At 40.1% G+C, this 144,179-nt stretch overlaps 8 protein-coding genes, 1 long non-coding RNA gene, 1 other non-coding gene and 1 pseudogene across 14 annotated transcripts in view; 5 read left to right on the top strand and 6 right to left on the bottom strand.

The window, feature by feature from the left end:
• Positions 1-21,536, bottom strand: part of LOC148726752 (fibroblast growth factor receptor 1-A-like) — a 45,763-nt gene extending 24,227 nt beyond the window's left edge. For all 4 annotated transcript variants that reach the window (XR_015989586.1, XM_088727713.1, XM_088727712.1 and 1 more), the window contains exons 1-7: positions 21,393-21,536; positions 20,785-21,171; positions 18,571-18,840; positions 16,401-16,640; positions 15,340-15,440; positions 14,627-14,685; positions 14,296-14,495 (exon numbers count right to left, since the gene is read on the bottom strand). Coding sequence is in view for 3 of the 4 variants with exons in the window: in XM_088727713.1 (XP_088583839.1) it covers positions 14,296-14,495; positions 14,627-14,685; positions 15,340-15,440; positions 16,401-16,640; positions 18,571-18,840; positions 20,785-21,171; positions 21,393-21,450 (1,315 nt within the window). In the remaining variant the exon portion in view is untranslated. The remainder of the gene's footprint in view (positions 1-14,295; positions 14,496-14,626; positions 14,686-15,339; positions 15,441-16,400; positions 16,641-18,570; positions 18,841-20,784; positions 21,172-21,392) is intronic.
• Positions 21,537-31,975: 10,439 nt separating this feature from the next.
• Positions 31,976-97,533, bottom strand: LOC111344716 (uncharacterized). The gene is given in 21 exon segments (XM_088726367.1): positions 31,976-32,041; positions 32,606-32,641; positions 32,643-32,712; positions 33,082-33,192; positions 33,233-33,303; positions 33,557-33,679; positions 33,761-33,956; positions 34,952-35,048; positions 35,554-35,646; positions 35,649-35,834; positions 35,993-36,033; positions 38,097-38,117; positions 38,311-38,425; positions 39,410-39,442; positions 39,503-39,666; positions 89,202-89,260; positions 89,911-90,011; positions 90,978-91,217; positions 94,543-94,812; positions 96,751-97,137; positions 97,382-97,533. Coding segments are annotated over 21 exon segments (2,538 nt in total). The 5' UTR covers positions 97,440-97,533.
• LOC148726751 (uncharacterized) lies at positions 83,959-86,109 on the top strand. The gene is made up of 2 exons (XM_088727819.1): positions 83,959-84,175; positions 84,371-86,109. The coding sequence occupies exons 1-2, from the start codon at positions 84,063-84,065 to the stop codon at positions 85,632-85,634; spliced, it is 1,377 nt and encodes a 458-aa protein (XP_088583945.1). The 5' UTR covers positions 83,959-84,062; the 3' UTR covers positions 85,635-86,109.
• On the bottom strand, positions 85,626-87,639 carry LOC148726750 (uncharacterized). The gene is made up of 2 exons (XM_088727839.1): positions 87,379-87,639; positions 85,626-87,236 (listed from the first exon to the last, which is right to left on the bottom strand). Exons 1-2 carry the CDS (start codon positions 87,550-87,552, stop codon positions 86,184-86,186), a joined length of 1,227 nt encoding a protein of 408 aa, XP_088583965.1. The 5' UTR covers positions 87,553-87,639; the 3' UTR covers positions 85,626-86,183.
• A 615-nt stretch (positions 97,534-98,148) lies between the features above and the next one.
• Positions 98,149-99,476, top strand: LOC148726749 (uncharacterized). The gene is made up of 2 exons (XR_015989765.1): positions 98,149-98,296; positions 99,129-99,476. It is a non-coding gene; the product is annotated as an uncharacterized LOC148726749 (long non-coding RNA).
• Positions 99,477-99,889: 413 nt separating this feature from the next.
• On the top strand, positions 99,890-105,634 carry LOC111344713 (uncharacterized). The gene is made up of 5 exons (XR_015989597.1): positions 99,890-100,640; positions 101,280-101,378; positions 101,776-102,369; positions 102,734-102,790; positions 103,293-105,634. It is a non-coding gene; the product is annotated as an uncharacterized LOC111344713 (transcript).
• A 48-nt stretch (positions 105,635-105,682) lies between these two features.
• LOC111344712 (uncharacterized) lies at positions 105,683-106,567 on the bottom strand. The gene has a single exon (XM_022951961.2). It carries the CDS (start codon positions 106,459-106,461, stop codon positions 105,844-105,846), a length of 618 nt encoding a protein of 205 aa, XP_022807696.2. The 5' UTR covers positions 106,462-106,567; the 3' UTR covers positions 105,683-105,843.
• LOC148726748 (uncharacterized) lies at positions 106,517-111,653 on the top strand. Its single transcript, XM_088727968.1, has 2 exons — positions 106,517-106,629; positions 107,078-111,653. The coding sequence occupies exon 2, from the start codon at positions 110,277-110,279 to the stop codon at positions 110,850-110,852; it is 576 nt and encodes a 191-aa protein (XP_088584094.1). The 5' UTR covers positions 106,517-106,629; positions 107,078-110,276; the 3' UTR covers positions 110,853-111,653.
• A 9,048-nt stretch (positions 111,654-120,701) lies between these two features.
• Positions 120,702-121,463, bottom strand: LOC148726747 (uncharacterized protein F54H12.2-like). The gene has a single exon (XM_088726366.1). It carries the CDS (start codon positions 121,461-121,463, stop codon positions 120,702-120,704), a length of 762 nt encoding a protein of 253 aa, XP_088582492.1.
• Positions 121,464-134,393: 12,930 nt separating this feature from the next.
• Positions 134,394-136,131, top strand: LOC148726746 (uncharacterized; annotated as a pseudogene).
• A 2,438-nt stretch (positions 136,132-138,569) lies between these two features.
• The window catches only part of LOC111344722 (tyrosine kinase receptor Cad96Ca), a 21,363-nt gene continuing 15,753 nt past the window's right edge, over positions 138,570-144,179 (bottom strand). For both annotated transcript variants that reach the window (XM_022951971.2, XM_088727699.1), the window contains 5 exons: positions 144,145-144,179; positions 143,830-143,870; positions 143,241-143,337; positions 142,783-142,882; positions 138,570-140,530 (listed from right to left, as the gene is read on the bottom strand). The exon at positions 144,145-144,179 is cut by the window's right edge and continues 36 nt beyond it. In XM_022951971.2, coding sequence (XP_022807706.1) covers positions 140,465-140,530; positions 142,783-142,882; positions 143,241-143,337; positions 143,830-143,870; positions 144,145-144,179 — 339 coding nt within the window. In that variant the 3' untranslated portion in view covers positions 138,570-140,464. The remainder of the gene's footprint in view (positions 140,531-142,782; positions 142,883-143,240; positions 143,338-143,829; positions 143,871-144,144) is intronic.

Raw genomic sequence — 144,179 nt, 5'->3', positions numbered from 1 at the left:
AGGGTTTTCAAAGTCAGGTCGTAAAGCTGAACTCGTTGCTCGAGCCTTTGGTGCTTACAAGTTGAATGTACCGATCAAATTCACACAAGAAAAAACATCCGAAGACCTAAAGAAAGAATACCAACGTCGGCTTCTAAAATTTGATGCTCATGACCCAAACACTATCTCAGCTTATAAATGGGAGGAAAATGTTCAGACGTGGCCCGATTTGGATGAAGGAAAGGTTTTCTCATTCATCCTAAAAAACAAAACAGTCGAGACTGAATATATCGGCAGGTACAAAGATGAGAAAGCATATAGCTACTTGAAAGTGGATTTGTTGGATGTTTGTATTCTTATTGCTTCCCTGACCAGCGGAACAAGATTTTCATGAAAGGTGACGCGACTCCGTCCACTAAAATACGTGATCAAACCCACAAATGTTGGATTTTGTTTGATAACAACTCCATTTTGAGTACTTGGTGTACATGTGTAGCTGGGACAAGCCTGAACTGCAACCACATTCTTGCTGTTTTGTATAAAATCAATTTTGCATACAAGAAAGGATATTCAAACCCTTCATGTACTTCTTTACCTGAAGGCTGGAACCGAGGAACACATAAGCAAGTAGAGCCTGGACGAATATGTGACCTATTTATTCGGAATGACAGTAAACACAAAGAAGACAAGAAGACTAGAACACCCATTAATTCTCAAGCCCAAAGAGAGTTTGATCCAAGGCATCCTGAACAGAGACAAATAACCAATGATCAAGTATCTTTTTTGTATCAGAACATTAAGGCTAACAATCCAAATGCCTGTGTTCTTTACTCATTACATGCATCTGTTACTGAAGAGCTACCACCAAGTTTAAGGGACGCGGCTGGTGACTTCCTCTCTTTGAAAAACAATACCGAGAACTTCACAGATGAACTAGCAAAAGAATTTATTGAGTATATCCAGTTAACTATTGCACACACAAAAAAAAAACAAAATAGAAGACACAAGAGGCCAAGAGTGCAGTAATGAATGGAAAGCAGTAAAGACTTTGCCGCATCACAGCATCCATTGCACATGAGGTGATGACAAAGACAAAGTCAACAATAAATAACAGATAAAAAGTCAGACCTAAGTACACTCCCCTTGTCAATAAAATAGTACATGGAATTGATATTAGTAATGTGGACGCTGTTAAGTGAGGTAAAGCACATGAGGCACATGCTATAAAACAGTTTATAGCTGTAATGACTCAAAATCATGATTGTGATCTGGGTTGTGTGAAAGCTTGTGGACTTCTTGTAAAGGTAGATGAAGCATTCTTGGCAGCTTCTCCAGATGGCTTATTCAGTTGTAAATGTTGCGGTCTGAGTGTTATAGAAGAAAAATGTCTCTACAGTATAAAAGATCAGATGATTTCTGAAAGTTACAGAAGAACTGATTTCTTTTAAGTTGAAAACATCCCATGAGTACTGTTCTCAAATAGCAATGGTAATGGCCATAGCACAAGCCAAGCAGATATATTTTGTTGTTTGGACAACAAAAGACTTGCTAATTGAGAAAATTGGTTTTTCAGCTCAGCACTGGGAAAAACTGCATACAACTGCAACTATCTTTTTCAGAAGCTATGTGTTGCCTGTTCTTTTTTAAAAAAAAAGGAGTTGTGCCGTTGCTCTTTTTCTCGGAGACTGATCATTCAAATCTCTCTGATACAGAAATAGGGTTGGAAAGCTGTGTTCAGGCATTGGTTTTCCATCTACAAAGTGATTGGAACAAATCCTTACTTGTTTTCCCCATTTGAAGTTCGCTAGGCCTTTAAGACACTTGAGATATCCAATGTTGTTTTCTTTTTACTTCTGCCGGAAAAGCATGGAAAATTACATGTTGTACATAGCTTCTCTTGCACAGTTTCTTAGGATTACGCTTATCATTATCGCAACCAGCAATGCAGCAACGATCGTGCCCGCCCATAAAAAAAAGCAAGAAGAAAGGTGACGATTGATAACGATCTGTAATTTTGCCCTACTAGTACCAGTTCCTCCGAGAATTCGAGTCCTACTTTCAAGATGGCGTCGGCTACCGTGAAACCTACTATGGAAGTCGCGGTTCTCGAGGTCGAAACCGCACCTAAAGTGGACTGGCACTAGTCAGGGTTGTTACGTCGATCCGCTATCTCGATACAGCAAACTATAAAAAAGCAGAAGTAGTGATTAACAGCAACTTGTTTGGGATTTTGGCCTGATATTGTAGCCCAAATGTCTAAAAGTGACTCAAAACTCGGACCAAAGCTACTGCTCAGATGATTCGGAGTTCAATTAGATCCCTGGCCCGTACGTGATTGAAGCAATTGAAGACGAAGAAGCAAACACAAATGAAACCGCAGCGTCGCCAACAGACCAAACCTTAGACCCAGATACATTCAAACCCTACGTGGACGAGCCCATTGTGAGTGAAGAGAGGGTTTCTGAGTATGAGAAAATGCAAGAAATCCAGGCTGACTTTGAAAGGAAGCTTCAAGACCGTTATGAAGAAATACAACCTCTGAATTCGTGGTGAGTGTTTTTCGCGTCCTTCGACTGCCATTGTTATGCTGTTCCATGCTCATGTTATTCGAACTATGTCGTTCTCCCCTGGTCGTTCCTATACATGTACTATGCTCCTTGTATATGTACGATTGTTCAGGTGCGAATGTGGCAGATGTAACTCCCAATACCTACAGAACCCCAACGAATTTCAGTGTTGTGCAGAGATTGACGAGTGTGTAGAGTGCCTTTCTCATGAAATGGTCATCGAAGAGGTGGGAAAAAAACCCGACTGTGTCACTTTACATCCTGGATTCAGCCAAGTTTGCCTGCAAAGGTGGAGTTTTCGGTTAGCTGCCGATAAATACAAAACTAAAAACAAAACCAAGTGCGGCCAGACAGGATCCAAAAACAGGTAGGCTGCCTTCCGTTAGTCTTTCGCTTTGAAAGTTCGATTCTTTCACTAAATGAAAACCAACCTTCGATCGATGGGTTACTATTTTTGCCCGGCTTTACGAATATGGCAAAGTCAATTAGTCCTTTTTAGTTTTAATTTTCAAACTATTTTTATAAGAGTTGTAAGATCCATTCGGGTTAATTTCCTACATTAGTTTGGTTTCCTTTCCCTGGTTCATTACCAGACTTTTCTCTCAGCCGAATCCTGTTGTGTATAAGTTACTTGCTACTTCCTTTAGGTAAATCCTGTATTCATGGGCAACAAATACACTACTAGTCTTAATTTGGTCTAGAGCTACTCCCACAGTTTCCTCACCTCTATATTGGCAACCATTTACTCAGCTAATTCAGTTGGTTTATTCTGAGCTACATGTATACATATCTCAAGTACTAGTCAATACACTTCTTGCCGTTCCCACAGTACTGTATCCAGTACACTTAGATAAGTGAGACAAGAACTGAAGAGCACTTTGAAGGCTTGGATTGATCTGATGTACATTATGCTCCTCACAGAATTTTACCCATGCGGTAACGTACGTTTGGTATTAAGGGCTGATAGTTTCGAAAGAAACTGTTTGGGGCTGCGTCGGTGGGAGCAACGAAATAACTTGGATATATCAACAAAGTTGAAGTGGTAAATTGGCCACCGTAACGATTACAAAAGCTGACGTTTCGGTATTGTTTGCGAGTCCCTGTTCTCCAGGACTGGAGTATAATATCAAGTGGCTCGCCTGTAATGCCTTGTTTTGTCAGGGCTAGCCTGACACAAGCCAGCCAAGGAGTTGTAGTTTTGGGTAAAGAGGGTGTATTTCCTCGGGATTGTGAGGTAGGTCAGTGTTTTCCTGTTCTTTATTATCTCTATTGGCTTGTCCTGAAGCATGTGAAGTAGTTGCAGGTACCAAAACTGAGTTTCTCAAAAGGGAACTATCAGGATTGCAGACACCTTTTTAAACTGAATTTTCTGAAGGACTTTCCCTATGGCTTTCCCTACTTTCACCTAAAAGGTGGGAATCAGTATATCAGTTGATATTGTGATCAGTCAGTTGTAAAGGCATCAATCGCTATGGCATTTGGGTCAGGTTTCCAGGCTACATATTTCTGGACTTTGTGGTTTAGTCTAGAGGTAAACATGTCTATTTGCAGCATTCCCCATATGTAAGGTGTTGAAAAAGGGCTAGAGCAGGAGACCACTCAGTGTTGCTGTCACGTTGCCGGCTTGCTTGGTCAGCCTCAGTGTTAAGAATGCCAGGCATAAGGGAAACAGACAGTTTTAAGCTTCGTTCTTTACACCAGAGCATGACAACCCTTGCTATATCATTACATTGTGGGGAATGAGTACCTCCCATATGTTGGAGCCTCTAGTTAGCTACAAATTTAGATATAACATATATCAAAATTCGTCACTTACCAGGTCATTAGAGCTTTCTAGGTCAATTTTAACTCTTGCCGATGTTTTGTGCTCTGTTTTTGACCTTCTTTCCTTTTCCAGGGCTTGAAGCCCTGGCCTCTCAAGTTTTTGGAATTCCTGTGAGAGTACTTGCTACCATAAGAATTGTAGTCTTTGGCTGGATTTTGGCACCAATCCTGTTCTGGTCACCAATATCCTTCAGTTGCTTATGGAGGTCGTCTCCAAAGAGCATGTCAGAGAAGGTGGTCTGGGAGGAGCATAGGTATGTATAATCCTTCCCATGTTTGACTTCATAAGTTGTTTCCTGTGCACATTAATCTCATGATTTGCATGTGATAGCAGAGATAGGGCCTCAAGGCCAATTTTATTCATTGTTTGAAGTTGGTCATTGCTCAGGTTTCCTGTCATGGACAGGTCATGACAGGAAATGAATAAATGAAAAAATGAATTTAAAGGCTTAATTTTGACAAGATCATTGATATAGGACGGTGCGGATTGATTATTGTAGCCCGTATCTCATAGCAATTTGGCTAGTCCAGTAGTTCATGTTCCCAAGGCTGATGGGTCTATCCGGGTATGTGGAGACTATAAAGAACTGAATGAATGCATTGATGATGATTCATACAAATTGCCTAATTTGCATGATATGTTTGCCATGTTATCTCAGGATGGTTCTACCCCAGATACCTTTTCTGTTATAGATCTAACTAGTGCCCTCAATCGTTTCTTAATGATGAATCATCAGAGTTACTGACAATCAATACACACAAAGGTTTGTTTAGGTCAAAATGTTTGTGTTTCAGTGTGAAAACAGCTACACCTCAATTCCACAGAGTCAAGGATGCCCTTTTGTCTGGGATTAAAGGAGTGATGGTACGTGTTGATGACATACTGGTTGCTACATCCGGTGGAGTGTCTGTACACTTGGACATCCTCAAACAGGTCTTTAGCAAGTTAGCTAAACAAAATGTACGGCTTAGTGGGCCTAGGCATCAGTTCTTGAAAGAAAAGGTGAAGTATATGGGACACACTTTGAGCAAGGAAGGTATTAGTCCTGTGAAGAGTAAGCTTGAGGCCATGGAACAAGCACCGAGGCCTGCAGATGTCTCTCAATTGAGATCTTTCCTGCCTATGATAAATTATTAGTCCAAGTTCATTCCTGATTTTTCATCCAAACTACATCCACTGCATGAGTACCTCACTAACAAGACTAAATGGTTTTGGAGTGAAAGTTGTGAAGCAGCCTTTTTGTGGGCAAAAGAGGTACTCTCAAGTGATCAGGTGATGATCCACTATGATCCCTGTAAACCGTTTATACGAGTGTAGATGCTGGCCCACATGGTATTGGAACAGTTTTGAGTCATAGACTGGAGGATGGGTTTGAAAAACCCATTGAATATGCATCCAGTACCCTCAGTATGGTAGAAAGAAATTATGCCCAAATAGAAAAGGAAGGGTTAGGCATAGTTTTTGGGATCAAAAGCTTCAATCTTTACCTTTATGGCAAAAAATTCACCCTTTTCAATGACGATCAACCTCTGACACGTATATTTGGTCCTAAATTTGCTATTCCTCCCCTAGCAGCTGCGAGGTTACAAAGATGGGCTGTGCTTTTGTCTCGGTATAATTATGACATTGTCTATAAAAGGTATGCAGACAATGCAAATGCAGATTTCTTCAGCAGATTCCCAGTTCAGACCAGAGATCAAGAGGATCCTGACCCCGATGAACACTATGTGTTTCCTACAGCCGTCAGTAGCTTACCTGTAACTGCTGTGGAAATTGCTGACCTTACTAAGACAGACAAGGAACTTGGTAAAGTGTACGAGTACACCTCCTCAGGTTAGCCAAATTATTGTCCTGATTCTGAGATAAAACCTTATTGGAATTGAAGGGAGGATTTTTCCTTACAAGACGGCTGTTTGTTGTGGGGCAGGCGTGTGGTTATTCCTCTCAAACTACAAGGGCATCAGTTAGATGAGTTGCATGAGTGCCATCCTAGAATGTGTCATAGGTAGGCACTTGCCAGATCATTTGTCTGATGGCCTGGTATTGACCAGGACATCGGAGACAGAGTCAGATTTTGTGAAAACTGTGTCAATACCCAACGCACTCCTAAATCAGTTCCTCTGCTGTTCTGGTCTTGGGCTACTGAGCCCTGGCAAAGAATCCATGTAGACTTTGCTGAAGCAAAGGGTCAACAATTTCTTATCATTGTTGATAGTCACTCAAAATGGTTGAAAGTCTTTCCCATGACCACCACTACTGCAAGTATCGATGTCCTTAGAGCCATATGTGCTAGATACGGATTACCTCATAAAGTGGTTAGAGTGGTTAGTGATAATGGTCCGCAGTTTGTGTCTGAAGAGTACCAGACATTTTTAAAATGAACAGAATAAAACTCACCCTAGTTCCTCCCTACCACCCAGCTAGCAATGGTTTGGCGGAGACATGAACGGACATTCACAGGTATGTATAAAGCTTATGGCAATGCAAGGTCCGCGCAACACAGAGTGGCTGATATTCTATTCCGATACAGGAATACTCCACATTCCATGACAGGTAAGACCCCAGCAGAGTTGTTTCTAAAAAGAAAGCCCTGGACAATTCTGTCCCTGGTCAAGCCAAGTTTAAAAAGCCGTGTAGAAAGCAGGCAAGCAGTATCAAAGAGGGTGCTCATCCAAAGTTGCGAACCTTTGATCTACATCAGCCAGTCAGGGTTAAAAATGTCAGAGGGGGAAAGGAGAAATGGATACTGCGTACAATTATCGCCATAAAGGACCCAGAGAAAATCTCGTTAGAGTCCCAGGTAATAACAGTACATTTGCGCATGCAAATCATTCAATACCTGATGATGCAAGAGAACAGAATGCTAAAAAGAAGAACATTGAAAGAGAAATTGTAGAGTGCAATCCCACTCCTTTGTCCCAAGAGAATTCTGTGATGCCCCAAGTAGAAACATGCAACCAATCTGACCAGTTTCCTAGCGTAGGTACAGAATTAGCTGAAGTTCCTGCTACAGTGGTACAGAATAATTCTAATCCTGACACCACTATTTTTTTTTGTTTTCACATGATACTGTGACGCTTCCCAATAGCTTGTTGACAGAATTTGAGTTTGAACATCACTCAAGCTTGTTTCGTTCATATCATTGTAATCTACACTTTATGCTCTCCGACCACATTGTCTGCCAACTTCACATACATGTACTCTTCAACACCAGACAGTTTCCTTTATTAACAACAAAAATTTTGCATTTGCTCTTTCGTCTAAAATGGGGCAGGTATACATTTACTGCCATTGACCAATCTTGGTCTAAAATCATGAGTGTTCTGTGGGAATTGTGTAGCCAAGTGGTTAGAGTGCTGGTCTTATAACCTGGTGGTCCCAGGTTCATAAAATCCAAATTGCCACCCACTGGATTTACCCTGAGTTCAAGTCCCTGTCCATACTTTGCTCATGTATGTAACTAACTGGTCTGACTCTTATCAATTCGGGTTTTTAACTCTGACTTCATCTCAATCGCAGACATTCGTGAAAGCCACGTTCAAATATTCCGTGTAAACCAGATTTATCTACAATTTTAATTCCCATTTGTTTTCATTTCAGGGCCTCAATGAAAGTTACTTCGTGTAAATCTAGGTTACCCTAGTAGAATGGAGAGTACTATAATTATAGCGGAGTATTACGTGCATCATAGCCCTATACTAATAAGAAATATTAGTACCTCGTCAAGCCAAACCCATTTGGTTCGACGAGCCACCATACATCCATATGATCAAAGTGCGACTTTAAGCATACGCAGCCAAATGCATTGCGTACAAGACTTTAGCCATTATGCAATTGGAAGGGAGAGGGAGAGGAGGACGGTAATGTGCACACGCAAATGCATGCGTAACTTAAAGTCCCATTTGTGCACGCCTGTAAAGACCGTAGAAACTGATGAAGTGTGCCTACTCGAGTGCCGAACTTTGGTGCAGCGTACTACAGGCACCCGATTAGGCATTAGACAAGGGCTTCACGTGGGTTAGAAGATGTGAGGCTGCGCAGGCAAAGAATTAGCAACCCGCATTTAGAAGGGGATATCATACTGGTGAGTTTGTAGTTAAACAGTTGTTCTTGGCGTTTTGTTATTCCTCGTAAACTTCCAACACACCAGCCTCAGAGCAAAAGCATTGTCAACCGGAGAGAATTACTTTAATTCAAGTTGGTGGAAAAGGGTTTTGAGTGAAAGTAGGCTGGAAAAAGATTGAAAGTGACCAAAGAAAGCAAGAAGTAGAGGATGTAGAGCGAGTCAAGAACAACACGAAAGAAGGTTGGAAAGGCCTCGAAAATAGGCAAAACATGGCGAGAGAAGAGCAAAAGATAACAAGAGGTTATGGTAATAAGGCGAATATCTAGCAAGACCAACGAGAGAGGAAAATGCTAAGAGTTCCAGAGAACAGGCTAAAAGAAGGTCAACAAGAAAGAGACAGCAACCTACAAAGGATCCAAGGAAGGAGCCACTTGAGCCTTATCTGGTTTTCTCTCACGCTAGGGCGCAAAAAAAATTGAAAAAAATTTTATCCATGGTTGTTTCCTGCTAGCTTCAGTTTATAACTCAGTTCAGTTTGGACAATGGAAAAAACAAGATACCACTTTGTGGTAAAAATTTTGGCATTCGTCGTTTTAACCTTCGTGTTGGTTCATTGCTCAAATAATATTTCAGAAAGTTTGTATTCTTCAAATAACTTCTTGTCCTATCGTATGGAAAGTTTAATACAGTCGTGGTGTTAAGAGAAGAGAAACCATCTTAAGGATTCTATCTTGGCTGGAAAGTTCTCAAAAATAGAGGATCGACGGCGTAAGTAAGTTTTTAGCATTTGTCACCCTCCATAGGACTTTAAAGCTAAAGGTGATAGCACGCTTACAACACGCTGACACAACACGCTTAGTGTGTCCTGCAACGCGGATTTTTTAACACGCTACATCTTTTGTTTCTCTTAGTGTGCGATCGGTAGCACGCTTATATAGCTGTGCGATCGATAGCACGCTTGGTGTGCGATCGATAGCACGATTTACTGTGCGATCGATCGCACGCTTAGTGTGGGATTCATGGCGCGCCTCGTCCAAAAATTCTCGGCGAGACACCAGCCATAAAAAATATGCTAATCAACGAGAATCAAACATGATAAGTCATGGCGATGATTCAGCTGACACGAGCAAGACGAACAAACGAAAATTGAGCAAGAACAGAGCGACACATCTGTGCCGCCGAGCGCGTCTGATCGGGCCATATTCCAGCCCTCCCGTTCGAAAATTTATGGCCAGACACGAACGAGATTCAAGTCAGACAACAGCACCCCTCTTAAAACCAGCAAGAATCTAGCAAGTAATGTTTTTCTTACGATGGAATGCTCGCGAAACCAAACGCGGCTTGTGTTTATTCCCAGCCCTAAGACACTCCAAACTTTCTGTGATATTTTAGCGCGGTGGAATACTTGGAAATGAAGGCTGAGAGTTTGGAAAAGCTTAATCTTAATTTAGCGAGCGAAACTACAAAGACAACAGAAAATTTGTAGAAGCGCATAGTCTGTTTATATAAATACTTGTGACTTTCGCTTGCACCAGCGTTTTCTTAGGTTTCAAATTACCGTTCAAATTCATTAGAGTAAAAAATCTGCGCGAACACTGGAACTGAAATTTGATAAAGCTGGCGCCTGGCATGGCGAGCTTGTGTTTACTTTGACCAAACAACACTTTTGGTCATCGTGCTATTCACCCACTCAGAAATATTTCCCAAACTTTACCACGCGAGATTTGTTTTGCGTTTGTCCGAGAAAATATATCTACAACACAATACACAAGACTTGAAATGGTCCATGTTTATGACCGAGAAAAAGATCGAAAACAGCAAAGCACACTGTCAGGTACTGTAAATCCGACTAAAGACTACTTCTACGAAGGAACTGCGAAAACCAATGAGTTACGTTGACTTTGAGGCTGAATCTCATCGTCTTTTATGCTCGAAAAACAACGATCGATGGTGTATGTCAGAAGGTTGAAATGAAATAAATAAGCTTATGCTTGACAACAAGCAGAATCCACTATTATTCGTTAATAGGCTCCTTCAAGAATAGTAAGTAACTATGCATCGATATTCATTTTAACCACTTCAGCCAGTGGTTTTTTAAAGTTCTTTTGACACGGTGAACACACTGGCCTAATTGTTGCGTCCAGTCTCGCACGCTAAGTGTGTTGTGTCGTCTCGCACCGTAGCTTTTGTTTTCGAAGGTTAACACGCTTCTATGTTCAACTGCTCACGCTACATTGTTCGACAGGTCACGCTTTATTTGTTTTTAGTGTGTTCTATGAAACAAAAGATTTTGGTAATGAAGTGTGCTTTTGGACACACTTTAAGCGTGCTATCACCTTTAGCATCAAAGTCCAACTCATTTAAATAAGGTTCTCATTTTACAAAAACGTGCTCTACGACTAATGTATTTTGCGGATAGCAAAACTCATAGTGCCCCGCTATTTGTTAACTCCAGAATCTTACCAATATCTATGCTCTATTCTCATTTGGTTTCCTCTTTGATGCATGACATTGATAATCACCGTGCCCCGTCTAATATTTCTATGCTCTTTCTCCACTCCGAGCAGGTTCATCACCATTTCACAAGATTCTCAGCAACGGCTAATCTATACGTTAAAGCGTCTAGAACTAACCAACTTTTATTTTCTTTTGCTAGAATAGGTGTAAGATTGTGGAATAGCATCCCAAAAGAACTTCGTATTAAAAACAGAACCCCGTTTAAGCGTGAACTTAAAAATCGCCTGTTAAAACTTTTGGAAAATGAGGAGATGAATGTTGATATACGCTGCTCAGAAATTTGTAAATATCTCTTGATAAAGTAACTCTTCGTTTAAGTCTTGTTCAATTGTATTATATATCTTGATAACTTTGCAATTGATTATTTAATTATTCAACGGACTTAATTTTATTTTATTTTATTTAACAATTGTATTTTTATTCAATGATTATCTTTGTTTAATTGTATCGGTATGTGATCATTAGCAGAGACAGCACTTGTTTTAGAAGGGTGGCCCGCCTAGAATAGCTTGCTAATTGCGGGTCACCTAGGACTGTGATAATATTGTATTGCTAACAAATAAATAAATTGAAATTGAAATTGAAGTCCTATGGAGGGTCACATTTACTCTTACACTAACTACCGTTGGGTTTACTTTGTTTATTTAAAAAAATCCCGCACAGTTCAAGATGCGTGGTTTTACCATAAGAAATCATGTAATGCCCTTTCCGAAATTTGAAATACAATAAGGTTGAGTTAGCGAAGTTCATGATTTCAACAATGTTGTCATGTGAGAACCCAAGCGGCGTGTACCCTCCAATTGCATTGCATTGTGGTAGTGTTATTTTCAAAATGGCGGTAAAAGCAACAGAAATCGGCAGATTTTGACTGAACATTTCACAAAAGTTAAGCTGTTTCTCTTCCTTTCACTATGGGTAATGTAACTCGATATAATTATTGTGAATGTAGAGAAGTATTTTTTGTAAGTATTTGTTGCGTATTCTATCATTCTCAAGGAGAAACGCCAGCACTTTTTTTAGCATGCAATTTGAGACTGGTTTTTGAGGAGGTCAAATTCGTTGAAGTCGTAGTTTGAGGCCCTTCAAAGATTTGCATGGCCACTTTGATTCTTGTTACAAAAGGTTAAATATTTTCTTCAGTGCGCGCGCGTGTGGAGCGAGACAAATTTGTTCTTAGGAGCAGTGGGGCTTCTCCTTTTATTTTCGCTTGGTAGAAAAAGTTCATGTACAGTGTATTAGCAAGTCTCTGTCTCTTTATTATGCGTTTGCATGTCAAAGGTCGAGTCCCTGTTAGATAACTTGCATCTAGGAAATAATTTCTAACTTTGATATTATTCATTCCACCGTCGGCTGTGAGTGTAAAATAACTGTTGCCATTCGTGTCGAGATTCTTTGGCAGATTGCAGTTTCCAATATGTCTTAATCACGTCAGTTGTCTCCTACGAACAAATTCGTCATAGACGAATGACAGGAGTCGCGCAGGCCCGTCAAAATTTTTAACTTTCGAAAGAGCGGCAACAGACAGTGACTCCCCATTACTATCCAAGTATACTCACGCTTCCTCATCACCACCAAAGAATTTTACTCGAATGCGTCAGCATGCAAATGATTGTTTTACGATCATGATGCAGCGCAATCAGAGTGCGCACACCTCCTGGTGAGAACCTGTCAAACATCTGAGAATTAAATAAGGAACCGCAAAGGTGTGATGTGAAACAGACGCACGGGTTTCATGGATTTACTTCAACTGCGAAAAGACGGAACTGTTCTTTTTCATTATTAAAATTGATTTTAGCCCTACTTTTCATGCTTTCTACTCGATGTGTTCAAACAATAGGAAATGTTCGTCTCACCAACACATGGAGCCACTTTTTTCATTTTTTTTTTTAATCTAATCTATTTATTTCTCCAAACCTTAGCAGAAAAAGATAAATGCGAGAAAAAGGTAATTATAAAAATTTCCAATGAAAGAAAACTAAATACAAAATTACTTCAATTAAATTTAGTTACATTGTATATAGGAAGGAAAAGAGAGGGGCACGCATACACTTTCTCTTTGCACAACATCTCGAGTAAAACGTTCGTTATTAATGCTCGGATTGTGATGAACATGCTTATGATACGATCACTTTTTTCTACTGCTGGAAACTCAAGAATCAGTCTCTGAAATTGACAATCATCGTGTATTGAAACGGGGTCCTGGCATTGTACTCGCAAGCACTCTGGTTAGCATATGGTTTGCGTAAATAACTGTCGCTTGCAGTTTGCGAAGCACGTTTCAGGCAGTTTTCTACACACATTATCAGTTTATAATTCATGACTATTTACTGCCTTTGACTATTTTGTAAGTGATTGAGAACGATAAATCCGTATATGTACCCCAGGTAACATATATGAAGCACATTTTAAACTTTCCATGCGTACGATTTTAGGAAACTAGTGTAGACGAGGTTGCCGAGAGCGAAGGCGATAGTCAAGATGTCGTTACTGCTGAGGAAATTCTACCCTTGTTAAATGGCATTACCTTAGAAGAATATGCCAATCAGGATAATGCTTTGTTGACAAGTTGTGATGGAGTAACTGATCCAAATTGGGAAACGCGTTTGATCGAACAAGCCAAGAATGGGTTTGAATCAGATGCTGATGAAGATGAAGAACAAGAAAGCGAAAATTCAGAAGAAGACCAATCTCCTGAGATCACGGTCAAGGAAGCAGCTAGAATGGTTGGTGAACTAAAACAATTCAGCTTCAAAAATAACTTGAAGCCTAAAGTTGCAGACGCTTTGTTAAACATTAAAAGCGCGATCGAGCAAGTAAAATTTGACAAGCACGCAAAACAATCCAAAGTTACAAATTTTTTTCTGCCATTACGATAGATCACGCGTTGTATAATTATAATCCTAGTGGTTGCAATAAAAATGCATTAATCAAAAATGATTGATTTGTTGTGTTTTGTATAACTAAGTTATCTGTACCTGTATATTTAAATTTGAATATATATATGTATCGTGGATGCCGGAAAAAAATTTCAAGTTGATGACGTCACTCACAAACCTGCTTAAACGACCACCTGTCATTAACGACCACTTTTGCGTGATGTTTGGGGTGGTCGCAAAACTCAGGTTTCACTGTAATATTACAACTTGTTGTCTTCATTGTTATCAATATTATCATATACCAAGCTTTCAGATCTGTGTTAAGACCCACTACTGACAGTAACAATCCTGTATTAACTACAGCAACTTTCAAAAACATATTTCACATCAAAAAACATGCTTTCAACCAAGTAGAGGGCAAAGGCATCATAGGAAACTATCATAGAAAGTATTATGAAGACTTACCTTCAGAAGAGCTGTCAGTTGGTGGTGGAGATGTTACTGGTACATTTGTTGAACATGTTTTCCGTTTTATACCAGACACACTGAACTCTCCCAGTTTGTTACCTTGCTTAACTGTAGCATTTATAAGTGTTGTGATCACATTTTTTTCCCTTGTAGTGGAGTTGAATTTCAGTGCAAGGTCAACAGTTTTAATTTCACACCTTGGGAAAGACAACAACCAAGGGTTAGAATGACATGAACTGGGAAACAGAAAACATGAGGAAATAAAAAGAATTTAAATTCAAAATATGGAAACGTAAGCAACTGGTAATCATCTTAATAAATCACACACCCCACACTTATTGACTGCATTCCTTCATAACCATGTTTATCAGCAAAAACATTTTTAAGCTGCAAGTAAAAATTTCAATCATCTGTCAAAAAATCTCAGCGTAAATGTACCACACCTGTGTACCTGTATTGTAGACATACTTAAGAACAAACAACAATGACACACAATAATTATCATGTACTAATTAATTAAAATAAACTTGTCTGTTTTGCTGAGAATCAGCTCAAAATCAACTGAGTCTATGAGCAACTTAGTGAGTCCATCTCTTCAAAGATGCCACTTCAATGAATGAATGTTAATTCTTCTTCTTGTTACCTTCTTCATATTTTTTGGCAAAAGAGCACCAAACCAATTATTTCCCTAAATACAGAGCAAGAGCAAAAAACGAATAATCATGGAGGTTGTGAAGAGCTTTTTAAGCTCAAGATTTTAAAGAACTCTGACAGACTGAGTGCAACCTAGAAATTTTAGAAACACTGTAGATTTAACATTAACACACATTCTCTCTAGTAGCTGAATTTCCTTTTCATCATTACACAACCAGCACATCACTCTCTGACCCTGGAGTAATCAAAACTCAGAACAATTATAATACAAAACTTAACAGATCAAGTGAAGTTCAACACAGGCACAAACTTTTAAACATCCAGTAGATATTTTATGAATACTGTAGCTTTGTAGGCAATAATCTAAGTTAGATGCACATTATTTACCTCTTTTTTAAATGCCTCTTCTACTGACGATTTGTTTAGTCCATCTTTACAAGGTTCACCTTTGAGGGTAATTGTTGTGTTAATCACATCTCCTCCAATGTCTGAAAAGTACGAGAAAAATCATTACTAAAAGATTTACCAAAAATTTTTATTGATACCAGTATTCCTTCAGCAAAATGAGATTTCTGGAAAACTTTAAGCCCTTTCTGAGGTTATTTCACCTTATTAATTTTTACCAGACAATTGAGGAGTCTGTTGCTTTCTGTACACCACTTGTTGTAAGAAGAACTAGTATTTTTACCATAGCTTACGTGATCCTGGGCACTAGTTAACTCCTAATCATTATTTTCATTGGTGGAATGTAGTAATTGTTTACCAGATGACAATTCATGATATTGTTAATCAAATACACATACTCCATTAATTGGCCTTTTCTCTTCAGCATTAACAAGAGTGACAGTCAGAAAAAAGTTTCAAAAAATTTCTTTAATTCAAGTGAAATAATTTGGGGTAACACAGTCACTCCCATTAGACTGACCTTCTACTTACAAACTACCAGTAGATCATCAGGTTAATATCGAGAGGTAACTAGATGTCATTCCCCTTCTCTAGCTTTTGAAAGCATTGTGAAACTGATGTAAAAAAAGCTTCTCAGCATACAATGAATAGAAGATGAAAGAAAACAACATTCTACAGTGTAATCCCCCAAAATAAAAATCCAACACAATTATAGTTTTTGCAGTGTCTCAGAAACCCTGGGGTTATAGCTGTTTGCCCTACTTACGATACTCACACCCATAAAGCACCTGAAGTTAAAATTACTGCACTGCTTTCATTGTATTTTTACATGTGATAGAATCATCAATATTTTACTCAGATGCAATTATTCAACAACAGATAAATATCAACCAAGAAAAAGTGGAAGTATGATTTAGGCTTCTGCAACCTGACAGGCTAACTCCCAGTTCAACTCTGAGAACCTAACCAAAAATGTCACATTGGTAAATGTATCAAGCTACAGTATATACGATTGTATAATGCATGACTGTAATGTAACTTACAAATATTGGCAGTTTTTGAATCATTTTCATGCATATTGACCACTTCACAGGTATAGTTGACATCATTACAGACATTTAAAAGATCAAGTGTACTCTTGTCACAAACTTGTCCTGAGCCACATGGAGTCCAAGCATATGTAGGCGGAGGTTTCCCTTCTGCTGTACAATTCAGAGTTACACTCTCATTTAAACCAACGATATACTCAGCTTTAAATTTACTGGGAAGAATCTTGGCTGGATCTGAAATCAAATTGAAAAATAACAAATCAGACTAACAAACTGCATCTACAAAAAGATGCATCTGAGGGAATTGCCTTCAAAAGCTATGGGGTCCAACCACTCCAGTACAATACAAACAAAATAATATTCTTGATCTAGTCTGATGTTATGTAGTTGGGCTGATTTACAGGGGCTTGGAAATAGTGCTCTATGGTGTGGTTCCAATTATATGTAAACTGCTATTGTCTAGATGTTAACTGGATGATCTTCTGGCTATTCATAGAGTGATGCATGTTAAATATATTATTGCTGATTAAATTTTCATAATATTCAAGAATTAAACAAAAAACCTTGTAATATTGACACTCAGAAAACTATTGAGATGTGATTTCAAATCTTTGGGCTCAGATCTTACCATATATGTTGAACTGGATTGTTTAATGTTTTGAAATAAGCATCAACTGAACATATTTCCTAACACAGACAGTGGCTTAGTGAAACCCCTAAGCTACTGTGTTCTGGGAGGTATTTGCTGACTTCTGCCGATGTAAACCCCTCTTGAAATTAAGTTAATGTTGTGTTAGGAGACTTTAGGCTCCACTGTCTGTATTCTTCAGAGAGTACACAAGCCGTCTGAGTACTTATATTCTCTGAGCAATGAAAACATGAACATGTTTTCAGGAGGCTTTTTATTCTTAAAAGTTTCAATGGTATTCATAATTTTCAGGATGCATCACAACCAGAAGCAAGCAAATATACTAAACCATGATAATTCTATTTAGTTACACCACATAAGAATGAAATTTCTGAAAACTAAAATTCTTGACAAAGGGCCATGCAGTTCCAAGTATATCCTGCATATTTCTAGCAGCATCGTCGCCTTTCTCATTCTCCTACTAACTAGTACATGTAACTCCATTATTTTATAAAAAATTATAAAGGGATTGCTGGTTTTCACTGTAACCCTCACATCACCATCATCAAAACCATTCAACAAATAAATTCAAGAATTACAGACTGAGATAAAATAAGATGACTATTCAAACAGTCTTACAATGATTCAGGTCTGTGCAATGTATTATGCAGAAGAAATCTGAAGAAATGTTTAACTACAATTTATAAGCATTGGTACAGAGACGCCACGAGGGGTAAAAATATGGCAGCTAACAAAAACATTTCTTATTGAGGTTTGCTACAAAAAGCTTGTAGTTGTTTTCTAAGGGTTTGTAAACATTTCCATGAATACTCCATGAGTCACTCACAAGGACTGTTCAAATTCAAAACCTCATCAGAAAAGTCACTTTTTTTTACTTGGAGTGACAGCATTCTCAGCTGTCATTATTATTGTGTCATGCAAAAGTGTAGAAAATTCAACCTTACTTTATCACTAGACAAAAACACCCTATTAAACTGAGAAATTGTGAAAAGATAAGTCTTCAGCTTTTCTAAAAACTAACTATTTTATCTCAAAAGGATTGATAATTCCTTATATTCTAATTTTGAGGACATCACATAAATACCAAGAAGTAATATTTCATAAACATGGGCAAGCATTTCATCATGGTTTCCAAACACCAGAAAACTGATGAAAGCACAAGGGTAAAGGCCAGCTACTCTTATTGTTTTCAAGTGTTTGGAGACCCTGATGAAACATGAAGCCAGGCTGAGTTCATGGAACGGCATCTCAACAGGGCCTAATCTATTAACAAGAAATCAGAACGACCATGCAACACAACCAAATTTGGTTGTGGAAACCATTTCACAATTAAAGGTCCCCCTAAATACATTTTTTAAAAAAATCTAACTGGGAGCCCTGCGTGGATGTACCTAGCCAAACATCAATACATGTACATGTAATTGACAGCACACATTACAGCATAAGAGATAAATGGAAAATGCATCTCTGTTTAACATTTCCCTAATAGTTAAATTTTTTTCAATGCATACTCACAAGTAACCTTTACATAAACTGTTTGGCTCTCTGCTTTACCAAAACCATTATATGCTGTACAGCTGAATGTTCCTGAATCATTCCTGCTGATCTTTGTTATGGTCAGCACCTTTCCTTTAGATAACACATCAGTATTTCCTTGGTCCCCTGTATCCTCTTTGGTCCAGGTGATGTTTGGTTCTGGTCTACCCACTGCTACGCAGGTTAACTGCAAGTTGTTGCCTTCAAGAACTGTTGTACTACCATTAAATCCAGAGATGTTTGTTGGAACTGGGGCATTCAAACAATCACAAGTAAACTTCAAGGATAACTGAAAGGCATGTACATTTTTTGCTACAGCTCTAAATGTCCCATGTGAACCTTCCACATGCAAATGAAATTCACATACATTATGATTGTGCAATTAATACAAGAAATTAGTGCTTCATTATGCACAAATGTCTGCCTTAAAAAAATTGGTGGATCTTCAAAAGGTAACTAATTTCTTGGAATCCTTTTCTCAGCCTTAACTGAGCATTAATATTTTAACCACAGTTTCCAGGAAATAGTTTTGTGAAAATTAATATTCAGACCCACTGGAGCTATTTACAAAAAACATTTTTTGAAATAATTTTTAGGGGCTTTAGGTCGGCAAAATGTCAATACAATGTAGCCAGTTATATTGTGAACATAAGTCACTGCTGAGATTTCTTTTTTGCAGCGAAACATCTCGGTTCTTGATTTCATTGCAAAAAACATCTCCTACTTTCAGTTCTATATCATGACCTTTGCTAAACATCTGCATATAAAAGTAGAATGTGAATGGAGAAAGATAAAACAAAGCAAGAAATTCCAAGAGAAATTCCAAGAGAAATGAAAAAAAGTCTCTCTGAATTGGGTAATGGCTTGTGGTTCACACTCATAAGCAATTTCCTTGCCGGCACACAACCAGAAACATCAGAGGGCATTGCTGTACCAAGTTCAAGTAGCTTAAAACTTGACATCAAAATTGTTACTATGTGGAATTGACTAACCCTACGCAATTTTTCCCTTTTTTTTATTGTGTCAAACTAAGCATGCATTACTATAATATTAACAATAGTTTCCAAAAAATTTCAAAAAATGTTAAAATGCACACAAGTTATTTAAAAAACATTTTAGAACTGAATTATTGAGCCCTTCAAAGAGTGAATAGCCAATTATAGTATGTCAACATAAATGACTTCTGAAAGGATTTCTTCATGCAAAACATTCTATCCTTGAATATCAATCACATAACCATCTGCTAACTTCGGTTGCTGGTGAAGATCTTTGCTCTCTCTCTGCATTTAAAACTAGAATGTGAATAGAGAAAGGTAGAAAGGAGAGAAGTCCAAGCAAAAACAAAGCCTGCCTGGCACAAGAAGTAAAGACCTTAACCCAGAATGAAAAATAGTCTCACCAAAAGGGATTAGCGCTGTTCACACTTTATCAGCATTCTCTAAGTTTTGCAGTGGCATGCTTAAGCTGCATTTAAGTCGGAAAAAAAAGAGAGTTGAAATAGAAATTATCATTCACCTTTTTTTTCTTTTAACTACCAAAGTCTGATAACTTTTAACGAAACACATTTGATTAGGAATGGTGAAGGCTTTCCCATTCATTTATCATCATGACAGAGTGGCACAAAAGGCAAGTGACATGTCAACATTTGATTGGCAATATCAAACACCCCTGAGAAAATTAACAAATCTCTTTGCAACTTGCTGCACCTTTTTTCAGGGCTGAAAATCCTTGTATAACACAGCAGTTTTATGTTGTTTTGCCTCAATGTTATCATGAATACATAAGATTACTGTGAGGAAATTTTCGATATCTTAATCCTCTGATGAGTTTTCCATTTATTCTCCTTTATCTAGACGTGAATCTTAATTTTGAGTTTTTTCCCTTACTGCATATATTCGTTGTTTCTTCCACATGGGATTATTTCTCCTTTTGCAGACCTCATATAGTTTGTATAGGACACGTGACAAAAACAGTGAAGTGTGCCATTGAAACCTACCCTAAGATGAGATGTGTCATGCACAACATTAGCAACATTAAGTCCAATTAATTAAATGAATTCGTTGAAAGGATTGTCGTCGGTTTATTGCGCTGAGAAACTCTAACAATTCAACTAAGCCAAATATGACACGCGGATAATAATATGTTACAGTTAAGGTGTGCCTCTCTAAAAGTCAGCAACACTTCTAATCTTACCTAGGACTTGTACTTGAATTGCTCGTTTCCAAGTATCCCTATTGTTATCAATTAAACTGCAGCTAAATTCTCCATTAGCCTTATCGTCAGCAAGAGTCACTGCAGAGATAGACAGAGAAATTCTTCCTAGAATTGAGGTTACGATGAATCTTTTCTGAAAACTGTCACTGACAGGAGCAGCTGAACCATCTGAGTAAATGTCGACTATGCCAACATTGCTAAATCTCAAGAAGCCACCAAGACCTAGACCTAAAGACAGGCTGTAGCTCCAGTTCAGTGTGGCAGAAGACCCTTCATAAACCTGTACAATGCCAGGGGGGAGCACTTCAGCTGGATTCGATGTTGTCTTAACCGGGGTAGGTTCATTCCATGTCACACTTCCGCTATCTGGAGGAGGAACGATAAATCATGCTTTCGATTTCACTGAAACAAGAATAGCTTTCCTCTAATTTGAATTAAAATATCGCTCACAATCTTAAAGGTTCAACAATCTGCTGCTGTCAATTTAAAATTAATCCTAATTTAGCATAGTAGTGAACCGAGGTCTGATATGAAAGAAGAAAGTAGACACTGAAAATATCAGCACAAATGCAGGTTAACTGCGATACCTGTGAGTTGAGGCATGAGTGAAATCCATACAAAGATAAATTTCAAATGACGAATCATCTTAGAAATGTCTTTGATGCCCAAAGATGTGTAACCTAGGCCATATCGTACATCATCGCTACATGTAACCAAAGGCTGTAACTCCGCACCAGTAGCTATATATTAGGCTGGAAATATCACGAGAACTGATTGGCTATTCATTAATGACGGCATTTAAGACGAAGGTTCTGATTGGTTTAAGAATATATGGGTAAAATCTGGAATGGAAAAGACTGACATGCTCGATTGATAAGTAAAGTTGTTTTAAACACGACCCAGAACCTATTGAAGCCTTTTAATGAAATATATAACATTACCTTATGAAATAGAAAAATTATGTCTGGAAATTTTTCCGTTTGTGAAGGATTAGGATTGAAATGACGAGCCCTTACTTGTAGCATACTCAAGCAGAAATATTTCCGATTCCTGCTCGTCTCGGTTTCTCCGGCTCCCAATGAATCATAAAATTACTTATAGTTATAATTATTCTTAGACCAGAACCTAGCTGAGGGATCAAAATAGGCAAGAAGCGGAAGCAAAGCCGGTGACACACACCTGACGATTTTATTTACCGATCGCGGCGAATATGACCGTCGCGATCGGCGTATTTTATAAAACGCAGATATCTGCCATGATCAGTACAGATTCGGGAGATTCGCCGTTCGCAGCCGGGCCGGGCCGGGTTTTATAGTTTAATCTGGGTTATTGCGCGGCCATCCAAGTGACATCGTTACAGAGACTCTCTGGCCTCTTTTCGCCATATACGACCTGAACCATTCCAACGCCAGTACGCATTTCCCAAACTCCTCATTCAAACGAGTAAGGAGGATGTTATGATTAACCATATCGAAAGCGGCGCTAAGATCGAGCATGACCAGCAAGGTGACTTCTTGAGTGTTCATTTTCATGAGAATATCGTTAGTGACTCTAACAAGAGCCGTTTCCGCACTATGATTTTTGCGATATGCAGACTGAAATTCATGATATAGTGAATGAGTCATCATATGGGTGTTTATCTGCTCGTACACCATCCTTTCAGTCAGCTTTGAAACATACTGCAGGTTGCTGACAGGTCTGTAATTTTTGTATAGAAGGTCTAACCCAGACTTCTTCAGCAGAGGAAGGACAAGCGCACACTTCCAGTCATCAGCGAATAGCCCAGACTCAAGTGATAAATTGATCATTTTCGATATGATCGGTAAAAGCACGTCAAGGCAATCTATCACTAGGGATGTTGGCATAGGGTCTAGAGTGCAGCTTTTATTTGTGCTGCTGTTGATGAGCTTGCGAACCTTCTCTCCCGTAAGGGGGCTAAATTTGCTGAGGAGGGGAAGTGATACTGGGGCGTAGTCGTCGGGGAGTGCTGGTAGCCCTTAAGCCATATTGTCGAGATTGGAACCAATGGTCTCAATATTTTGAATAAAGAAAGTTTCCAGTTGATTTTCCGAGTTAATGTTATCGTCCACGGGTGGATAGAGCGCCCTGTTATCCACCCGGTTGAGTAGCTTCTTCGCTGCCAAAAGTTAGGTGGCGCTGACTGCCGCTATTATACTGGATGAGGTTATGATAGAATTTGCGTCGAGCTTCATTCATCAAAGCATTCGCATTGTTCTTTTTTACTTTGTACGCCAGCGTATTCTCCCTAGAGCCAGTTCGTCGCCACTTCTTCTCAGCCTTCCGTTTCTCCCGCCTTACCGCCTTGATTTCCTCGTTTAACCAGGTAACTAATGGCCTAGAGCGTATCACTTTTGTACGTAATGATGCATACCGATAAAGAGCATGAGCTGAGGTCGTGTTATAGCTGTTAACGAGTTCATCAAGGGTATCCCGAGTGTTTTGGCAGAGCTCGAAAGACAATAGATCAACCTGTAGCTTTTCCCTGTCTATGTCCTTGATTTTTCTGTTGGACGCTTGCTTTACTTTCGGGGGTGGTTTTCTCAACTCAGGATCGCATAGAACAGTAATATGATCAGAGAACAAATAATCAGCTATAGGCTTAGCAAAGAGCAAAGAGTCCGAGAATCGAGTTATAATCAAATCCAGTGTATGTCCAGAAATGTGCGTAGGCTTCTCGACGTGCTGCTGATGGCCCATCGAGGTCAGCAGTTTCAGGAAACGAGCGGCATCTGAATCATTGGGAATATTCACATGGATATTAAAATCGCAAGTGATCAACAATGGCTCAGGAGACATAACAACGGATTCCAAATAGGCCACAAACTCGTCCTAAAACACGCTTGTGGAGACAGGATGGGCGGCAGAGTAGGGAATTCGGTAGATTACAATCACCCTTGGTTTACTTGACCCATGTTTCAGAATCCATTCACCAAACTCGAATGACCTGCGTTCACCACTTTCCACCTTTCGCACATCGGTGGCTTCATTCAATAACAATGCAATCCCTCCGCCTGTTCTATCAACTCTCTGATGTTCAAACAGTTTGTACCCAGGTAGTGTAATCTCCGTTTTATGGGCCATATCCCTTTCGGACAACCATGCCGTTATGCCGATAGGCCGACCTGTCACGTTCTCTTGCGCTCCGTCTTATTTTTCTGTTTTCTAGCCATATTAAGACCTCCTAGGGAAATTGACGATGTACAAAGGTGTGTAAGCACCTAGAACTTCGTCTTGGATTACTTGAAGGAAGAAAGTCTCTACCATGGCTCTGCGAGTGAATGTTTCTTGCCGTGCTTTCTTTCAAGTTGGGATCATCAAAACTCCAGCACAAGGGATATTTGCATATGTTTGAGCGTGCACGACGCTCCCAGAGAAACAAACAACAAAGCTCCTTTCGTCCCTGAGGAACACAACAACAACAAAGCCTGTCTCATTATCTACGCGAAGCGAAGCAAACGATCTCGCCGCCCTTGCTTATGGTAATGGTAAGTGTAATGATTTATTAGATATGAATTCTGCACTAAAATAAAATACTTCATATTTACAAGAAATTACAAAAAATATTTTCAAATTAAATAAGACTATATAAATAAAAATTTTGCCGGGGGACTGGGTTACCGGCTCACAAGATTCTATAAACAAATTATTACAAATGTGATAGAAGTCTATTGCGATAATTCATTAAGCTTTGACGTCATTGCGGGAAAAAAGATTATTTGAAATCGTTTTGTCCTACATTTAAAAAGAGTCAAGTTAATGCTGGAGCGCAGCTGGCGGCCGTGTGCGTCTAGTCTTTTCTGTGGAATTAATGAATACAACCGTGAGTTTTTAATTTTCTTGAACTGTTCGAGGCAAAGACGTTCCCTATTTTCTTCCGGTGTGGGGTAATTCAAAACATTACATGCAGTTCTGTAAGAAATTAGTGGTTCGATTATCCTGAAAGCTCGTCTTTGTATCTGTTCTAAGTTGTCCACAAGGTAAGATGGAAGGCTAGAATGCCATACCGGGCATGCGTACTCCAAAACAGAACGTATTAGAGCAGTATAGACACTAAGTAAATCCTTGGGTGGAAGGCCATTGCGGCGCAGGACACGAAGGATATAAAGTCGCTGAGCAGCTTTCTTTGTAATGCTAAGAATGTGACTACGCCATTTTAGATCATCCTGAATGAGCACTCCTAGGAGCTTGTAACTTTCTACTACTTCGATTGGGGTGTTATTAATAGTCAACTGTGATAGAGTGGGAGGGTTACGTAGGAAGCATATTCTGAGTTCTTTGCACTTTTTTGGGTTCAATTTCATGTAATTTGAAGAACACCAGGTGGATATATCATCCAGGGTGGTTTGGATAGTTGATGAACCTTCTCGAGGTAGAACTTCAGTAATGGTTAGGTCATCAACGTACTTCCAGAATGAACTGGTTGGAGTAAGCTCATTCACCATAACTAAAAATAGTATCGGACCCAATTTAGTCCCTTGTGGGACCTCAGCGTTTACATACGACCAGTCAGAGAAGGAATCAATAATCTTGACTTGTTGTCTTCTATTGGATACAAAACTACAAATCCAAGGTAATAAAGACCTACGTACCCCCAAGTTAATAAGTTTGAGCATTAGGCTTTACTGAAGTCCAGCATACAAATACGCAAAGTGTTACCAGGGGTATCGAGGCTAGATAGCCATTCGTGGAGCATATCCATGAGACACAGGGTTGTAGATGTCCCTTTCAAGCAACCAAACTGACGTGGATCAATTTTACTCTGGATACCTTCGAGGACCCAGCATGCGACGAATTCCTCTAATACTTTAGAGAGGCATGGCGTGAGTGAGATAGGCCGGAAGTCACTGAGGGATCTCGGTGTAGACTCTTTGGGAACAGGTGTTATGTTCGCAGCCTTCCAGATGTCTGGAACAATACCCGAGGCTAAACTTGAGTTAAACAGGTTTGCAACTGGGTCAGCAAACTCAAAAGCGAATTCTCTAAGGATACGTGTAGGGATGTTATCTGGCCCTGTAGCTTTAGATGGATTTAGCTTGAGCAGTTTTTGACACATTTATGGTGGACTGATGAACGGTGCTCTCTCAGAGCATGGTAAGTAGGCTGGGAATTGGCATGGATCTAAAGCAGGAATGTCCTCATTTACAGAAAGGAAGAACTTATTTAAGTCATTAACCAGCTCGTTTGGATATTTAGTCACTCCATCGATAACAAAACTGTTAGTAGAGGTAGCTGATGAACAGGATCTACCAGAGACTTTGTTAACGTAGTTCCACCATTTTCGAGAGTCTGTTGTTTTCAGGTGTTGGATTTTCTCCGAGTAGAATTGTTTCTTTCTTTGTGTAATAGATGTTCGCACCTTGTCACGGTATATACGCCATAAATGGAGATCAGCACTATGATAGGCAGCTTGACGCTCTAATATTAGGTGTTTAAGAGAAGCCGTCATCCACGGCTTGTCTGTGTGATGAAGTTTGACAGTTATATAAATTTTTGTGCCTGCTTTCGTCATTCTCTTATACGTTGTGGAGATAATGAAGCAAACCCAGGCCCAAAGAACTGGCAAAAATGTCAAGAATGTGAGCAGACCTTAAGGAAAAATCAGAAGCATACAAAATGCAAATTGACTTGCCTTACCGTAAATTTTCAAAGCATCAAGAACAAAGTCGCCGATATTGCTGCAATCGTCGATCAATACAAACCAGATATAATTCTTGGCAATGAGTTCTGGTTATACCCAGATATAGAGAACAGCGAAATATTCCCAGATAATTATAACATCTATCGAAAAAACCGCATACCTGACAACCATGGTGGCGTTTTCCAAGCAGTGAAGAAAGACATTATCGTTACTCATCGCGATGATTTGAATACGGAATGTGAGATTATTTGGACCCAATGTCAGATCCAAAATAAAAGATCAAAATCTCTATTCTTTGCTTCCTTCTACCGCCCAAACAAGACCGATATAAGCAGTCTACATGAATTTGACTCATCTTTATTCAAATTAGGCGATATATCAAATACTAGCAATGTAATCGTGGCGGGAGATTTCAACGCCCCGGAACTTAAATGGAAGGACCTTAAACTGACAAATTGCTCCTTCAATTCTGAACAGTTACTTGAAATCATCGATGAACATGGACTTACCCAACTAGTAAAGGAACCTACTAGAGACGATAACATTCTCGATCTTGCGTTGACAAATTAATGTCAATACCATTAACAATGTTAGGGTAATCCCGGGAATAAGTGATCACGATATGGTTCTTTTTGAAGTGAACCTGGCATGTAGAAAGAAAAAGCCAGTGAGACGCAAGTTTTATATGAGGAAAAGGGCAGATACCACCCGTATAAAGAAAGAATTACAAGACTTTGCGAACGACTTTGTAGAAATGAAGAACGAAGCCGTAGACGCAAAGTGGAATATATTTCAACAAAGACTCACATGAATTATGCACTCCTGTATACCACACAAGTTTACTACCTCACGCAATAACCTACCGTGGTTTAATCGTAGCCTGAGAAGACAGACAAGGAAAAAGCAAAAGCTATACATCAGAGCGAAGAAATCTGGAAGCCAATCCGATTGGAGTAAATTTAAATTAGACAGGAAACAATTACACAAGAACTTGAAAGAGTCCAGGAACAATTATCTTTCTGACTTTCTCGGTGATTTCATAAAACAAAACCCGACGGCTTTTTGGTCACACATCAAAAAACTAGGAAAAGAAGGTACAGATACCCAGGACCTCAAAGTTAGAAATGAAGTGTTTATCGAAAGTTTATCAGAAACACAGCTCATATGTATAATTCATGACATAACAAGTGCTATCCAGTCTAACAAAACAATTCACGAAGCAATCCTTGATTTTTCAAAAGCATTCGACAAAGTTCCCCATCGCCGACTCTTGAAGAAACTTGATTATTACGGAGTTCGTGGCCCACTACTTAACTGGTTTGAATCGTTCCTAACACAGCGTACCCAGTCAGTGGTAATTGAGGGGGCATCATCTGCCTCTGTAGTTACGACATCTGGTGTTCCCCAAGGAACAGTCTTAGGACCGCTACTGTTCTTAATGTATATAAATGACTTACCTGATACTCTTAAATCTACTGTTAGACTTTTTGCTAATGATGCATTGTTGTATGGGACAAATTGTTGTGATGAAGACACAGCCGATCTCCAAAAGGACTTGTATAGATTAGAAGACTAGAAACAAACGTGGAAGACAGAATTTAATCCTTCAAAGTATAAGATCGTGTGTTTTACAACCAAGAGAGATCCACCAAAGCGAGAATACGTATTTTGTGGACAAATCCTAGAAGAAGTGGAATCTCACCCTTATCTGAGGGTAATGCTCGATAACAAAATTAGGTGGTCACCACACTTTGAAACAATCACATCTAGGGCAAATAAGGTCCTGGGACTTATCAAGCGAAACCTGTGGAATTGTCCAAAGTCAGTGAAAGAAACCGTGTATATGACACTTGTGAGGCCAAAACTCCAGTATGTCTGTAGCGCATAGGACCCACATTACCAGAAAGAAAGAGCCGCTCTAGAAAGGGTACAGCGGAAAGCAGCCCGCTTTGTCACTGGAAATTACTATCGAACAACGAGCGTGACGGAAATGCTGCAAGACCTACAGTGGGACACAATTGAAACAATGAGAAGACATGCAAGGCTCTCCACTATGTACAAGATGCGCCACTGCGTCCTAGATGGGGATTGGGGGGGATTATTTGATAACGAACAAAGAAAGGAGAACCCGAGGAAGCCATGATTTTAAATTTATCGTACCGAAAGGACATAAAGATAGTTTTAGATTTTCTTTTTTTCCCAGGACAATAACTGAATGGAACAAACTTCAAAAAGAAACTGTTTCCAGTCAATCCCTACGTATTTTTAAAAGCAAACTAACTTAAATTTATTTTATCGGTAGTTTTAAATAGTTTTAAATAATTTTCAATAGTTTTTAATAGTGTTGTATATTTAGTATAGCTTCACTTATTATTATCTTAGAGTTGGCGTGATGTCCTAAACGATTTTGCCGACATAACGATATTTACATTTAGATTTACATTCGGTGATGGCAAAAATATCAGTACCAGTTGAAGATGCGTAACAAACAAAATCGGCCGATTTGTTTTTCACAGATGTAGCATTTAGGCAGCAAAGCCGTCTCTCGGCTTTGTTACTAACTAAATGCTTGAAATCCCCACCGGGAGGAGGCTATTTACAGAGCACAGCCGAAGAGTTGAACTAGGGGCAACCCAGAACAAATCCTGTGAGTGGCAGGGTGGAGGACTTGAACCCGGGACACCGGATTACAAGTTCAACACCCTAACAACTCGGCCACGACGCCTCCTCCTCAAAATTAGAACAGCTGTAGAAGTTGAGTAAACAAATTTAAAACTAGACTTCCTCTAATGATGACAACACGAGCTAAATTTAGAAATCGAGGGATGCATATGAGTAAGTTTAATAAGTTCATACAAGAACAACGACTACAATGAACGGTTACTATCACATTATGATTACATCTGAACTTTCCTCTCTCTATCCCAACGATGCTTTTTCATTTCTTTGTTCTGTCCTCTAAAACTTATCATACATTATTAATTTCATCAATTAAATAAGCGTATTATTTGGCTGATCACCAATTATCTCGCCTCATTTTTAAAATATTTCAATGTGGAAGAGAGTTCTGGCAATAGGGAAAGGGTCGGGGCTATGTGCGAATTCACATTAATTCAAGGATTCCACAATACTTTGTTTTATAGCCAGGAAGGCGTTTATGTTACGGGGGGGATTGGGCAATTCTTTCGGGCTGTACTTATTTTGGTATGTTAATGATTCTGTCACGAGAGATTGCTTAAATAAATTGAAAATATTCTACGAACACAATTATCAGGTTCTCTCCGCATTTTTTGATTTTTCTGGCCGTAACCAGTAAAGCTTCATGTCAATGGCTAGGTTAGTAAGTGGGTAGGTAAGTCGGTAAGTAAGTGAATGAGTAAGCAAGTAAAGGGATGCAAGTATGTAAGTTAGGGTAACGAAGAGAGAACGCTGCAAATATGAACACATAAAGGGACCCAGTGGCCTTCGCAGACAGATTGGCATTTACTTGGGCGAGAATTCATGCAAATCATGTAACGGAGCAGGCAAGAAGAGATTATTCAACGAACTTGATTAATGAGAATAGTAGTGGCCACCAAAGTCTGTTTAATGCAGTCAACCGTCCCTCTGGGGGATCTCGTGACGAACTCTATCCACCTCATACGAACCTTGCCGGTCTAGCTAACGAATTTCGTCAGTTTTTTGTCGGAAAGATCAGGAATTTCCTGATCTGCAATCGGCTTATCGACGGTTCCTCACCACCGAGATGGTGTTACTTCATGTTCCTTATGACATCTTACATAACATTAACCAGCATCATATAAGGTTACTGGTCTTCCTAGACTTGAGCACCGCATTCGATGCGATCGATCACACGGTATCGCTTCATCGTCTTGAGGATGACTTTGGATTGTGTGGAACTGCACTGAGGTGGTTTCGTTCCTATTTACCTGGCAGATTCCAACAGGTTGTAATAAACTGAGGTGTAAAATGCGGTGTACATTTCGCCAAAAAATAGACTATAATGGGGTAGGGGTTCTTCTAGTTCAGCGGCACATACCCAACAAAAATTGACCGACGCGCTCCCCATCACCACCCCTCCAGGTGATAAACTCAGAGGGCGTTCACGGGACTTGCATTAATTTGTTTCGTCTTCCACGTGATAAGAAGCGTGTTTACAATATAAACCAGGATAACACTCAAAGCAGCAATCTTTCCTCAAAAGGTCCCCGACTATTAAGCCAAGCCATCAATGAACTTTTAGCATGTGATGAGATAACACAATAAATTCCAACTCGTATATTTCCCTTGTCCCTATTCTCCTCTCAAGACCTAACAAAACTTTGGTAAAGAAACTTAAATCAGACATCTGCCACAATCACAGTACACAAGACTATACTTACTAACTGCCCATTCGTGCGATACAACGAGTAAAATAACCAGTTATAAGAACTTTAACTGGCGCTTACAACATTGCGATTAGTACAAATTTCGTCTTCTTTTGTAACTATACTTGTTCATTTCCTTTTTTTCCATTTTCTGAGCCTCATAATAAAGAATAACTTTCATCAGCTCAAAGAAGCGTATCGTTTTCGAAATCTGCAGGATTTGAAGTCTGGATAGAAGTTTTGAAAGACTCTAAACTTTAGCCGAGAGACCTTGACCGATTTGCACGAATACTGTGGACTGGTACTATGCACTTCCGAGTTTGACAGGAAAAAATCCGGGAGAATCGGGCAGATTCGCAAGTTTGAAGGCCAGTAAATAGTCGTGGAGTTTGAGAAGACCCATTTATCATTACTTGTCGAGTCAAACTATCGTCAGGGTGTGTAAATAAGGCGTGGGGATAATAGCTGACGAATTAATCTTCTCAGGAGAACTAGGTAGACTGAAGAGAATCGAGACTGTATGGGGCGTAAGAAACGTGCGCTTATCACTTTTGATTAACGAACCCGCCCGTTGGTCTCAGATGATGAGTTTTACGAAGTTCATGTCTATCTCAGAAATTTGAATTTCTGCAACAGTTATCACTTCAAATCTTTCTTTTGAAAAGCGTTACGCCAAACCTTTTAGCATCCCTTGTGCTCTTCAGAATTGTATTATCCTTTATCACGTTTTTCACTTCCTGCGTAACCATTGACATAACGCGAGGCAGCCATTTTGGTGTCTTGAGCCCCTGCTAGAAGCGAGATATGACACAATCCTCAACCAATCACAGCGCGCTTATCTCTATAAACACCGGAGCAACTACACTAAAGAGCTGAATAATCTAGGGGGAAAAATTATGTTGCAGCTTTTAATCTCGTTCATATAAAATTGTTTGTCTTTTCAAGACTATTAGTTGAACAAGATATATATCAAAAAATGGGAAAGCTGCGCTTTGCCTTGTCTCGTTGTTGAACAGCCTGTTTTAAAGAACTGCTTGATCAGAACAAAATATGGGTTAATGTGAAATATAATAATCCCATGAGATAATCTCATAGGGTTGCAATATTCAATACTCCCTCCTTTCCTGTTTGAGAATTCACTCGCCTACTCGGCTAGATCGTCAACATTTACGTAGAGTCAGTCGTCGTAGTTTTTTAAGCTTATCAACCCCTGTAGAGAAATGAGAGAAGATATTTCGAAAAGAACTGGGTATAAATTATTGTATACTCTGTGAAGCTTTCGATGGTTCCCTCTTTCTTATTTTTTTTTAACCTAGAATGAGAGCATCTTGCTGACACAATCAATTTTTGATAGCGCAGTTTTCAGCGTCCAAAAACTGAACCCAATGTACTCACAACTATCTATCAGATGAAAGAATTAACCAACGAGAACCCAAAGTAAAAACAGGTAACTCGGCCACTTGAAGCACGGAAAAACATGTGTGATCAAGCCTGGATTGGTTTTAGTTTTGCATTTGATTGGTGGGATGGTGACATGAGTTTTCTAGACCAATCAAAGAGCGAGGTAAATCAAAAGTAGAACCAATTCAGGATCGCTTTCCATACTCAATTGAACACTGCTTTAAAGGTGAAATAAATTGAATCCATAAAGTGCGCCACGAGGCCTTCACGGTGACGCCGTTATCAATTAAAGTTGATGATGGTAGATTCTAACGATCAAACCTTAAAGAGAAAAAAAACAGAGAAAGTCCCTTTGTAAATACCACAATTCTACCTTGGGCTGGTTTTCCATTTCTTTGAGTTCGTTCGTTCCTTAAATTTTCAAAAGATGGTCTCAAGTTAGGGTAGTCTTTCCAACATTCAGTTGTCATTATGTCATACCTAAAACACAAACACCTCAAGACTATCTCAATATGTCGTTGGTGGCCTAGCCCGAGGCCGAAGCGTCTTTAACGCAGAACTGAAATGCTGTAATTAAGAAAAAGTTTTATTGGAGACTGTTTGACCTATCCTTGATAAACAAGCTGTCAGTGTTTTTAGAGCAAAGGACAAAAGATCCACACATTTACCACAAAGATAAACTCGTTATAAGCTACTTCCTCCTACATTTCCCTTCGTTAGGCTGGATCAACAAGTATAAATTATGAAATAATGAGGCGCACAACATCTCAAAAAAAAGCGGGACAAAAACTACTGTGCGATAGAAGCCATTAGGAAAAAAAAAACAACAGCAACACGATATCAACATACAACTTATCATCTACGTGTTGTGGTTTAGGCCTTCTGTATCCCTTTTGAAGTAAGTTTGCAATTTTTCTTCCATCCATTCGTGGATACGGTGAACCACCTGAATTAGAGCAGCTAATTTTAACATACTGCCTAGCATTGTCCTTATACTCACACATCACTCTTTAAAGAATATTTCCCGTAAAGCAACGCTTCAACGGCAGTCCATTTTACGGGAAGACGCCCCTGAATAAGGAAACAATAACGAGTTAAGATTGTCCTTAAAGACTTCTAATGCTTCAAATGGCGAGAACATTGTAACAAAAGTTCTTAATAACTGAACAGGATTTTCTTTAAGCAATTACTCCAGTGAGGCCTCCTCAGCCACATATTAACACAACGCTTGAAATGACATTTTTCATTCTTTCAAAATCATTCAAACCTATTTATAATACATGACTCAAGAGAACATTATTTATTCTTTTAAAATCATTTATACCCTGGTTTTTCTTTCGTAAATGTTGTGCTCTAGCACATCTCTGGCCATTCCAAAGTCCGTCACTTTGCAACTTTCCTCTTCTCCAACCAAAACATTACGGGCTGCAAGATCTCGATGAATAACCTTCAGCATAGAAAATACGTTAGAGACAAATGGAGTCTTATTCTTTGACGACGCCACTTAGAGAATAATTACAGTACTCACTGGTATCGATGACAGATAGGACATTCCATCAGCGATTTGCCAGGCAAACTTCATCAGCTGCTGTGACGTCAGATTTGTTTGCGGTTTGATATCTGGGTCTTTGTAGTAACTATCATTTAATCCCCGGCTCTTTCTCAGGTAACCCAGCCGATCCCCAAAAGGAACATATTCGATCAACACCAACAGTGGCTCTAGCAAGACAAACAAGGTACCGCCAGTACTTGATTATATGCTGCAGATGGAGGCAAAATTACCAATAGACGCCGCAGAAGCGTACGACGTTTCAATCAACGTTGAGAAGAAATCAAAATATCCACTACCGTACAATTCGGTAATATTCATAATCTATGTAAATCTATCTTAAAAGCAAAGTGTTCATGTGTTTCTACATTTTGATGAAAAAGAATTATGATGCAGTAAAATTTCGATACCACTGACCTGACATCATGTTAAACTTTTATTCAGGGCTGCACACGGATTATCTTTATGGTCTGCCATCGGAGAACCACCCGCCTCGAAAAATATTTATCTCATAGCGGTTCATATCCGTAATGTGTGCTCAATTTTTATGCATGCAATTTTAATTTCAGCCCATTTCTGATCCATCAGATAAATTTTGCTGATCATACATCCCAGCCATTTATTATATAGACGCTTCTATTCGGCAGACATTATAAAACTGTGACTATTTGTCGGCTATCAGATGAGCCCTATCCGGACCTTAAAAGTGCTCCCAAGAATAGAATACCGTCCAGCTTTATGCATGGGTCAGCAGATTCTCCCAGTAGTTAAACTATTCTATACAAGAACACTGTGCGGATTTTGAGTGTGAGCTGCACTGTTCTTCGTGCACCTCAATCCCAGAGGTCTTCACGGCGTGCTGACGTCAATTTCAGTGCAGCGTTCAAAGGCTACCGGTCCTTTCTTACCCTTTCAGGTTAATTCGTACCCATTCTGTTGAGTTAATTCGTAGTCATAGTGATGCGTATGTTTTCCATGTTAAGTCTGAGAGGAGTATGGTCAGTCTCTGATTTTAAAGAGCAGTAGTACCTGCCTTAAATAAATTAAGGTAACGTAGGTACTATATAAGTTAACCTGAATTACACTAAATTACCAAAATACCAATACTTTTGAAACCTTAGTTTCTGACATTAACTATAGCTGAGAATACACAATTCAGGATTTACCAGATTGGTAACGCATCCAAGAAGTTTGATGAGGTAAGGATGAGGTTTAAGTTGTTTCATCAATTCAAGCAAATCCTTTTTCTCTGATTCAGAAGCGTTTTCTGCAATGGGTTTCCGATCAATCATCGTCAAAAAAAATTTCACATTGTCAAAATCATATCTTTGAACTCTACCATAAATATAGGTAAGCGTAAAGAGATAGATCAGTCGAAGATGACCGGACAGACAAGGCGACAATTAGATAGATAATTGTATAGACAAAGAGATAAAATGGATAGAGAGAGACATAAACATCGATGTATTTATAGAAGGCAGAAAGATCGAAGTATTTATAGTAGGTAGGTAGTTATAGTAGGTAGAAAGATGGATGTATTTATAGTAAGTAAGTAGGTAGGTATGTAACAAAATCAAAGATTCATTGTTTACTGCTTCATCCTATGGAGGTATCTGTAAACTAGTCATACATAATGTCATTACTCTAAACCAGAACTTGGAGAATATGCAGAAACATACGCTAAAAAACAAACGAAAACAAAATTGGAAAAACAGAAAATTTTTCGAGAGACTTCTGAGTCTGTGCAACATGATTTGCGTATTACTTAGTACCTTTCAACAGTTTAACAGCTACCAGTGTCTTCTCGGCTCTTCCCTGTAAGTTATCGGCTGTTGCCTTAGCAACCTGACCAAAAGCACCTTTTAAACGATCTGCTTTATCGTCACATGTTCTCTAGCAATCTTCCAGGAGCGTGTACATGAATTAAGAGAAGCGTACTTGCTGATTTCTTCACTGTTGCGTGGACTGACATCCGCCATCACTTGTAACCGATTTCTGTCATCTAGTGCCGTGTAACGGCTTTGAGAAGGTTTTGGCTGATTTCGACGGCAATCTTAGATACAAAATTGCTTTCGACTCAACAACTGATGATAGACTATTAACTTATTTAAAAACTGCTTCAAATCTTCAAACCAGCTGTATTTTGAAAACTAAACTAGTATATGCTGGACTTATATGAAAATATTAAGGATTAATCAATTTAACCTACACCAGTAGTTTCATTTCTTTCCTTACTTGAATTTCCAAACGTTCTGAAACAACAACACAAGTATATTACGAAACAAAACTAATTCCCTCTGCCTGAAAATTCCAAAATAACAGAAAATTTTTCCAGAGGGCTCAGTCCAGTTGAAAAAGCTGTAGGCTCGACTACCGTCATACTTCTGTCAGCAGATGATAGTGTTGTCTGACCGTTCGGGTGAGTGCAGCCGTAAGGAGTATTGTCGGTGGTGGTGACTGACGACAACCTGTTCCGTTCGGTTCGTTTGTAATGTTAACGTCGTGAATAAGTCGTTTGTTTGGTGCCGGTAGTAAATGGCACCTGTTGAAGGGAATCTTCTCTAAAAAGCAATTAGTGATGTAGGTTAGGTATTGCACAGAGTTCCAGTCATTGATGTGGTTCGGACTGGACTTAGAACATTCGACTGACCACAACCATTCCCTTGACTCTGATGATGACTTCCGTTCAGGTTGTGGAAACATCAGTCACCTATAGCGACCACAGTCGTTCTCAGGACTACACTCACTGGACAATCAAACTACACTATCACATGTTACTCCCGAGTTCAAACCATTTATTGTATATGAGCAGAGTAGACTTGCAGCTTCCTTAGTGCTTTGCAACAGAACAGAATACAGTCAAGGCTTCTTTATTTGTTTTATTATAAAGAATCCGTCTAATTCACCACTTATGACTTTCAATCCTCAAATCAGATGAAAATTTTCCAAGCGAACAAACTTGTTGTCAGCATGGTTTATACTCATTAATGACGCTAAAATAAGTCAATCAAAATCCTTCTAGAATGGTTCTAGTAATCTGATTGGTTTAAAGCTGTCGAAAATTTCAACGCATCAAAGTTCACAAACCAGCAATGAATCACTGTCTGCAATGGTCCGGCAGGTCGAATTCCACACTTTCGCCAGTAGTTTTTTAAGTCTTAAAACAGATTCTGAAAGTGAAATTTTCATTGAAATGTAGCTGAGTTGGGCCTCACAAAATACGAAAGTTTTTTCACTTGACAATTGGGAAACCAACTGTTCAAAGCATGTGTTTCATGAATGAACGACAGCCGAATTTACAGCAACATGAAGATTGCTCAGGGGTTAATCGGCTGCTTTGACTGATGTGGGTTTCCACTCAAAACATCGGAATGGATATTAGAGCTAGCTATTAGTTGTTCACTCGAAGGGACAACAATATGATTTCAGAGGCTTGCTTCACTTTAATTCTTAATTGATTATATTTTTCTATCACTATCATTGTAAAGTGCCGCTGGATCTTTGAGAAGCGTTGCGCTATATAAGCCATGTATTGTATTGTATTGATGACCGGAGATTGCCATGATAAGCTAGCTGCGATGAACCTCAACATGATTGCAGTCGATCTGATACCATTATAGTTTGTATAAAGTTTAACAGTTATGGCAATTTGGTTATAATTTTCATCATCCCTGTTTTGTTCTGATTTTTATTTTTGACACGAAACTATAAATACTACACGAGTGCTAGCTGCGTTTGAGTTTTATTACCGGACGTAAGTTCACAAACAAACTGGGCGTGAAAACCTTGAAACCTCGGACAATTTATTTTACTCTTTGGTAATTTGCGTATTTGCTCACGTTATAATAACGTCAATTAGGCGCTTGGCATGTTTACAAACCTTTGTTCCCTGTTGCTACTTGCCAGCTCCCTTGTTCCAACATTTCACTTTCACGGAAAAAAGCTAGAGAGAAGTCGGACACTTCAAAAATTGCCCGGATATTGTATAATTTGGCAGGTAGCGTGACGTCTTATGCTCAGCTCCGTGCTTTGTGCTCTAATAGTACACGTCCTTTCAACCACTGACAGCGCGTGTTATATCGGAGCTTTATCAGAGTTTTTTCTACAGATCATTAAGAGGTTGATCATTTCACAGGTGGCAGCCATTACATCTGATATCTCAAGCGTGCCTGTCAATTGTTCTACAAGATCTCTCCTTTTTGGATCAATCAAAAACATTTATATCAAAAGCATAACGAGTGTCTAAATTGTTAAAAAGATCGAGTCATAAAGAACCAACGCAAGTAAACAGCTACATTTCGATACAAAACCTCACCTTCCGCTTATCGCCACCTTCGTAGTGAAAAGAAAAAGAACCAGGGAAACAAAGAGGTTATCTATTAAAAAAAAATTATTACACAAAGATCACAAGGTAGTGGATAGTGAACTGAAGCTGGTACTAAGTCTTAGAAAAAAAGGAAAAATGTTGAAGAGATATTTTTGGGATGCCAAAACTAGTTGAACGTGTAATATTAATGCAACACTTACTTTCAGTGCCTTTTCTGTTGCTCCTCCTTTTCCTGCTCGCCCACCACACTAATAATCCAGCAGCAGTTAGTACAACAACTGATCCGAACACTGCACCAACAACAATACATACGAAACCTAGAAGCGTGATAAGCCTAAGGTAACTTTTGGTAAGTATAAGCGTATCTTTACAAACTAACTAAGGTGGTCGAGCCTCCTACGGGTTGAGTCTCATTTTTCATAGGGGAATGTTTCTTTGTTTTTCACTAAGATGGTCAGTAAAGGTTTGGAGTGGACAATTGGGTCCAAATGAAAATACAAACCTTAAATCGACAGTTTACCTTTCCAAGCAACAGTGCAACAATAATAACTTTGAAAAACATTTTCTTCACCAAAAAAAAATGCTTCCAAACAAGCACAGGGCAAGGGCATTCAATTATCAACTTTCAAACTGATACATGAAATATTTTAGATATATCAACAATGTTGAAATGGTAAATTGGCCACCGTCACGATTACAAAAGCTGACGTTTCGAGCGTTAGCCCTTCGTCAGAGCGAATAAAGGAATTGTGGGTTGTGTGTGCCTTTAAAGGCAGACAATGGAGCTACGTTATTGGTGGGAACATGGCAACGAGAAAAACAAGAATAAATTAGTGGAATGAAAAGCGTTTGTTGATACCTGTGGGATTTAGACTGCCGGTTTGAAAGATGAGCTTTTGTTCAAGAGTTTTACGGCTTTCCGTGCTACCTAAGTGTAAGAAAAGACCGCAGATTGCCATATGTTGCTTAGAATTATTAGGTAAATTAAAATGTCTAGCGACTGGTTTCGATGTGTCCCTGTCATTCCTTTCCACGTCGTGAAGGTGTTCTCGGAATCGGTCATCTAGTCTTCTGCCTGTTTCGCCGATGTATATCTTTTTGCAATAAGTGCAAGTTATGCAATAGATTACATTGGCGGAGGTGCACGTAAAGTGATCGGTGATCTTAATGGATCGTTTGGGTCCCGATATTTTATCAGTGTTGTGAATGAAAGGACACGTTTTGCATCGTGCAAGAGCGCATTTAAAAGTGCCTGGTTGGTCATTAGTCTGAAAAGAACTTCTGATGCTATGAAGACTTACCACCAGAGGACCCGTCAGGTGGTGATGTAGCACCTCCACCTGATGGTTCCACATCAGTGGGACCTCCACCTGATGGTTCCACATCAGCGCAACCTCCGCCTGGTGGTTTTACATCAGGCCTTTTTTCTTTTATAGCACCAACACTGAACTCTCCCAGCTTGCCATTTTTAACAGCTTCATTAAGTTTTATGATAACATCTCGTTCCTTTGTGATGGAGCTGAATTTCAGTGCAAAGTCAATTATTAGACTCCCACACCTTAAAACCGACAACAACTGAGAGTTTGAGTGACATAAAGTGGAAAACAGACAACAAAAGAACAAACGATAAAACGAGAGCAATTTGAAATCACCTCGAAGCTAATAAATTTATATACCTTACACTCAGTGAGTGCTCTCTTTCATAATCAGATTTACCAGCAAACGCCCTTTTAAGCTGCAAGTAAACATTTCAATCGTATGTCTAAAAATATAAGCATACTGTTTCACACATGTATTATGCATGTTCATATAATAAGTACAAATGATAATGATATCAAATATTTTTAATTACCTAAAATATAATTGAATATGGTTGTTTTGCTAAGAATCAGGCTAGAATAGATCCTTATGATAATGTTAATCAGTTCGTTTCTTTCAGAGTCCCACTTAAGTGAAAACTTATTCTTCTTCTTGTCACTTGCTGCGTATTTTATTATTCCCCTTAATAGAGAGAATGAGCAAACACTAAATAAGAAGATTGTGGAAAGCTTTTTAAGCTTAAAACTCGACAGAACTCTAACAGTTCAAGCTCAAGCTGTAGATTTAATATAGTTTTAATAAATAAATAATTTAATAAATAAGTGAAATTAATAGATATAAATGTAATAGAGTTAAAACATTATAGAATTAAACAAAATATTCTCCACATTTTTTCTAGAGGCGGAAAATCATTTTACTTCCCTGATTGTACAGTCAGCAGATCAGTCTCTGACTCTAAACTAATAATCAATTAAAGATATTGAATAATCAACCAAACAAAGCAATATTTCATTTAAGATAGTTATCTCTTTATCAGATCCTCTCAGTAGCAAGGATTTGTTGTATTTTTCGTCCGTGCAGTTTTCACTTGTGATGACAATAATTGTTAATCGCATTTCCTGCAATACCTGTGAAGTGAGATAATGGCTCTAAAATCAATCTTTCTTTACACGTGTGTACTATCCTATTAAGTAGTTTTAACCAAATATGCCAATTATGCACAATTGCCAAAACTCTGTTGCTGGACTTGTAAGAAAACTTTAGAGTTACTTTCAGCTTATTCAACCTCACAGACAATCCAGGAGTCCCAGTTGCTCTCCATAAATGGCTAGTTATAAAAACAAGACTTTTTGCCATTGCTCGTATGATCCTGGGCACTAAGTGGACTGTAATGATCGTTTGGAAAAGGAAAAATACCATATTAAAATACTCTTTCTGCAGCATTGGCCTTGTATGTACTACAAACTGAAATAAATGTCCTTTTTAAGACCAACATTGTGGTAGAAGTTCTGAACTCTCTCTCTTTAACTGATCATGAAGAAAAACAATTTAGGGAAACACAGTCGCTCATAAAGTATATCAAACTGACCTTTGGCTCACAAACTTCTGGTGAATAAGGGAATGATATTGAGGTATTTTATCTTGTTATAAGCCCTGAATATAGCACTGTTGTTTTACCTACCTTTGATACTTACATCGATAAAGCACCTGAAGTTTAAATTGCTCCATTGCGTTCTTTGTGTAATTAATAAATAATTAATATAGTGTACATGCAATTATTCAAAGGCAGCAGATAGTGAGACGAAAGAATAATTATTCTCATTTGCATAAAAGCTGCCACAAATCTAATTGGTTGAATGGCTAACTCCATTAACTCCCATGGCAGCTATTGTATTGGCGGAAGGAAATTCTAAAGACCATTAATATATTCAGCTGCATGCAAAATCTCTCTCTTCTTGCAAGTTAATTGACTCAAAGACACCTGCAAATCTTCCCTCACTCCTTCCCTTCATTGGCGCTGGTCATTTATAATATTCCTCTCTCAGCTCACCTTAACCCTTATGCAAAAACTCTTTTTTGCAGTATTCATCATAAGGCATAATATGTGTTAATGCTGTCGCATTAGAATTTGTACAGCGACTATAGTTTAATTTTGTAACCAGTCTTCACTCGGACAAGTGACACATGTTTTCACTGTTCGACACAAGGTTGTACCTCGGCCAGCCTAAACGAATTTCAAGGCGTTAAATGTGCTTTAAGGATCTTGTTGTCAACGGGTTTTACTCGTCCTACATAAACGGAAAGATTAAACGAAAACGGTGGGCGATGTAACAAGGAGCCTAAAGGAGTGATTAAAGGTACAAACATTTTTACGAGGCCGAGCGATTTTAATATTCAGGACAGTATTTATTGCCGACGGTTACAATATGGCTTTTAGGCAAATGTGAACTACTTTGGATTTCACAACCTGACAAGCTAAACTCTCGGTAGAACTATGAGAAGCCAATCAAAATGTAATGTTGGTACATGGATGACGCTACAGCTTTAATATGCGGGACTACACTTTAACTTACAAACAATGGCAGTTTTAGTATCATGTCCATGTACATAGACCACCCTGCAGATATATCTGGCATCTTTAAGCACTTGTGCAATAGAAAGAGTATTCTTGTCACAAACGTGTTCTGTGTCACATGGAATCCAAGAGCAAGATGTAGGTTGAGGGTAGCTGGACATGTCGCACAAAAGACTTTTCGCGGAAGTCTTTTCGCACAAGTTTTGGACCGTACGCACAACTATTAGTAATTATTTCGCACAATAATTGTAAGTGAGAAATATCAACGTGAAAGGTATACTGACTGATACTGATAAGATATTTGACGTTCACACGTTACTTTCAATAAGATCAAATGGCGAGAACGTCGATATTTATTTACGTAATAACTTCAAATAGATCGAAACGCTTGTGAACACGATCCCTATTCTTACTTGAAGAAAGGAACAAATTTTTCTCTCCATGAGAATGTAAAGAACTCCCTGTTAGATTTTCCCTATTTTGGTTTCCCTGTTTTATGTAGAAGCTATTGTCACGAGACCTGTTTTCCATATTTGGTATTGTACACTAGGTTTTGTTTAGAGATTAAAAACAGTTCTTACCGCCATCTTGATCTGGTTTACTGTGTTCCTGGCCTTGTATTCGAAATACATAACAACTGGTGACGAGGATGGGATTCCTTTGATCAAGCACAAGCGGTTAACAGGAGTGGGTCGTATAAATCACGTCCAAAAGGGACATACACGACGGGAAATGCCGGACGAAGCACCGAGCGCTAAAACGAGTCAAACCATCGGCAAAGTGACAAAGTTTCTGGTGGGGACGGATTGGGAGTCCTACACCGAACAACTGGACTTTTACTTTCTTGCAAATGGAATTAAGGATCCTAAAACGATGAAGGCCGTACTTTTGAGGAACGTTCCGGTGGAAACTTACCTACTGGCGAAGGATTTAGTGGCCCCCGCACAACTAAAAGATGACGCGGGACTATGAGATCATCGTGGAGCGAATGCGGGAACAACTGAAACCTGAAAGATCAGCGCTGGTTGCCAGGTATCAGTTCGACAACCGAGCCAGGAATTCCGGTGAGTCAGTCATTATGTAGCCACTAAAGCACTTGGCCACAGAATGCAAGTTTGGAGAGGCCATGCGAACTGAGTGTCTTCGTGACCGATTATTCTCAGGTATCCGCGACTCGAAGATGATTACCGAGTTGTTGAAAGTAAAATTCACCGACCTTTCTTTTGATCTTGCGGTTCAAAAGTGTTGGCCATAGAGCAGGCTAATAAAGATGTTAAGGTGCTTCAGGGAGAACAAGGGCCAGGCACCCCAATCAATAAACTTGACACTGTCAAAACTGGAGAGGAACAAGCCATATCCAAGCCACCACCTGAGGCCGAGGGTTTCAGGGGTAAGGACGGTAAGAAGTCTAAACCTTGTTACCGCTGTTTGGGATCGCATAGGTCACAAAACTGTTCCTTCATGAAAGAACGCTGTTTTCATTGTGGCATAATTGAACATACACAGAGAGCATGTAGGAAGAGACAGGCCACCGCACAGATGGCTGAAGCTGGAATAAATGTGATGGAGGGTGATTATTCCGAAGAAAGCGATGGAGAATTTGGGAACCTGTACCATGTCTCTGACAGTATAAACAAAAAGCCCATTTCACTTAAGATCTACCTTGAAGGCCACCAAGTGACTATGGAACTGGATACAGGTTCAGCGGTGTCAGTATGTATGTATGTATGTATGTAAATCTTTATTTAAACACGGAAAATCATCAGTTACATAATAAAAGCTAAGATTAATCAACTGCTTTACATGATTGCCGTGTGGGAATCCTATATATCGACTACGTTAAGATTTCTCCTAAAATGGTTAATGGATGAAGCATTCTTTAAGTTTTTGGGCAATTTATTCCATAACATGGCCCCGCTGTAAGAGAAGCTTCGTTTCAAATAATTGGTGTTTGGTTTGGACAAGGCCAGCCTTCCCTCAGAGTTTCTTGTGTCGTACACAGAGTGATGCTGAGAGAAAAGACTTTGCAGATATTCGGGAGCAAGGTTGTTTATAATTTTATACATCATTATGGCTTTTTGTTTCTCTCGTCGAAGAGATAGCCTCTCCCAATCGAGGGTGGAGAGAAGGTGGTTTAAGCTCGTATCAAAGGGTAGTTTAGTAATAATTCTGGCCGCTCGATTCTGTAATTTTTGGAGCTTATCGCTCAAGTAGCCACTTAAACAGTCCCAGACGGGGCTGCAGTAGTCAAAATGGGGCATAATCAAAGCGTTATAAATTTGAATTGCAGTTTCTTTGGATATAAAGGGCCGTACACGTTTTAGGGCGCCTATAGCTGAAGGGACTTTCTTGCAAATCTCTTCAATGTGGCTACCCCAAGAGAGTTGGGCATCTATAGTAAGACCCAAAGATTTGGTCTTGTCGACTCTTGATAATTTGGTCATCAATTCTGATTTCTAAGTCGTTACATTGGGCAGATAGTCTTTGTCCTGATCCAATAATCATTAACTCTGTCTTAGCAACATTTAGACTGAGCTTGTTAGCTTTCAGCCAACGGCTAAGGTTATTCAATTCAGGGGCTAGAGCTAGCTCAAGCTCTGTTAATGTCTTAGCAGATATCGTAAGATTGGTGTCATCGGCAAACATTCTTGGTGCGGCGCCCCGCAGGGAGTTGGGAAGATCATTAATGTATATTAAAATAGCAAAGGACCCAATATGGTACCTTGCGGCACGCCGCAACTGAGGGTACGGGCAGATGATAGTTTGCCACCGACACTACATCTCTGAGTTCGGCCACCCAAGAGTCATGAGTGAGAGGGTGTATTTGGAATACCTCCGTCACATTCCTTTAAAGGACACCTCTTTGAAGTTGCGCACTAACACAGGGGAGTCAGTGAAGCCCATGGGGTTTTGTTATGTGACTGTGCAGTGTCGGGACACTCTAAGGAACTTGCCATATATGTAGTGAAGAATGAGGGACCCACCCTTTTTGGCAGAGAATGGCTGGAATTTATAAAGAGAGAAAGAAAGAAAGAAAGAGAAAAGAAAGAAAAGAAAGTTTAATTCCACCGTCATCGCTGCTGCTAATCTGAATTACAACGTGGTTACAATCATACAACAATAAAAAATACAAAAGTTGATCAAAGAGGGACTAGGTTACAATGGGTTTTACAACAAAATCGCAAATAAGTTTATGCTTATACAAGTTGAATGGGCGTATATATAGTCTAAAAGTCTAATAATTATTAAAAACTAGGCTAGTACTTAGGAAAAAACTACGATGTAATCTTTCTGTCCTGCATTTAGGCAATACATATTTGCTAGCGCGTCTCGTTTGATAGCGATGCATGTGCTGACTTGTCATTGGGAGATGTTTCACAAGAGGACCTCCTTTTGAGATCTTTTCAAGAGTTTTAAGACAAAGTTCACTACGTCTTTCGTCTAATGTTCTTGAGTTTAAAAACGGAAGAGCTTCTAAGTAAGAAAGCGCTGGGACTATAATTCTAAATGCACGTTTCTGTATACGTTTTAATTCCTGTGAGAGGCAGGAAGGTAGGGCGTGGTAACATACTACACAGCAATATTTTAGTAAAGATCTTATCAAGACAGCATAGATAGTAACTAGATCATTAATCTCAACACCCCCGCGACTGAGTACTCAGAGTATGTGAAGGCATTTAGAGGCCTTGGTGACTATGATCCATCTTAAATTATTCTGAATCACCAAACCAAGTACTTTATGTGAAGTTACAAGCTCTAATTGTTGATCGTCGATGTTCAAATTAGGGAATTCTATGGGGTCCTTTAAGAAACAAATCCGCATTCCTTTGCACTTTTTTGCGTTGAGTTTCATACAGTCACTAGAGCTCGAAGAGGCGACGGTATTGAGACTAGTTTGGATGGTTGAGTTGCTGTTCTTTACAAGTCCTTCGGACAACGTTACGTCATCAACATACCTCCAGGTACAGGATTCGGTATTTGAAATATTCAAGTGGTTGATCATTACCAGATATAATACTGGGCCAGAATTTGTTCCTTGGAGAACGCCGGCAGATATTGGAAGCCAGTCAGAAATCGAGCCAGCTAATTTAACGCGTTGTCGGCGGTTAGACAGAAAGCTTATAATCCACGATATTAAAGACTTGCGAGCGCCTAAGTCCAGAGGCTTTTCAATTAGTACATTATACCCAATACGATCTAAATCTTTAGAGAAGTCAAGGAAGCAAAGGCGGAGATGTCATCTAGGTGGATCGAGATCCATCTGGACAGGCCCTTACTTCGTTTGGAAACATCTGACACCATTCCAACCCTGGAAGATGTCTTGAGTAAACATGGAGGTGTTTTCTCTGAAGGATTGGGCAAGATGAAGAACATCCAAGCACGCATCCAAGTTAAAGAGGATGCCCGGCCTCGATTCTGGAAAGCCCGCGCAGTAGCTCCGACTCGTAAACCAGCAGTGGACGAAGCATTGAGAGAGCTGGAAGCTGAAGGAGTTATAAAGAAGATAGCTACCAGTGAGTGGGCTGCTCCAGTTGTGACTCCTGTGAAGAAGGATGGCAGTGTAAGAATTTCAAAGTGACTATCAATTCACAGCTGGAAGTAGACGAGTACCCTCCTCCCCGCATTGATGATATTTACGCCAGCCTAGGTGGAGGAACATTGTTTAGCGTCATTGACCTGCGTCACGCTTACTTACAAATGGAAGTTGAAGAGCACTCCAGGCCTCTCCTCACCATTAACACAACCCGCGATTTGTTCCAGTACCAACGCTTTCCTTATGCTGTGGCTTCGGCGCCAGCTATCTGGCAGCGAGCCATCTATCAGATCCTGCACGGGCTACCAGGGGTCGCAACTTGAAAGATCGACTGAGTAAACAATACAGATATATTTACTGATCGATTCATGACATCCGCAGCGCATCCAAAGCATGCCTGATGAGAATATTTTTTTTGTAGGAAATAGCTGGTACTATTTCATTTTCGTTGTTGATCCCCATTACAAGCCACGCAACTTCGATAACTCTATATCCATACCAAAGCTCTTAAATTTTCCCGAGAAAGTTTTGCCAGCCATTCTCTTTTAACATTTTCGTCTTTAGGAAAATGATGATAGCTTTTACATCAGCGTATTTCGTGTTAACTTTACGAGAGTCATTACTACACCCAAAAGCGACACAGTAAACCATATCTACAGTATTAACTGCAAGAAAATAGACCAGACAAGAACTAGAAAAGACAGGAAAATATTTCCACATCCATTACGAAATTAAATAGGTAGCTATTTCCGGTTCTTTGGCTCTTTTGGGGTGAACAATCTAGTTTGTTTACGAAATCTTGTCATTCGATTTCTTTCGCGAGGGAGGCCACATGAAATCACACGGGTAATGTTGAAGAAAGCCCAACTACTCTCTGTCGTTATTTGACCGAAGAAGTTCACCCAGGGTGTGCAAAACAAAGTATACTACAAATACGCATCTTTCTACATAAAAAAGTGTGTAAGATAACTTTTTATGGGATTTTTTTATGACTCACTAGACTAAGCACGGGATTGCGCGCCTACAACCGCGTTGAGTTTCGCCTTCAATTTCTCACCCGCAGACTGCTGAGCTGACGAGGATTGCAAATATCTTCCATATCTGAAAGTATTACGTATCCAAAACGTGATAAATAGTGATAACTGGTGATAACTGGGGGGGAAAGAAACAGAACGTGGACGACAACATAATTCTGTTTATGCAAGTTGAAAGATCAACTAGATAAACAATACAGATATTCACCGATCGATTCATGACATCCGCAGCGCATCCAAACAATGCTCGATGAGAATATCTTCTTTTGTCGGAAACAACTGTTACTATTTTAATTTCGTAGTTAATCCCCATTACAAGCCACGCAGCTTCGACAACTCTACAACCATACCAAAGTTCTGTAGGATGAGTACGGGGCTATTATCTTTCTTCCCCACCAGTGACGTAAGAGCGAGCTAAAGTGACCGCTGACATCGCTTTTCTGAGCCGCCGTACTACGAGGCCAAAATACCACTTTAAACTATTTTTTCGAGGCGAAGCTAGGCCCAAAGACTGAAAAAACCCTTCAAACATTGCTATTTGAACTATGATTAGCTGAAATTTAAAAATGGTTCATTTTTAGGCTTCAGTTCCCCTTTAATATGTACATCCACAATACAGCTATACATGCGTGGACAGGTACAAGAAAATTTTTTGATAGATGATTCAAATGTTTACTTCAGCTTGAAGAGGCTTTTGCTGATAGACCTGGCTACGAAAGAGTGCTGTCGATAAGTGTGAGGTATGTAAATTATTAGGGTCTAAGACGATTTTGTATTGGCTTGGTTTCCAATTTTCATGTCTCTCTAACTCTCAATTATTGTTGATTTCAAGGTGTGGAAGTATAATTTCTGACCTTGCACAGAAATTAAACTCCACCACAAAGCAACAAGATGTTATTCCAACACTTTTAAGTGTTGTAATCATCATTAAAATGATGCTGTGAAAGATGGAAAACTGGAATAGTGCAGTGTAGGTGCCCTAAAAGGGAACAGGCCCGATGTGGTATCTGTAACGATGTAGTGATGTCATAGGCCCCTCGGTATGCGCAGTAGAATGAAATGTATCCCGGATGTTGTTGTTGTTGTACTACGCCCAGTAATGGCGGGCTTTTATGAGACTTATTAAAACCGTTGTGTTATCATCATCTGCACTCGTTTGGACTACGTTACAGTATCAACAGGTGGAGGTGCTGCATCTGTAACGGTTAGCTCAATTGGTAGAGCGCCGGACTGTTGTGCGGGAGGTCGTGAGTTCAAATCCGGCCGGACCAACACTCGGGGTCTTTAATTAACTGAGAAGAAAGTGATGCCTTTCTAATAATATCTGCAAATGGTTAGACTTTCTAGTCTTCTCGGATAGGGACGATAAATGGAGGTCCCGTCTCCTGCAGGGTTGGGGTAGGAGATATTAATTTCCCACACACGAGATTACTGTGTGATGGATGTCCTCCCCGGGGTGGGATGGGTGGGTAAAAAAGGGGTTAGGTGTCAGTTGGAACGAAAGTTCTGTTCCTTTCTCCTGTCACTCCAGTGGCGAGATGAATTAAACTTAAACTAAACTAAACACCCCCTGATGGATAATCTGGGGTTAAGACCTCACAACAATTCATATAAAAGTTTTGCAAGCCCTTGCCCCGGTGCTTGGTTGGAAGCATTATTTTCTTTTGCTAACGCACAATTGGTACTGTTAGCAGGTGTTTTTTTTAAGGAGATCTGAAAGCCTAGTGTATAATAATAAGAACAATAACAACAACCACAACCACAATGGCTCTTGTAGTTTTTATAATTACACTTGTTATTTTCACAGTAACATAATCTAAGGGAGCATTCATAATTTCCCTAAAGAGTGGGCTATAATGATTTTGAGGGAGGAGGGGTCACTCTTTTTCCACACTATAATTTAGGGGGGCTGTGGAAAATTTCCAACAAAAATGACAGAGAGCATAGCAGGGGGAGCAACCATTTTTTCTTGAAAAAGAAAACGAAATGAAAATATGCTGTTAGACGCTCTTATAATTCCTGGATTTTACTTCATTTCCACAAAATGTTGATACAGAACTGGAGTATGAAACTTGATGCATGACGCCCTCTTCTTGTGCTACAAGATTTCTTTGGGAGTGGCTAAAACTCCCCCTCTCACTCTTCTCACTCTAGCTCTCCTCCCTCTCAATTTCCTAACTCTCACTCTCCTTACTCTCACTCTCCTTACTCTCACTCTCCTCACTCTCACTCTCCTCACTCTCACTCTCCTCACTCTCACTCTCCTCACTCTCCTCACTCTCTCTCTCCTCACTCTCGCTCTCCTCACTCTCACTCTCCTCACTCTCCCTTTCCTCATTCTTACTATCCTCACTCTCACTCTCCTCACTCTCACTCTCCTCACTCTCACTCTCCTCACTCTCCCTTTCCTCACTCTTACTATACTGACTCTCACTCTCCTCACTCTCACTCTCCTCACTCTCTCTCTCCTCACTCTCTCTCTCCTCACTCTCGCTCTCCTCACTCTCACTCTCCTCACTCTCACTCTCCTCACTCTCACTCTCCTCACTCTCACTCTCCTCACTCTCACTCTCCTCACTCTCCCTCTCCTTACTCTCACTCTCCTCACTCTCACTCTCCTCACTCTCACTCTCCTCACTCACTCTCTCCTCACTCTCGCTCTCCCTACTCTCACTCTCCTCACTCTCCTCACTCTCACTCTCCTCACTCTCACTCTCCTCACTCTCTCTCTCCTCACTCTCGCTCTCCTCACTCTCACTCTCCTCACTCTCCCTTTCCTCATTCTTACTATCCTCACTCTCACTCTCCTCACTCTCACTCTCCTCACTCTCACTCTCCTCACTCTCCCTTTCCTCACTCTTACTATACTGACTCTCACTCTCCTCACTCTCACTCTCCTCACTCTCTCTCTCCTCACTCTCTCTCTCCTCACTCTCGCTCTCCTCACTCTCACTCTCCTCACTCTCAATCTCCTCACTCTCACTCTCCTCACTCTCACTCTCCTCACTCTCCCTTTCCTCACTCTTACTATACTGACTCTCACTCTCCTCACTCTCACTCTCCTCACTCTCTCTCTCCTCACTCTCTCTCTCCTCACTCTCGCTCTCCTCACTCTCACTCTCCTCACTCTCACTCTCCTCACTCTCACTCTCCTCACTCTCGCTCTCCTTACTCTCACTCTCCTCACTCTCTCTCTCCTCACTCTCTCTCTCCTCACTCTCGCTTTCCTTACTCTCACTCTCCTCACTCTCACTCTCCTCACTCTCTCTCTCCTCACTCTCGCTTTCCTTACTCTCACTCTCCTCACTCTCACTCTCCTCACTCTCACTCTCCTCACTCTCACTCTCCTCACTCTCGCTCTCCTTACTCTCACTCTCCTCACTCTCACTCTCCTCACTCTCACTCTCCTCACTCACTCTCTCTTCACTCTCGCTCTCCCTACTCTCACTCTCCTCACTCTCCTCACTCTCACTCTCCTCACTCTCACTCTCCTCACTCTCTCTCTCCTCACTCTCGCTCTCCTCACTCTCACTCTCCTCACTCTCCCTTTCCTCATTCTTACTATCCTCACTCTCACTCTCCTCACTCTCACTCTCCTCACTCTCACTCTCCTCACTCTCCCTTTCCTCACTCTTACTATACTGACTCTCACTCTCCTCACTCTCACTCTCCTCACTCTCTCTCTCCTCACTCTCTCTCTCCTCACTCTCGCTCTCCTCACTCTCACTCTCCTCACTCTAACTCCCCTCACTCTCACTCTCCTCACTCTCACTCTCCTCACTCTCACTCTCCTCACTCTCGCTCTCCTTACTCTCACTCTCCTCACTCTCACTCTCCTCACTCTCACTCTCCTCACTCACTCTCTCTTCACTCTCGCTCTCCCTACTCTCACTCTCCTCACTCTCCTCACTCTCACTCTCCTCACTCTCCTCACTCTCACTCTCCTCACTCTCACTCTCCTCACTCTCTCTCTCCTCACTCTCGCTCTCCTCACTCTCACTCTCCTCACTCTCCCTTTCCTCATTCTTACTATCCTCACTCTCACTCTCCTCACTCTCACTCTCCTCACTCTCTCTCTCCTCACTCTCTCTCTCCTCACTCTCGCTCTCCTCACTCTCACTCTCCTCACTCTCACTCTCCTCACTCTCACTCTCCTCACTCTCACTCTCCTCACTCTCACTCTCCTCACTCTCCCTCTCCTTACTCTCACTCTCCTCACTCTCACTCTCCTCACTCTCACTCTCCTCACTCACTCTCTCCTCACTCTCGCTCTCCCTACTCTCACTCTCCTCACTCTCCTCACTCTCACTCTCCTCACTCTCCTCACTCTCACTCTCCTCACTCTCACTCTCCTCACTCTCTCTCTCCTCACTCTCTCTCTCCTCACTCTCGCTCTCCTCACTCTCACTCTCCTCACTCTCACTCTCCTCACTCTCACTCTCCTCACTCTCACTCTCCTCACTCTCACTCTCCTCACTCTCCCTCTCCTTACTCTCACTCTCCTCACTCTCACTCTCCTCACTCTCACTCTCCTCACTCACTCTCTCCTCACTCTCGCTCTCCCTACTCTCACTCTCCTCACTCTCCTCACTCTCACTCTCCTCACTCTCACTCTCCTCACTCTCTCTCTCCTCACTCTCGCTCTCCTCACTCTCACTCTCCTCACTCTCCCTTTCCTCATTCTTACTATCCTCACTCTCACTCTCCTCACTCTCACTCTCCTCACTCTCACTCTCCTCACTCTCCCTTTCCTCACTCTTACTATACTGACTCTCACTCTCCTCACTCTCACTCTCCTCACTCTCTCTCTCCTCACTCTCTCTCTCCTCACTCTCGCTCTCCTCACTCTCACTCTCCTCACTCTCAATCTCCTCACTCTCACTCTCCTCACTCTCACTCTCCTCACTCTCCCTTTCCTCACTCTTACTATACTGACTCTCACTCTCCTCACTCTCACTCTCCTCACTCTCTCTCTCCTCACTCTCTCTCTCCTCACTCTCGCTCTCCTCACTCTCACTCTCCTCACTCTCACTCTCCTCACTCTCACTCTCCTCACTCTCGCTCTCCTTACTCTCACTCTCCTCACTCTCTCTCTCCTCACTCTCTCTCTCCTCACTCTCGCTTTCCTTACTCTCACTCTCCTCACTCTCACTCTCCTCACTCTCTCTCTCCTCACTCTCGCTTTCCTTACTCTCACTCTCCTCACTCTCACTCTCCTCACTCTCACTCTCCTCACTCTCACTCTCCTCACTCTCGCTCTCCTTACTCTCACTCTCCTCACTCTCACTCTCCTCACTCTCACTCTCCTCACTCACTCTCTCTTCACTCTCGCTCTCCCTACTCTCACTCTCCTCACTCTCCTCACTCTCACTCTCCTCACTCTCACTCTCCTCACTCTCTCTCTCCTCACTCTCGCTCTCCTCACTCTCACTCTCCTCACTCTCCCTTTCCTCATTCTTACTATCCTCACTCTCACTCTCCTCACTCTCACTCTCCTCACTCTCACTCTCCTCACTCTCCCTTTCCTCACTCTTACTATACTGACTCTCACTCTCCTCACTCTCACTCTCCTCACTCTCTCTCTCCTCACTCTCTCTCTCCTCACTCTCGCTCTCCTCACTCTCACTCTCCTCACTCTAACTCCCCTCACTCTCACTCTCCTCACTCTCACTCTCCTCACTCTCACTCTCCTCACTCTCGCTCTCCTTACTCTCACTCTCCTCACTCTCACTCTCCTCACTCTCACTCTCCTCACTCACTCTCTCTTCACTCTCGCTCTCCCTACTCTCACTCTCCTCACTCTCCTCACTCTCACTCTCCTCACTCTCCTCACTCTCACTCTCCTCACTCTCACTCTCCTCACTCTCTCTCTCCTCACTCTCGCTCTCCTCACTCTCACTCTCCTCACTCTCCCTTTCCTCATTCTTACTATCCTCACTCTCACTCTCCTCACTCTCACTCTCCTCACTCTCACTCTCCTCACTCTCCCTTTCCTCACTCTTACTATACTGACTCTCACTCTCCTCACTCTCACTCTCCTCACTCTCTCTCTCCTCACTCTCTCTCTCTCCTCACTCTCGCTCTCCTCACTCTCACTCTCCTCACTCTCACTCTCCTCACTCTCACTCTCCTCACTCTCACTCTCCTCACTCTCCCTTTCCTCACCCTTACTATACTGACTCTCACTCTCCTCACTCTCACTCTCCTCACTCTCTCTCTCCTCACTCTCTCTCTCCTCACTCTCGCTCTCCTCACTCTCACTCTCCTCACTCTCACTCTCCTCACTCTCACTCTCCTCACTCTCGCTCTCCTTACTCTCACTCTCCTCACTCTCTCTCTCCTCACTCTCTCTCTCCACACTCTCGCTTTCCTTACTCTCACTCTCCTCACTCTCACTCTCCTTACTCTCTCTCTCCTCACTCTCGCTTTCCTTACTCTCACTCTCCTCACTCTCACTCTCCTCACTCTCACTCTCCTCACTCTCACTCTCCTCACTCTCACTCTCCTCACTCTCGCTCTCCTCACTCTCACTCTCCTCACTCTCACTCTCCTCACTCTCACTCTCCTCACTCACTCTCTCTTCACTCTCGCTCTCCCTACTCTCACTCTCCTCACTCTCCTCACTCTCACTCTCCTCACTCTCACTCTCCTCACTCTCTCTCTCCTCACTCTCGCTCTCCTCACTCTCACTCTCCTCACTCTCCCTTTCCTCATTCTTACTATCCTCACTCTCACTCTCCTCACTCTCTCTCTCCTCACTCTCTCTCTCCTCACTCTCGCTCTCCTCACTCTCACTCTCCTCACTCTCACTCTCCTCACTCTCACTCTCCTCACTCTCACTCTCCTCACTCTCACTCTCCTCACTCTCGCTCTCCTTACTCTCACTCTCCTCACTCTCACTCTCCTCACTCTCACTCTCCTCACTCACTCTCTCTTCACTCTCGCTCTCCCTACTCTCACTCTCCTCACTCTCCTCACTCTCACTCTCCTCACTCTCACTCTCCTCACTCTCTCTCTCCTCACTCTCGCTCTCCTCACTCTCACTCTCCTCACTCTCCCTTTCCTCATTCTTACTATCCCCACTCTCACTCTCCTCACTCTCACTCTCCTCACTCTCACTCTCCTCACTCTCCCTTTCCTCACTCTTACTATACTGACTCTCACTCTCCTCACTCTCACTCTCCTCACTCTCTCTCTCCTCACTCTCTCTCTCCTCACTCTCGCTCTCCTTACTCTCACTCTCCTCACTCTCACTCTCCTCACTCTCACTCTCCTCACTCTCACTCTCCTCACTCTCCCTTTCCTCACCCTTACTATACTGACTCTCACTCTCCTCACTCTCACTCTCCTCACTCTCTCTCTCCTCACTCTCTCTCTCCTCACTCTCGCTCTCCTCACTCTCACTCTCCTCACTCTCACTCTCCTCACTCTCACTCTCCTCACTCTCGCTCTCCTTACTCTCACTCTCCTCACTCTCTCTCTCCTCACTCTCTCTCTCCTCACTCTCTCTCTCCTCACTCTCGCTTTCCTTACTCTCACTCTCCTCACTCTCACTCTCCTCACTCTCTCTCTCCTCACTCTCGCTTTCCTTACTCTCACTCTCCTCACTCTCACTCTCCTCACTCTCACTCTCCTCACTCTCACTCTCCTCACTCTCACTCTCCTCACTCTCGCTCTCCTCACTCTCACTCTCCTCACTCTCACTCTCCTCACTCTCACTCTCCTCACTCACTCTCTCTTCACTCTCGCTCTCCCTACTCTCACTCTCCTCACTCTCCTCACTCTCACTCTCCTCACTCTCACTCTCCTCACTCTCTCTCTCCTCACTCTCGCTCTCCTCACTCTCACTCTCCTCACTCTCCCTTCCTCATTCTTACTATCCTCACTCTCACTCTCCTCACTCTCTCTCTCCTCACTCTCTCTCTCCTCACTCTCGCTCTCCTCACTCTCACTCTCCTCACTCTCACTCTCCTCACTCTCACTCTCCTCACTCTCCCTTTCCTCACTCTTACTATACCGACTCTCACCCTCCTCACTCTCACTCTCCTCACTCTCACTCTCCTCACTCTCACTCTCCTCACTCTCACTCTCCTCACTCTCACTCTCCTCACTCTCACTCTCCTCACTCTCCCTTTCCTCACTCTTACTTTCCTCACTCTCTCTCTCCTCACTCTCGCTCTCCATACTCTCGCTCTCCTCACTCTCGCTCTCCTCACTCTCACTCTCCTCACTCTCCCTTTCCTCTCTCTCACTCTCCTCACTCTCACTCTCCTCACTCTCCCTTTCCACACTCTTACTCTCCTCACTCTCACTCTCCTCACTCTCACTCTCCTCACTCTCACTGTCCACACTCTCACTCTCCTCACTCTCCCTTTCCACACTCTCACTCTCCTCACTCTCCCTTTCCTCACTCTCACTTTCTTCACTCTCACTCTCCTCACTCTCACTCTCCTCACTCTCACTTTCCTCACTCTTACTTTCGTCACTCTCACTCTCCTCACCCTCACTCTCCTCACTTTCAATTTCCTCACACTCACTCTCCTCACTTTCAATCTCCTCACTCTCACTCCCCTTACTCTCCCTCTCCTCACTCTCACTTTCCTAACTCTTAATCTCCTTACTCTCACTCTCCACACTCTCACTCTCCTCACTCTCACTTTCTTCACTCTTAATCTCCTTACTCTCACTCTCCACACTCTCACTCTCCTCACTCTCACTTTCCTCACTCTTAATCTCCTTACTCTCACTCTCCACACTCTCACTCTCCTCACTCTCACTTTCCTCACTCTTAATCTCCTTACTCTCACTCTCCACACTCTCACTCTCCTTACTCTCACTTTCCTCACTCTTACTTTCTTCACTCTCACTCTCCTCACTCTCACTTTCCTCACTCTCACTCTCCTCACTCTCACTTTCCTCACTCTCACTCTCACTTTCCTCACTGTTACTTTCCTCACTCTTACTCTCCTCACTCTCACTGTCCTCACTCTTAGTTTTCTTACTCCCACTGTCCTTACTCTCACTCATCCTCACTCTCACTCTCTTCACTCTCACTTTCCTCACTCTCACCTTCCTCAATGTCACTCTTCTCACTCCCGTTCTCTGCACTCTTACCTTCCATAATCTTATTTTCCTCACTCTCACTCTTCCCATTCTCACTCTCCCCATTCTCACTCTCCGCACTCTCACTCTCCTCACTCTCACTTTCCTCACTCTCACTCTCCTCACTCTCACTCTCCTTACTCTTACTTTCCTCACTCCCACTCTCCTCACTCTCACTCTCCTCACTCGCACTCTCCTCATGCTCACTCTCCTCACTCTCACTTTCTCACTCTCACTCTCCTTACTCTCTTGACTCTCACTTTCGTCACTCTCACTCTCCTCACTCTCACTCTCCTCACTCTCAATCTCCTCATGCTCACTCTCCTCACTCTCACTCTCCTCATGTTCACTCTCCTCACTCTCACTCTCCTCACTCTCGCTCTCCTTACTCTCACTCTCCTCACTCTCACTCTCCTCACTCTCACTCTCCTCACTCTCCCTTTCCTCACTCTTACTATCCTCAATCTCACTCTCCTTACTCTCACTCTCCTCACTCTGTCTCTTCTCACTCTCGCCCTCCTTACTCTCGCTCTCCTTACTCTCACTCTCCTCACTCTCACTCTCCTCACTCTCACTCTCCTCACTCTCACTTTCCTCACTCTTACTATCCTCACTCTCACTCTCCTCACTCTCTCTCTCCTCACTCTCCCTCTCCTTACTCTCACTCTCCTCACTCTCACTCTCCTCACTCTCACCCTCCTCACTCTCACTCTCCTCACTGTCGCTCTCCTTACTCTCACTCTTCTCACTCTCACTCTCCTCACTCTCACTCTCCTTGCTCTCTCTCTCCTCACTCTCGCTCTCCTTACTCTCACTCTCTTCACTCTCACTCTCCTCACTCTCACTCTCCTCACTCTCTCTCTCCTCACTCTTGCTCTCCTCACTCTCACTCTCCTCACTCTCACTCTCCTCACTCTCTCTCTCCTCACTCTCGCTCTCCTCACTCTCCCTCTCCTCACTCTCGCTCTCCTCACTCTCCCTTTCCTCACTCTTACTATCCTCACTCTCACTCTCCTCACTCTCTCTCTCCTCACTCTCGCTCTCCTCACTCTCACTCTCCTCACTCTCACTCTCCTCAATCTGACTCTCCTCACTCTCTCTCTCCTCACTCTCGCTCTCCTCACTCTCACTCTCCTCACTCTCACTCTCCTCACTCTCCCTCTCCTCACTCTCCCTTTCCTCACTCTCACTATCCTCACTTTCACTCTCCTCACTCTGTCTCTCCTCACTCTCGCTCTCCTCACTCTCACTCTCCTCACTCTCACTCTCCTCACTCTCTCTCTCCTCACTCTCCCTTTCCTCACTCTTACTATCCTCACTCTCACTCTCCTCACTCTCTCTCTCCTCACTCTCGCTCTCCTCACTCTCACTCTCCTCACTCTCACTCTCCTCACTCTCACTCTCCTCACTCTCACTCTCCTCACTCTCTCTCTCCTCACTCTCGCTCTCCTCACTCTCACTCTCCTGACTCTCACTCTCCTCACTCTCACTCTCCGTGATCAAATGCCCCATGGTGGGGGCCTACAATATAAATTCTCCTGAACTTTTAACAGCAATGTAACCATAAACTAATTCAGTAGTTTACGTTAGCTACTTCACAACATGCCTATGGGAAAGTTGAGAAATAACACTTTATCCTGTGAATGGACACTTACTCAATTGCAATTGTCACGCTTGAATGTTGAACCTGACTTTAAGAAATGTAAAACTCACCAAAGAGCTGTTTCCTTAGCGGTCCGCATAACTCTGGCGACCACACTCCGAAAATACCTTCACCACCCAGAGAAAATTGTGCATTTAGACTGAAAGCAGAGCTCCAGACCTCTACCATTCCCTTCAAGAAATACGCCCCGATCCCCATTTTCGCCCAGCGCACATTAATAATAGTTAGCACATTTCTCAGGTAGCATTTTCAGGTAGCTAGGGAACAACTTAGTGCAAAACATAATCGTCGATGAGATATCCTGAAATACAAGTCCAAGATTCTGAGGACAGTACTTGGTGTCAATGTATTATAGTTTTGGTGTGCACCTCTAAAAATCAGAAACACTGTCAATCTTACTTAGGACTTGCCCCTGAATTGCTCGTTTCCAAGTGTCAGCATTGGAATCAACTAACTTACAGCTAAATTCTCCATTAGCCTTATTGTCAGCAGCGGTCACTTGGGAGATAATCAGAGAAACTCTGCCTGGAGTTGAGATTATGTTGAACCGCCCCTTAAAATTTTCATTAACAGCACCAGCTTGTCCATTTGATTGAATATTCACTATACCAGCAACATTGAAATTTAAAACAGCTCCAAATAAACCTGATGTCAGTTTGTAGTTCTATTCCAGTGTAGCAGAATATCTTTCATAAACCCAAACAATGGCAGGGGGAAGTACTTCATTAAGATTCCGTGTTGTCCTCACCAGAGAAGGTTTATACCATGTGACACTTCCACATTCTGAAGAGATAATTTAAATATCTTCACATCAACAATTTTAATTGCCGCTCTTGCCGAGGTAGGTCCACTCAATTTCCCGTCTAAAGAGAGTTTTCTGCTATTTTTTGCCCATGAAAGGCTTTAGGATACATGTTTCAAAAAATAGTGTGGTTGTTTTGCGATTCTCTTTTATTGCGTCCCCACAAGCCAAAATTGATTTTTGGCTAAAGTCACCCTTGTGGAAAGCGATCGGAAGGGTAAATTTTCACAGGTTTAGTCGAAAGCGCTTACGAGATGCTTTCAAGTCGGCCTTAATTTAAATAATAATGGAAAAAAGTGGTTCCCCAGTGGTTCCCCTCCGCTACGGCTGGAGGGGAACCACTGACATGCGCAATGACTCGTTTCTGGAAAATTTTACTTCCGGTAGCCGTAGCAGCGCCAGCCGTAGTGATCTGCTTAAACTCCCTACTGTCCTAAAGATCTGAAACGGAGGGTTCGACCCAAGGGGCGAGGACAGGCGTAACATCCATTGCCCCAGCTCCCCACCCTCCCCGTACAAATCTCTATTTCTCCCCAGCCTACCGCAGCTGAAAAAATCAAAGATGGCAGCTATGATTTTCACCATATTAATACTGAACGCTCACCCGCTAGCCCTTTTCAAGCCAAAAACCAAGAGCTGGACCCTTAAACACAGCTGTGACAGTAGAGACACTAAGTGCAGTAGTTCACATTTCACATTCTGTCCATTTTCTATTGGGAATATCTGATTAATGGCCTCTGATCACTGGAAATTATGAAGCTGTTGTGCGTGGTAGTCTACTAGGGTTTTCTTTCCAATGCCCAGCAGTCGTTTCTGGTTGTGGGCAGGAATCTTTACTTTCATAACGTGAACAATTTGCAAAGAGTCAAGCCGTCAGGATGACTGAACGCATATAATTCATCGATTTATATCTTAATTTAAATCATTGTTTATCTTACCTAATGGGTTCCCCTGCAGTTTAATGTTTAATAACTTACTTTGAAATGTGGTTGCGCAGTTGAAGAAATGGAGAAGCCGTCATATTAAAGATCTGAAGTGAGATACAGTTTTTAAAATGTCGACTTTAGTTAACCCTACCACAATTCACCAATCTTGATGTATCAACATATCAAGTTTGACAATATCATAAAGTTTTAGATTTTTAGAGGGTGATAGTATAATGTCTTATACCTAGTGCATGTAAAGCTATGTTAAGTTGTGCATTTAAGAATCAAAACATGGCTTCAAGTTCATATTCCTTTTCCCACAATCTCCGTGGCAACTACATTCTTTCACGTAATAAACCTAAACAACTACCAATGGTCTTAACTCCTCTTCTTACTTTTCAGCTAAGCAGTGGAATGCACTACCAAACGCTTTTCATACTTGTTTCTTTGCAGACTTTAAAACCAAAAGATAGGATGTTACCCTTACATAGATTCTTTTTGCTTGACATACTTAAACTTAAGATTGAGAATTGTACATAATATTTATTTTCTTTACCTTTTTGTGTTTGTTATTATTATTATTATTATTAACACTATTATCATTATTATCATTATATCATTTTATTTTTATATATATTATCATATGCGTATTTATACATTTCTTTTTTTATGTGGTTTGAGCTCGAAGATACTAACTCATTAGCTACTCTAAAACTCAAGTATAAATAAAATTTATGTATCACCCCTAAAATCTTGTCACTGTGAGCATATTTCGATTGTTTTCACGTTGCTACTTCTAATTCCATGTTATTGTTGAATCCAGAAGCTGTTTCTTTTCATTTACTGATGTAAATATGGGGTACCCTGATTGATCGATCATGCCAATAAGTGCCCATCAATCAGATTGTTAATTTATAATCTTTCTTTTCCTGTGAATTATGTATATTTTTTAATAATTAGGATTAAGGAAGACTGTGCTTGTGTCTGTGCAGTTTTATTTAAAAATTCTTTTTATTTTCTCGGCCAAGACAAATTACATAATGATTTTTAAAAATGCCGGTTTGTATTTTGTTTAAGATCTGAACTCTAAGTTTATCGTATTGGGCATGATATTGTTCAAGTTTCTCCATTAAATCTGTTTCTTGTAGCCAGTAAATGTTTTTTTTTTGTGTAAAACTTGATACACATTCAAACCCTCACGCACTTAAAGTAACTGTTTTTAAATTCATTAGCACAAACTCAGTATGCATGTGTACTACTTTACTGTAGAAGCAACCATTCCCACACCTCATGTTGGCCCACTCAGCAACATAGACACCTCATTTCAAAGAACGGTCCAAGAATTAGATTGTGGATCCCTTGATCAGTTACATTTGGCATGGGACGTCACCTTATCTGGTGAATCGCTTATTTATGTGTCCTGGAAAACCCATGGCCATGACATAATTGGGACTAAAGCTTTATCTAGAGCTGTTACATTATTTCCAAAATGTCAGGGACAATTTGACATCAGTCCTATTGATTTTCATTTCTTTTGAAGCATCTCTCTCTTTTTTCAAACAAGGGATACTTTTGTGCCGTCAACTTGCAAGGGCGCTTCTCAATTTTTTCCTCTGGTGTAAGGATAAGTTTGATGCATTTAGTTTACAGTACTGGTATACCCACGTTGAACTGCCCTGCAGCTATCTTATCCAGTATTTCTTGACCGATTTGGCTGTTTGGTCGATGAAAAGGCATGGAAATCTCCCCGCCGTCTTGCTTTTTTATTGCCCTTCGAATTCTCGGTCCTAGACAACACATATACACATGAAAAATATATTAATAGTTTCATTTATATTAAGTTTTCACAAAACCCACTTGTTAGTTTGTTTTATTGATTTTGTGGTTTCTTTTTTTGTCTTGCTGTCGTTGTTTTTGTAAGCATAAAGGTCAGATTACTGTGTTTGATTTCAGTAAAGTGGGAATACACCTGCGGTACATGTCCTTTGGATTTTGTAGGTTATTCATAATTAATATGCATTTCTTACAGCATATGATGGCTTTGATATATCACAAATTTTTAAGAGCCGATAAGGCAAAAAGGGACAAGGAGTGAGGTAATGGAGTGTTTAGGGGGTAGCGATAATTTGTTTCTCTTCTAAAGCAAAGAGAGATCTCAGCTCCTGGTGGTGTTCATTCCTCTTCTCCTGGAATCTGGTCAAGTGTAATGGAGAATCATTATAAGCAGTAAGGTATAAATCCTGGGATAAATGTTATCAAGCATAATTGACTGACTGACCATTAAGTGATTACATGCATGTAAGAGGATTGGCTATATTAGTTATATATAATTCTCAAGAGTAGGCAGTTGTAGCTCGTAAATGTTTTGAGGTGGCTTTATAACTGCTGAATTTCTTGTTTCAACTAGCCATCTCATCAGTAATTGCAAATTATATTATGGATTAGGAAGACTTTAAACTTGATTATGAATCTGATTTAGATGTCAGTTTTTTTTTCTTTAAAAAGATTTTTGTATGTATGGAAGGGTTTACGTGTATACCTTAAGTGTCTGTTAGAGTACAGAGTGATACGGATCTTAATGCACAATATTTAATTTGCTGATGTTGATAACGACGAACTACTTACTCTTTTTCTGATCAAATGTATCAGTGTTGACTCCCAGGGACTTTAGATACTCCTTCAAAACCTGCCCAGCATTGGGTGGTGGAACGCTTGCCCCTTTTCTTCTTATTGGATACTTCCTGGCCTTCTCAGACAATTTCACAGTCTTCCAGTCGTTCACATCCAGCATTAGGTGCTCTAGGCCTTTTCCTGGCTGCGAAAGATGTTCGTTGAGCCAGGTGAAGGTTGACATCAAGGGTTGACATTTTTTTTTCCAGGAATTTTCTACATTTTTTTTTAAATTTTTTCTCCTTTACGGATTTTTTTTTTTGGTTCAACAGGTGAAACTTTCTTTGTCAACCCAGCCTCGGGAACCATGGACATTACTTCTCCAAAGGACTTTCCCACTCGCTCCTTACATACAGAGTCGAATTCCTTATATATCACTGGCCCTACGTTTTTCACTTCTTTTTGTGTTCGTTTGAAGATTTTTTTCCTGAAAGCTCTTTGGCTCGACTTTTTACTTCTGTGAATGCCTCCCTTCTGCTCGACACACAACCTGTGCTTTTTTGAAGAGGCTACTCTCTACTGGTGTTGTTAAGAGACAGCATTTGCATTCTTGTACTTGGTGCAGAGTTTATTTTACCCTGGGCAGCCTTCTGCCACGGGTTTCCATAGAATATGCTTTCAGATACTGTTAATTTTTTTCTGACGGCGACCAATGTGAAATTTGGCTATCGATGGCCTTACATATCTTGAGAAGAAAGACATCGATGAAAATATACTTTTTTGTAATTGTGCTTCATTTTTCTATTTGTAAGTATCTAGCGACCTTCAAAAGATTAATGAAAAGAAACACTTAGTTTTGCTCACATGTAAATGGAGATATCCTTAGAAATGTTCCATGTAGAGCCAATATCTCTCTTCCAATTGCCGGTTTTTGTACGCCTTTCCTGATTCATTGTTGTTTCTTGAAATTTTTTTTTGGGCAAGGGACTTAGTATCCTATAAATAAACACGAGCGAATCCGCAGTCAATCCCCAAGTCAATTTAGATTTTGGTTCTATTTTCTTTTTCACTCAAGAACTTTTGTACTTTTTTTTGTTTTTTTTGTTTTTTTGTTTTTTTGTACGACACGAAATTAGACAGACGCCTCCAACTGAGCCGGCGGGAAATCAGTGCAAAGTGCACATGCACATCGTCTCTCCATTAAGATGGGGTGGTAAGGGAGAATTTGAATTTTGAATAACTTTGTTTTTTACCCTTTTCTTGAAAGCCCATTTCAAGGGGGGTTATAATTTTTAAACATATGGAGCACCAACACTAGCAGTTATTTCTCCCTTCCACCTACCTTCTCCTGCGGCTCAATTTTGTTACATGTTGTAGGTTGATTGCGGTGTTGTGTAAAGAGAGACATTAAAGCTGTCGTATATTTGACTTAATGAGAATGAATGAATGAATGAATTCCTTATTTATATTGCGCTCTTTCTATATTTCTTTCAAAGGTGCAGTACCTCCCATCAATTTGATAGACACTACACAAAGATAGACCACAACACCGGGCACTACGTGCCCTACTCTTTTCGAACAGTGTGTGGGTTCTTTAACGTGCCACAAATTTTTTTATCACATACAAGGGCTTGTGAGACGGGACCTCCATTTATCGTCCCTATCCGAGAAGACTAGAAAGTCTAACCATTTGCAGATATTATTACAAAGGCAGCACTTTCTTCTCAGTTATTTAAAGACCCTGAGTGTTGGTCCGGCCGGATTTGAACTCACGAACTCCCGCACAACAGTCCGGCGCTCTACCAATTCAGCTAACCGGGAGGCAGGAAACAACAACCCATGCATTGAGTCCCACAGTACATCTCTTAATTTATTTTAGCATCTTTTATTTCCTTTCGGTCACGGACGTGGAAATTGCGAACAAAGCAACAAACAATTTGAAGTAATATTATTGAAGTATTTCAGTATCCTGACAATTACAGGAGTTAAAAACATTCTATACTAGAACAGTAAATGATAATTCGTTGGTTTTTTCGCTTGCGAAGCCAGCAGTATTACTTTCCCATCAGAGATTGTCCGGCCGGTGATCGACCTTCAGACGACTGTAACAACCATATTTAATTTGCTAATAATTTGAATATATCAACAAAGTTTAAATGGTAAATTGGCCACCGTTAAGATTATAAAAGGTGACGTTTCGAGCGTTAGCCCTTCGTCGGAGCGAATTTGATTTGGCAGAGTCCACTATGACCTAAGACTCCTTTGCCTATGCCACACTGTGCTCACCTGCCACTTTGCAACGCTAGCTTTTCTGGACAGGTGCCTTTGTAATATGTGCAAAGCCTACACCAAATGATATGAGAGCGACTGCACGGTATGAACCCAGCTTGTTTTAGCAGCCTTTAAAATTGACCAATAATTGCAAGTTCACCAACATGTTACATCTCTAGATAACTTAATCCACGAGTTTGGCCATAGGTTTCCTTTAGTTTAAATTATATATGCTCTTTGAAAAAATTGCAAATAAGTCCCAAAAATACATCTTTTATCTAGAAGCCGTTGGTCTACAAGAAAGAAACGCAACAAATCCAAAATGAAATTCAAATAAACATGTGGTTCATGTTAACATGCACACTAGTACTGCACTATACTCTCGTGTAGCTTATCTGCCATTTTGTATTTCGTAGCCTTGCCTGATGAGAGGTACTGGGACCAACACGGCCGACAATGTGACTTCCGGTTCCGGTGCACCCCAGACCCGGGCTCAGACCGTTTCAGACGCCGCTCAGTGATTCACATGATCACAGTGAACTACAAATGCTAGTACTTGAACTAAGACTTAAAAACATCGATTAACGTCACCAGGTGCTTGGGAGTAGAGATGAACAATGATCAAATTGTAGCACCAAAAATGATCCGATAATTATCAAAATATGCAAATTGTGCTTACATTGCTACTTGGCAGATAACAATTTTTTCTCTCCCCAGCCTTCCGCTGCCTTAAAATTCGAAGATGGCGGCCATATTTCGCTAAGAAGTGATACTGAGCACTCGCTCTCAATATTCACTCCCCCACCCCAGTCCCTCTCCTCATTTTTTACTGTCACTCTCCCCCTTAGTGCAATTTTTTCTTTCCCTAGTCTTTCGCTGCCGTTAGATTCAAAGATGGCAGCCATATTTCGCTAAGAAGATACAGAGCACACGCTCGTCCAAATGACGCCTGCTCTGCAGGTTACTTACCGATAAGAGGTTGTCTTTATTCCATCGGCTTCTACTTTGTTGTCCTTTTTTCTTTAAGTTTATGCCGGCTGTATACTTCATTAGCACAAAAGAATATGTTATAACAAATAAGTAACGATAGGCGTGAACTCGCGTGAAGTAAATTAAATGTTGAGTCTGTTCGACGGTTAACAGCTGATATTTTGTCAATTTTTCTCGCCAACTTTGGAAATGAAGTCGTCAACCTCACTCTTTTCGAGATGGATTCGAGTTTGATGTGCCAACTGTTCTCCTCAGATTTGCAAAGTAAAAAATTTAATAGCGCTCTCACGCTCTAACACAAGGCACAGCAGTTGGCGATTTTAGAAAATTCAAATTCTAGGGCTTTAGACTGGCGCTTTAGGTATGATAAGGCTTCTAATCATAGTGCTCGGTAGTTGAAATGCTATTTACCAGGTCGTTTTGTTATTGTGTTTCTGGTTTGACCTTTATTTCGTTACAGATCATCGTAAACCTGACTGATTTCAATACAATATTTTCACGATTAAAAACCGTATTCAACTGTACAAACACCAGTTATCAGATCATGATGAGATGCTGGCAAAACAACTCGGATGCAAGACCAACATTCACTGAAAAACAAGAAAATCTTACCTAAGGTGAGGATTTATCTACCCTCAGCAGTGTTTCAAGCAAAAAGGTCATTGGGACTGACTTAATTAGGGTGAATGATGACTCAAACGAAACATAAAAAAAATTCCCTTTAATGAGAATCAGGAATGACTTTTTTATTTCGAAGGCCAGGAAAGAAAGACAACTGTGTTTGTAGCACAATAAACCGATGAGGGTCGTTTATTCTCTCTCTTTTTTTTTCACTGTCTTGGACCGTCTTTGGCGACTTCGTTGCCTACATTGTCCAAAAGTTACGGACTTAGTAATTCCGCTCCACGTACTTTTTCTCTCGCGGGATCAAAGTGGGCAATCCTGAGCGAGCGAAATGAGCTTATCTTGCCTACTTGGGTAGCCAATAAGAACACAGGATTCGCTTCATCTTGCCCGCGGGCGTTGTCAACTGTATAATTAAGTTAGTTACAAGCAAATGTTTCCTCAGACTCCAAACTGCCGGTAATTCATTATAATACTATGTTATAAAATAAATTTGATATTGCCACTGATATCACCCTCTCAAGAAAATGGTTGCCTCCATTGCAGAAACTCATCTAAATGAAAATTTATGACAAGCAGTTCTACGCAAACGTCGAGGATTTAGGAGTGCAGACATGAAGTCATAACTTTACCAATGATTCTTTCCCTTTGAGTTTTCAGTAACTTAATTTGTTGTGTCTACTCTTTAATTCAGGACCCCCCTCTAGGAAAGGAATTTGTAAACAACTTTCGAAATCCAATTTTTCACACAGTACTTATCCAAAAATTCAAATTATCAAATCAAATTTATTTAATCAGCATTTATTAAGCATAACTTCTACACTGTATAGAAGCAATAATTGATAGTTCTTCAATATCAGCGTGACAGATACAAGTGGATTGACTTTGCCTCTCCACAGATGGATCGCAAAATAGAAAGATAAGGGTAACTGTCTCGCATTGACTAGAACCGCCTGCAGTAGATACACACACAATTATTATAGCTATAGCTGTGGTTAGTAAATGTAAATAAGGTTATTACAACGGCTTCAAGTATGTATATATATATAAAGTTAAGCAGCTAAAATGCTACAATATCTTGTGTTTAATTCCTGAGTAAGAACCTCGCTCTCGACAACAAGTGATCGCAGATTCGAGTTTTCATTCACTCTTTATTCCGTTCTTTCGAAAGCAAGCACGTCATGTTATAGGCATCAGATCATCGGAGCAACGGGCCGGGAGAGAGTGGGAGGGAGTAATCCCTGTGTTTATTAAGGGCCTGTTTACATGGAGGAAGGGTGCCCCGGCTAACCGGCTAGAAGGGTTAAAACATAGCCCGCCTTTACATGTAACTCACCTAACCGGGACAGTGAGTGGGCTACGTGGGCAATCTTTTGAGCAGTCGCTAAGCAAAAGAAACAATGGCCGACAAAAACAACTTTTTGGTGGCAGGTTTGATGTTTGTTTCGCTCATTCCACTAGCGACCGCTTTTCAATGCCTAGGGCTGCTGTTCTGCACTTTGCTGCCATGTTTATCGATGTTTTCGCGGTTAAAGTGCACCTATCCCCTACTTCTTTTTCGTTTAAAAAAATATTCACGCTTTGGTGAGTATCTCTTTGAAAAAAATTTTTGGATTTGGTCAAATCCTTCAATTATTGTGCCCCGTCGAAGTACGGAAAATCGCATTAAAATCACCGCCATTTTGACTCACGACCGCGTTTCAAGGATCAAGAGTCTGGCGACTAGTGTGACGTCACTTCGAGAACCCAACAATCTGTATTTCGCGCCATTTTGCACAGTTCACTGGTTGTTTGGAAGGTTAGATCGATATTGGTCGCAAATATACCGCAGAATGATCTAGTGCTAGAAAGGCTTTCGCAGGTCAACGACTAGCTGAGAATTCCTTGAGCGTCTTCTCGAAGTGACGTCACAAGTCTTCTCTGCCCAGATCCCCATTTACGCGGTCGTGGTCCATTCGGATCTCGACTTCAACAGGGCATAAAAAATGAGGATTTAACCAAATCCAACAGTTTTTTCCATGAAATACTCACCAAAGCAGGAAGATTTTTTTAAGTGAAAAAAAAATTTAGGGGTCAGGTGCACTTTAATCTCTCCTCGACTAGCCGGGATAGCCCGGCACGAACCGTTTACATGGTAAAAAGCTATCCCGCATAGCCGGGTGCCCCGCGCAAGTAGACAGGGTGCCCCGGTTAGGCAGGCTACCCTGTCTAGCATGTAAACGCTTCAAGTGTTTTCCAAAGAAACGTATGAGGAGTTAGCCCGCCCAGGGTAGCTCAGTTAGCCGGGTCACCCTCCCTCCATGTAAACAGGCCCTAAGTTACAGTTAGGTTTAAACTTACTGTTAAACACGATACACACAAGCATCGCATAGGGAAACACACGTAATTTTTGAACGATCAAGCTCTCCAGATCACGTTTCGATAAAAATATTAGAGATCTATAATCTGGAGGTAAATGTCCCGAAAACAGTAGGCATTTTGAGCGATTTTCTTACTCGAGGTAACACTCAGTACGCACTGCGTAGCCGGTACAATGCCACGCAGTCTGAAGCTACTAAAAACCGAATAACGTGGCTACAATCTAGCAGTAAATTACGTCAAAATAAACTACAACTCTAAAGTAAACATCTCATTTAACATCTTGTTTATGATCAAAAGGAACTCGTTCAGAAACGGCAAATCACTTACTGTTATAAAAAAAAAACCTACGGTAATTAAAGACAATAAATCGCGGAAAGCTCTCTGATATGTTCAATGTGCTATGCAAGCACCTATAAAGCCGTTTCAAAAAGCAGGAGAAAATTCAGAATTCCAGTAACATATGATTTGACTACAATCAGCTGTTGTTTAATTACTAGTTTTCTCATTCTTTTGGTTATATTTGTGCGCAAAAACACAGTATGTACTTAACAAAAAATAGGAAATAGGAAGTTTAGCAATTGACATTCCACTCTACTTGTCCAATGTTTCCGGATCGAATCGGAATTTGGAATGTTGGTTTTTTCGGAGCAAGGAAAACCAGAAGATCTGAAAAAAAAAATTCTCCGAGCAAGGACGAGAAAAAAACAACAAACTGAACCCACATGTGACGCTAGGTCCGGGAATCAAACCTGGGCCACAGCGTTAAGAGGCGAGCACCCTCACCACTACGCCATCCCTACTTTCACTATTAATAGAAAAAAAAAAAAAAAAAAAAACCAGCAATCAAATAAATCAACCCTACAAAGTAAGGGAAAAGTTTGGGTATATCAATAAATTCCTTCTGAATTCTCCTAATGATAAAAATCAATAACTGAAGGTTTTGTTGGATTCTTCTATTTCTTAAACATTTGCGAAATAAGATACACCTATCCTAAAAACAAAACGCAAAAAGAAACATCAAAGTGCAAATACACGATTCCGATCCAAAATCATCGCTTTACCGCAAACCAATAACACCGAAAAAAAGGCGAACCACTCGGATGGCCTGGGACGAGAGTCGTACGAACGAGGCAGGTTGGTCCTCACATTTTAAGATGGCTGTAGTGGCGCTTTTGGTATGGTCTGATTCGGTTTCCCAAGCAGGCATGACACAACTTATTGTATTCTGCTACATCTTTTCGAAGATTAGATTAGTAGAAATAGTCTAAGATTTTCCGGTTGGTTTATTCATATTCATCTGGATATATCCTTCGCTTCGACGAAGGGCTAACGCTCGAAACGTCAGCTTTTGTAATCGTTACGGTGGCCAATTTACCACTTCAACTTTGTTGATATATCCAAATTATTTCGTTACTCCCACCGACGCAGCCCCAAACAGTTTCTTTCGAAACTATCAGCCTTTAGTCATATTCAGGTGGCCAGCCAAAGGAGTCTATTCCCCCATACAGAACAATTGCATCTGCAGGCCCACGGCCGATGGAATGAACACCATGGTCCCACGGTGGGGAAACAGTTCATTTCGGCAAGATCAAAAATCTCAAACATCCAAAACGAAACATATGCCTTATCTTCCTTTACCAATGATGTTAAAAGCGTAGCACCGAAATTATTGTGTACGACAAACGCAGTCACACAAGATCGTCAGAACCGACGACTGGAAAAACCATTGATTAGAGATGACAAGCCTCGGTTTTACAGTACCACTTCCGAGCCGTCCGAATGGTCTCCGATAGTAACAATCGGCGTTCTTCACAAAGCAGTAACGTTACGATCTGCAGTACGTGTGACATCGCAGAGCTCCGATAACTAATCCTAGTACTTAGAGGATCCTTCACTAGAGTTTTACGTGCATTTTATTAATGTTTCGATAAGTTGTAATAAGAGAAAATCATGCTTAATTTATCGAGGAAAATTCACCTTATGACTAGTCAAGAAAAGAGGAGAAGTCACCATCATCACGCAAAAAATGCCAGATTAAAATTCTCATAAGCAATATGCTCCTATCCGATATTATACGAAGAAATTCTACTCAAACTCTCATTCTTTAAAAAAATTAACATGAAATACTGGTACGCTTGACTAGAAATAGCACTGAGATCTTTAAAGATTATCTAAAAATAGAAACATCACAAAAAAAGTGCCTCAGCAGACAGATTCGCCCGAGATTTCCTACATCTTTCTTTTGAGCGAGTCTTTTCACATATTTTCACATATTTTTTTCTCTTCAAAGAAATAACCTTTCACATTAGAGGCGCTCGTTTATATCTACGGTCTGCTCCAACTTTGACCAAGAAAAGAAAAGAGATGAGAAAGTCAACACATTCGACTTGCCACACATCCTTGCAAGTCTCAATTTGCCCATGGGTGTACGCTGCTGACGTAAGCAAATGCAATGACTATTTTTCCGCGCGCGCTTGTTTTTTTCTGGTCAATTAAGATTTGTTAAATAAAAGGGAACTCTTTAGCTACAATGCATCAATGTTATGTTATAAAACAAATGGTAAACACCACAGCATACACTATTGAGTTATGGATGCACTTGGGAGGTTTGCTAAGCACTCAAGAAGCTAGAGTCGCTCTCGGCTATCGCCTCGATCGACTCTTACGCTTCTTTCGTGCTTAGCAACCTCCCGCGTGCATCCATAACTCACTAGTGTACGCTGTGGTGTTTACCATTTGTTAATAGTCAACTGCATTTTTTTATAAAATTGACTAGCGTGAAAATTTAGGTACTCACCCAGCAATTTATATGATAAATTGTGGGAAGTTGAAAATAAATTGAAAATCAACTCCTTGGCTACTAAGTAGCACCATGTTGCGATTATTAGGAAAATATACTTTTAAGCTGCAGTGATTGCGCTGAAAATTACATGCTGAAGAGCTAAGGGGAAATTGTAAGCTCGCTAATCAAGTTAAACTAGCTGTACATTTAAAACCGCTGAACTACACCCACTCCTCTAAATAATGCAAAAATTATTCACAGTCAAGCTTAGAAAACCGTGAACACCAGGGAAAAAAGCTACAGTGATGTTATGAAGTCAAGAGGAAACCAAATAGAAGATTGTAAAGTTATGAGTGGTATCGCTGTGTATGTGGTTCTCTTGTACTACCAAAAGGTCTGAATAGCAGGCAATATGAAACGAGCTAAAGAAATATACAACATTTTTGAAAACATGTTTCGACAACTAATCTGTTATCTTCAGCTCAAATTCATACAAAGTAAAAAGTTGAATTTAAAGTGCTCAGGGGTCAAAAAGGCATTAGAAATAAAAGAATGTATGCAACTAAATGGAAAGTTTAAATGAACATTATTAAGTTGATGATTAAGTGTAGGTTACTCCCTTTGAATGAAGGCTCCGTACGTGTGTGGTTTACAAGCTTTCATGTGCGGGCAGTAATACTTACAATTTTGGCGAAACCTCTCGTCACTTATCCTCATGTGTGCACGAGCACTTGGTTAGTGATAAGACCTCTCACATTTTCAGACATCTACAAAATTCTCAACAATGTCGCCCTATATGTTCTGATGACTGTTTTAGCTCTTAGATCACGCTTCCACGACTCTCAAACTTAAAAGCAAAGGAGCTATCCACATTCGAGGCAACCCACACTTAATCATTAACTTTCTCATATTAAATTTTACTTTCCTTGTAATTGCATACATTACTTTGTTTCTAGTGTTGCTTTGTCCCATGAACATTTTGTTATAGACTTTAAATTCAACTTTGTACTTTGTATGAAGGAAGAACTGTCAAAACATGTTTTTAAAAAGTGCTGTATGTTTTCTTAAATTCTCTTGTATTCCTGCGCTTCTTGATCTCCAAAGCACTAACATTGTAAAAATTCCCGAAGAATCAAAGGTGTTCAATATTATATTCGAAAGCTTCTAATAAATATTTTAAATTGCTTTCGGGCCTTTGCACCTCTCTTTCAAGGAAAAGGACCTATCATCTAGTTCTTATTTTTCGTATGTTGCTACACAGAAGATACTAACGTTCGAATAGTGACGAAACTAGTGACTGAATAATATGATATGAACTACGCCTTTTTTATGCTTAATGGTGGAACATCCGACCGGCGATAACATGTCACAAGATTACAATTCTCTCACAATGTTTTAACAAACAAACTTAGAATTATGCATCATGTTTTTCCTGACAGCGGAATGTTTCAGCGGTTTTGATTGCAGTTGGAGCAACAGGCACTTTACAAAACAATACCATATACATCGTAATATGATTTTGACACAATAAAGCTACAAATATAATTACTGTTTCCACGTTTGTCTCATCCACTTGATTACTGATGATTCATTTACGTAACGGCACACATCCTCTAGGTCCTGATGTCTGAATACACAGTATCCGTCCCACTAACACGTGGCAGTACTGCCTTCTGTCGAGGACCTGTCAGTTCACCAAGCTCAGCATACTGAAGCTCACCGGGTTTTGGTGTCTGCCGGCGATACAAAATAAAACATACTAATGTAAGTCGTAGTTGAGCGAAACAGAAACCTTCATGCATTCTTACAACAGCGGTCCATCCAAAAAATGAATTAATTAAATTGTAATAATAGAAAGAATGTAACTCTTGGAATGAGAAATCTGCACAACTCCTACATCGACTTTTGAACTATAAGTTATTTTCTTTAACGGCAGAGTGCGGTCACGAGCATGTATAGATGATGATGGCACAGAGAAAAGTGATACATGCATTTGATCATTCGTTCATGAAACAAACTTTACTAAGATCTTGTAACAATTTAAATGTAAGATCCGTTAAATAGAGCTACCTCATTGCCGGCCTTACCTTTTTTTTCTTCTTTGTCTTATCGACCACTGCATATTGTGGGAGTGGCTCTTTTGGTTCACTTGCTCCATTCCCTCTTCTTCCCTCAGACCTCATATTAGCAAATTCGTAAGTCACTGGAGGCAAAGATGATGGCTTGGAGGCTCGATAGCTGGCATTAGGACCCGCAGCTGCATACTGGATGTCGGCTGAGGAATAACCTGCTTTCCTATAAGTCACAGAGACTTTTAATTAAATTAGAACCTTTTGCTTCTGCAGGGACCGTGCAGGGGGTGGGGCTGGGGCTGGGGGGACTTTAGCCCCCTCCCCCCCCCACATTTTTGGCGGATTAAATCATTATTTTTTTAAATTAGAAGTTAGGCTATTCATTTAAATTTGGTCAAACGTGAAGGCCAGTTTGTTACTCATTGTTTTATAAGAATTAAAAATTAACTTCACTTTTGGCAGTTTTGGATCCATTTCTAGCAATTTCAGAAGATTTTAATTTCAAATTTTCTCGGGGGAACATGCCCCCGGACCCCTCTAGTTGGCTCACACTAACGCGTTTGCATTAGCCCCCCCACTTGCAAATCCGCTCTGTGGGCCCTGTTATGAACTCTTAAATAAGGTTTATAAAATGCTGCAGTTTAAAAAACTGTTTACTCGCATTCAAAAACATGAGTAAACATGCACATACATGTACATAGTGAAACAAACAAACAAACAAAAAGAGAAAAAAAGCGGGGAAAAAGAAACATGCTTAAAACTTCCCCGGTCAGTGGAGGCAGGGTCAAAATCATTCCATCCATATATATTCAAAGTTTTTTAAAACAAAAACTTAATTGACAAATATATAGAAAATATTCGACATTCCGGTAACAAAAGAAAATTCACTAGCTAGTACTATACAACACTCACATCTCCACGTCTTGGTCCCCATTAGACTGGACTTCTTACATTAGCATGTAAAAAAGAGAACAAACAGTAAGAAGATTTTGCTAGCATGTTGTTTCGTTTGCTTTGTACGTATAAAAAAAACTTTCGAGAAATGGTTTAATAATCAAGGTGTCTACATTAATTTTGATAACATCTTTGACAATTACAGACTTACAGTGAAATCAGAGCCAAACGCTGTCCCGAAATTAAATCAATGTGACACTATATTGAACTTGTGGATATATTGCGCAGACAATGCAGTGATTTCGACTGAAAGCCAATGATCTGGTGATTTCAAGAAACAGAATTGAGCCATAATCCCCACAAGATTCCTACCCGATTGATCCGTCATATTCAACCATCGATCGCCCAGACTCCTAAAGCGGCACCAACGCCACAAAATACCCCTAAACGCCACTTAATGCATATTTCTCGTCGCTACGCTTCGTACATCCACAAGAAAAAAGGTAGTTGACGTGGTGAACATGAACTCGTCGAGGCATATAAATATGTCAATTTAGTCTCTGAAAACCAAAATGCAAAATTGTTTGAAATTAAACTCAATTCACAATTTAGATTAAAATGTGCAATATTTACCCCTCGAACCCTTATTTTTCGTGCAACAAGGGCAACAAGGCCCAAATTTCCAGCAACATATTCCAACGACAAGGCCAAAAACAAATGCCACCCCCAATGTGATGAGGAGAATCTCCCACCAATCCATCCCTGAAAACAAAATAATAATGAATATTTGCATGTTTCAAGATTGGAAGATCGACCACACCTAATTGGTGAACCATATTTCTTACAAGCTACAAGAAGCAGAATGGAGCTATCGCAAGCCATAACTTTGCTTTGATGGCTGATACTGTTCACAAACTCTTCAATTTTACATGTGTGTAGTGTTTCTAATGGAAGCTGTCCATATCAATTCTAAACATCTCATTATGTAAATGATCTACACCTGTTACTTTATAAAGTAATTCAAATAAATTGCTTTAATGCTCTAAAGCTATTTTAGATATGGTAGAAGGATGGAAGGACTTCATCTTTCTCTAAACATATCAAGCAGAAGTCGGTAATGTAATGTCAGTGATGGGGTTATTAAACCAAATCAATTTTTAAATTTGAGATCCTTATATCCATAAATGAGCTTACGATACAATTATAACTTATTATTCAAAAAGGTTATTGCTGATGTTTTATAATTGCCTCTTCTCCCATTCGCACATTACACAAAAACCAACCACACTGTCTACCAACTTCACATACTCTTCAACACCAAACAGTTTCCTTTATTAACAACAAAAATTTTGCATTTGCTCTTTCATCTAAAATGGGGCAGGTATACATTTACTGCCATTGATCAATCTTGGTCTACAATCATGAATGTTTTATGGGATTTGTGCAGCCAAGTGGTTAGAGCGCTGGTCTTATGATTTGGTGGTCCCAGGTTCAAGACCTTCAAATTGCCGCCCACTGGATCTGCCCTGAGTTCAACTCCCTGTCCATACTTTGCTCATGTATGTAACTAACTGGTCTACCTCCTGTCAATTCTGGTTTTTAAACTCTATTCAATGTTCATTTACAATTTTAATTCCCATTTGTTTTCATTTTAGGGCCTCGATGAAAGTTACTTCGAGTAAATCTAGTTTACCCTAGTAGAATGGAGAGTACTGTCATAGCGGAGCTCGCAGCCGGCGTTGTACGTGCAGCATAGCCCTATACTTTTAAGAAATATTAGTAACTCATCAAGCCAAAAAAATTTGGTTTGATGAGCCACCATACATCCATATGATCAAGGCGCTACTTTAAGCATGCGCAGCCAAATGCATTGCGTGCACAAGTTAAGCCATTACGCAATTGGAAGGGAGAGGGAGAGGTTAATGTGCACACGCGAATGCATGTGTACCCTAAAGTCCCAATTCGTGCGCGCCAGTTAACACCGTAGAAACTGATAAGTGCTTTCGAGTGACGAACTTTGGTGCAGCGTACGGTGGGCACGCGATTAGGCATTAGACGAGGACTTCACGTGGGATAGAAGATGCGAGGCTGCGCAAGCAAAGAATTAGAAACCCGAATTTAGAACGGGAGATCATACTGCTGAGTTTAGTTGAACAGTAATTCTTGGCGTTTTGTTATTCCTTATAAACTTGCAACGCCACCAGCCTCAGAGCCAAAGGCTTTTTTTGCTCTGAGAAGAGAATTACTTTACTTCAAGTTGGTGAAAAAGGGTTTTGAGTGAAAATAGGCTGGAAAAAGATTGAAAGCGACCAAAGAAAGAAAAAAGTAGAGGGTGTAGAGCAAGTCAAGAAAAACGCGAAATAAAGTTTGAAAGGACTAGAAAATAGGCAGAACACGGCAAGAGAAAAGCAAAAGATAACAAGAAGAAGTTACGGTAAAAACGCCAATATCTTGCAAGACCCAAGAGAGAGGGAAATGCTAAGAGCTCCAGAGAACAGGCTAAAAGAAGGTCAACAAGAAAGAGAAAGCAACCTACAAAGGATCCAAGGAAGGAGCCACTGGTTTTCTCTCACGCTAGGGCGCAAAAAAATGTAAAAAAATTTTATCGATCATCGTTTCCTGCTAGTTTCAATTTATAACTCAGTTCTGTTTTGACGATGGCAAAAAAAAAGGTATCACTTTGTGGTAAAAGTCTTGGCATTCGTCGTTTTAAACCTTCGCGTAGGTTCATCGCTCAAATAATATTTCAGAAAGTTTGTATTCTCCAAATAACTTCTTGTCCTATCGTATGGAAAGTTTTAATACAGTCGCGGTTTTAACAGGAGAGAGGCCATCCTACGGATTCTGTTTTGGCTGGAAAGTTCTCAAAAAATAGAGGACGGCGTAAGTAAGTTTTTAGCATTTACTCCTTTACTAACTACCGCAGGGTTGACTTTGTTTATTTAAAAAAATCGCGCACTGTGCAAGATGCGTGGTTTTACCGCAAGAAATCATGTAATGCCCTCTCCGAAATTTGAAACACCATGAGGTTGAGTTAGCGAAGTTCATGATTACAAATAACTCTGCGCAGTAATTTGATTTTGACTATGTTGTCAAGTGAGAACTCAGGCAGTGTGCGCCCTCCGATTGCGTTGCATTGTAGCAGCGATATTTTAAAAATGGCGGTAAAAGCGACAGAAATCGGCAGATTTTGACTAAACATTTCGCAAAAGTTAGGCTGTTTCTCTTTTCTTTCACTATGGGTAATGTGATTCGATATATTGTGTTCGGGCCTGGACCCGCAGTGGGAGGATCTCACGCCCCCCCCAGTGAGACTGGACTTATGACGGAACCACCCTACTGAGGACAGTTTTTTGTTGTGTCACTATTAAGGTATATAAAAACATGTGCTTTTTCGCTTTAAGTTATTTTAGTAGTCGGAACAAAACATTTTAGTAGTCTGAAGAGAACATATTGTGAATGTGAAGTATTTTTTGGGAGTATTTGTCGCGTATTCTATCGTTCTCAAGGACAAACGCAAGCACTGTTTTCTTAGCATGCAATTTGAGACCGGTTTTCGAGAAGGTCAAATTCGTTGTAAGTCCTAGTTTGAAGCCCTTCAGAGATTTGCATAGCCACTTTGATTCTTGTTACAAAAGGTTAAATATTTTCTTCTGTGCGCGAGCGCGTGGAGCGAGACAAATTCGTTCTTAGGAGGCATGGGGCTTCTTTTATTTTCGCTTGGTGGAAAAAGTTTGTGTATTGGCAAGTCTCTGTCTCTTTATTATGCGTTTGTATGTCAAGGGCCGAGTCCCTATTAAATAACTCGCGTGTAGGAAAATAATTTCTGACTTTGATATTATTCATTCCGCCATCGGCTGTGAGTGTAATATAATTGCTGCCATTCGTGTCAAGATTCGTACACAGATTGCAGTTTCGAGTCTGTCTTAATCACGTCAGTTGTCTCCTACGAACGAATTCGTCGCAGAGGAATGACAGGAGTCGCGCAGGCCCGTCAAAATTTTTAACTTTCGAAAGAAAGGCAATGGACAGTGAATCCCCATTATCATCCAGGTATATTCACGCTGTCTCGCCGCCACCAAAGAAGTTCACTCGACCGCGTCAGGATGCAAATGACTCACTTTTTGATTTACGACCATGATGCAGCGCAATCAGAGTGCGCACACCTCCTGGTGAGAACCTGTCAAACATCTGAGAATTAAATAACGAATCGCAAAGGTGCGATGTAAACAGACGCACGGGTTTCTTGGATTTACTTCTACTGCGAAAAGAGAGAACTGTTCTTTTTCATCATTAAATTCTAGCCCTACATTTCATGCTTTCTACTCGATGCGTTCGAACAACAGGAAATGTTCGCCTCACAAACACATGGAGCCACTTTTTTAATTTTTTTTTTTTATCTCATTTATTTATTTTCCAAACCTTAGCAGAAATAGTTAAATTACATTGTATATAGGAAGGAGAAGAGAGGAGCACGCATACACTTTCTCTTTGCACAACATTTCGAGTAAAACGTTCTTTATTAATGCTCAGATTGTGATGAACATGCTTATGATACGAGCGCTTTCTTCTACTGCTGGAAACCCAAGAATCAGTCTCTAAAATTGAGATGTAATGAAACGGGGTCCTGGCATTGTACTCGCAAGCACTCTGGTTAGCATATGGTTTGCGTAAATAACTGTCGCTTACAGATTGCGAAGCACGTTTCGGGCAGTTTTCAGGACACGTTATCAGTTTGCAATTCATGACTATTTACTGCCTTTGACCATTTCGTAAGTGATTGAGAAAGATAAATCCATATATGTACCACTAGTAAAATATCTGAAGCACATTTTAAACTTTCCATGCATACGATTTTAGGAAACTAGGTTTTATGTTGACTCTAATAGAGTGTGTGAAGAATTGTCTTCCTCTCTCTTCAACATCATGTACTGTTTCTGGAGCACAATTAAAAGAAGCAGGTTATTGAAAAATATCTCACTTTTGATTCAGTTAATTGCTGCGCAGCGAGCGAGCAGCAACATAATCAGGATTTGAAAAATACATAGGGGATGCGAATTCTCTAATTCATCACTTTTTAACAGAATGTATTGCAGCTAGCAACCAGAGTGCACTGTCCCACGGTGTTGTGATAAGTGTATTGCGTTACATAGCGTTGCTACTGCAAGGACATTTCCTATATGTACTCAATCGACTTGTAAACCTACTTTCCTAAGAAAAAGCAAATTAACTAATCGCGAGTATTGTAAGATAAATGTACTATCTTCATCACTTAACGAAGGACAGTTGAATAAGAACAATAAAAGAAGTCACTTGATCAATGAATAACTCTACCTCGCATAAGTTGACATGCTGGTAAGGCGGGAAAGCAAAAGGGTGTTGACCGATGGTGTTCATAGGGCCTGTACGACTCCCGCCATTTGCTAGCGCTTTTAAATCTTCTGCCCTTAAAATTAAGCTCTCATTAGGACATCTCTTAAAGGCTTCCTTTGCGATGTAGGAGTAAAAGTTAATTTTAAGATGTTATTTCCCATCTGTACGTTGTAGAGGTTTGGCAAAGCCAGATGAGATTGTGTTACGAAAGGCAATACTTCTGTGAGATGACTCAGAACTATGAGATTACTGAGGACACAATTGTATTTATGCGTATGTTTCCTTGTAAGCATGAATGTATGGGAGAAGTTATGGTGATAATAGACCCCATTTTCACTAGGGTGCATAAGGTTCGATAATTGTAATGTGTATCTTTCAGTTTTCAAACTCTCAACTTTATATCAATTGTCACTGTTTACCATATTTATTTCTCTGTACCTTCCCCCAAAAGTTGTAGCAGGCGAGTCTGTAACCTGACTTCCTTAGTTTAGAATTGTGTGATTATATAATTCTCTCGCAGTTACCCCAATTTTGTCACATGTGATGTTATTTGGATGACATTAAATACTCTGGCTCAAACTTTCAAAAGTGCATGGTATTTTTAAAAATGCTCATACCTAACCTGACCATTGAAATAAGGAATTGGTCAGAAGATATGTGATATCTAGAAAAGCAAGTATTCTCCTTTAATTAGGACGGAACTCATGGATGCCCTCCTATTTTGATTCATGTTTATACTTTCACCAGCCTCCCCCCCTTCAATGTTTAGGGGCATATAGAGGAAGAGTACTTTTTTGTAATGCACAAGGTGAGATTAAGAGGGCCTTGGATTTAAAGGTTAAAAAATTAAAATAAGAGAGTTGCGTAGACCATATCCTACTCTTTCATAATCCTCTGGACATTTGCACAAATGACAGTGATTATCAATCTCATTCACTTTCTGTATCCACTGAGCTCGTGGCAAGATAATGACATTCGTATTTTTTTAAATAAAGAAACAAAAGTCTGCCCTCTTACAGCAGATAGTTATTTATGCATGAGCAAATTACTATTTTTATGGCACTCTCTGAAGATTAAAATTTAAAAGCAGACACAAAGCTATGGTTCGGTACCAACTCTTGCTCATTATATTCTTGTAAATTGAGGTGATTTTCCCATTATGAACATAAACCTGGTTTAATGTGTACGTGAAGGTTATCGATCCAGGTAGGCTGAGTTTATAAATTAGTTAAAGAAATTTCTCGATTGTTTCCTAGCAAGGTTTGACTCATTGTTACCTAACTAACCTAAACTGAAGAAATAGAATATAGAATTAGTTTGTTCTCCTTTTAAGGTGTGCATGAAACTTTTGATATCATAGCAGGCTTGAAATAAATGTAAAGGTTTATAAGAAATCTGCATGCTTACGTGTGTTTCAAAGTCAAAACCGGAATTGTACGGGTACTAACAGGTGTCGTAAAGAAGTTTGCTAAGCTTTTTCATATGTACACATTTGTTCTTCTAAGAATCGTGCTAATCTGCCTAATGCCGAATTCTCATTTTTCAACCAAATTTGATATTCCTTTCAATATTCCTAGATTTCCTAGAGTCAGTTATCAACAGGTACTTTTTAAGACTTTTTTTTTTTAAATTTTTCCCCTGACCCTATCAACATCTTTTATGTATAGGGATTGGTATTGGTTAATAACCTACACTCTAAAGTTTGGTGCGCAGCCTACGCATCAAAATCTTGTTTGCTTATTCCAAACATGGCATTCATGAATGGCGTACCTGCCACAAATTTTCCATTTCCCTGTTTGATTATTCATAATGGTGCACAGGCCCACGTGCGCAAGCCCATAGAAAACAATAGGTAAGGTTGACGTATGTAAGGCAAATACCCAAACGTTATCAAAAACTTTGATGTTTAAATGTTTAAACCAGTGAAAGTCTTATAGATGGTCGAATTAACACACTTTTTCATATCAATGAAACTTTTTCTGACTTGTGATTCATGTTAACAGGTTGCCACAATTCTAACTTCCAAGAAATTTATTTATTTGGTAGCATCATAGGAAAGTACCATCTAAATCTTTTCAACTTGTTTAATGTGGCCAATGACGACGTCAACTCAACCTTAAAGTTAAAGAGGAAACGTGACGGATGTTTGGAGTTACTTTCAGTAATACACAAATGAAATCCTGCCTTTTTTTTCTAGGTTTGTGCAATTATCATCAAGTTTCAATTACGATATTCTAGTTATAGCTTGTCTTTGTTTAAATCAAACTTTCGTTTGCAAGAAAACAGATGCTATACAAAAGAAGGCACTGACATATGCAGTAACAGTAAAGTTACCGAATAAAAAAACAAAAAAAAATTATAAAAGATAACATCTTTTTCCAGCCAGAGGACAATCATGGAATAGAGATGGTCGAAAGAAAAGAACTTAGAAAATAACAGGTTAACGTTTAAACACGAGTTAGAGTGACTTTTCTTAATGATATTCTACACTAATCAGGGAAGGTTGAGACGTTAGAGAAAAATCGGTGGGGTAAGCATTCACACATTAAAAGAAGATAGAAGAGAAGCCCATACAAGCTTGGCGTATGTTTCGCTGACTCACGTGCAAACCCTTCAAACGCTCGATTTGAAGTCGTTTACCGTTGTTTCTTTCGATTTTGGCTCATTTTCCCAAATAAGAATTATCATTCACCCTCAGTAGGATATCATTACTCGGGCTTTCCGAAGGAAACAGCCGAGTTATAAATTGGGCTTCGTTTCTTGCGTTCAATCACAAATCGCCGACGTGTTAACAGCGCATGCGTAGATTCTATGTAGTGCGCATGCGTTGATTGCGAAAACAATGAAGTCTAACGCGCTCAAAACACATACAAACGCACACAATTCTCGCGGTAGACCCACACTAAAAGATGTCGAGCATTTTCGGAAGAGGTCGGTCCGAGAGGTTAATGAGAGATCAATTTACGAGCGAACCATTACCAGTGAACCTTTTATCATGAACCACGCTATGACTGCTACATCAAATAAACCATCTATTGAAAATCATGCTATATCAAATCGCCTATCTCATGTTGCCGTTGGCCTACATAGGAATCGTCATGTGGTTAAACGCTATCAAGAACCCAACAGATTACCAATACGGACTCTGAAATGTCTGAGAAATAAAAGCAGAAAGCTGAAGGAGTTTATCTTCAAACGTATCCGTGCAAGCATACCGAAGTCTTCCGAGCTTTATTGTTATATGAAGGTTGAAAAAGTTAAAAAACATGAATGTAATACTCAGAGAATGAGCTTAAAAAAATAACAACATGAAATGAAACTTTTCTTTAACTGCTCTAGCTGGGTTTATCGAGGGATAATGAAGCTTAAATGTCGAGCAAATCGGTATTTATCATTGTTTACTTGCAATAGTTTGATGTGCTTGTACAAAAATCAGACCCAAATATCGAATTATATAAACTGAGCACTGATGTAGACTGAAGAACCCTGGTCCTGCTCCAATGTGCATTGACCCTACCAAAAACAATATCAGCCCCGTATAGCCAAGGTAATGAGCTAGTATTTGAATAAAATTCTCGGCAACGTGTTGCATTGAGTTTGTGCTCTTTGATTTACAATAACAAACATGGAATTAATTCTGCCAATGACCTTATGTTAATTATGGATATTGGAAATCAGTTGTATTCAGGCTTGTCTCAATTAGCCAGACAATCCTCTTCAATGCAGTCAGAATTACCATTGATGCTAAATGTATTTAACACTGACTATTAACTTCAGTACAGTGAAAGCTACTCTGGTACCATTCATCAAGAAGCCACCATAGAAGAATATCAATACTGTTGTTCTTTGCATAGAGCCTTTGAATCACTTATTGCTGAAAACTACACCAATTTTGTATTAACAGTGGGGTGTACTGATGTTACTATCTATAGAGTGCCGAAGTGTGACGTCATGTTACCATGGTAGCATTTTTGCTGGATCTAAACACTATTTGGCGTCTTTCGTTACATCTCATCATAAAATGGGCCAATGCTTCGTTCCCGACTGCAATCATCAGTCAGAAAGTCACAATTGCAGCTTTTACCGTTTCCCCAAAGATCCTGCTCAAAGAAGAAAATGGATTTCTCTAATAAGGTAGGTTGATTTTTGGTACAATGACCACCATGATGCACGGCCACGTGTCGGTTATAGTTACGCGGAAGATGGTTTTATTTAACCACTCAAAAGTGCACTGACCTGTGGATTATACCTTTGAAAGACCTCTAGAGAGAAAAAAAGCTTTTTTTTACGTTATGATTAAAGTTTAAAACCTTCGTTTTCTCTCTCCAGACGAGCTGATCGTGAACCTGGCAAAGGCGCTCGAGTTTGTAGTTGTCATTTCCGAGGAAGTAAAGAAGAAGGCCCCGAGGTCTTTTCCTGGAATAAAGACAAACTATTTGAATCTCGAAATGCTCCAAAAAGGAAAAAGCAAAGAACTGAAGTCCCAGAGACAACGACTATCGAGCAGATCCTTTCAGAATCTTCGACGAAGAGCAACCAGAACGAGCCTTGCGAGCTCAGTTGCGAGGAGATGCAAATGAAATGCACTACTTTGCAGACTGAAAATATCCTGCTACAAGCAGAGCTAGGGACATTAAAGACCCAAGTATCCGAGTTGAAAGAAAAAGAAAGCTACTTAAAAAGAAACTACAGCTCTTTTAACATGGATTCAAAGGTAATCAACATGGAAACTGGCCTCCCAAACAAAGAAATGTTCCACATTGTTGTCGAATATGCCGAAAGATACCGCAACGATATTGTTTACGTGTGTGGCTGGAAAGTAGACAAGATATCTTTTGAAGATCAAATATTGATAACATTGATGAAGATTAGACATAATTATCATAACTTACATTTAGCTGAACTTTTTAGTTGCAGTACTGCTACAATAGCGAATATTGTGACAACATTTATCCATGTTTTGCACCAAATTCTATATGAAGATCAAATGGAGATAGCTGTTCCATCCAGACAAAAAAACAAAACTTCACTTCCAGGCTCATTTAGCTTATTTGGAGACTGTCGTATGGTAATAGATTGCACCGATATCGAGGTTGCTACACCTAAGCTTATGAGTGACCAAAAATTGACATATTCAACGTACAGGGGTATGAATTCTTTTAAGACAATTGTTGGTGTGGCACCCAACGCGGTTATAACTTATGTAAGTAAACTTTTCCCTGGCTCAGTATCAGATAAAGTAACGGTTCAAAAGTCAGGAATATTAAAGCATTTCGTTGCTGGGGATATTATACTTGCGGATAAAGGGTTTTTGATAAATGATATTGTTCCTAATGGTGTATATGTGAACATTCCCCCATTCTTGAACAATGGAAAATTTACAGAAAGTGAAGTTAAGTTAACAAAGAGCATTGCAAAATGTCGTATACACGTAGAACGTGCTAATGCTAGATTGAAGAACTATAAAATTTTAAATTTTGTGCCACCATACTTGCGATCCCTCTCTGGTAAGATTATACAGCTATGTGGTGCTTTAGTTAATTTACAAAACCCATTAATTAAGGAAACCAATGACACTGTTGACTTTGATTAGTCATTTTAATTGAAATATTGATCATCTTACATCAGTTTACTAAGGCCTGGTATACATTGGCATTGTCTGATCATAGTTAATCAATTAACTGTATTCTGATACAAAGAGTGGACAGGTGTTGTGTGATCTGTGAAAAGCTTGTAACCCTATTTTACTTGCTCATGATACAAGGAATCATGATACACAACTTAATGACAAACTATTTATTTCTGATCAGTATTCCTGCCACCACACCCTTATGCTAGTCTTATTATGAATTCAGATAACCAACTGTATTCAAATACGATTACAATGAATCTATCATTTTCTTGTCTCAAGTAGCTAATGTAAAAACCCCAGCAAATGTTGCTGTTTAAAGAAAAACAATTTTAAGATTAACATGAACATTTTTATTTTATATACACCCTTCAGTTACTGCATATTTGTTGTAAAAGTTGCAATGATTTTACCAAATAAAACAATATTTTAAAAAATATTTCTAAAAGTATGTATTATCAAATCCATTACTTTATAAAAAACTACATTAATTTTACAACAAAGTCTTAAAATTTAAAGACCACCATCAACAAGTGCAGGAATCATGTGAATTGTATAAAATTCTTGAAGTGAAAGAAGATTTGGTTCCCATGTGCAGTCTTTCTGGATTGCCAACACAACAGTTTGCATTGTTGTCCAAACCACAAAGTAACAGATTTGCTTCCCAGTTATAAACAGCTGACCCTGGACTTGATGCCAGTAGTGGTGGGATTGTTTTAAACAATAGCCAGCATCTCTCTTTACTAAACAGAACTTAGGGTCTTTAACAGCCTCCTCAATTGTTGAATTGCGATGTGTGTAAGGGCATTTGACTTCAATGATCGCATTGTCATCAACAAGTCCATCTGGTGATGCACCCAAAACACCAGACTTGTGTAGCCAAAGGCCACAATCCTTTACTACTTTCATTGTTAATTTGGTGAAGGCCTTTATTCCTTCTTTCTCGTTAACGACACCCCATCGAACAGCCTGCACTCGAGAGATGTCGTATTCTCCAAGAACACGCTTGATAAGGGAAGGAGTGACTCTTTTTGCTTCAAGAACTGGACCAAAATTGCTAGCAGTCAAACGTCCTTTTCTCACCACATGCCACTCTCCACATTCACGTTGCTCTTTCGTGATCTCACAGACTGATTTCACTTGCTGCTCACTTACTTTCAATTTTTCCAACAAGAAATTTGTATCAAGTCCGCTTTCAACAAACTCTCTCGATAAAATGATTTCTTCGACTGTGGAGATCGGCAGACGATTCTCTTTGTCAGGTTCGGGGCTCAAAAGCCATAACATTCCTGTGAACTCGCCGTATCTCTTCAGCTTGTTCCGTAGCCATTCTCTGTCCTCATCTGTAGTTTTTCGTTTTAGGACTTTAGTTTCTTTGGGTGGATACAGATCTTCTACCGTTTTAACCACCTCGGATGCCTTTTGTTTCTTCCACTGACATTCGATGTCAGTTCTACTTAAGTTGTGGTAGCCATGAAGGAACAGAGCTACAGCGTGACTACACTTTGAACCGCCACGAGGGCACTCGCATTCTGTGGAACGTATTTCGTTTTCTTGAAGATATATCTGCGAAGGAAAGAGAAAAAGAAATATAAGCTTACTTTTCAAGATTTCCTTTAAACGAAGATTCGAAATCACTTAATTTAAATAAGTTTTGGTTTGGCGATGTTAACGGATAGACATCGAGTAATAGAAATTTTACACTTACTGTGACTTTATACGTCGTACTTTTCATGCTCGCTTGCACTGACCCTCTGATAATTCCATCACAATAGCAAAAAGATAGAACGTGTCCAGATTGGTAATGGTTTTCGCCACGGTTTAAAGATTTAGGCTCATCTGAGAAGTATTTTGCGAACGATGTTATCGACAACGCCGCCATGTTAAACACATGTGAGTTTGTTTAGATCCAGCAGAAATGCAACCATGGAAACGTGACGTCAGGGCTTCGGTACTCTATTGTAATGGTACAAACGAGGGGTTCAAAATATTTGATTTTCATGCTAGGGATTCATATGGTAGAAGCCATTCCCAAGGTACATGTGTGCTGCTTGAAGTATTGTCCGTTAGCGACTCAGTGCATTATTTTCAGAGTATACATAATGATATGTTTGAGGTGAAAGGAGTAATAATTAATGAAGCTGAAAATAACATAGTTGTTCAGAACTGTGTTAGTGAAACTACAAAGTTTAACTCAAGTAATGCTGTAGCTATTTATTCACTTTGCTTTTCTATAATGAAATCATACAGTGATTGCACCACAAAAACATTGTCTACTATTGTTTATAATGCCAATAAGAATTTGCCCAAAAGTGTTCATGCTGTGGGTACCCTGGTCTGATTGAGAACATTGGCAAGGTAATATTTTCCTTGCATAAACTTGATTTACACATTGTGCATGTAGACGATACATCGTCTTTCGTTATCTCTGTAGCGCACCACATACAATACTACTGCATAACAGAAATTCTGCTGTGATTTTGATGATTTCCATCATAGTAAAGAATGGTAAAGAATTGACTTCTAAAAACGTTTTATTAAGGGCACCAAGATGGACTTGGCAGATGTTTATTTAGAAGGATAAGACAAAATTAATTAAATATTTGAAAGTCGTGACAAAAATTGCTACTTTAAACGTACCCTAAGAGAGCCCGACTTCATGCAGTTATGCATCTAGTTTAAACTGATACTGACATCATAAAACTACATCCAGAGAAGTAAACATCTTCCATCCGCGAAAATCTGTTCAAAACATCAGGGACTTCAACGGAGGTCTTCAGCTGCTTGAAAATACTACTGACTGTAGCGTGCGTGCTGATTAGTTTGCAAGCTTTGGGAACATCATCCCAGAACCCATCAATTTCCCCCACCCAGACTGGCCTCTAAATCCCCTCAAATAACCTCTTCAACAGCCAGAGTTGAAGAGTTTAGATAAAGTGAAAAGCTGAAAAAAAAACTAAATGGAGCTCTGCTTTTAGGCTTAGCTAAATCTATCTATTAGTTGTTGTCTTCATTGTTATCAATATTACCATATACCAAGCTTTCAGATCTGTGTTAAAACCCACTACAGTAGCAATTCTGTATTAACTACAGCAACTTTCAAAAACATTATTTCACACCAAAAAACGTGCTTCCAATTAACCATGTACAGAGCAAAGGCATCATAGGAAACTATCATAGAAAGTGTTATGAAGACTTACCTTCAGAGGAGCTGTCAGTTGGTGGTGGAGATGTTACTGGTACATTTGGTGGACATGTTTTCCGTTTTATACCAGACACACTAAACTCTCCCAGTTTGTTACCTTGCATAACTGTAGCATTTATAAGTGTTGTGATCACATTTTTTTCCTTTGTAGTGGAATTGAATTTCAGTGCAAGGTCAACAGTTTTAATTTCACACCTTGGGAGAGACAACAACCAAGGGTTAGAATGACATGAACTGGGAAACAGAAAACAAGAGGTAATAAAAAAAATTTCAATTCAAAATATAGAAATATGAGCAACTGGTAATCATCTTAATAATTTACATACCCCACACTTATTGACTGCACTCCTTCATAACCATATTTATCAGCAAAAACATTTTTAAGCTGTAAGTAAAAATCTTGATCATTTGTCAAAAAATTTCAGCATAAATGTCCCACACATGTCTACCTGTGTTGTAGACATACATTTTAAAAACAAATAAGAATGACACAATATTATGTACTAATTAATTAAAATGAACCCGGCCGTTTTGCTGAGAATCAGCTCAGAATCAACCAAAGTCTATGAGCAACTTAGTGAGTCCGTCTCTTCAAAGAATACCACTTCAATGAATGAATGTTCTTCTTCGTTTTACCTTCTTCATATTTTTTGGTGAAAAAAGCACCAAATCAATTATTTCCCTAAATACAGAGCAAGAGCAAAAAATGAATAATCATGGAGGTTGTGAAGAGCTTTTTAAGCTCAAGATTTTGAAGAACTCTGACAGACTGAGTGCAACCTAGAAATTTTAGAAACACTGTAGATTTAACATTAACACACATTCTCTCTAGTAGCTGAATTTCCTTTTCATCATTACACAACCAGCACATCACTCTCTGGCCCTGGAGTAATCAAAAATCAGAACAATTATAATACAAAACTTAACAGATCAAGTGCAGTTCAACACAGGCACAAACTCTTAGACATCCAGTAGATATTTTATGAATACTGTAGCTTTGTAAGCAATAATCTAAGTTAGATGCACATTATTTACCTCTTTTTTAAATGCCTCTTCTACTGACGATTTATTTAGTCCATCTTTACAAGATTCACTTTTGAGGATAACTGTTGTGTTAATCACTTCTCCTCCAATGTCTGAAAAGTACGAGAAAAATCATTACTAAAAGATTTACCAAAAATTTTTATTGATACCAGTATTCCTTTAGCAAAATAGGATGTCTGGAAAACTTTAAGCCCTTTCTGAGGTTATTTCACCTTATTTTACCAGACAATTGAGGAGTCTGTTGCTTTCTGTATTGGTATACCACTTGTTATAAGAACAACTAGTATTTTTACCATAGCTTACGTGATCCTGGGCACTAGTTAACTTCTAATCATTATTTTCATTGGTGGAATGTATTAGTTGTTTACCAAATGACAATTTGTGATATTGTTAATCAAATACACATACTCCATTAATTGGCCTTTTCTCTTCACCATTAATCAGAGTGACAGTCAGACTAAAGTTTCAAAACATTTCTTTAATTTAAGTGAAACAATTTAGGGTAACACAGTCACTCATATCAGACTGATCTTCTACTTACAAACTACAAGTAGATCATCAGGTAAATGTCGAGAGGTAACAAGATGTCATTCTCCTGCTCTAGCTTTTGAAAGCATTGTGAAATCGATGTAAAAAGCTTCTCAGCATGCAATGAATAGAAGATGAAAGAAAACAACATTCTACAGTGTAATCCCCCCCCCCCCCAAATAAAAATCCAACACAATTATAGTTTTTGCAGTGTCTCAGAAACCCTGGGGTTATAGCTGTTTGCCCTACTTATGATACTCACACCCATAAAGCACCTGAAGTTAAAATTACTGCACTGCTTCCTTTGTATTTTTACATGTGATAGAATCATCAATATTTTACTCAGATGCAATCATTCAAAAACAGATAAATATGCACCAAGAAAAAGTGGACACATGATTTGGGCCTCTGCAACCTGACAGGCTAACCCCCAGTTCAACTCTGAGAACCCAACCAAAAATGTCACATTGGTGCATGTATCAAGCTACTGTACAACTGCATAATGCATTCATGACTGCAATGTAACTTACAAACATTGGCAGTTTTTGAATCATTTCCATGTCTATTGGCCACTTCACAGGTATAGTTGACATCATTACAGACATTCAAAAGATCAAGTGTACTCTTGTCACAAACTTGTCCTGAGCCACATGGAGTCCAAGCATATGTAGGCAGAGGTTTCCCTTCTGCTGTACAATTAAGAGTTACACTCTCATTTAAACCAACGATATACTCAGCTTTAAATTTACTGGGAAGAATCTTGGCTGGATCTGAAATCAAATTGAAAGATAACAAATCAGATTAACAAACCGCATCTACAAAAAGATGCATCTGAGTGAGTTGCCTTCAAAAGCTATGGGGTCCAACCACTCCAGTACAATACAAACAAAAGGATATTCTTGATCTAGTCTGATGTTATGTAGTTGGGCTGATTTACAGGGGCTTGCAAATAGTGCTCTATGGTGTGGTTCCAATTATATGTAAACTGCTATTGTCTGGATGTTAACTGGATGATCTTCTGGCTATTCATAGGGTGATGCATGTTAAATATATTATTGGTAATTAAATTTTCATAATATTCATGAATTAAACAAAAAACCTTTTAAGATTGACACTCAGAAAACTATTGAGATGTGATTTCAAATCTTTGGGCTCAGATCTTACCATATATGTTGACCTGGATTGTTTAATGTTTTGAAATAAGCATCAACTGAACATATTTGCTAACACAGACAGTGGCTTAGTGAAACCCCTAAGCTACTGTGTTCTGGGAGGTATTTGTTGACTTCTGTCGATGTAAACCCCTCTTGAAATTAAGTTAATGTTGTGTTATGAGGCTTAAGGTACCACTGTCTGTAATCTTCAGAGAGTACACTAGCCGTCTGAATACTTCTATTCTCCGAGCAATGAAAACATGAATATGCTTTCAGGAGGCTTTTTATTCTTAAAAGTTTCGACGGTATTTCTAATTTTCAGGATGCGTCCCAACCAGAAGCAAGCAAATAATTATATTAAACCATCTTAATTCCATTTAGTTACACCACTGACATAAGATTGAAATTTGTGAAAATTACAATTCTAGACAAAGGACCAGTTCCAAGTATATCCTGCATATTTCTAGCAGCATCATTGCCTTTCTCATCCTACTGCCAACTACCACATGTAACTCCATTTATAAAAAATTATAAAGGGATTGCTGGTTTTCACTGTCACACTCACATCACCATCATCAAAACCATTCAACAAATAAAGTCAAGAATTAAAGAGATAAAAGAAGATGTCTATTCAAACAGTCTTGCAATGATTCAGGTCTGTGCAATGTATTATGCAGAAGAAATCTGAAGAAATGTTTAACTACAATTTATAAGGATTGGTACAGAGACATGCACCATGAGGGGTAAAAATATGGCAGCTAACAAAAACATTTGTTATTGAGGTTTGCTACAAAAAGCTTGCAGTTGTTTTCTAAGGGCTTGTAAACATTTCCATGACTACTCCATGAGTCTCTCGCAAGGACTGTTCAAATAACAAAACCTCGTCAGAAAAGTCACCTTTTTTTACTCAGAGTGACAGCATTCTCAGCTGTCATTATAATATATTGTGTCATGCAAAAGTGTAGAAAATTCAACCTTACTTTATCACTAGACAAAAACACCCTATTAAACTGAAAAGTTGTGAAAAGATAAGTCTTCAGCTTTTCTAAAAACTAACTATTTTATCTCAAAGGGATTGATAATTCCTTATATTTTAACTTTGAGGACATCACAGGAATACCAAGAAGTAATATTTCATAAACATGGGCAAGCATTTCATCATGGTTTCCAAACACAAGAAAACTGATGAAGGCACAAGGGTAAAGGCCAGCTACTCTTATTGTTTTCAAGTATTTGGAAACCCCGATGAAACATGAAGCCTGAGTTTATGGAATGGCATCTCAAGAGGGCCTAATCTATTAACAAGAAATCAGAACGACCATGCAACACAACCAAATTTGGTTTTGGAAACCATTTCACAATTAAAGGTTCCCAAAAATACATTTTTTTAAAAAAATTTACAGTGAAACGAACTCAACCGGGGCCACCCAATGTTTTTTAGCCAATTACAAGACAAGTATGGAACAAAAGAATGGGAGTTCGTTCACCAGCGGTCAAATTAAACTGCTCGTTTGACTGGAGTCGATGTGAAGACATGCGAAAGCTTCTAGTTTTTTACGGTGAAATAAATATGTTGTTTATTTCGTTTACGGTAAAAGCGAATAAAAATTTACCTAATATTTTTTAGCGGCCGCTAATTTTGAAGACTGAACAGCCTCAACGTACGTAAGTAAAGAATAATACTGGGTAAACCAATGAAATTTCTTTTTCGAAACACGGTCTGGAATGTCGGAGACAAGAACTTGTATAATTTACCGAGTATTGCTGCCGGGAATTTTGAAGACTGAACGAACTCAACGTAAATTTACCAAATTACAGCTGAGTAAACTTTTGATAACAAAAATTTTTCGAAATAGGGTATGGAGTTTTGAAGAAGAAAGCTTGTATAACTTACCAAATTTTGGGGCTGGGAAGTTTGAAGACTGAAAGGACTCAGACTTAAAGAAATTTACTAAATTATGAACGAGTTAACTTATAAAATATATATTTCGAAACACGGTCTGGAATGTCAAGGATGAAAGCTTATATAATTTACGGAATAATGTGGCTGGGAATATTGAAGACCAAATGGACTCAATACAAATGTATTTGCGGAATTGACACGGCCTGAGATTTTGAAGACGAAACGGTTTTACCTCAAATCAGTAAATGTTTGAAATACTTCCCGACTTTCAAACTACAAAGCAAACGGAATCAACCACCGGTAATACATGCAAAAACTAAATTTGAAATTTTCTTTATCCTTGTGATTGGTTACTAAAATTCCCGGTAAAATTGTAGATACGGCCGTTTTTTAATGATATTTTAAAAATATACTTGTGTTGAGCCGGTTTCGCCTTGAGGTTTAGCCGGCCGTAATTTGATATATTTATTTACATTAATCCAGCCCGTTTCGTGTTTAAAATTCGCGGCCGCAATATTCAGTAAATTACATAAGCTCTCGCCTTCGGCATTCCAGGCCGTGTTTCGGAAAATATATTGTATTAAGTGAGTCGGCCACAATTTGCTAAATTTAACTTTAGTCAGTTCAGTCTTCGAAATTACCGGCCGCCATTCGGTAAATATTTATTCACCTTTACCGTAATAGAAATGAAAAATATTATATTTTTTTTGCTTTAAAAAAACTATAAGCTTTCGCATACCTTCACATCTGATCTAGTCAAACGAACAGTGAAATTTGACCCTTATAGTGATTGATCTGCTGATGAACGAACTTCAATTTTTTTGTTCTAAACTCGTCTTGTGATTGGCTAAAAAACGTTGGGTGGCCCCGGTTGAATTTGTGTCACTGTAACTGGGAGCCCTGCATGGATGTACCTAGCCAAACATCAATACATGTACATGTAATTGACAGCACACATTACAACATAGGAGAGAAATGGAAAATGCATCTCTGTTCAACATTTACTTAATAGTCAAATTTTTTTCAATGCATACTCACAAGTAACCTTTACGTAAACTGTTTGGCTCTCTGCTTTACCAAAACCATTATATGCTGTACAGTTGAATGTTCCTGAATCATTCCTGCTGATCTTTGTTATGGTCAGCACCTTTCCTTTTGATAACACATCAGTATTTCCTTGGTTCCCTGTCTCCTCTTTGGTCCAGGTGATGTTTGGTTCTGGTCTACCCACTGCTACGCAGGTTAACTGCAAGTTGTTGCCTTCAAGAACTGTTGTACTACCATTAAATCCAGAGATGTTTGTTGGAACTGGGGCATTCAAACAATCACAAGTAAACTTCAAGGATAACTGAAAGGCATGTACATTTTTTGCTACAATTCTAAATGTTCCTTGCGAGCCTTCCACATGCAAATGAACTTCACATACACCATGATTGTGCAATAAATACAAGAAATGAGTGCTTCACTATGCACAAATGTCTACCTTAAAAATTCGGTGGATCTTCAAAAGGTAACTAATTTCTTGGAATCCTTTTCTCAGCCTTAACTGAGCATTAATATTTTAACCACAGTTTCCAGGAAATAGTTTTGTGAAAATTAATATTGAGACCCTCTGGAGCTATTTACAAAAATTTTTTTGAAATAATTATTAGGGGCTTTAGGTCAACAAAATGTCAATACAATGTAGCCAGCTATATTGTGAACATAAGTCACTCCTGAGATTTTCTTTTTTGCAGCTAAACATCCCAGTTCTTGATTTCATTGCAAAAACATCTCCTACTTTCAGTTCTATATCGTGACCTTTGCTAAACATCTGCATATAAAAGTAGAATGTGACTGGAGAAAGATAAAACAAAGCAAGAACTTAGAGAAATTTCAAGAGAAATGAAAAAAGTCTCTCTGAATTGGATAAGGGCTTGTGGTTTACACTCATAAGCAATTTCCTTGCTGGCACACAACCAGCAACATCAGAGGGCATTGCTGTAGCAAGTTCAAGCTGCTTAAAACTTGACATCAAAATTGTTACTATGTGGAAATGACTAACCCTATGCAACTTTTCCCTTTTTTTATCATGTCAAACTAAGCATGCATTACTATATTATTAACAATAATTTCCAAAAAGTTTCGGAAAATGTTAAAATGCCCACAAGTTATTTAAAAAAACATTTTAGATCTGAATTATTTAGCCTTTCAAAGAGTGAATAGCCAATTATAGCATGTCAACATAAATGACTTCTGAAAGGATTTCTTCTGGCAAAACATTCTATCCTTGAATATCAATCACATAACCATCTGCTAACTTCGGTGGCTGGTGGAGATCTTTGCTCTCTCTCTGCATTTAAAACTAGAATGTGAATAGAGAAAGGTAGAAAGGAGAGAAGTCCAAACAAAAACGAAGCCTGACTGGCACAAGAAGTAAAGACCTTCTACCTGGAATGACAAATAGTCTCACCAAAAGGGATTAGCACTGCTCACACTTTATCAGCATTCACTAAATTTTGCAGTGGCATGCTTAAGCTGCTTTTAAGTTGAAAAAAAAGAGAGTTGAAATATAAATTATCATTCACCTTTTTTTCTTTTAACTGCCAAAGTCTGTAAAATTTTGACAAAACAAATTTGATTGAGAAAGGTGAAGGCTTTCCCATTCATTTATCATCATGACAGAGTGGCACAAAAGGCAAGTGACATGTCAACATTTGATTGGCAATATCAAACACCTCTGAGAAAATTAACAAATCTCTTTGCAACTTGCTGCACCTTTTTTTCAGGGCTGAAAATCCTTGTATAACACAGCAGTTTATATGTTGTTTTGCCTCAATGTTATTATGAATACACCAGATCACTGTGAGGAAATTTTCGATATCTTAATCCTCTGATGAGTTATCCATTTATTCTCCTTTATCTAGACGTGAATCCTAATTTTGAGTTTTTTCCCTTACTGCATATATTCGTTGTTTCATCCACATGGGATTATTTCTCCTTTTGCAGACCTCATATAGTTTGTATAGGACAGGTGACAACAACAACAAAGTGTGCCATTGAGAATTGCCTTAAGATGAGATGTGTCTTGCACAACATTAGTAACATTAAGTCCAATTAATTAAATGAATTCGTTGAAAGGCTTGTTGTCGGTTTACTGCGCTGAGAAACTCTAACACTTCAACTAAGCCAAATATGACACGTGGATAATAATACGTTACAGTTAAGGTGTGCCTCTCTAAAAGTCAGCAACACTTTTAATCTTACCTAGGACTTGTACTTGAATTGCTCGTTTCCAAGTATCCCTATTGTTATCAATTAAACTGCAGCTAAATTCTCCATTAGCCTTATCGTCAGCGAGAGTCACTGCAGAGATAGACAGAGATATTCTTCCTAGAATTGAGGTTACGATGAATCTTTTCTGAAAACTGTCAATGACAGGACCAGCTGAACCATCTGAATAAATGTCGACTATGCCAACATTGCTAAATCTCAAGAAGCCACCGAGACCTAGACCTAAAGACAGGCTGTAGCTCCAGTTCAGTGTAGCAGAAGACCCTTCATAAACATGTACAATGCCAGGGGGGAGCACTTCAGCTGGATTCGATGTTGTCTTAACCGGGGTAGGTTCATTCCATGTCACATTTCCGCTATCTGGAGGAGGAATAATTTAGATCGAAGTTATATTACAATAAGTCATGCTTTCGATCTCACTTAAACAAGAATGGCTTTCTTCTAATTTGAATTAAAATATCGTTGAAAATCTTTAAGCTTCAACAATCTGCTGCTGTCAATTTAAAATCAATCCTAATTTAGCATTGTGGTGAACCGGGGTCTGATACGAAAGAAGAAAGTAGACACTGAAAATATCAGCACAAATGCAGGTTAACTACGATACCTGTGAGTTGAGGCATGAGTGAAATCCATACAAAGATAAATTTCAAATGACGAATCATCTCAGAAATGTCCTTGATGCCCAAAGATGTGTAAACTAGGCCCTTTAGCACATCATCGCTACAAATAACCGAACGAACTAATTCCTCACCACTAGCTTTATATTAGGGTGGAACTATCACGAAAACTGATTGGCTATTGAATAAGAAAGACCTTTTAGACAGAGGTTCTGATTGGTTTAGGAATGTATGGTTAAAATATGGAATGGAAAGGGTTAACATGCTCGATTTATAACTCAAGTTGTTTTAAACACAATTAACCCAGAACCTATGGAAGCCTTTCAGTGAAATGTATAAAATTACTTTATGAAATACAGAAAAATTATGTCTGGAAATTTTTCCGTTTGTGAAGGATAAGGATTGAAATGACGAGTCCTTAGTTGTAACATACTCAAGCAGAAATATTTCCGATTCCTACTCGTTTCGGTTTCTCCGGATCCCAATGAATCATAAAATTATTTATAGTTATATTTATTCTTAGAACAGAACCTAGCTGAGGGATCAAAAAATGCGAGTAGCGGACACAAACCCGGTGACACACCTGACGATTTTATTTACCGATCGCGGCGAATTTGACCATCACGATCGGCGTATTTTATAAATTAAAACGAAGATATCTGCCATGATCATGACAGATTCCCCGATCCCAGCCGGGCACACCTGGTGACTTGTGTGTGTGTCACCAATTTAGTATGTGTTCGAAGACTTCTGGGATTGATGCTGTCAAATTTACTTTCTGTTTGTATATAGAATTTCATGGCGTTTAAGGAAGTTTTTCTTGAAGACTTCCTGTCTATTTTATCATTAATCATCGCCTGGGTCGCGAGAAATGAAGCTTTTAGCGAAGAAGCAACCTGCAGGTCTGTTTGAAAATATTGTTCAGTTCCTAAGTTATTAGCTTCTTGATCTTTAAGCAGTACTGAGAACTTTCCCCGGTTCTTTCTAGAATTCTCCCAACCCTAGGTGCTAGGTGTATCAAGATGAGGCTATGTCAACTCAAAAAAAGTCCCTTAATGCTCTAACATATTTCTCAAAAATTAGAACTGATCGAAGGATTCGATCGCTAAATTGCAAATTATACTTGTATCGAGATATGGTTCATTGATTTTGTTGAACTTTTTGTATTAAGCATCACACAGAGGTGGTTGGAAAAGGTCTGGATTAAAATGAATGGGGACGTCGTGAGCCTCACAACTTCCCATCTATTTTCATGCCACCTTATCAATGTTAACAGAAACAGACAGGTTCTGAAAAGCCTGTATTAAACGTAAATCTTTCCTCAATGAATTTACTAACAACCATATCAGGAAGGAAAAAATGTAAATTACAAGAAAACTGTGCTGTTTGTTGGTCTGAGGATTTTGTCACGAGTTTAGATATTACTGTCGCATTACTCGCCTGGCAAGCAGAAGGTTAGAAATCTGTCACTGATTTCCGGTTTACCGTGGATCTGCGGAAAATGGACTTCGGACAAACTGAAAGAAAACTTGGTAAAGACTTGCCTACGCTTGTCTTAAATGCCTCCTCGTGATGAGAACGGTGTTCATAGTGCAAATAAAAATAGCACTCTCAAAACTGAAATCTTTCTTTAAAAGGTTCCGCGAATATTAAGCTAAGCAGACAATGAACTTTACAAACGCGATTAGATAACATAAAATAGATAAATAAAATAAATAAATACGTTAATTGCAGCTCCTCCATAAGGGATTTTCAGCCACAATGTAGACTAACTGAACTGCTTGAAAATCCCCACTTGGAGGAGGCAGACCAGTGGCCTGGGCTATTTACAGAGCACAGCCGAGGAGTTGAACTACGGGCAACCGAGAACAAATCCTGTGAGTGGCAGGGTAGAGGACTTTAGCTCGGGACATCGGATTACAAGTTCAGCACCCTGACAACTCGGCCACGCCGCCTCCTCCTTAAAATTAGAACAACTGTAGAAGTTGAGTAAACAAATTTAGAAATCGATGGATGCATAGGAGTAAGTTTAATAAGTTCATACAGGAACAACGAGTACAATAAATGGTTACTATTACTTTCCATGACGCTTATCACATGATTAGAACTGATCTTTCTTTTCTCTCTATCGCAACGATGCTTTCTCATTTCTTTGTTCTGACCTCTAAAACTTATCATACATTCTTAATTTCATCAATTCAAATAAACGTATTATTTGGCTGGTCACCAATTATCTCGCCTTGTAAAATATTTCAAAGTGGAAGAGAGTTCTAGCGATAGGGAAAGGGTCGGGGTTATGTGCGAATTCACATCAGTTAAAGAATTCTACAATACTTTGTTTTATAGCCTGGAAGGCGTTTATGTAAGGGGGGGGGGGGGAATTTGGGAAATTCTTTCGGGCTGTAATTATTTTGGTATGTTAATGGTTCCGTCACGAGAGACTGCTTGAATAATTTGAAAATATTCTACGAACACAATTATCAGCTTCTCTTTGCATTTTTTGAGTTTTCTGGCCATAGCCAGTAAAGCTCCATGTCAATGGCTTGGTTAGTAAGTGGGTAGGTAATTCGGTAAGTAAGTGAATGAGTAAGCAAGTAAAGGGATTCAAGTAAATAAGTGAGGGTAACGAAGAGAGAACGCTGCAAATATGAGCGCATCTAGAGAGCCAGTGGCCTTGAATTAGACAGATTGGCGTTTACTTGGGCGAGAAATCATGCAAATCATGTAACGGAGCAGGCAAGAGGATATTATTAAACGAACTTGATTAATGAGAATAACACTGGCCACCAAAGTCTCATTAATGCAGTCAACCGCCCGTCTGGGGGATCTCGTGACGAACTCTATCCACCTCATACGAACCTTGCCGGTCTAGCTAACGAATCTGGTCAGTTTTTTGTCTGAAAGATCAGGAACATTCCTGATCTGCAATCGGCTTGTCGGCAGTTCCTCAGCACAGAGATTGTTTTACATCGTGTTCCATATGACATCTTACATAACATTAACCAGCATCATGTAATGCACCAATCAATGGTTTGCCCCAGGATGGGGGGAGGGGGACGGGCAACCCGCGGGAATTAGACGTCGTAAAGCGCACGTGGGTGGGGATTTAGACATCCACAAGGGTCCCCCAGGGTGGAAATTTGACTTGACAGCCATCTAAGTGGAGAGGAACTGGGAATGAGTGAGTTGTCTGCCATCTTGGAAAATACCCAGAGGTCATTTGAGCGAGGGATGGCCGTACGAAAGGTAAGGAATGTCGTGTTGCTTTGCAAAAATGTTTTTTATGCCCATCAGTGCTCTGTCTTAAAAGTTCTAATAACAGAAGGTATTTTTCCTTCAGCTTTGAGAAGAAATATTCGCAGAAGAGCTCATTTAGATCAAAATTTAATTCTTACCTACCTGTCTTCAGGGGATGCCGCCCTACTCTTTGTGTTTATAGATTTGCTAGTATACTCCAAATGTTAAGTTAAATGAAATTCTGGTCAAATGGGGACCTCAGTTACAAACATCAGTTAGATGAAAGCGGAATACGACCTATTCTAGGCATGATGACATAGAAGATAAATCCAGACTTGAACCTGTGCCAAATCTCACCAAACAATGACAAGGAGTGCTTTATAAAATAATCTTAGTTTTTGATACTTTCTAGGTCAATTTTTTATTAATTCTACCCTAAAAAAATTTTGCCTACAAGAAATACAATTTGGATTGTTATGAGAGGATCTTGTTTAATCGTTGTTTGTTCAAATCAGTGTTGTGCAGCTTTTGATGTAGTGCTACTTTGTTCCAGGTTCTGGTTGAGTTTGGCGAGAGGCATTAAGTTCTCTCTGTAGAAGAGGGCAACTGTATAGATTTAAACCTAATATCATTTTTCATAACCTCAAGGTTGTGCTGTGGTCTACCCACCTAACGATTGTTCAGGACAACAGAAAGAGGGGAGCAGCAAAGGCAGCCCAAACAAGGAAAAAGAAAGGCTCATCAAAGGTTTGTGTATTGATTTCAAGTAAAAGTAGACAAAGACACAGTTTCTCCCAGAATACCGTTTTATTGCAATTCAAAATTGTCATGATTCAAATTGGGCCCTGATTTGGGTGCATCTTTCCTTTAAGGTACTCTGTGGTTACTGCAAAAAATGCGACCCGAAAGATGATAAAGCTGAAACTGTAGAATGGATTCAGTGTGGTACCTGTGATAATTGGTACCACCAAGTTTGTGCATTAACACGTCTTGATGACGAAATGTTCTGGCATTGGACATTTTGTGTTCCTGTAAATACTATGTGAAACAATTCATATGTATTTTCAGCAATACAGAATGTGTGTGAAATTGCAAACCAAAACTGAACCATGCTAAATACCTAGAATATGCCTTCTTCATTTAGGAAAATACACAAACTCACGCCAGGCTGGCGCGTGCTTTGAAGCGGAACAATCATTGTCTACTAATATGGCGTCTGTGACCGTGTGTTTCTTAGAGAAGACTGGAACTGAGTTCAATGCCTGTCGAAAAATGCCTCCGAGCGGTCCTTGGGTTAGTCCGAAGGTGCCAAAGCTCAAATTTGCTGAAAGTAAACAAGTTTGCCCGTCATTTCGATACCAAACATGCAATACTTTCTTTGATGTTCGCGTAAAAAGAGACAGCAGAGGATATAGTAAAAGGGAAGGTAAGGTTTTCTTGTCGTTCGTATGGTATTTTTGGCCCGGATAGTCTTTTAAATATTTATTCTTATCCGAAAAATTTTGTTATGAAGAGAAACTTCAAAGCCTTGACTAGAACTCTATGATTTTTGTTTTCCTAATTTTGCATTCTTTTCTTAGTTTTTAATGAGTTAATATTTAGGATGCCGCCCAAAAAGAACACGCGCTTTAACTTGGCTCAATACATGAAAGATCGGAAGGTTGCAAGAGAGAAAGCTGTTAATGAAAATCGCAAGCTACAGGCAGAATACAAAAAAGTCCAACGAACCCAGGAAAAGGCGAGATAACATATTTAATTTGTCGTTTTAACGTAAACTAGTAGTGGAGGTGCTTTGAGAATGTTTTATATTTCGAATATTAGAGAATTTGTATCAAGGTATTTTAGGCAAGTGGTGGAAGTGCGAGTACAGGGAGGCTTGTATTTCAATTTTGACAAGGTAGGAAATTAAAAATAATAATAATGATAATGATAATAACAATTTTATTTATAAACTGGTTAATGGTTTTTTGCATCCCCCTGTACCTCCCTACACAAATATTTGTTAACACCCCCCAGCTTTTTTATCTGTTTGAACTTTATATGAACTTTAAAAATTAACCAATCAGTGCATAAGAAATGACATGTTTAATTGATGCTTTCAGTTGGCCGCAGTAAGGAAACGATGCAGGGACATAACAAATGAGTTTGAAAATATTACTGTGAGTATACTCTTGATTCCTCATTGTGGTTGTTTTACCAGTACTGGTAATTGTGCTGCAAAAAACTGCTGTGCACAACTTCTGACTGTAGATTTTCATTAATGAGTGGATAGATACAATTTTATGCCAATTTTTGATAAAAACATTAATGGAAAGATATTCAATTTTGTGAGAAGAAAAATTATTTTTAGAAGTTAAATTTTGGTGGACTGGCCACTTAACACAGAGCCAGTACCAGAATGACAGCCAGTGCCAGGCTTCTATGCCAGTGCCTGGGCAAGAAACCTGAGTGTGTGCCTGTGTTCATTTGGTCAGTCAGAAGACTGTCATAAATGATGGTGTCTCTAAACTATAAACATCAAAATATCAAATGTAAGATATGGCGAGATACAATTGTTGTGTTCAGATCTATAATGTTTACAATTTTGGTCTCATTGAACCACTTCTTCTTTTAATAAAATGTGTTACTACCCAGTGTCTAATGAGTTAGTGATATTTTTAGACACATGAGGGACAGGTATCTCAGGCACGAACAAGAAGCCCTACTGCACTAGCTGATGGACAATCAACATTGGGACCAAGAATTGCAAGGAAAAGGAGGCATGAGACCATTGAAGCTGCTGCCAGAATTCATGGAAGCACAAATGAACATTCTTCAGCCACTTTTGAGGGATTGTTTGACACTTTGCAGAAAAGATGCAAACTGGATACTCTCACAAGTTATGTGACAGGGAACAAGCAGTTGACTGATAGAGTAGTTTCCAAAGAATTTAAGAAAAGTGTTTTAAAATTTGAAAAGTCAAATGACAACATTATACGAAGTATTGCAACATATTATGCAAGTGGTGTAATGGGCAAACGAAAGTACAAAAGTGTTAGACTGGTGCTTTCAATGAAATCAAATGAAAGTAAACCAGGGAAAAGAACAAGCATTTCAATTTGTAAAGGCTGTAAGGTACCAAAGCTTCTCACATATAGTAACCTTGTGGAACAGTTAAAAAAGATTGATATTGGAACTGTTCATGAAATTGACCTAGACTATCTAGAGGGCTTAGAAACTGAAAACCCAGTGAATGGTGCATATAGAGACTTAAGACAACACCTTCCAATGCTTGCCAAATTTTATCTCTCTAAGAATATAAAACAAAGCTTGAAAGGCTTTACAGAATCAACAGGCACTTTTCATTTGACTGCTCTTGGTGGTGATGGATGCCCATTTGGCAAGAATGAGAGTGCATGTTCTTTCTTGGTCAGCTTCCTCAATGTTGGAAGAAGGGTGGCATCAAGTTATGATAACTTTCTAATTTTTGGTGCCAACTGTGATGAAAGTTCTCCTGTTACAAAGAAATATGTGAGGTCATTATTACCACAAATTGCAGAGTTATAGAAAGAACCGAGTATGAATTTGAAGGCATTAAATTTAGGTTTAAGCTGGAGGAATTGCCAAATGACATGAAGATGCTTGCCATGTTGGCAGGTGAATTGACTATTAGCGCTAAGTATTTCTCGCCCTTTGCAAATGTTTCATTAGCTGATTGTAGGGATGTGAAGGGTACATTTGGAACTGACAGGTCAAACAAGTGGAAGCCATGGAATTACCAGCAAAGAGTAAATGTTGTCAACAAGGTTGAAGCATTTAAAAAAAGAGTAGCACTTGAAAAAATTTCTGTGAAGACAAAGAGATCTAAAATCACAGATTTCATTGCCAAACAAAGTAGTAGACAAGAATTTTTGCCTCTTTTAGGTTCTTATATTGATAAAGCTCACGTGGAACCTCTTCATCTGAAGAACAATGCTTGGCAGTACTTTTTTAAAGCAGTTTTGACAGAAGCTATAAGAAAATCTAAGTTGCCAGCTGATTGTAAAAAGTTTTCAGAGGTCCCATCTGATAGCCCTTTCACAAGAGTAATTACAGCTTTACAAACAGAAGTAAAGACCAGGCGCCTTGCAAACAAGACAAAACAATGGTTCAATGAAACTCAAGGGTCTGGAGCTGATTTGCATTATAGATTTACTGGAAAAGATTCCCGTTGTTTTTGTCATAATTTCATGAGATTAATCAAGTGGCTTAGCTGTGAAAGTGACTCCAGGAAAGAACGTCAAACAGTTCTTGCTTTAGCTTACTTAGGTGTGAGGCTGAGAGACTGAGTTTCTCTCTTTAATAGATTCGAGATAACATTAGACCAGATTGATCAGCTTTCTATTGCCTGCTATGAGTATTTTAAAGTAAATTCAATGTTTTTGCCAAGGTCTGTAAATCCTACTGTCTGGACATTGGGTCACATTGTCCCCACTCATTGTTGTCAAATGCTTGAAAAGTATGGGCAGGGGTTGGGAATGGTAACAATGGAAGGGCGAGAAGCAAAGCATGTGTTTCTGAAAAAAATAAGTGAAAATACAACATATGAAAAGAGATGGGTTGAAATATTTAGACATGAATATGTGATGCTGATTTGGCTGCCTCAGCATGGTTTTCAGCAGCCAGAATCTGCATGCAAAAATGTAGCCTACATCCCAGAAAGGGTATTCAGTGATCCATCTTATTGTTATTGTGGTCTGTTAAGAGCATGTCCTGAGGATGCTAACTGCTGTTTTTGTGGGGACCCAATCATGAAATTTATAGAGCATAGTGTTAAGGATGGAAAGATTGCTCCACAGCTTTTGTAATTAATGCTAAATCTGTACACAGTCTGACTCAAAATCACTGTTGACTTGAGATTATATTATGATGTATTGTATTGGTAGCAGATAGGACCTTTAAGATAGTGTTTGACTAAATTACACTTTGATCACCCTTCTGTTGTGTGGTTTTGATTAAAATTTGACCCAACAAAACAAATCAAACTGAATGGCATTCCAACATTGTTTCCAATATTGATAATGCAAGTCTATGGTATTTTAATATGATTTATTGGTAACTGTGCAGAGTGGAATACAATTAAGGGAAGGTAAGAAACTTCAAATCAGCTGAGTGCATAATGTTAGGACAACTTATAATTACAAACAGCCTGGAATATACTCCATTTTGTTTAGTTTTCATGACTTGTATATGCCTACGAGAAGGTGTAGCCAAATTCATTGGTGAATTTGTAGTGGGCTTTCACCACCACTTGCTGTGTCCTCTTAGTAAATGTGATGGTGAAAGGAGTTTCAGAACTTATGGAAACTTTTGAAGTTCCTTTACTTATTCCTTTATTCTTCTTCGTTAGGAATTCTCGAACTGAGTCGTTGTTTAGCTCGGATAAGTTGCCAAAATCTCGAATAAGTCTGTTCTCTCGGTGATAGTAGATGACATCTGTGTGTTTTTCTTCTTTGTACGAAACACCATAAGCGGAACGGGCCTTTTTAACACTCTGTAAAATTAAGGAGAATATTTCCGAGGACATCGCCCGTTTAAACTCTACGGTCCAACCGCTTCGGGCCTTCATTCTTGGACTGAGGCGCCTATGGAGCATCTTTAGCCACATCTTTACTTCTCCTTCGAGGAGTGCTGACGCTGGAATTTGTGACATCTTAGCTCGTTTTAAAGAGCTTTGGCCCACACAGTGTTTTTCAAAAATTGAAGTGAGAGCTGTTTTCACTTCTTCTTTAAACAAAAAGAAATTATCGACTTCATTACGTAGTGGACGCAGAGCCTCAGTGGTGTTCAAAATAACATTTTGGACCGCCATTTTGAAAACTGTTTTATACTTTTATTCGTATCTCCGCTGTTCAATTTCAAACAACAGCGGGCGGCAAAGTTCCGCTTCACAGCGCGCGCCAGCCCGGCGTGAACTTGGTGGGAACCATTTGCCAATAAGTACTGCTACTGTCTGGAGGAGTGCTGCAATAAACTTGTTGTGAGTGCCTATCACTTCGTTTAACTTACTTTGAAGGTCTGTTGTTCCCAGGGATCAATGTTACTATAGGTAGTGTCGGCCGACATGGCAACCGACATACCGGTCGATATGTCGGTCGACAGTCGGTCGATAGTCGGTCGCTAGTCGATCGATGGTCGGAAAATAGTCGGTGGACATGTCGGTCGATATGTTGACCGATATATGTCGGCCGATAGTCAGTCGACATATCGGTAGACAGTCGGTCGATATTTGACTGACACTTGGCCGACACTAGGCCGATGCTTCACCAATACTTCACTGACACTTAAGTGATGCTTCAATGGCATTTGACCTATTGTCGACCGGAGTCCATACACAGAATGCTGAAAGCAACTGGTGTACGAGAAAGGAAAAATTTAAGAAAATGAAGGGAAACACAAACCCTGACTTTCTCCTTGAATACCTACAGGAATTCACGTGGCGAAAGTGGTATGGTGAGCCTCACCCAAATGGATGCTTTCGAAGGCTGCTCGCTGACATCGCTGAACAGTATCCCCTTTAAGGGAATCAGTCTAAACCATTGTATTCGTACGGGACCCAACACGTAGGAAAAAAAGGTCGTCTCTTTCTGCTGCCATCATCCCGCACCCTCAAAGTAGGCTTGGTTCCATACCCCCACACCGGAGTAAATCTATCTGAGTGTGTTGTTTTACAAGTTTCTTAAGACACAAAATAATTTAAATAATCTTTGTTGAGAAAATTTTTGTTGGTTATTTTACTCGTCAGAATAAAGTTTTATTGGTTTTTTTGCTCTTTGAAGAGATGCAATTCAGCCAGTTCCGGCTGTATCATAGACATGTATGAACTAAAAACTAAAAAGCATGTGACTCGGCTAGAGTTTATTCCCGTGAAGTGACGCCCCTTCGATTCGCATTAGTCATTAGTTATTGTAAATCTCCCGTTAGGCGAGTAGGAAAAAGCTAAAGTCTCAAAAGTATTCGAGAGAAAAGTACAAATTGAAACCATAAAGAGATTAGGTCTTCGGAAAGTTTTATCATCGATGCTAACTTTTTCTTAAAGTGGGACGGTGACGCAAGAATTCGCGTTTATGGGGATTTTGACTTTCCGTGATTGTTACTTGTTTAACGGACTTCAATTCGTGATTGGCTCATGTTGTAGTAAGTAGTCTAAAAGGCGTCTATATAGCACATCCCGCGGAGACTAGGTCCGAGTTTGTAAATAAAATTCGCTCGGTCAGATTGGGGCCAAGTGAGCCGAGTGTACCATAGCCGATAGGAGCCGATGTGGTGTATCCAAGGTATCGAGCCGAAGTTTAGCCGAGGTAGTGCCGAAAAGTGATGAGCCAAACCCGTGCCAAGTTGGTTTTAGTATATATATGAAACGGAATGTTGAATGTCATGCATGTGGGAAGTGAAAAGATGTTGTCAGTAGACTTGTCTGCGCATGCTCGCTAACTTTACGCATGCGTATAAGAGAAAAAGCCTAAAAATTTTATTTTTGGTGAATTTTTATTTAATTTTTTAAAAAAAAAAATGTGCGAGGAATGTTTATTCCTGTTTTGTTCTCTTCCCGCGCGGCTCCAGAAAAAGGAAACGCAGCCTGCGGCTGCGTCAGATTATTTTATCAGTTATTTTGTAGTGAAATGCGGAGTCATGTAGAGTTTGCGTTCAGTATCATTCGGGAGATCGAGGAGAGAACACACACATCTCGTTGTACGTTGTCAAATTACACAGAGGAGAATGAAAATCATGATTCTTCCCAAGCTTGCACTCAGTGTGATGAACGATAGTTTGGAAAGCATTGCTAGATTTGCAGACGCCGAAACATTACAGCAAATTGTAAACAGAGTAGATTTGTACCTTCATGACGTCGAAGGTTCACTATTGGACTACGAAACGCGTGACATAGTTGAAAAGAGAAACGAGATATTTAAAGCCGTCTTGGAATATACAAAAGCGGTAGTCGAACGTGAACTTTCAGACGAGAAGGATGGCCATGAATGCGGTAGATAGACAGCATTACATCCTGGACAATCCAAAAGTATCTGTGTTGGAGATTGAGAGTATTTTGGATATCATTTCGTTTGCCGACGAGGATTCTTTAAGGAGAATGATGCGTCAGGCAAAATTTAGTGAAATGCTTATAAATTCTGTCATACTATTCTAACCGAAATAAGACTATGAGCAAGAAATAAAATGTATTTATAGGATTCCCAAATAATCACGCGCTCTTTTTCTCTAAATATTCCTAGACCCTACTACAAGAATACTAATCTATTGCACAAGACTTAATCCCTTCGCCATCTTGGAATCTTTTGTTCTCATTGTTTGAGACGCCATCTTGAAATGATGGAATCTGCATTTTTCCCATACATTACCTTCTAATTTCTTTCAAATGGTCGATACTCTCAGAACCAACTCACGATGGATTTTACCACGATTTTTAAATCAAAAATTGCAAGAAAAGGTTTAAAAAGGAATCACTGATACGTTTTATAAAGTAAAAAAAGGAAAAAAAAGTGAAGCGTCCAGGATTCGAACTTGATCCTAACGTCACCGGAACGATGTCCCACATGAGAGTGAAGTGTGAGTGCAATAAAGTGTGATTCGTAACCGAGTGTACATTGAACACCCGAAAATCTAGATGCGAAACGTTGAAAACAGTGGGCTTGTTCCAACTATATGGTTTAGTTCATCTGTTTATAAGATGCGGAGTAGCACAAGTACTAGGCACTGTCTGGGGCTAGCCTAACTTCCTCCCCTTGTTGCTTTTCGCCTTCACTAAAGCAAAACAATTTTTTTTTTATTTTTTTTTCTGCGTGATTGTGGATACTCTATTGTCCCAGAACCGGCTCTTGTTAAATACTATATTTTCGTTGCGTCTGTGTGATAAAAAGTAAAAAGATTGGAAAGGAATGGCTGATATCACTTACCAGTCACTCTTTTCCAATACTTAAATAATGAATATCGGATTTTTATATGTGGAAAAAAGGTGGTGGTGGTCAGGATTCGAACCTATTGGGAAATAAAAAAAGAAATTGGTCCCTATATTACGCGTTTGGGAATCGCGGGTTCGATTAGCCATGCTAGATCTCCCCGAATAAGCTATGAGAAATAATTGTATTTATTGGTACGCCCACACGTTTTTACAGACATGTGATTGACAAGCTGTCATAGCGTGTATAAAGTGATCGTTTCGTATTTCACTTGCTTCATTTTTACGAGATGCCATTCGAAATAAATTTGTCATGCGAATGTGGCCGATGCGATTCTTGTCTATATATTGACGAGATAGAAAAAGAAGCGCGGTACAGCGTAGAAATCCGTGAATTTAGAAAAAAATATTTACCAAAGTGGACACAAGAAATGACAGAAAAGTTTGCTTTACTTAGAATTGAATGATGCCTAAAGATTATAAACCGGAAGAAATATGGTTTCAATGCACAACGTAATGGTATTATACATCTTATTTTTGCCGTTATTGTCCGAGATGTCATTCACCAATGCGTCGTCTTGTCAACGAACGCCCGATGGATATACCCTAAAATCGAGACACAGCGAACGATCGTCATTTTTTATCAGCAGTCACCGTCATCACTTTGTGCTGGAGTAAATTAGTTGTGTGAAAGAGTGGATAGCGTGAACGCGATGGCACATACGACGAGAGCTGGACGAGTACGACCGTGGACTGTGTCTCAGGACTTGGTTGGCATGATGTATGATCTCCGCGTTGCAGCAAATGCAAGAGAATTGGAGTCTAATTTAGAATCGATCGATGAAATGATAGTGATGCGTGAACCTCCATCACCAGAATTTCCTAAAGCTCAAAGAGAAGTGGTACTGGCGTTGAAAAGATATTTGGAGCAGTTAAAAGACACGAGAGAACCAACACCGGCCATGAGAGAATTAGAGGGGGCACCCATAAAAGCGTTGGGGATGTTAGAAGATTTGTTAATAGTGGTGGCTGATCATGCTACCGATAACGACTTGTGGAAGTTAGATGCAAGAATCACAAATTCCATTTTCAAGCCATCACCCTTTGATTTACCGGAGGAAAAAAAATTCAGGTCTGCGTACAATTTTGTCCTTCAAGCCTTTTTACAATACGTTCGACATTGTAAAAACCAACCGCCAGCTAGAAGTTACGATTCTCCAGTCTATTCTTGTTGTTCTTCGGACGAATCGGATGAGGAGGACGGGGACGAGGTATTTCATGACGCATAAAACCCACGAGACACAGAGTGAATGACAGTCATTTAGCAGTCACCATGAACACTTATGCTTATTCTTCCTAGTTCTTCCGTTTCTTCCCTTCGCAACAGCCTCCTGAAAAAACGTCTTTCTTTTTTATCCGACTCATCTAAAATGCAGTGCGAGATCGCATTGAGGTTTTGGTAATAAATTTGATTGTAATGAAATGTGTGTAGTCATTTATGTTTCGATGGAGTGTTGTGATGAGCTTTCCGATTCGTATCCCAAAGAAGTATATTACCAACCCTATTTATGTCCACACAAAATCTATAAATTCGATACACATGCCTGTACCAAAACGGGTCGCACCCGCGTCTTACTGCACGCCATCTTAGGATTTGAAGACACACTGTCCTAAGAAATATGTCATCGCCTCATTTCTCGCGTCGCCGACTATAGAGATGTGTGGGTATTTCTGGTACTCATTCGCGAGATTTTAAAACAACACGAACCGTTTATTCCCCCGTGCCGAAACGAAGATTTTGACGAGTGGTGTCATCTCGTGGACCATACAGTCACTGAAAAACTAAGACGGTTTGGTATTCCCAAAGGAGCTCACATGCAGCTGTACTTATTTACGCATTGGTACGAATTTCCGAGAGTGGGTAAGAAACTTCGGAATCTATGTTTTACGTTCGAGGATGTCATGAAAAGCTATGAATGTTCGCAAGATTCGGGGCAAAAAACAAATGTACTCATGGGGGAGGTAGAAGCGATGACAGTAGTGAAATATTTAAAACGCTGGAATGACATCTGTTGTAAAAATAGGCGTCAAAAGACTCAATAAAGACAACTTTTTTAGCGTGTTAAAACAATGGTTTTTTTATTTTTTCCCCCAATAGAATTATCAAGACTTTTGTACATTATTACCCCTCTTGTTTATAGTCACAAGATAGAACAAGGTTCTGGTCGTACTACGGCATGATTCGCTTTTGCCCATTGGAGTTTAGTCATGTGTCCTCCACTGTAACGATAGGTGGCATACCTCCTACCATATCCTTCTTCTTGGCGTTTGATTCGATCCGAGACTGGTTTTCCTTTAGCAATGTTATACAAAATCTTGATACCTTTAGGAATGGCAGACACACTGTTTTTTAAAATAGCGGTTTCGATACCCTTTCCTTTTTGTGTCTTCCTTCTTCGTTTCTTGCGGGGTTTTTGCCGCGTGACACCTTTTCCCCTGGATTTACCTTTTGCCACGCCTACCATGATGTGACTGCTTACACCTGCACTCGTGACGAATTATTTAACCCTTCTAAAGTGCAAAGTCACGATACTTGCTCCGTCTCTAGTAAATTGCGCTAGGTTATTATTTTCCGATTCGCTGAGTTGCGTTTCCACCTCGTCGATGTGTTGATTTCGCAAAGCGATGTAATGAATGTGTTTCGGTTCAATGAATATATGAAGATTATATATTTTGAACTGCGGTATTAGATACGTATGATGCACGATCCTCGCAGTAGATAGCGCTATTTATGCAATAGCGAAAATCAGACCTGAAAAAAATCGGGCCTGTACGGGACTCGAACCACTGACCTCTGCGATACTAGTGCAGCGCTCTACCAATTGAGCTAACAAGCCAACTGGGAGCAGGCCGTTAAGTTGATTCGTAATAAACCCGTGAAAGTGATAAATGAGATACAATGAATATATGAAGATCATATATTCCCGTACAGGCCTGAATTTTTTTTAGGTCTGATTTTCGCTATTGCATAAATAGCGCTATCTACTGCGAGGATCGTGCATCATACGTATCTAATACCGCAGTTCAAAATATGTGATCTTCATATATTCATTGTATCTCATTTATCACTTTCACGGGTTTATTACGAATCAACTTAACGGCCTGCTCCCAGTTGGCTTGTTAGCTCAATTGGCAGAGCGCTGCACTAGTATCGCAGAGGTCAGTGGTTCGAGTCCCGTACAGGCCTGATTTTTTGCAGGTCTGATTTTCGCTATTGCATAAATAGCGCTATCTACTGCGAGGATCGTGCATCATACGTGTTTCGGTTCTTAGTAATAACTCCCTTTCAATAGAGGGCGATACTGAAACGTATGCAACAGATCGGTGGTCTGATCACCCATGATCACGGGTGCACACAAGGAAAAGTAGAGGTAAAGCGTGAGAGGGGCCATTCCGTTTTTATAGGTACTTTCTTTAAGATGAATGAATGTAAAGTTATATTCACTAAGATAAAACACGATAGAATCGAGTTCTATGTTATCTTTACCGGTTAATGTTCTCTTAAATAATCCGTATCTAAAGAGATTATAATTTGAGTCTGAACGAGTGCGTGAAAACTCTGTCCCGCGCATTTGTGCAACCAGATTCTTCCCAGGTTTTTGCACCGTTTTTCCTTTGTAATTACCACTTTGTGTCCATCCAAATAGTTTACACATATCTTCACGTATTTCAAACGTCACATAAATCATAAAATCTACTAGCGACTGAAATGTACTTGCGTCTACTTTTTCAGAGGATAGAAACATAGAGCCAGTTTCCTCGTTGAAAAACATATCAAAGTGTAGCTGTTCTTTCCCAGGTAATGCTACTAATCAATGATCATCCGTCAAATTATCTAAAAATAGTTCGTGTTCTCTTTCAAACATCATTTTCACGAAATCAAAGACCGTTTCCATGCGTGTATCTTTTAAATCTCCAAAAGTCACATCCGTTGTAATGTATACTTGTTGCCTTGATGACTTTTTGTAAACGGTGCGATACGATCTCATGAGTAAGTCCATATCTTTTAATCCTTTGAGATAAGGTGTCAGGATCGATTCGGGCGGTAAGGAAATGCTAGACATCCCCACTTCCCAGACCCCCTCCAAATCCAAACGTTTGTTGAGACGATTTTTCCAAGAATTGTTGGTGTTGTCGGGAAAGTATTCAACGCTTCCATCGTTACTCGGTAACGTCAAGTAAAAGTTGCTCATGTAGCATGCAGGTAAAAATGAATGATGTGCCGAGGGTGAAATGTCTTTATTTATTTCCTTTTAAAATGTAATGTCAATATACTGGGACCTTTTTCGGGTAACTCAGCCAGAGTGTTTTTCGTCGTTTCACCCACTTGCGTTTCGATGACGTCGGAATTATCATTTTGTAAGAGGATGTAATGAATGTGTTTCGGTTCGAAATAAGCCGTTCCTTGCATTCTTTCCTGGTAAGGAATCTGACGTAATAAATCGGTGGATCGATCACCCATGATCACTGGCGCACACAGGGAAGAATACACGTAAAGATTACGTGAACTGGATGCCGTTGTAGGTGTGTCGTGGGGGTTGTATTTAAAGGTCCAGATGATATCGCTCAGTAAAAAGCGATGCGTGTCCCTTGTCGTATTATCTTTCCAGGGAATGTCATACCAAAAATACGAACTATTGAGGGTAGTAGGCGGTCTATCGTAACTCCATCCTCTACCATGTTTCGTCATAGAGAGATTAGCCCCAGGGCGTGTCACATTACAATTATCTTCTTTCATCCCACGAAAATCGGTGAATTGGATATGTGAGTTTTCCGTCCACCTACCCCACTTGCAGAGTTGTCGGGGTAACTCGAAGTATACGTGATTACGGATGTGTGCATCTCTTACATGGGCCGAATCTACGCGCTCACAGGATATTGTGACGGTTCCTTTTTCTCGATCGCAATGCAGGTCGAATTGAAGTGTTTTGTCATTTGATAAATGACTTCTCCACGTGTTTCCCAGACTGAATATAAATTTTAGTCGTTCTTCCTGAAAGACTGCTTCTAAGAGATCATAGGGGGTATGTAATGTATACCTTTTGATGTCTCCATAAGTGATTGAAAACGTGACTGTTTTAAAGGCCTTCTGCGAGTTTATTAGTAAGCGACTGGTAGTGAGAAGCGCATCATTGTCTGATAATCCTCTCAAATAGGGTTCCCATCGGTTCTTGAGCGCGGGACTGTAAGGTAAGGATATACTCGATAATCCTGTCTCCCAATCTCCTTGTAAATCGATGCGCGAATTCAGTTGATTTTTCCAAGACTTGCTGGAGTTTCCGGGAAAATATTTGATGCTTCCATCGTTACTGGGTAACGTCAAGTAAAAGTCACTCATGTTGTAGCGTGTGAACAAATGAATGATGTGTCGGGTGGAGTGTCTTTATTTATCCCTTCTAAAGTGCAAAGTGACGGTGCTTGCTCCGTCCTTAGTAAATTGCGCTAAACTATTATTTTCCGATTCGCTGAGTTGCGTTTCCACTTCGTCGATGTGTTGATTTCGCAAAGCGAGGTAATGAATGTATTTCGGTTCGTAATAATAACTCCCTTTCAATAGAGGGCGATACTGAAACGTGCGCAACAGATCGGTGGTCTGATCACCCATGATCACTGGGGCACACAGAGAGGAGTAGAGGTAAAGCGTGCGAGGGGCCACGCCGTTTTTATAAGTGCCTTATTTAAGATTCGTGAACGGGTGGGTAAACTCATCGAGATAGAATGCGATAGAGTCTACATACACCCTATCCTTCCCTTGAAACACTCATTCCAATAACCCGTATCGATACCCGTAATGCTGAGAATCCGTACGATCTTCAACAAATGCGTTATCTCGTTTCCTCATCACGAGATTAGGTCCGTGTTTGGCTATGATGGTACTCTGGTAATTCGTATACTTTGTCCAACCAAAAAGATCGCACATGTCTTTCCTCAGTACAAAATGGCATTGAAATTTAAAATTTAGTCGAGAGGAAAATGCACTATCGTCTATCTCTTCCGATGTCACTGTAATCGTTCCTTCCTCCTCGTTAAAAATCGTATCAAATTGAAGTTGCTTTTTCCCCGGATTCAACACCAAGGAATCGTTTTGCGTGAGTGAACTTAAAAATAACTCGCGCTCTCTGTCGAATAGGATTTTGAGGAAATCATAGGCCGTCGTCATAGGAGTATCCTTGATGTCTTTATAAGTGACGTCTGTTAAAACACCCTTATGGTTGGAGCCGTTTTGCACTTGGCGAGACGATCTCATCAGCAAGTCGGTATCTTTTAATCCTTTCAGGTAAGGTATCAAGAGCGATTGGTGCGGTAAGGCTATGCTTGACATTCCTACTCCCCAGTCCCCCTCCAAATCCAAACGTTTGTTGAGCCGATTTTTCCAAGAATTGTTAGTGTTTCCGAGAAAATATTTGACGCTTCCATCGTTACTGGGTAACGTCAAGTAAGTCACTCATCACCATCTATTTTCAAATGAATTATGTTTCAGAAGTGCGCAGTCGTTTTATTGTTTTTTCTCTCTAAAATGAAGCGTGATGATAGAAGCAGCCTCGTCGAACTGTGTCAGTGAGTTGGTATCCGTTTCACTTATTTGAATTTCAGTCACATCAAACGTGTAATTCCGTAACGGAATGTAATGAATCTTTGGCGGTGCGTAAAAAAAGCTTCCATGTAATTGAGGATAATACGGTACTTGTAGTAACAAATCGGTTCTTTGTGATCCTATAATGACCGGATCTCCTATAGAGGAATACACATAGAGGGTTCTTGATGCCGATGTCCCTCGTTTATAAGCAGACCGCCATGTATTTATGAACGTCCACACGAGTTCGTGAAGAAAAATGTTAACCATCTCACCATTTTCTTCCATACCCCAATATCTCTTGGCAATATTCTGGTCTGATTTGGATTCAAACCACACGTTGCCGCGTTTTCTAAACGCAAGATTTTCGGCATTTTTTACCGTGACCACATTAAACCACGCTTTTGGCCGTACCCATCCCAATAACATGCACAAATCTTTACGAAGCTCAAAGTACACGTTATCGCGAACATTGTTGTTAGAAAGAGTATCCGGAACGATCTTTTCCGCGGATACCGTACAGGTTTCTTGCACATCGTCAAAAGTCACATCGAATTGAAGGTGGGGAAATTTTCCCGTAGGCATTGCATCTGCCCACACACCGGCTTTGCCAAATTCTAAAATAAATTGTTCACGCTCCATTTCGAATAAGGCTTTGAGGAGATCGTGCGGTGTTTCCAGGGGTTTGTCTTTGATATCAATGTAATCCACGTAAGTGGTGATGGCATCGAGCTGTTGCGTGAGAACCACGTACACTAGCTCGGCGTCTCGACGTCAGTAGTCTAGTGTTATCTGGGATGTTATTGAGGTATTTTTTCAATCAAGATTCGTGCGGTAGTGAAATACTCGATATACCCACTTCCCAACCTTTATCTAACGCAATGAGGGACGAAAGACGATTTTCCATGAGTTGGGAGTATTTTCTGGGAAATACTCGATACTGTCATCGTTACTCGGGAGGGTTAAATGAAAGGAATTCATCGTCACTCTAATAAAGACACACGCAAATGTCTTTTCAACACACTTTATTTCTTTTTCTTACGATCCAGCTTTTACTTTAGCTTGCATGATGCGTTTCACGATGCGTTCGGTCATAGTGTTTTTACCGAATCGTTGAATACCGGTAATCATTTTACGATCGGCCGCGTGTTTATCGGCTAGATTTTTAGCTTTACTATAATCGATATCGTGTTGTTTAGCTAACTCATCGAGACGATTAATACCCAGGTCCCCGCGTTTAAGACGCATGGCTAATTTCGTTCCAGGGGCCCGTTTCTCGAAAGTCCCGCTAACTTAACGGGCCCGTAAAGCTGTTCTGTTTTCATTCAAGATGGGAATTTCAAAAGTTTTGAAAATGATACAATAAAACCATCAGCTAAAGAAACAAAAAGGACTGGTTTGGATGTCATAACCTGCTTTCCCATCTTTTAAATTTTTATTTTAAAAGATGGCTTCGGGCCCGTTAAGTTACCCGGTCTTTCGAGAAACGGGCCCCTGGCCCCATGTACTGATAGCCTGGCCAATGAAATTCTACACCCAGTTTATTAATCCATTTTTGAAGATCGATTTTTCCTCCAGATTGCCTTCTTTTACTTCTTGCCCTTCCCTTTCCCTTTGCCTTTGCCTTTCGGCGCTTTGTAGTCAGCATGTTGTATGGCTTTTACTGGATCCCAACCTCTCTTTTCCCACGGATCCCACACCTGTTCGATCTTACTCTTTTTTTGTACGGTTTTATGAGCGCTATGCCCCGCTGACTTAGTTGCTCCCAGAGGAGTCGAAGGTAACAATCGTTTTCCTGTAAGAATGGGTGTCGAAGGCAAGTCTTTAAGACTCATAAACCCGTAGGGAAACTTGATGGGTTTTTTTGTGACACTGCTACCCGGTGTAGAAAATAATTTTTAGGGAGTAATGACCTGTTTCTTCTTTTTCTTGGAAGTCGAAGGTGTGGCTACTTCCTGCTTTACTACGACAGCAGCAGGTTCTTTACCTGTTTTGAATGACCGAATCAGATTTTTTATTAGTTCTCTTGCACAGAATCTAATAGATTCCCCCGCTCTCCTCCGTCTTCGCTCGCCTCAGGTCCTATGCCTGTGGGTAATTGTCTCAACTGATCGGTTAATTGACGTTCTTGCATTAATAATTGTTTTATCATGGGCTCTTTCAACCCTGCTTGCGTGTGTGGGTCGCTGAGTAACATCTAAGTTTCGGCTGCGACTCGTGCGGCTTTATCTAACAGGGTACTTTCTGATATTTTCCCCTTATAAAAATCTACAAGCGCTTGAAATTCCTGCGGATGGACATTCAGTTTCTTTTCCATAGTTTAAGTATCGGTATCAAAATGTGTTCGCTTCTCCAACGTAGCCAGGAACACCCCGTGCTGCTGCTGCTGTTGTTGTTATCACCACTCTCGTCAAACTCGATATGAAAGGTAATACCTGCGTCTACTTGATCTTTATTCTCTTCTACTTCTATCTGGGGTTCATTCATTTTTACTTGCATGCGATATTTTTTGGACAACGACAGAACACTTCCTTCATTCCTCGCCAAAAGCCACCTCCCGTCTGAGAGGCGAGTAACTGTCTCCGTTTTTTTAAAGAGTTGATGCGTTTACCCACCTCGCGCAACACACCGCTATACTATCTCAATTTTGCCACCGTCTGAGGCGGTAACCCTATTCGTCGTTTCAGCATGTTCATCACTAATTCACTCACGCTATTGATTTGATCTTTACTGGCATGTAATATTTTTTCCTTTCGGAGATTCGAAGTTCTTTTCGTGCAAGATGGATTTTAAAAAATGGCTATTTCTTTTCATGCGATTCATCCTCGCCTTCTAGTAGCTGCTTCCAAAGCTTTCTTTGCCCCAAATCCAGCTGCACCACTCAAGGCACCTAATCCTACGGCTTTTCCACTCGCAATGAGTGCCGGTCAATGCGGCCAATGGTAATATTCCGCCTTTTTACCCCTCTTTCTCCCCCCCTTTCTCGTCCTTCTCCGTCTTGTTAGAGTGCGTTTACTGCGTTTTACCATTTTACGTCGTGGCTTTTATAATGACCGAAATGAAGGCTGCTATCAATGCTAAAAGATCCTCCTTTTAGGTCTTTTCACTTTACCTCTCACGGACACAATGCATGCGGTATTTTCGCGACTTCATACTTATTTATCTCCTTTTACGATTTAGTCTCTTTATCATGCGTCTGGCCAGCTCTCTGCTGAACGCCTGAGTATTGATGGTGCTTTTATACAAATCGCTGCCTCGAAAACCTAAAATCCCTCCGCGTTGTCTCTATCTTTTAAGACGTTTGCGCATGTCTGTAACACCTCATACAACCTTCGTGTTTTAATAGGTGACTCACAAGTCTCATAGAATCGCGACTGACCGGATGCACATCAAAACACAAATAGCCGTACGGTCTTTCCGTGCATTCGTTATATACCCCCATCACCTCTTGCCATTTGGTGGGGTACATTTGTAAGAGTCAATTCCATAATCCGATTTGATCGCGAGAGTTCTTGAACAAAATGATGTACTGCGCATTTCAAGAGATGGTTTTGGCGTATTTACCCACTGGAAACATATCTTGACAGAGGTAGCACACTATCAGGTTTAAATGATGTGAATATCGGGTAAACAAATTGAGAATGTCTTTATCGTTCCCGCCTTTGGACATCAAATCGTCCAGTACTAACATTCCTCCTTTCGTATCATCAAACCATTCTTTAATCGTGTCGTCGTCGGAAAATCCTTCGAAAAATTCCATACCACGCGCTTGCATGACATCGAAATTCGGTTGCCACGACCCGTAGCAATACCGAATACGTTTCAGAGGAACGGAAAATACTTCCGGGTTTTCTAACCACAAGCGTTTTAGAAAGGTGGCTTTACCGCAACTGGTAGGACCAACTATTAATAGATTGGCTGGACATTTAATGGAAAACCCCTCTTCTAAGCAGGATGTTGCCATGTCTCCCTCACACACTGAAATGATACTCGAATGATAACAAAAATTATTTTATTAACCCTTGAATCATTTCTTCTAACATGCTGCCTACGATATGATCGTTTTGCACATAATCGGAAACTGTAAAATAACTTAAAAACTCATTCATGCTCTGACCTCGAGCTTTACACATCAAATACACCATAGCATAATCACCGCAACTTGCCGTTTTAATCGATTGTAAGACGCGATCGTTTTTACGAATGTATTTCCATCGGTTTATCCACACGACAAACGGTGTTAGATATTGATAGGTATGTAAATCTAGTCCGTAACTATCTAAAAGTTCACAAAAATCATCATAGGTCCAGACGGCTATCCAGTGCTCTCCTGGTTTATGTCCGGGGGAGTATTCACTTTGTAGGCTTGTGGTGTCCCTCGAAGGGGAGAGGTTGGTAATTCATCGCAGGCAAACGCTCCGACATAGTATCGTCTCAGGATGGGATCACGCCTCCCCAAGGCGTTTAATTGATCTGTAGATAACCGCACAAACTCCATCACCTTCTAATTCACATCCACGCTGACACCTCCTTTAAACCCATCGATCTCCAGCATGCTTTCGTATTCGCTGTAAATCACAATGGTTCTCTGCGCTGTTTGAGCTGCACATTTCAGTTGGATGTTAATAAACCCTGCTTCTTTAGGGAGTAAGATAGGGTCGTCGTGTCTTCCATTGGGCACGTTCGACCAGGCAAACAGGGTACAATTCTTTCCGTGACCCCAATCAGTAGCACGAACCATGTTTCCACCTATTCTATACAGACAGCCCGTGGCTTCCAAAAACCTATGGTACCCCATCATATCTCTGTACCCGTTCCCTGTGTTCAATTGCATCGTCTCGTAAGGGTATTCTTCCCCATTCCAAATCTGTTTGACCCATTTCACTCCAAATTGCCCAAAGGCAAAAGGGTCATTGTCGTATTGCCCATTAAAGGCTGTGGTGGCTAGAATTCCCAACACGATTCTCTGGGGAATTTTCCCGTTAAAGGGATTGATGATTTCTTTTGACGTAGCCCCATTATCGAGGAGAAACTGTCGCATTTCTGATCGAATGATGGGGTATTTAGCTGGGGATTTGGTGATGATACTCATAGTATTATCGTACACCGAGGGATTGATGGATACTGAGCTGACAAAAAAGGTGAGTTTGATATCGTCTACATGTTGCCTCACTTCCTCGGCCCCAGGGTTGGCTTCTGCGTTAAAGTAGAGTGCCACCGGATTGAGTAAAATTTTAAATCCATCTCTGTCCTGGGAGCTATCCATTTCCCTTGACGAAAAATATCCACGAAGGGTACCATTCTCAATACTCGGTGTTTTCCACCCACATAATATTTCCGGGCATCTGCTTTCTGGGTCAAGATACTGGCTTGCTGAGTGACGGATAACGCCCCATTAGCAACGTTTTCTGAAGGGGAATCGATATCGTTTCTCCACCCGGCTGGGGCTAAAATGGTTTACCCATCTTCTCGGTCAAAATTCAGTAGGGTCTGTATGTAGGCTTTCAGGTGATACATGTCTACTTGCTCGGTGATGAGAGTTACATTGAGTTTTATGTTAATTTGTCTAAACAGGGAGTGTGCTATGTTATTGACTGGAGAGAGCATTCTGTTGACATCATCTGCTCGGGAAGTGAGATTAGCATTACCCGTGGTTTTAAAGGCCAAATCTAATTCCACAAAACCTCTAGTCAAATCGATAAACTCGGTCTGCTTAGGTACGTACACCTCTATGGGTGTAATGCTTGAGGTCTGAGGCGATACTTTCATAAAACGCGATGTCACCGTAGAAAGGTCTACAGGTGGAACGCGAAACAAATTCAAACTCGGGTTCTGTTCTGCACCTATGATGGACATGTTGATACTTCAACGTCTCCTGCGTTTCTGAGGTCGGCGATGTCTTTGTATTTTCTTTATACGTACAAATGCTCCCCTTTGTCCCCTTCTTTTATATCGTTTTAATAAAGTGGTAACCACATCTCCAGGGGATGAGGTATCCACCCTATATGTGCACTCCCTATTCTGGCTTCTCCCCAGTATACCATCTTTCTTAATCGTCAAAAATATCGTCGAGTTTCCTAGTTACTCTTCTTTGCACTTCGTGCTTGACGGCTCTTTTTACTCCTCTCTTCACCCCTCTAGGAAATTCTGACAAAGATCGTTGCGTGAACGTCCTTTTAAGGCCTCTCCCCGTTTCGCGCGCGAAATATTTTACCATGTCTTTGATACCTGCCCCCACTTAAAATTCCGGATCCCACAACCCTATGAAGGGTGGGGGGCGTGCTGGCCATCGATGAATAGATCCCCCTTTCTGGTCGCCGGGAACGTACACTTGAAACCTCCGTAAAGATCCACCCCTCATGATGTCACCAATTACTTTAAATCTTTTTTGTAAATCCAACTATTATATTTACTAGGGTATCCTTTCCACTTGACAAATAATTTATCTTTCACACGTTTTAATACTTTCTCCACGCGAAAATACGTTGTTGCATCCACGTGTAATCTTTGTAAATCCCACGAATAGAAGCTCCCTTGTAAAGGCGTCTCGTCTAATTCTCGCACTTTGTAGGTAGTGACTTTTCCGGGAACGACTTTACGAATTTCAAACACTTCTTCTGTCCAACCCGGTAAATAACTCTTTTTAAACGCACGAAATTTCTTATTCAGCCGCACTTTAACGCCCACTTTAAATAGAGGTTTCTTGCGCACCTTTAAATCGCCGTATAGCGATTCCCACACATGAATTTTATTCTCTTCAGACACTTTGATGGGAGCCGTGTGTATGCTGCGATGAAAGGTACGGTTATATTGCGAGAGTAATTTGGGTAGGACATCGGTATATTTCAACGTATTGGCAGCTGTGAAATAGCGATACAGTTTGGATTTTAAGGTGCGAATGAATCGTTCGGCAATACTCGCTTTTGCATCTCCGTGCGTGGAAAAATGATGAATACCTTGCGCGGTGAGCCAGGTTTGAAAGTTCTTGTTATAAAAATCTTTTCCCGCATCCGATTGTAATTTTATGGGGTTTCCTACCTTGTTCTACGATTTTACTAAATGCTTCCGTCACCTCTTTCCCCGTTTTCTTTTTAAGGGGCGCTGCCCACGCATATTTAGAAAACGCATCAACCAGGACCAAAATGTATCGGAATCATTTATTTTCTCTGGCAATTGTCTGTACTCCCATCAAATCGGCTACCCAGTGTTCGTCAATATCAAAGACTAACACAGGTGCAAACTCTCCTCGGCGGCGACGCGGTTTGTGTAGGGTGTAAGCTAAATTCTGTTCCAGTTCTTTTTTGGATTGAGATAGGGATATCTTTTGCGCTTTGGCATACGGTTGAATACCTCCTAAACTCCCAATATGTCCAGGTGATTCGTATTCATGGCGTTTAGTTTTTGTCTTGGGCATTGCATTCCTTAATAGGTTTTGACAAGTAATATCGTCACCCACACTTCGACGCAGTAGTAAGTCATCCAATACTTGCAAAGGTACTGCGAGTACAGTTCACGATAGCCTCTATATGTATATTTCCCCTGATACCATCTCATGAATAACATCAAGTGAAACACTCTTTGCGATAGGGGTTTGGTAGAAGGTCTCACTACGTACTTGAACAAAGTAAGTTCGCATCCGGGAGGAATCCAATCATACAGTACGCGACTGCGTTCAGACGAGTAGACGATACTCTCTATTCTCCGAGAAAACAAGGAGAGTAAACAGTAATGAGCGTAAAGTAGTTTTGACCACAGAGACATGGTAAACACTGGTGAAAATTTATCAGCCTCTTTTCTTATATTGTTTCACATTATCGACGATTCCTTTCAATGCTTGTTTTCCTAATAGCATTCCTAGGCTAGCAAATCGGGGTGGGACCAGATAAAAGCATACTAGCTGTATAAGCTATCTTATCGGTGAGTGAAGGGCCTTTTCTAAGCCATTGGTTGACTTTTCTAATAGAAGCACCCCCTCGTTATTTTTAAAGAATGAAGGTGTGGCTGTCTTTACAGATGATCTAAGTGTTAAAAAAAATGGAAAGAATAAAGGTGTGTTCAATCTCTAGAGAAATTATATGATTGGTCGGACGTGACTCGAGTAGATGTAAAAGCGGTGACATGAACGAGTGTGTGTACATTTTGAGTGTATCAGTCAGACAAAATGGAGACTCCTAAAAACAGCAGCAGCAGCGACAGTGATAACAGTTCGGTGAATAACGGTGGAAAGTCACCTAAGAAAATGCAGAAAGATCGACCACACCCTTATAAGAAAAAAGAAGCCAAGAAAGCAGCCATGGATAAACTGAATAAATCCATTTATCTACCAGAAATACCTATGAAAGAACCACCCAAACTGATAGCACCAAAGATAGTGCCCGATGGGCCATGCAAAGATTCTGAACCTCAGTCTACTACTAGGAACCCAGAAGACACAGAAGTGGTGGAATGAAACGGTGGAAATCCCAGAACCCGGTGAAATTGTGGGAAGGAGTGAAGGTACCTTGGATGCCTTTTTGCGTAATGTTCTCAACGATGCAAACATAACGTATCCCTGCCCCGTTCACAATACTCCGATGGAAGAGTTAAAATCTAAAGATCCTACATCGCCAGTCGTGTATTTGCGATGTGTGGAACCAAACTGCCCCGTATTTACAAATCTAAATGATTACAGCGTGTATTATTACGAGTGTAGTAAACAGGGGCATAGGTGGTACACTCTAGATAGGATTCATTCTATGCAATGCGAATGCAGTGTAGCTCCTTCGCTAAGTCTGTCTAAATCGGAGCACAATTTTCACAAAATGTATTTGAGATGTAGAGAAAATGTGTGTGATCTGTTTACATTTTGGAGATCTCATCCTAGAAAGAAAACCATTGAAATTTTATTGGATTGTAAAGAAAATGTAGGGTGGCAAAGGTTGTAAGACAATTGTTGTTACATTTTTGACAGATGAAAGAGAGGAGGAAGAGTTGGTAGAAGCACATAACCGAACTGTATTCTGGGTAGCGCAATCGAGCGGACCTAAGTGTAAAAGTGTGTCCATTCAAATCGACCCTTAGAAAAGGGTTTCAAATAAAAGTGATTTGTTTTATTTTATTTGTAGCATTCTTTTCCAAGGAGGACATTTTTGAAATAACACGTCTGTGTGGAATAGTGAAATTTAAGTTATTAGCGGAAAGACTTGGAGTGACAGCTAAAGAATTAGAATGTATCCAATCAGATTTAGAAATGATGGAATATTATGCTGATAAATAAAACAAATGTGTGTATTTGGGTGTCATTTTTTATATGCAAAGAGTATCGTATAAAAAAAATGAAGTGATCATTGTGTGTCCAATCATGGTACGCCACGTCATTTTTTCTCCCCTTTACGTCAGCATAGAGTCCTATTAAACATTTTGTCGCGCACTCCATAGACTCATTCTGACCTAAACCTCGGATGGGTTGCATTCCTCTCCTCAACACTAGAAAGAAGAAAAGAAGGCGATATCGCAGAATGACTTCACGGAAGCTGTCAAACAACGAGAAGAGGAAGAGGAAGCCAAGATTTGCATTGTAAAATTTTTGGTGGAAAAACTTCGAGACACCGAAGCGACCCTAGAAGCCATCAAATTGTCAGTAAATATACTTTAAAAAAAACAAGACATGGGTATGTTTTAAATAAAAACGTTGTTTAATAAATATACATGGTCTATTTACATTGTGTGTGTCTGTCCACCCGCCCGAAATTTCCAAAAACGATCTATGTACAAATATGGTGGCCATAAGGAAAGCTTTTTCCCTCCCCTAAAATCCGTTTATCAAAGACTAATTGATAGGATTTTGTCTGCTGTTCCGTCCTAATTCTCTCTTTCTCCGTCACCCCCACGAGACACCAGAGTCACATCGACATCAAACGGGTCGTCAGCTTCAAACGATTTCTTACTGTTTAACTGGTTCGCCAATACTTGTAAATAGCTTTTCCATCTATCACTCCCATGACGCACTTCATCCACACGGAAATACGAGCACTAGAGAGGGTGCTGGAAACGAGGCATACAGAAATTAAACAGGACCTGGTCCTCGTCCCTGACCCCATGCGGCCATTGCCTTCCCGCATCTTCAATAATTCCGGCTGCCACCCGCCCCGCAGCCTCCGTGATTTCACGGCCCAGATTGTCGCCCGCCCTTGCATCCCGAACCTGCTTTTTTTCCGTACGAACACGCTGTTTCAGCAGCGTGTTCTTGAATTTTTGTGGCTCCCCAATAGGATGAAATTCAAAAATTAAATAACGTTGTGCCTGCACCTCTCTGTCCTTGATCGGCAAGGCGAAGAAGCTCTTCATCGCTCACATCGTCGTGAAATTCTTGATCATCATCATCATCATACCGCTCTCCTATCCTCACAAGCTCACCATCACTCACATCATCCTCCCGCGAACCTTCACTCCAAGCTCTTTTTCGACCTGCCATTTTATCTCTTTTTTCTTGCAAATTTGATTTTTCCCGCCACTACTGATCTCCAACACAATCTCTATCAACTGCGAACGTGATGAGAAAACTTGTGATGATGTTTTTGACCTCGTCCCAGTTGATGTAGGCTAGATAAGGAAAATTTTGGATACTCTTGACCCTCGCAAGGCTGTTGGTTGCGATAAAAGATCTCAGAGTCTACTTCGTTTATCCTCACCTGTTATTGCCGAGCCGGTTACCCGTTTAATCAATTATTTTATTACCAATCGTCAATGGCCAATAGTTTGGAAAAGCAGTGACGTTGTTCCTGTTTTCAAGAAGGAAAGTATGACGGAAAAGACCTGCTATCGTCCAGTTTCTGTTCTGACTTCCTTATCGAAATTATATGAGAAGGTATTGTTCGATCAAATCTATGAAGCCTTTTATTGGCGACTCTCACCGAATCTGTCTGGCTTTCTCAAGGGTCACTCGCGTTGCACGGCCTTATTGAAATTGACTGAAGATTGGAGAGCCTGTCTTGACAGAAGAGAAGCTGTTGCAGCGGTGGCTATCGACTTAAGTAAAGCTTTTGACTCTGTTTGTCACCCACCTCTCCTAGCTAAATTAAAGGCATATGGTTTTACGCATGATGCGCTGGAAATTATGACCGCTTACCTTACTGGACGGAGACAGCGAGTCAAACTTGATGGTGTATATTCTTCGTGGAGAACCGTTAAAACTGGTGTACCACAGGGGTCCCTGTTGGGTCCACTCTTATTTAATTTGTATGTTAATGATCTTAATTATTTTATTACTAATACGTCCTTGAGGCTATACGCTGACGACACTATTCATTACGCCTCTGATGTCTCACCAACAGTATTGCAGTATATAATTAACTCTGATCTGAGCGTTCTATCGAGACGCTTCTCAATGAATTTTTTACAGATTAATGCCGCCAAAACGCAAGCTATCGCTATTGGCCCGTCTTCATACCAGTATGATTTCCATCTTAATGATTCTAATGTCCATACAAAGGACACACTCAAAATCCTTGGGGTGGTCCTAGATAGCAAATTAACATTTATAGCGCACATAAAGCAACAGCTGAATAAGGGATGCGCAAAGGCTTCGGCTTTGCGGAGAATACGTAAGTTTATTTCAAAGGACATGTTAATTCGTTTATAGAAGGCTTATGTTCTCCCTCATCTTGAGTACTGCAGTCCCCTTTTAATGGGAGTAGGTAACGCGGAGACTACTAAAATAGAGACAACTAATTACCTTATATTAAGAACTAAATTAGGCTTCTCGAAGTCTGTGTCATACGACTTCCTCCTCAAGTTGGCCGACATTAAGTCTTTGGAGAATCGTAGGCAATTCCAATCGTTAGTTATGTTATATAAGTGCTTGTATGATAAGGGGGCTCCTTGTTTAAGTGATTTTTTTAATTTTAGAAATGTACCGTATAGTTTACGCGGGCTCAGTACAAGACTAGATTTACCTCCTTTTAATCTTGAGATTTTACACCCGTCTTTTTCATTTTAAGCTAGTAAACTTTGGAATGCGCTACCCCCTAAACTCAGAGAATCTCAAGATATTGTTTCATTCAAGCGTTCTCTTAAAGCCCACATGGCTGAGTGGTAGTGATTATAAATATCGTTATTGTTAATATTGTTAATAATGTAACTTTCTGAGATAGAATAAATATATGAAAATCATATATTGAACTGCGGTATTTGATACGTATGATGCACGATCCTCGCAGTAGATAGCGCTATTTAAGCAATAGCGAAATTCAGACCTGAAAAAAATCAGGCCTGTACGGGACTCGAACCACTGACCTCTGCGATACTAGTGCAGCGCTCTAACCAATTGAGCTAACAAGCCAACTGAGAGCAGGCCGTTAAGTTGATTCGTAATGAACCCGTGAAAGTGATAAATGAGATAGAATAAATATATGAAAATCATATATAGAACTGCGGTATTTGATACGTATGATGCACGATCCTCGCAGTAGATAGCGCTATTTAAGCAATAGCGAAATTCAGACCTGAAAAAAATCAGGCCTGTACGGGACTCGAACCACTGACCTCTGCGATACTAGTGCAGCGCTCTAACCAATTGAGCTAACAAGCCAACTGAGAGCAGGCCGTTAAGTTGATTCGTAATGAACCTTCGGCGTCTTGAAGGTACAAATCTACTCTGCTTACAATTCGCTGTAATGTTTCGGCGTCTGCAACTCTAGCAATGCTTTCCAAACTATCTTGAATGACACTGAGTGCAAGCTTGGGAAGAATCATGATTTTCACTTTCCTCTGTTTAACACTAGTACGGAAAATGTTTTTTAGTGTCCGCTATCCAAGATCTCCTCATTGATACTGAGCGCTAGCTCGGGATGAAACAGCATTTCACTAGAAAGAACTGATTAAAATGCAAATGCCATCATTTCAAGATGGCGTCTCAAACAATGAGAACAAAAGATTCCAAGATGGCGAAGGGATTAAGTCTTGTGCAATAGATTAGTATTCTTGTAGTAGGGTCTAGGAATATTTAGAGAAAAAGAGCGCGTGATTATTTGGGAATCCTATAAATGCATTTTATTTCTTGCTCATACTCTTATTTCGGTTAGAATAGTATGACAGAATTTATAAGCAATTCACTAAATTTTGCGTGACGCATCATTCTCCTTAAAGAATCCTCGTCGGCAAACGAAATGATATCCAAAATACTTTCAATCTCCAACACAGATACTTTTGGATTGTCCACGATGTAATGCTGTCTATCTACCGCATTCATGGCCATCCTCGTCTGAAAGTTCACGTTCGACTACCGCTTTTGTATTTTCCAAGACGGCTTTAAATATCTCGTTTCTCTTTTCAACTATGTCACGCGTTTCGTAGTCCAATAGTGAACTTTCGGCGTCATGAAGGTACAAATCTACTCTGTTTACAATTTGCTGTAATGTTTCGGCGTCTGCAAATCTAGCAATGCTTTCCAAACTACCGTTCATCACACTGAGTGCAAGCTTGGGAAGAATCATGATTTTCATTCTCCTCTGTGTAATTTGACAACGCACAACGAGATGTGTATGTTCTCTCCTTGATCTCCCGAATGATACTGAACGCAAACTCTACATGACTCCGCATTTCACTACAAAATAACTGATAAAATAATCTGACGCAACCGCACGCTGCGTTTCCTTTTTCCGGAGCCACGCGGGAATAGAACAAGACAGGAAAAAACATTCCTCGCACATTTTTTTTTAATAAATAAAATAAAAATTCACCAAAAATAAAATTTTTAGGTTTTTTCCTCTTATACGCATGCGTAAAGTTAGCGAGCATGCGCAGACAAGCTTACTGACAACATCTTTTCACGTCCCACATGCATGACATTCAACATTCCGTTTCATAGATATACTCAACAACTTATGCTACACAATACCTCGGCTCATCACTACCTCGGCTATACTTCGGCTCGATACTTTGGATACACCACTTCGGCTCCGTTCGGCTATGCTACACTCGGCACACTCGGCCCCAACTTGACCGGACCCAGTCTCCGCGGGATGTGCTATATAGACACCCTAGACTACTGTAGTAAATAAGTCACCTCAATTTTTTTTAAATTTACCACGCCATTCATAAGTCGTTTCTTATCTTAATCATATACCTGAAAGTTTATGCCTTAAAATCAAGTTTTTCTTCAAATAAAATTTTTCAATACCGACACTGCAACAATACACAACCACACGAGCGACGTTCAAACTATATTTACCGATAAAGTTCAGACACTTGACCGATAGACTACCAACACTCGGCCGATAGACCATTGACGCTTGACCGATATTCCATCGACACTTTATCGATATTCCACGGAGACGCGACACTCCATCTGCCGGTCAACAGTCGGTCGACATATCGACTGACATCTCGACCGAGTATCCTCCGACTATCGACCGACTATCGACCGACCTGTCGACCGACGAGGTCCCGACCAGTCCAGATAATCGAGGTTCGACTGTACCTTGACGATAGCTTGTACCATAGATATCCCTTGCATGAGAATCGAATATTTTGGAGCCGACATTGCCTTTACAATAGATAGCAACTGCAGTACATCCTACTGTCAAGACAAAATTGTTGAAATTTTCAGAAGTGATTGAAAGTTTCCATCTAAGGAGGTACAATACTGATATCCTTCTATTGTAGTTTCTTGATGAATAGTACCGGTGTTGCTCTCACTGTATTGAAGTTCATAATCAGTCTCTAACACATTTAAAAGTGTGGGAAATTTTGTCTGCATTAAAAATGATTGTCTGGTTAACTGAGACAAACATGAATACAACTGATTTCCAATACTAATTATTAACACGAGATCATTAGCAGAATTTATTCCTTGTTTGTTATTGTAAGTCAAGGAGCATAAACTCATTTCATCACTGATTGTTGTCCTGCATTTTGTCCAAATATCAATTCATTAGCTTGGCTATATGGTATTATTGTTTTGCTAGGGTCAATGTACATTGGAGTAGGACCTGGAGTTTCCTCAACATCTGAACTCAGTTGAAATTTACAATAGTTTGATGCGTGTCTGACTCTTATAAAGACACAAGGGTCTATTACAAGACAACATTGATAAATACCATCTTGCTCTATACTTCAATCAGGGAGCTACATCGCTATGTGGTTAGGGAGCTACGTAGCTACGTGACTAAGGAGCTACATAGCTACAGAGGTAGAAGGTTACGGAGCTACGTAGCTACGTGGCTACGGAGCTTCGTAGCTACGTGGTTAGGGAGCTACATAGCTACGTGACTAAGGAGCAACATACCTACGGAGGTAGAAGGTTAGGGAGCTACGTAGCTACGTGGCTACGCAAGGGTGGATCCAGGTTTTGAAGTGAGTAGTTTCCACCCGAGGAGACACTTCCAGTAGAGGGGCTCGGCGGCGTGCACCCCCGAGAAAATTTGAAATTTCGAGCTCTCTAAATGCTTTCTCCTGCATTTTCAGCTAATTTAACTGCACTAAACAGAGTAAAATAGCATGTACCAAAAAGGCAAAAAGATTTTATTTTAAAGTAGTACATGAAACACTATGATCTACTATCATCAGCTGCTATGCAAACCTGTGTCACTGACGTGTGTTCACTATGACAGTATAAAGTCCAGTGTTTTCAGGAAAGTCAAGTCATCTCCAGAAACGGATCAGTAGTTTCTAAAGGGAGATCACAGTGTTTTTGAAAAATTTGAGTGAGTTCCGGAACTCACGTAAACTACCCTGGATCCAACCCTGCTACGGAGCTACGTAGCTACGGAGCTACGTGGCTACTTGAGTCGGAGCTACATAGCTACGTGGCTACGGAGCTACTTAGCTACGTGGCTACTTGGCTACCGAGCTAGATAGCTTTGTGGCCACGTGGCTACGGAGCTACATGGGTACAGAGCTAGAGAAATATCAGTTGAAGCTATAAAATAACAAAATGGTAATCCGCATCAAATCCTCTTTTACAGGAATAATGTGTTCCATGCAATATTAATTGTTCTGTTAAATATGAAAGTTTTACATATCTAAACATCTGGGAACATTTCTTGTGGAATAAAGTCTGCATCAATTAATGCACGCTTGATAGCGGTAGAGATACATTAGTTGGTACTTTGATTGTACTTAGGTCTGTAGTCGTTTTGGCTGCATAAATCTGAAGGCCAATTTACATTCTCCGGTTTTTCCTTGATGAACACTTGAACTGGATGTGGTGCAAATCGTACTTGGGCGGTTCGAACCTTTCCGGGACCTGATTGGTAAAGGGCGTTTACTGCTTCAGTGAACTCAGTGACGATAAATTATTAAGAAAACTCCTTTCCCCTCCTCCACCCCCTAAACTATCTGAGGGAAATAGTTTCTAAAGTAATAGTGGGATTTTGAGTTAGAAAGATTTCAGATTGCTTACCTCAACAAAGATTTCTTTCTGCGACTCTGTCCAAGCTACGTAGTCAATGGCGCAGAGAAGGGTCGAGTTTTCGATTTTATCTAATGGCTGAGTGGGCTTTCTGAGTTGAAGTAGCTCCGAAGCGACGTGGCTGAAAATATGGAGCGCGGCTGCAACACGGAGTATGATATCGATCTTTTTTGTCTTAGGCGGAGTTGTGCCTTCCAACATGGCTTCATTGACCTCTGTAATAAATTCTTCGTTTACAGTATTCATAGTTTCTTTGGCCTCTTGGTTTAGAGTGTAAGTGGAATGGGAAAGATGCAGGCGAGCAATCTCAACAAATACGTCGCCAATGCTGGAAAGACTGGAAAGGGCGCTTTCTTTTAAGGACTCGATTGCTTGGCTTGTTTGGTATGGCGCAGGTCGCAAGCACTTTGGGAAGGTAATTAAAAATCGGTCCAAAAGACCGTTTCCTTGATCTAAGAGGGCGACCAGACGGGCGGCAAAAGGAATCTGTGTTGCCCCTGAGATAAAGAAAGGCGTGTTTGCTGCTACTTCCCTGCTTTTTTCTGTGGCGTACCGGTAGGAGGCCTCCTCTCCAGAAAACAGTTGACATAGCGCTTGTACATCGCCAGTGGCATTTTCTTCGTCGGACTTTAGCAATTTGAAGAGGACGTCGTAAATCTCCGCTGACAAAAGGAACCCTCTTTTGATGTGTGCGACTGGTTTTATCATTCCCGATGAAGTATATTTCTGTATTACAGGGCTTGCAGAATCTGCTTCTGCTGTTACACTTTCCATGGGTGATATAGCGCATTCCTTTATTACTTGTGATTTTCCAGTTGTTGGCGGGCCAACGAAGATTGAATATAAAATGAAATATATGGAGTTCATATATTTTGAACTGCGGTATTAGATACGTATGATGCACGATCCTCGCAGTAGATAGCGCTATTTAAGCAATAGCGAAAATCAAACCTGAAAAAAATCAGGCCTGTACGGGATTTGAACCACTGACCTCTGCGATACTAGTGCAGCGCTCTGCCAATTGAGCTAACAAGCCAACTGGGAGCAGGCCGTTAAATTGGTAGAGCGCTGCACTAGTATCGCAGAGGTCAGTGGTTCGAATCCCGTACAGGCCTGATTTTTTTCAGGTCTGATTTTCGCTATTGCTTAAATAGCGCTATCTACTGCGAGGATCATGCATCATACGGAAGATTGAATAGATGTTTAGTGGCATTTCTTGTGTTGCGGTTTGAAGTGTACTCGAAGATCCAGCCATGAACGCAGTCGTAGTAATCAGAAAAGAAGAAACATAGCCAGGATTTGTGCTAATAGAGTGCGATTTGTTGAGAACAAAGTTCCAGACTTCGGCAGGGAAAAGCTTTTCAAATGGATCAGGAGGTGCGATTAGGCGTTTTTGAAGTTGGACCCAGGTACTATTTGGTTGTTTTCGAAGCTTCGCAAGGCGCGGGCTGGACATTCTTCAACGATCCCTGGTTGTGTCAAATGACGCGCTCTTCATTGAGGTTAGCGACTTTGCAGCTAGAAGAATCCCCAATGGGAATGTTACTATTTTATTCGTAGATTAATGTTACGTACAGTAAGTTTGCTTAGTCCATTGAAGTCTTTCGGGTGCCGCAGTTAAACAAAGGGTTTGAAGTTTAATTATTTGTAGTTTAGTGTAATAAGCTCCAGGAATAAAGATCGTGAACACTTAGAAAGAGATGGGAAAATTTAAGAAATTAGCGTTTCTATAGTTTCTTTGTTTGACTTGTTTTTTGCTCAGTGAGGGGTACTAATACACGCAGGGTAAGGAAAATGTGTTGAAAAATGTATACTGTTGTATGTCGTAAGACATTTGGAGTGCAAACTGGTTGTTCGAAAGCAGATTTAAAAGATCAAAGCACTCAGTGCGGCAGTGCTCAAGCAAGTTATAAAAGAAATGAGAAGAAAGAAAACTTCACATCGTACGAGAATCTGCTAAGAAATTACCTGTGGGACAGAGAGCTTAATAATAATAATAATAATAATAATAATAATAATAACTTGTATTTATATAGCGCTCATATCTTAAACTCATGGCGCTTTACAACACTGTACGGAGGACTTTACCAGACTGTTAAGCAGTTTACAATCAAATGAAAGCGAATATAACAGATGCCCCCTCCCCCCTATTCCCAGTAACCAGGCCGGACCACATCACAGTAATCTCGTGAAGTGGGTTATTTAACGTTCCCTGCCTAACCAAATTAACTAATTAATAGTTGCAGGAGACGGGACCTCCATTTATGCGTCCCTATCCGAGAAGACTAGAATATCTAACCATTTCTTGATCGATGTTATAGAAAGGTAGCATATTCTTAATTATTTTAAGACCCTGAGTGTTGGTCCGGCCGGGCCTCGAACCCTCGACCTCCCGCACAACAGTCCGGCGCTTAACCAATTGAGCTAACCGGGAGGCGGCTTACGCTGTCTTGGCTAAAGGAAGAAGGGCTGATTGCGTCGAGTAGAATTTGCACCATGTGAGCAGGAGACAATTGCGCTAATTAGTGTGTGAGCAGGAGACAATCGCGTTAATCAGTGGGATCATGGCGTTCATTAGAATTCTTTGCACTACGAGATCCTTTTGTGCTATTTGCGATCGACCATTTTCGTATATAAATAGGGAGTGTGGTTCGCTTAAGGTTTGGTCTTGTAATCGAGTGAAATAGAATAAAATGTTTTTTTAGTAAACACTATGTGTGGATCAGAAATGAATTGGGTTCAGTGGGGAGATCGATCGGATGGCTACATCTGGGAATGTAGAAGGCATATTAATGGTAAGTGGCATAGATGTGAGAGGAGCATTAGAGAGGGAAGTTGGTTTGAAGATTCGAACTTGACAATTGAAGAGGTTTTAAAATTGACGCACTGGTGGTGCCAGGACTTAAAGCACTGGAAAATTAAGGAGCAACTTGGACTTGGCTCGCACACAGCAGTTGACTGGGACATGTTTAGTCGTGAAGTATGTGAGGTGGCGTTGTTCGATAGAAGAGAGAAAATTGGTGGTCCAGGGAAGGTGGTAATTGGAAAGAGAAAATACCATCGTGGCCATGTAGCGGAGGGTCAGTGGGCTTTTGGTGGCATCGAGGAAGATTCCCGCAAATGTTTTATTGCCACCGTAGAAGACAGGTAGGAGGAAACTTTGCTCAATGTAATGAGAGAATGGATTGAACCAGGAACAACAATTGTGTCCGATTGCTGGAAGGGTTACGTAAACCTTTCAATACATGGATACATCCATAAGAAAGTAAACCACTCTGTGGAGTTCGTTAACGAGGAGGGTTTCCATACAAACAAGATAGAGGGGCACTGGCGGCAGATGAAAACGAAGCTTCCGACGCACGGTCGTGAAAAAGAACACTACTCATCGTACATAGCTGAGTTCAAATGGCGATACATCAACAGAGGAGATTTATGGAAGGTGTTTTTAAATGATATTAAAAAAAATTAGCAAATTCTAATAATTAGAGGAATGTGCGTCCTGAAAATATCTAAGAATATTATGGAATCGGCTCGAGCAGTGTAAGAGCAAATATGAACACGTTTAAATTTGAGTTGTGTTAATTGTAGCTATTGTACATGATATGAGACAGTTTTGCAGCATGATGGCCCGAGTTACAAGACCTGTTTATTTGAAGAAAGAGTTTTGTTGCGCGCGCTGCGTAGTAGGTGGCCAGGTCGCCAGGCCACTAAGCTGTGTAACTGTGTAGCTCCGTAGCCTAACCCTAACCTGCGTAGCTGTGTAGCTCCGTAGCCGCGTAGCCACAGATTCTAGATGTGTTCTGGATTGGCAGGGTATTCCGCAGTTGAGCCTCGATCACGTCTAAATACACGGTTGTGTTTACATGTAAACATAATATGACATAACTCGTTTGATATAGCAGGTATCGCTTGATATTTCGCGATAGAGGGATCGCTCGTAAATTGATCTCTCGTAAATTTCGCGGAACGACCCGTTCCCAAATCGCTCCAAAAGTTTTAGTGCGGTTCTACCGCGAACGGTATGTGACTTTATATATTTGTATATTTTGCAGTCGTTTTGGAATCGCGCTATTGTTAACTGGCGAACTCTGATAGTCATTCACAAACACTACAAAAAATAAAAGCAAAGATTTGGTGAAGAACACAGTAAACAAATTTGCAGCTAAATATTTGAGGCTGAAAAATCATAAATCGAGTTTGTGTATAAAACTTGTACAAAGCTTACCTGATGTTGAAGGAAATTGTTCGGCTTCAACAGTAATTAAAATATAAAAAAATAACCAATATTGGCCAAAACTGATTTTACGCATTTCAATTATAGAATAATGACTTGTACAAATGAGATCGCTTACATACATATCTCAAGATCTCAAGTAAAAATCAGTCAAATAATTATTCTCACCTCGAAAATATCTCCCCGGAGTCTCTAGTTCCATCGTAGGAATAATGCAATAACATTTCTGCAAAAGCACTGTCTGTAGTATTACCGAAACCCATGGTTGTTTTCCTTGCCCTCCATAAATCATACACAGACTCTCGAAGTCGAATAACCTTTGCCGAGCCGGGCAGACTCGGCCTTCCTCTTGACCGCTTCTTCGGCGGCATAAACTCTTCAAATGACGTTTTTCACCGTCCTACATGTAAGAATTAAAAACTATTTACTGATATGGATACTACGATAGTTTGTTGTTCGCACATGATTCAAGATGGAACTTTGAAAGCCCTGATTAGTAAGATGGAAGAAGATACCAAAGCGATTCCGCAACTACGAGGAAAATGGCGTATTTTTCATATGCGAAAAATGATCCGGGCGCGCAGGGCATCTCGGTTGGAAGTGGGCCTTTAAAATCCAAGGACTTTTCAATGACTTTGAAGGCTAAGTTTAAGAAAATTGAAGTACCCCTTTTGGAAAGGTTTGCATAAGCAATTTTAAGATTATTTAATATTATTTCTCAGCTTTTCCATGAAAGTACTGTAATTTTCAACTTGAAAATTGCTTAAGAAAAAGCATTGCAAAAATCAAGCCCTAGTCCTCAAATTCAAGTCCTTTCAAGGCCTTGAATTTTTTATTTTTAAATTGAAGCATCTTCAAGGACTGTCAAGGCTGTTACAAACCTTAGTAGGTAATGTATTTGCCTTTGACTAGAAGGGTTCTGATAACCTAAATGGAAGGGAATTTTTCAGCTATTATTGGTACCGAGTCATAGTTTGCTGCCAAATGATCACCCAATGGGAGTTGTCAAAAATCAGTAGATTGAAGCAATATTACTGTTCAGTTCTATTTACAGTTGAAGTATATTCAATTAGAGGCATTTGACTTTCATTAAATACTCAGAGGGAATACACATATTTTGACCTTTTTGTGGGGTTTAAAAATACGTCATACAAAAAAACTGAAAAACCACATCAAAAACCCTGTGAATTCACTATTACTTCTTACAAGATTTTGAAGGCCAGTAAATACTGTAGTCGTGGAGTTTGAAAAGTCCCTTTTATCATTACTTGTCGAGTCAAACTATTGTCAGAGTGTGTAAATAAGGCGTGGGGATAATAGCTGACGAATTAATCTTCACAGGAGAACTATTTAGACTGAAGAGAATCGAGACTGTGTGGGGCGTAAAAAACGAGCGCTTCTCACTTCTGAATAACGAACCCGCACGCTGGTCTCGGATGAGGAGTTTTACCAAGTTCATGACTATCTCAGAAATTTGAATTTCTGCAACAGTTATCACTTCAAATCTTTATTTTGAAAGGTGTTACGCCTAACTTTTTAGCATCTCTTGTGCTCTTCAGAATTATATTATCCTTTGTCACGTTTTTCACTTCCTGCGTAACACTGACAAAACGCGAGGCAGCCATTTTAGAATTTTGAGCCCCTGCTAGAACCGAGATACGACACAATCCTCAACCAATCAGAGCGCGCTCATCTCTATAATCACCGGAGCAATTACACTAAAAAGCTGAATAAACTAAGGGGAAAAATTATGTTGCAACTTTTAATCTCGTTCTTACATAATTGTTTGTCTTTTCAAGACTATTAGTTGAAAAATATATATCAAAATATGGGAAAGCTGCGCTTTGGCTTGTCTCGTTGTTAAACAGCCTGTTTTAAATTGCTTGATCAGCAAAAAATATGAGTTTATTTGAAATATAATAATCCCACGAGATAATCTCATAGGGCTGCAATATTCAATACTCCATCTTTCCTGTAAAAGCTGAATAAACAAGGGGGAAAAATCATGTTGCAGCTTCTAATCTCGCCTCCCGGTTAGCTCACTTGATTAGAGGGCCAGATTGTGTTATGCGGGAAGGTCAAGGGTTCGAGCCCCGGCCGGACCAATACTCATGAGCTTAAAAGAACCGAGGAGAATTTGCTACCTTTCTATAATATCAAGAAATAGATAGATATTCTAGTCTTCTCGGATAAGGACGAATAAACCGTAGGCCCCGTCTCCTGTAGGGTTAGGGATAGGAGACGTTAATTTCCCACGCACGAGATTACTGTGTGGTGGATGTCCTCCCCTGGGGTGGGACGGGAGGGTTTCACAGGGCCCCATTTAAACCAGAAATTCGCTGAACTGGGCTACCCTGTATAAACAAAGTTGAAATGGTAAATTGGCCACCGTAACGATTACAAAAGCTGACGTTTCGAGCGTTAGCCCTTCGTCGGAGCGAACCCTGTATAAATATTCGTAAATACAATACAATAAAATACAATACATACAAAATTGTTTGTCTTTTCAAGACTACAGTGGAACCCCTCTAAACCGGACCTTCATTAAGCCGGAATCCTCTCTATACTGGACCTTTTTTTCGGCCCCAAAATGTCTGTCTTACATTTTCTCTACTTTTAACCTCAATAAACCGGAACCCCTCACTTCCGGAAACCGGACGCTTTTTTCAGTCCGTTAGAACATACTGACAAATTGACCTCCTTAACCGGACGTGAAAGTTTTATGCTTGCCGCCTAAATCAAATCACACGTTTTAAAACGTGATTAAAATTAAAATCGTAATTATGCAGCTGTGAAATCCCAATCAGAAGTGAGAAACGCGCATCGGCTAATTAGTCATTGTTCTATCGGTACTGAAGCAAAAAATCTGAAGTCGACAAACGTACCGCAGTTCTTGGGTTGAATGAAAGACAACAAAAGAGGTCAGATTAAGAGACTGTCATGTTGCGGATGAAATCGCTTGCGAAAGCAAACGAAGTAGCAAACATCCCTATGTCTGAGAGACCAGCGAAACGCCAAAGAATCGAGTTATCGTTAGAGAAGAGAATTGAGTTGATCAAATGCGCGGAATCAGTGCCTAAACCAACACTGAAGGTTCTAAGCGCTAGCGGTAAATTTGGGATCGGTAAAACTGTAGGTGATAATTTAAAGAAGAAAGAAGTCTACAAATGAATTAAAAGCGGTGATCATATTACCCTGTGTGTAACACGGAATTTTTTTGTAGATTAAATAAAATGACATCCAAAAGCTTCCTTGTCATTCATGTTGTTGGTTCCTTTACTGGTGTGGTTTATTACTGCTCGTGTACCACGTACTGGTACTTACAGTCAGACAGTACATTATGCTGCATAAAAATGCCTTATGGGTAAAACCTCAGTACACCGGACACCCCTCTAAACCGGTCATTTCCTCCGGTACCAAGGGCGTCCGGTTTTGAGGGGTTCCACTGTGTTAGTAGAAAAAGATATATCAAAATATGGGAAAGCTGCGCTTTGCCTTGTCTCGCTGTTAAACAGCATGTTTTAAAGAATTGCTTGATCAGCAAAAAATATGGGTTAATGTGAAATACGATAATCCCATGAGATAATCTCATAGGGCTGCAATATTCAATACTCCATCCTTTCTTGTTTGAGAATTCACTCGCCTACTCGGCTAGATCGTCAACATTTACGTAGAGTCGATCGTCGTAATTTTTTAAGTTTATCAACCCCTGTAGAGAAATGAGAGAAGATACTTTTAAAAGAACCAGGTATAAATTATTGTATACTCTATTAAGCTTTCGATGGTTCCCTTATTTATTATTTTTTTAACAACCAAGAATGAGAGCATCTTGCGGACATAATCAATTCTTGATAGGGCAGTTTTCAGTGTCGAAAAAGTGAACCCATCCTCGGAGACCCAGGGGCTGTGGGTCGATTTCAAGTTAGGGCGTGAAGGGCCCCTGGGGACATTGTCTTACAAGACTAGTTCCAAACGGTCGCAGTCGTTCTGCCATCTGATTGGTGCCAGAAAATCTTTGTTTTTCTGTCCAATCAGAGTGAAGTGTGCTTTAGAGTCCTTTCGTGTGTTTTAACACGGACATATACTACTAGCTCAGTGGCTCGCTATGTTTGTTTGGACCGTGCGACAGAGATTTGCTTGAGGTGAAAAGTTTTAGTCTCGGCACACAATTTAAGGGAAATCGATCAGATTTTCAGCGAAAATCTTACCGGAAATTATACTGAATACTTTCGCAGGTATCCCTAGAGAACGTGTTTTAAAGTTTGCGAGGTTTGTATACAACACGATGGTTGCAGTCATTGATATGTCGCTTTAAACGTTAAACGAGATTTAAGCTTAAATCTTTCTAGATTTTTTGCATAATTTGCTGTGAATGAAACTTTGCCAATCCCGTGAAGTTATTTCGTCGCACGGGCCACGCAGGTATGTCGAGCAACTAGTACTTGCGCAACTTTCTGTGCGTGCCAAAATTTAATCTCATCTTCGCTTGAAAAAAAAGAAAAGCTAAGCGTGGAAACTTTTGCTTATTATATGTGGGTAGATCACCCTGTACTACTAGGCTGACATTTGCAATAAAGCAAACCCGTCCTTTCCATCCAATATTTCTTGGTCTTTGGTTTTGTTTTTCCCACTGAAAACAGCATCGAATCGATTCCCAATGATCAAAGGTATTTACCTTGGTCTTGAACAATCGACAGAATAGGTGAAATGACAATGACCAAGGGACTAGAAGAGAATCCGTGGCCTTCCTAGCTCAAGAATTTCAACACTCTAGACAGCAGTTGAAAGATTAAACTCTTTCCAAACCCCTTCGGTAACTGCCCGAAAACATCTCCCCTTCCCACGATGTTCTCGTTAATAAGTTTTTGTTCAGATTTTAATTAGCTAACCGGAAACACAGCTAAGCTTTCTCTTAGCAGTTGCTGGACGTCGTCCACTCTGCAACCTTGGCCGTATTGTGAACGACTTTACCATTAAGATTAGATTTTGGCGCGCACAGAAAGCAGAAAGCTACGCAGGCGAAAGCACCAGTTGCTCGACATACCTGCGTGGCCCGTGCGACGAAATAAGTTCACGGCATTGGCAAAGTTTCAGTCACAACAAATTATGCAAAAAATCTAGACGTTTAAAGCGACATATCAATGACTGCAACCATCGTGTTGTAGACAAACCTCGCAAACTTTAAAACACGTTCTCTAGTGATACCTGCGAAAGTATTCAGTATAATTTCCGGTAAGATTTTCGCTGACAATCTGATCGATTTCTCTTACATTGTGTGCCGAGACTGAAACTCTTCACCTCAAGCAAATCTCCGTCGCACGGTGCAAACAAACATACCGAGCAACTGAGCTACTAGTATATATCCGTGTTAAAACACACGAAAAGAACTCTAAAGCACACTTCACTCTGATTGGGCAGAAAAACACAAATATTTTCTGGCACCAATCAGATGGCAGAACGACTGCGACCGTTTGGAACTAGTCTTGTAAGACCATGTCCCCAGGGGCTCTTCACGCCCTAACTTGAAATCGACTCAGCCCGTGGGTCTCCGAGGATGAAGTGAACCCAATGTACTTACAACTATCTATCAAATGAAAGAATTAACCAACGAGAACTCAAAGTAAAATCAGGTAGCCCAGCCACTTGAAGCGCAGAAAAATGTGTGTGATCAAGCTGGGATTGGTTTCAGTTTTGCATTTGATTGGTGAGATGATGACATGAGTTTTGTAGACCAATCACAGAGCGAGGTAAATCAAAAGTAGAACCAATTCAGGATCGCTTCCCATACTCAATTGAACACTGCTTTAAAGGCGAGATAAATTGAATCCATAAAGTACGCCACGAGGCCTTCATGATGACGCCGTTGTCAATTAAAGTTGATGGTGGTAGATTCTAACAATCAAACTTTAAAAAGAAAAAAAGAAAACAGAGAAAGTCCCTTTGTAGACACTACAGTCCTACCTTGTGCTGGTTTTCCACTTCTTTGAGTTCGTTCCTCAAATTTTCAAAAGATGGTCTAAGGTTAGGGTCGTCTTTCCAACATTTTGTCATTATGTCATACCTAAAACACAAACACGTCAAGACTATCTCAATATGTCGTTGATGGCCTAGCCCGAGGCCGGAGCGTCTTTAACGCGGAAAATGCTGTGATTAAGGAAACGTTTAATTGGAAACAGGTTGACCTATCCTTGATAAACAAGCTTTCAGTGTTTTTAATTTAGAACAAAGGAGAAAAGATCCACACATTTACCACAAAGATAAACTCGTCATAAGCTACTTCATCTTACGTTTCCCTCCGTTAGTATAGATGATGAAATAATGAGGCGCCCAACATCTCAAATAAAAGCAGGAGAAATACTTCTGTACGACACAAGCCATCAGAAAAAAACAACAACAACAGCAACACGATATCAACATACAACTTATCATCTACATGTAGTGGTTTAGGCATTCTGTATCCCTCTTGAAGTAAGTTTGCAATTTTTCTTCCATCCATTCGTGGATAGGGTGAACCACCTGAATTAGAGCAGCTAATGTTAACATAGTGTACAATGAAAGGCTCTACATCTGTTTTTCTATTTCCACACAACGCTACCATTCTTGTACCATTTATAACTTGTTTTCACCTAAGACCAGCGACTGTGGCAATCTAAACTGGCTTGGTGAGACCAATAACAAGTAGCAAAGGGGCTAAGTTTTTAAGGAGAATGTGGTCTTGTGTCTGTTTGAAAGTAAAACAAGATAATTTGGTTTTATGAACTGGATTGATAATGTAAATTGGCCGCCAAAATGAGTTTCAAAGCTGACATTTCAAACGTTAGCCCTTTGTCAGGGCGGATGACGAGGGGTGAACACCGGAAACCTGACCAATTCATGTTATCAAACTTACCATGTCGAGGTCTTCAAAGACTGGTACACCATGCTTACTTCATAACTTCGTCTCTTCTTTTAAGTACTTAATATTACTGAGGCTAAATAACTGGACTGCTAATCAGCCTTGTAGCTTACCAACTGTAAAAATCTCGTAAAGGAGAACTCCGTAGCTCCAACTGTGAAAAAATGGGATGAATTTTAGAAAATGAAGCTACTTGTCGGCGAAAAAAAAAAGGAATTTTAAAAGCTTCGGTGGGAAGTGGAGAGTTGGGAGGGGACATAGTGAAAAGATCATAGCACAATACGAACATGGTGAGATGACCTTATATCAGAAAAATAAAAAGACAAATACAAAAGTTGCCCAATAACTTTTCCCAGATCCGTAAACGGTTCATACAAAACCACTCTCATTAAGCCTAAATGCAGTTTTCATGTTGTTCTTATACTCACACATCACTCTTTGTAGAATATTTCCCGTAAAGCAA

The sequence above is a fragment of the Stylophora pistillata genome, chromosome 7 (genome assembly GCF_964205215.1).
Source record: "Stylophora pistillata chromosome 7, jaStyPist1.2, whole genome shotgun sequence".
NCBI classification, from domain to species: Eukaryota; Metazoa; Cnidaria; class Anthozoa; order Scleractinia; family Pocilloporidae; genus Stylophora; species Stylophora pistillata.
This window is presented reverse-complemented; position numbering and strand designations above follow the sequence as displayed.

Coding starts and splice junctions, on each gene's coding strand:
- LOC148726748 (XM_088727968.1), top strand. CDS start 110,277: ATGGCACATACGACGAGAGCTGGACGAGTACGACCGTGGACTGTGTCT.
- LOC111344712 (XM_022951961.2), bottom strand. CDS start 106,461: ATGGCGGTCCAAAATGTTATTTTGAACACCACTGAGGCTCTGCGTCCA.
- LOC148726751 (XM_088727819.1), top strand. CDS start 84,063: ATGGGCCAATGCTTCGTTCCCGACTGCAATCATCAGTCAGAAAGTCAC. Junction 84,176..84,370: donor AAATGGATTTCTCTAATAAG/GTAGGTTGATTT, acceptor TTCTCTCTCCAG/ACGAGCTGATCGTGAACCTG.
- LOC148726747 (XM_088726366.1), bottom strand. CDS start 121,463: ATGGATAGCTCCCAGGACAGAGATGGATTTAAAATTTTACTCAATCCG.
- LOC148726750 (XM_088727839.1), bottom strand. CDS start 87,552: ATGGCGGCGTTGTCGATAACATCGTTCGCAAAATACTTCTCAGATGAG. Junction 87,237..87,378: donor GTACGACGTATAAAGTCACA/GTAAGTGTAAAA, acceptor TTTCCTTCGCAG/ATATATCTTCAAGAAAACGA.